The sequence below is a fragment of the Elgaria multicarinata genome, chromosome 17 (assembly GCF_023053635.1).
Source record: "Elgaria multicarinata webbii isolate HBS135686 ecotype San Diego chromosome 17, rElgMul1.1.pri, whole genome shotgun sequence".
Classification (NCBI taxonomy): Eukaryota; Metazoa; Chordata; class Lepidosauria; order Squamata; family Anguidae; genus Elgaria; species Elgaria multicarinata.
In genome coordinates this window covers 18,522,988-18,665,191 of record NC_086187.1, presented here as the reverse complement: position 1 = coordinate 18,665,191, position 142,204 = coordinate 18,522,988, and the positions used below count along the sequence as shown (strand labels likewise).

Here is a 142,204-nt window from a genome sequence, read left to right as displayed (position 1 = left end):
CAGGACCAGGATGCTGACTGTGTCTAACACAGCTCTAAGCCTGCCAGCCCTTTAACGGGGTGGCAACGTGGGTTTAAGTCCCTGGCATCCCAGGACCAGGATGCTGACTGTGTCTAACACAGCTCTAAGCCTGCCAGCCCTTTAACGGGGTGGCAACGTGGGTTTAAGTCCCTGGCATCCCAGGACCAGGATGCTGACTGTGTCTAACACAGCTCTAAGCCTGCCAGCACTTTAACGGGGTGGCAATGTGGGTTTAAGTCCCTGGCATCCCAGGACCAGGATGCTGACTGTGTCTAACACAGCTCTAAGCCTGCCAGCCCTTTAACGGGGTGGCAACGTGGGTTTAAGTCCCGGGCATCCCAGGACCAGGATGCTGACTGTGTCTAACACAGCTCTAAGCCTGCCAGCCCTTTAACGGGGTGGCAACGTGGGTTTAAGTCCCGGGCATCCCAGGACCAGGATGCTGACTGTGTCTAACACAGCTCTAAGCCTGCCAGCCCTTTAACGGGGTGGCAACGTGGGTTTAAGTCCCGGGCATCCCAGGACCAGGATGCTGACTGTGTCTAACACAGCTCTAAGCCTGCCAGCCCTTTAACGGGGTGGCAACGTGGGTTTAAGTCCCGGGCATCCCAGGACCAGGATGCTGACTGTGTCTAACACAGCTCTAAGCCTGCCAGCCCTTTAACGGGGTGGCAACGTGGGTTTAAGTCCCTGGCATCCCAGGACCAGGATGCTGACTGTGTCTAACACAGCTCTAAGCCTGCCAGCCCTTTAACGGGGTGGCAACGTGGGTTTAAGTCCCTAGCATCCCAGGACCAGGATGCTGACTGTGTCTAACACAGCTCTAAGCCTGCCAGCCCTTTAACGGGGTGGCAACGTGGGTTTAAGTCCCTGGCATCCCAGGACCAGGATGCTGACTGTGTCTAACACAGCTCTAAGCCTGCCAGCCCTTTAACGGGGTGGCAATGTGGGTTTAAGTCCCTGGCATCCCCAGGAACAGGATGCTGACTGTGTCTAACACAGCTCTAAGCCTGCCAGCTCTTTAACGGGGTGGCAACGTGGGTTTAAGTCCCGGGCATCCCAGGACCAGGATGCTGACTGTGTCTAACACAGCTCTAAGCCTGCCAGCCCTTTAACGGGGTGGCAACGTGGGTTTAAGTCCCTGGCATCCCCAGGAACAGGATGCTGACTGTGTCTAACACAGTTCTAAGCCTGCCAGCCCTTTAACGGGGTGGCAACGTGGGTTTAAGTCCCTGGCATCCCAGGACCAGGATGCTGACTGTGTCTAACACAGCTCTAAGCCTGCCAGCCCTTTAACGGGGTGGCAACGTGGGTTTAAGTCCCGGGCATCCCAGGACCAGGATGCTGACTGTGTCTAACACAGCTCTAAGCCTGCCAGCCCTTTAACGGGGTGGCAACGTGGGTTTAAGTCCCGGGCATCCCAGGACCAGGATGCTGACTGTGTCTAACACAGCTCTAAGCCTGCCAGCCCTTTAACGGGGTGGCAACGTGGGTTTAAGTCCCGGGCATCCCAGGACCAGGATGCTGACTGTGTCTAACACAGCTCTAAGCCTGCCAGCCCTTTAACGGGGTGGCAACGTGGGTTTAAGTCCCTGGCATCCCAGGACCAGGATGCTGACTGTGTCTAACACAGCTCTAAGCCTGCCAGCCCTTTAACGGGGTGGCAACGTGGGTTTAAGTCCCTAGCATCCCAGGACCAGGATGCTGACTGTGTCTAACACAGCTCTAAGCCTGCCAGCCCTTTAACGGGGTGGCAACGTGGGTTTAAGTCCCTGGCATCCCAGGACCAGGATGCTGACTGTGTCTAACACAGCTCTAAGCCTGCCAGCCCTTTAACGGGGTGGCAACGTGGGTTTAAGTCCCTGGCATCCCCAGGAACAGGATGCTGACTGTGTCTAACACAGCTCTAAGCCTGCCAGCCCTTTAACGGGGTGGCAACGTGGGTTTAAGTCCCTGCCATCCCAGGACCAGGATGCTGACTGTGTCTAACACAGCTCTAAGCCTGCCAGCCCTTTAACGGGGTGGCAACGTGGGTTTAAGTCCCTGGCATCCCAGGACCAGGATGCTGACTGTGTCTAACACAGCTCTAAGCCTGCCAGCCCTTTAACGGGGTGGCAACGTGGGTTTAAGTCCCTGGCATCCCAGGACCAGGATGCTGACTGTGTCTAACACAGCTCTAAGCCTGCCAGCCCTTTAACGGGGTGGCAACGTGGGTTTAAGTCCCTGGCATCTCAGGACCAGGATGCTGACTGTGTCTAACACAGCTCTAAGCCTGCCAGCCCTTTAACGGGGTGGCAACGTGGGTTTAAGTCCCTGGCATCCCAGGACCAGGATGCTGACTGTGTCTAACACAGCTCTAAGCCTGCCAGCCCTTTAACGGGGTGGCAACGTGGCTTTAAGTCCCTGGCATCCCAGGACCAGGATGCTGACTGTGTCTAACACAGCTCTAAGCCTGCCAGCCCTTTAACGGGGTGGCAACGTGGCTTTAAGTCCCTGGCATCCCAGGACCAGGATGCTGACTGTGTCTAACACAGCTCTAAGCCTGCCAGCCCTTTAACGGGGTGGCAACGTGGCTTTAATCCCTGGCATCCCAGGACCAGGATGCTGACTGTGTCTAACACAGCTCTAAGCCTGCCAGCCCTTTAACGGGGTGGCAACGTGGGTTTAAGTCCCGGGCATCCCAGGACCAGGATGCTGACTGTGTCTAACACAGCTCTAAGCCTGCCAGCCCTTTAACGGGGTGGCAACGTGGGTTTAAGTCCCTGGCATCCCAGGACCAGGATGCTGACTGTGTCTAACACAGCTCTAAGCCTGCCAGCCCTTTAACGGGGTGGCAACGTGGCTTTAAGTCCCTGGCATCCCAGGACCAGGATGCTGACTGTGTCTAATACAGCTCTAAGCCTGCCAGCCCTTTAACGGGGTGGCAACGTGGCTTTAAGTCCCTGGCATCCCAGGACCAGGATGCTGACTGTGTCTAACACAGCTCTAAGCCTGCCAGCCCTTTAACGGGGTGGCAACGTGGGTTTAAGTCCCTGGCATCCCAGGACCAGGATGCTGACTGTGTCTAACACAGCTCTAAGCCTGCCAGCCCTTTAACGGGGTGGCAACGTGGGTTTAAGTCCCTGGCATCCCAGGACCAGGATGCTGACTGTGTCTAACACAGCTCTAAGCCTGCCAGCCCTTTAACGGGGTGGCAACGTGGGTTTAAGTCCCTGGCATCCCAGGACCAGGATGCTGACTGTGTCTAACACAGCTCTAAGCCTGCCAGCCCTTTAACGGGGTGGCAACGTGGGTTTAAGTCCCTGGCATCCCAGGACCAGGATGCTGACTGTGTCTAACACAGCTCTAAGCCTGCCAGCCCTTTAACGGGGTGGCAACGTGGGTTTAAGTCCCGGGCATCCCAGGACCAGGATGCTGACTGTGTCTAACACAGCTCTAAGCCTGCCAGCCCTTTAACGGGGTGGCAACGTGGGTTTAAGTCCCGGGCATCCCAGGACCAGGATGCTGACTGTGTCTAACACAGCTCTAAGCCTGCCAGCCCTTTAACGGGGTGGCAACGTGGGTTTAAGTCCCGGGCATCCCAGGACCAGGATGCTGACTGTGTCTAACACAGCTCTAAGCCTGCCAGCCCTTTAACGGGGTGGCAACGTGGGTTTAAGTCCCGGGCATCCCAGGACCAGGATGCTGACTGTGTCTAACACAGCTCTAAGCCTGCCAGCCCTTTAACGGGGTGGCAACGTGGGTTTAAGTCCCTGGCATCCCAGGACCAGGATGCTGACTGTGTCTAACACAGCTCTAAGCCTGCCAGCCCTTTAACGGGGTGGCAACGTGGGTTTAAGTCCCGGGCATCCCAGGACCAGGATGCTGACTGTGTCTAACACAGCTCTAAGCCTGCCAGCCCTTTAACGGGGTGGCAACGTGGGTTTAAGTCCCGGGCATCCCAGGACCAGGATGCTGACTGTGTCTAACACAGCTCTAAGCCTGCCAGCCCTTTAACGGGGTGGCAACGTGGGTTTAAGTCCCGGGCATCCCAGGACCAGGATGCTGACTGTGTCTAACACAGCTCTAAGCCTGCCAGCCCTTTAACGGGGTGGCAACGTGGGTTTAAGTCCCTGGCATCCCAGGACCAGGATGCTGACTGTGTCTAACACAGCTCTAAGCCTGCCAGCCCTTTAACGGGGTGGCAACGTGGGTTTAAGTCCCTGGCATCCCAGGACCAGGATGCTGACTGTGTCTAACACAGCTCTAAGCCTGCCAGCCCTTTAACGGGGTGGCAACGTGGGTTTAAGTCCCTGGCATCCCAGGACCAGGATGCTGACTGTGTCTAACACAGTTCAAAGCCTGCCAGCCCTTTAACGGGGTGGCAACGTGGGTTTAAGTCCCTGGCATCCCAGGACCAGGATGCTGACTGTGTCTAACACAGCTCTAAGCCTGCCAGCCCTTTAACGGGGTGGCAACGTGGCTTTAAGTCCCTGGCATCCCAGGACCAGGATGCTGACTGTGTCTAACACAGCTCTAAGCCTGCCAGCCCTTTAACGGGGTGGCAACGTGGCTTTAAGTCCCTGGCATCCCAGGACCAGGATGCTGACTGTGTCTAACACAGCTCTAAGCCTGCCAGCCCTTTAACGGGGTGGCAACGTGGCTTTAAGTCCCTGGCATCCCAGGACCAGGATGCTGACTGTGTCTAACACAGCTCTAAGCCTGCCAGCCCTTTAACGGGGTGGCAACGTGGCTTTAAGTCCCTGGCATCCCAGGACCAGGATGCTGACTGTGTCTAACACAGCTCTAAGCCTGCCAGCCCTTTAACGGGGTGGCAACGTGGCTTTAAGTCCCTGGCATCCCAGGACCAGGATGCTGACTGTGTCTAACACAGCTCTAAGCCTGCCAGCCCTTTAACGGGGTGGCAACGTGGCTTTAAGTCCCTGGCATCCCAGGACCAGGATGCTGACTGTGTCTAACACAGCTCTAAGCCTGCCAGCCCTTTAACGGGGTGGCAACGTGGGTTTAAGTCCCTGGCATCCCAGGACCAGGATGCTGACTGTGTCTAACACAGCTCTAAGCCTGCCAGCCCTTTAACGGGGTGGCAACGTGGTTTAAGTCCCTGGCATCCCAGGACCAGGATGCTGACTGTGTCTAACACAGCTCTAAGCCTGCCAGCCCTTTAACGGGGTGGCAACGTGGCTTTAAGTCCCTGGCATCCCAGGACCAGGATGCTGACTGTGTCTAACACAGCTCTAAGCCTGCCAGCCCTTTAACGGGGTGGCAACGTGGCTTTAAGTCCCTGGCATCCCAGGACCAGGATGCTGACTGTGTCTAACACAGCTCTAAGCCTGCCAGCCCTTTAACGGGGTGGCAACGTGGGTTTAAGTCCCTGGCATCCCAGGACCAGGATGCTGACTGTGTCTAACACAGCTCTAAGCCTGCCAGCCCTTTAACGGGGTGGCAACGTGGGTTTAAGTCCCTGGCATCCCAGGACCAGGATGCTGACTGTGTCTAACACAGCTCTAAGCCTGCCAGCCCTTTAACGGGGGTGGCAACGTGGGTTTAAGTCCCTGGCATCCCAGGACCAGGATGCTGACTGTGTCTAACACAGCTCTAAGCCTGCCAGCCCTTTAACGGGGTGGCAACGTGGGTTTAAGTCCCTGGCATCCCAGGACCAGGATGCTGACTGTGTCTAACACAGCTCTAAGCCTGCCAGCCCTTTAACGGGGTGGCAACGTGGGTTTAAGTCCCTGGCATCCCAGGACCAGGATGCTGACTGTGTCTAACACAGCTCTAAGCCTGCCAGCCCTTTAACGGGGGTGGCAACGTGGGTTTAAGTCCCTGGCATCTCAGGACCAGGATGCTGACTGTGTCTAACACAGCTCTAAGCCTGCCAGCCCTTTAACGGGGTGGCAACGTGGGTTTAAGTCCCTGGCATCCCAGGACCAGGATGCTGACTGTGTCTAACACAGCTCTAAGCCTGCCAGCCCTTTAACGGGGTGGCAACGTGGGTTTAATCCCTGGCATCCCAGGACCAGGATGCTGACTGTGTCTAACACAGCTCTAAGCCTGCCAGCCCTTTAACGGGGTGGCAACGTGGCTTTAAGTCCCGGGCATCCCAGGACCAGGATGCTGACTGTGTCTAACACAGCTCTAAGCCTGCCAGCCCTTTAACGGGGTGGCAACGTGGCTTTAAGTCCCTGGCATCCCAGGACCAGGATGCTGACTGTGTCTAACACAGCTCTAAGCCTGCCAGCCCTTTAACGGGGTGGCAACGTGGCTTTAAGTCCCTGGCATCCCAGGACCAGGATGCTGACTGTGTCTAACACAGCTCTAAGCCTGCCAGCCCTTTAACGGGGTGGCAACGTGGCTTTAAGTCCCTGGCATCCCAGGACCAGGATGCTGACTGTGTCTAACACAGCTCTAAGCCTGCCAGCCCTTTAACGGGGTGGCAACGTGGGTTTAAGTCCCGGGCATCCCAGGACCAGGATGCTGACTGTGTCTAACACAGCTCTAAGCCTGCCAGCCCTTTAACGGGGTGGCAACGTGGGTTTAAGTCCCGGGCATCCCAGGACCAGGATGCTGACTGTGTCTAACACAGCTCTAAGCCTGCCAGCCCTTTAACGGGGTGGCAACGTGGGTTTAAGTCCCGGGCATCCCAGGACCAGGATGCTGACTGTGTCTAACACAGCTCTGAGCCTGCCAGCCCTTTAACGGGGTGGCAACGTGGGTTTAAGTCCCTGGCATCCCAGGACCAGGATGCTGACTGTGTCTAACACAGCTCTGAGCCTGCCAGCCCTTTAACGGGGTGGCAACGTGGGTTTAAGTCCCGGGCATCCCAGGACCAGGATGCTGACTGTGTCTAACACAGCTCTAAGCCTGCCAGCCCTTTAACGGGGTGGCAACGTGGGTTTAAGTCCCGGGCATCCCAGGACCAGGATGCTGACTGTGTCTAACACAGCTCTAAGCCTGCCAGCCCTTTAACGGGGTGGCAACGTGGGTTTAAGTCCCGGGCATCCCAGGACCAGGATGCTGACTGTGTCTAACACAGCTCTAAGCCTGCCAGCCCTTTAACGGGGTGGCAACGTGGGTTTAAGTCCCGGGCATCCCAGGACCAGGATGCTGACTGTGTCTAACACAGCTCTAAGCCTGCCAGCCCTTTAACGGGATGGCAACGTGGGTTTAAGTCCCTGGCATCCCAGGACCAGGATGCTGACTGTGTCTAACACAGTTCAAAGCCTGCCAGCCCTTTAACGGGGTGGCAACGTGGCTTTAAGTCCCTGGCATCCCAGGACCAGGATGCTGACTGTGTCTAACACAGCTCTAAGCCTGCCAGCCCTTTAACGGGGTGGCAACGTGGCTTTAAGTCCCTGGCATCCCAGGTCCAGGATGCTGACTGTGTCTAACACAGCTCTAAGCCTGCCAGCCCTTTAACGGGGTGGCAACGTGGCTTTAAGTCCCTGGCATCCCAGGTCCAGGATGCTGACTGTGTCTAACACAGCTCTAAGCCTGCCAGCCCTTTAACGGGGTGGCAACGTGGCTTTAAGTCCCTGGCATCCCAGGACCAGGATGCTGACTGTGTCTAACACAGCTCTAAGCCTGCCAGCCCTTTAACGGGGTGGCAACGTGGCTTTAAGTCCCTGGCATCCCAGGACCAGGATGCTGACTGTGTCTAACACAGCTCTAAGCCTGCCAGCCCTTTAACGGGGGTGGCAACGTGGCTTTAAGTCCCTGGCATCCCAGGACCAGGATGCTGACTGTGTCTAACACAGCTCTAAGCCTGCCAGCCCTTTAACGGGGTGGCAACGTGGCTTTAAGTCCCTGGCATCCCAGGACCAGGATGCTGACTGTGTCTAACACAGCTCTAAGCCTGCCAGCCCTTTAACGGGGTGGCAACGTGGCTTTAAGTCCCTGGCATCCCAGGACCAGGATGCTGACTGTGTCTAACACAGCTCTAAGCCTGCCAGCCCTTTAACGGGGTGGCAACGTGGCTTTAAGTCCCTGGCATCCCAGGACCAGGATGCTGACTGTGTCTAACACAGCTCTAAGCCTGCCAGCCCTTTAACGGGGTGGCAACGTGGGTTTAAGTCCCTGGCATCCCAGGACCAGGATGCTGACTGTGTCTAACACAGCTCTAAGCCTGCCAGCCCTTTAACGGGGGTGGCAACGTGGCTTTAAGTCCCTGGCATCCCAGGACCAGGATGCTGACTGTGTCTAACACAGCTCTAAGCCTGCCAGCCCTTTAACGGGGGTGGCAACGTGGCTTTAAGTCCCTGGCATCCCAGGACCAGGATGCTGACTGTGTCTAACACAGCTCTAAGCCTGCCAGCCCTTTAACGGGGTGGCAACGTGGCTTTAAGTCCCTGGCATCCCAGGACCAGGATGCTGACTGTGTCTAACACAGCTCTAAGCCTGCCAGCCCTTTAACGGGGGTGGCAACGTGGCTTTAAGTCCCTGGCATCCCAGGACCAGGATGCTGACTGTGTCTAACACAGCTCTAAGCCTGCCAGCCCTTTAACGGGGTGGCAACGTGGCTTTAAGTCCCTGGCATCCCAGGACCAGGATGCTGACTGTGTCTAACACAGCTCTAAGCCTGCCAGCCCTTTAACGGGGTGGCAACGTGGCTTTAAGTCCCTGGCATCCCAGGACCAGGATGCTGACTGTGTCTAACACAGCTCTAAGCCTGCCAGCCCTTTAACGGGGTGGCAACGTGGCTTTAAGTCCCTGCCATCCCAGGACCAGGATGCTGACTGTGTCTAACACAGCTCTAAGCCTGCCAGCCCTTTAACGGGGTGGCAACGTGGGTTTAAGTCCCTGCCATCCCAGGACCAGGATGCTGACTGTGTCTAACACAGCTCTAAGCCTGCCAGCCCTTTAACGGGGTGGCAACGTGGCTTTAAGTCCCTGGCATCCCAGGACCAGGATGCTGACTGTGTCTAACACAGCTCTAAGCCTGCCAGCCCTTTAACGGGGTGGCAACGTGGCTTTAAGTCCCTGGCATCCCAGGACCAGGATGCTGACTGTGTCTAACACAGCTCTAAGCCTGCCAGCCCTTTAACGGGGTGGCAACGTGGCTTTAAGTCCCTGGCATCCCAGGACCAGGATGCTGACTGTGTCTAACACAGCTCTAAGCCTGCCAGCCCTTTAACAGGGTGGCAACGTGGCTTTAAGTCCCTGGCATCCCAGGACCAGGATGCTGACTGTGTCTAACACAGTTCTAAGCCTGCCAGCCCTTTAACGGGGTGGCAACGTGGGTTTAAGTCCCTGGCATCCCAGGACCAGGATGCTGACTGTGTCTAACACAGTTCTAAGCCTGCCAGCCCTTAAACGGGGTGGCAACGTGGGTTTAAGTCCCTGGCATCCCAGGACCAGGATGCTGAATGTGTCTAACACAGCTCTAAGCCTCCCAGCCCTTTAACGGGGTGGCAACGTGGGTTTAAGTCCCTGGCATCCCAGGACCAGGATGCTGACTGTGTCTAACACAGCTCTAAGCCTGCCAGCCCTTTAACGGGGTGGCAACGTGGGTTTAAGTCCCTGGCATCCCAGGACCAGGATGCTGACTGTGTCTAACACAGTTCTAAGCCTGCCAGCCCTTTAACAGGGTGGCAACGTGGGTTTAAGTCCCTGGCATCCCAGGACCAGGATGCTGACTGTGTCTAACACAGCTCTAAGCCTGCCAGCCCTTTAACGGGGTGGCAACGTGGGTTTAAGTCCCTGCCATCCCAGGACCAGGATGCTGACTGTGTCTAACACAGCTCTAAGCCTGCCAGCCCTTTAACGGGGTGGCAACGTGGGTTTAAGTCCCTGCCATCCCAGGACCAGGATGCTGACTGTGTCTAATACAGTCCTAATTCTACCTCATAAAGAGGCAGCAGTGTGAGTTTAATTTCCTGTTGTATAATGGGCTCGTAGAGGTCTGCAAATTATATACTTACCATGTTGGAAGGACACAAAAGGTTTAAACCTACGGGGGAAATAGCATTCCAAAAGAAACTTACTCAACATTTTACAGTATTAATAGGAGTAAAGAGAAGTGACTCTTTTGCAACAGTATGCCGGTGTTTTATTCGACGCACGAACGAAATGAAAGCACCAACACGGTTTCCAAATGTCTTTAATAGCTTATGGTTACAATAGTTTCTCAGGAGAGAAACGTTACAATACATAATAATAAACTAACAGCCTTTCTTTTGATTTTGGGCCTATCCTTCCATTAATAATTGTATTTTAAATCTGCCCAATAACTAATGTTAAATGTGTACCGTGTATTTAAAGTGTTGGACTGTACAGAACTTAATTTTTTTTCTGGTATAATTTATTACTTATTCCTTGCAAGCATTGTTTCAGTATTACGTGGATAGAGTTTTGTTTTTGCAAATGAAGTAAAATAAAATGCAATACACAACCATTCACACCACAAAATGCAGTATCCAATAAAACGCAAAATCACAATTAGGAAGCAATCCTGGTAAGCCTCGTTTAATCCTATTACTGCCAGCCATTCTTCCTCTTAACCACCCTTCCCCAACCTGGTGCCCTCCCATTTCACAGCTAAAGGTGAGTTTTCTTCTAATTAAACACACAAGGATTGTGTGATAAACCCTATAAATGACACAAATCAACTGTCACAAAGCTCTCTGAGCGTTCACAACAATTCAAATCACAAAATGCATAGAAGTAAAATGCACCACACAATTCATACCACAAAATGCAGAGAAGTAAAATGCACCACACAATTCAAACCACAAAATGCATAAAAGTAAAATGCAATACACAATTCATACCACAAAACGCATCATCAAATAAAATGCAACATGCAACAATTCAATGCATTGTAAAAAAATGAAAATACTCAATTAGGAAGCAATCTTGGTAAGGTGTGTTTAGCCCTATCACTGCCAACTATTCTTCCTTAATTAAACCACCCTTCTCCAACATGGTGCCCTCCCATTTTGCTGTTAAACACTTGAGATTTACTTCTGAGTGAATACACATAGGACACTGCGACAAGCCCTAACAAAGCAATTTACAACAAAGCACTTTGGGCAATTCACAACAACTAAAACCACAAATGACATTGCAAAATAAAATGCAATTCACTACAATTAAACCAAAAAATACTTTATAAATTAATATACAATATAAAATGTAAAAGCGCAATTAGGAAGCAAGGAAGGATTCTTGGTAAGGGATGTTTAACTCTATCACTGCCAGCCATTTTTCCAGCCTTCAGCATCCTGGTGTCCTCCCATTTCACACAATGGCCCCGTTCAGACAACGAGGGCATCTACACAGCATCCTGAAGGCGCTTGCGTGCGCCTCCAGTGCGCCCCGAAACTCCATGTGTAGATCCTTGCCTACCTGGTCAGAAGAGGCAGAGGAGGAGGAGGAGGCAGCCCCGCATCGCCCCTCGCGAGGAGGAATGGCTCTGAGTGACTGACATCGTTGGGGCCTAGAGCGTCCTTGCCGCCGCCGCCCACCTCCCTGCTGGCCTCCTGCTGCCGGCGAAAGAGCCACCCGGGGCAGAGAGCTCAGCGGAAGAAGCCGCCGCCCTGCCTTCTTCCGCCCCGGGTGGCTCTTTCGCCAGCAGCAGGAGGCCAGCAGGGAGGTGGGCGGCGGCGGCAAGGACGCTCTAGGCCCCAACGATGTCAGTCACTCGGAGCCATTCCTCCTCACGAGGGGCGATGCAGGGCCTCCTCCTCCTCCTCCTCCTCTTCTGACCAGGTACGCAAGGATCTACACATGGAGTTTCGGGGCGCACTGGAGGCGCACGCAAGCGCCTTCAGGACGCCGTGAAGATCCTCCCGTTGTTAAACCATGCTGCTTAACCACAAAACCATAGTTAAGCAGCTTGGTTTAGCGTTTTGTCTGAACCAGGCCATTGGAATTTACTGAGTAAACACACAAAGGGTTGTGTGATAAACCCTAAAGGAGGACACAAACCAACTCTCACAACGAAGCTTTCTGGGCAATTCACAACAATAAAAAAACATAAAATGCATGATTAAATAAAACCACAAAATAGATCATAAAAGAAAATGCAATCAACAATCAGAACCACAAAGCATTATAAAACGCATTGCAATATACAATTTAAACCCTCAAAATTCATTACAAAATAAAACACAGCCAAATAGTTGAAGGATGCAAAAGTTTTAAACGTAAGAACAGGGTACAATACAGTATGACAAACAGCACTCGGAAATTTACTCAACATTTGAGAATATTAGGAGGACATTAGAAAAAAACACTTCTGCAACAGAATGCCAGTTTTTATTAAATACACACAAACAAAATAACTGCACAAACACAGGTTTCAAATGCCTTTAATCGGTTATGGTTACAATAGTTTTTCAGGAGAGAAAAAACAATACACATATTAAAAATAGCCTTCTTTTTTATTTAGGATCTATCCTCTATTAATTACGTTTTAAATCTACCTAATAAGCAGTGTTAAATTTGTACTGTCTTATTGTGTTAGACTGTGTAGCACTTTTTCTTTTAAGAAGTATGTGTAATTTATTACTTACTTCTTGCATGTAAGGTTTCTGTAGCATGTTGGTATTCAAGTTTTAAATTTGGAAATACATTTTTTTAAAAGTAAAACGAAATGCAACACACAATTATAAACACAAAATATATCATAAATAGATGCTGACTGTGTCTAACACAGTTCTAAGCCTGCCAGTCCTTTAACAGGATGGCAACGTGGGTTTAAGTCCCTGGCATCCCAGGAACAGGATGCTGACTGTGTCTAACACAGTTCTAAGCCTGCCAGCCCTTTAACGGGGTGGCAACGTGGGTTTAAGTCCCTGGCATCCCAGGACCAGGATGCTGACTGTGTCTAACACAGTTCTAAGCCTGCCAGCCCTTTAACGGGGTGGCAACGTGGGTTTAAGTCCCTGGCATCCCAGGAACAGGATGCTGACTGTGTCTAACACAGTTCTAAGCCTGCCAGCCCTTTAACGGGGTGGCAACGTGGGTTTAAGTCCCTGGCATCCCAGGAACAGGATGCTGACTGTGTCTAACACAGTTCTAAGCCTGCCAGCCCTTTAACGGGGTGGCAACGTGGGTTTAAGTCCCTGGCATCCCCAGGACCAGGATGCTGACTGTGTCTAACACAGTTCTAAGCCTGCCAGCCCTTTAACGGGGTGGCAACGTGGGTTTAAGTCCCTGGCATCCCAGGACCAGGATGCTGACTGTGTCTAACACAGTTCTAAGCCTGCCAGCCCTTTAACGGGGTGGCAACGTGGGTTTAAGTCCCTGGCATCCCAGGACCAGGATGCTGACTGTGTCTAACACAGTTCTAAGCCTGCCAGCCCTTTAACGGGGTGGCAACGTGGGTTTAAGTCCCTGGCATCCCAGGACCAGGATGCTGACTGTGTCTAACACAGTTCTAAGCCTGCCAGCCCTTTAACGGGGTGGCAACGTGGGTTTAAGTCCCTGGCATCCCCAGGACCAGGATGCTGACTGTGTCTAACACAGTTCTAAGCCTGCCAGCCCTTTAACGGGGTGGCAACGTGGGTTTAAGTCCCTGGCATCCCAGGACCAGGATGCTGACTGTGTCTAACACAGTTCTAAGCCTGCCAGCCCTTTAACGGGGTGGCAACGTGGGTTTAAGTCCCTGCCATCCCAGGACCAGGATGCTGACTGTGTCTAACACAGCTCTAAGCCTGCCAGCCCTTTAACGGGGTGGCAACGTGGGTTTAAGTCCCTGGCATCCCCAGGAACAGGATGCTGACTGTGTCTAACACAGCTCTAAGCCTGCCAGCCCTTTAACGGGGTGGCAACGTGGCTTTAAGTCCCTGGCATCCCCAGGAACAGGATGCTGACTGTGTCTAACACAGCTCTAAGCCTGCCAGCCCTTTAACGGGGTGGCAATGTGGGTTTAAGTCCCTGGCATCCCCAGGACCAGGATGCTGACTGTGTCTAACACAGTTCAAAGCCTGCCAGCCCTTTAACAGGGAAATACATTTGGAAATACATTTTTAAAAGCAAAACGAAATGCAACACACAATTATAAACACAAGATATATCATAACTTAAAAAGCAATATGCAACAATTAAAAGCCTCAATAAACATGGAGGAGCCAGCAATGCTTGCAACTGACCAGTGCTACACAGAACTAAGCTGAGTTATGATTCTTCTCTCAGGTGTGTATGCATTATGCACTTACCTTGTGAGAAGTGATGGGAGCAGGCCTGGTCCTCAAAGTCTTCCACCGATGTCAATGATCCTGATGGCGTTCATCATTCTTATGCACACTTACCTTGCAGAAAACCTAATTGGCAACTGAACATCATGTGATAAATCATAAAAGGTGGCACACACAAACCCTTACAACCAATCTCTTTGGGCAATTCACAACTATTTAAACCACAAAACTCATTAAAAATAAAATGCGCTTTTACATTTTATATTGAAATTAGGAAGCAAGGAAGGAATCCTTGTTTTACATTTTATATTGCAATTAGGAAGCAAGGAAGGAATCTTGGTATCACTGCCAACCATTCTCTGTCTAAAACCATCTAAGATTGGGTAATAAACCCTAAAAAGGCACAAACCAACTCTTACAATGAAGCTCTTTGGGCAATTCACACCACAGAATTCGTTATAAAATAAAATCCCAGACACTTACCTTTCTTTGAAGCGAGTAGATCAAGCAGACAGACAAGCTGGGAAGGGAAGCGAAAATGTACAGTCACGTTCAAGAAAAATCAAACACTAAGACTAATGCAAAGTAGAGCTTACTAACTGCGATATCCAAAGAGACACCTTAGTTTTCAGACATCCCTCAAGCAGAAGCTGCAGTTCAATCGGGCTTGTTTGCTCACTTGCTGTTGAGAACAGCCAGGAGCAAAAAAAGGGCCCTTTTTGACCACCTTGGCCATAACTGCAGCAGACTAGCCAGGGGATTTATTATATTTTATTCATTAAATTTATTACATGTTTATACTGCCCAACAGCCAAGGCTTCTCTTGCCTATTTACAGTTAAAATCACAATAGGGGGGGGGATCTACACTACTGCTTTTAAAGCGCTTTAAAGCACTTTGAAAACGTTTTGAAACCTGTATAAAGGGATACTGTTGTTTTTATACTGTTTTTACGTTTTTAAATTTTTGTATGCTTTTAATGTTTACTATTTTTAATTGTTGTAAACCACCCAGAGAGCTTCAGCTGTGGGGCGGTATATAAATGTAAATAAATAAATATATGCAGTGTGTCCTGGGCCCCAACAGTTGTCAAAACTAAGCACTTTAAAGCAGTAGTGTAGATCCCCCCCTAGTTCCTATAAATCCAAAATGGCTTGTAGCCGTCTAGCTCCCCAATGATTTTGATAACATTTCTCCTCCATCATGCCAGACCTTCTCTTACCCATAACAGCTGCCAAGGCAGCCCTGCTCTACCTCCATATTACCCTCCCTTCCACCCTGGCACATCCTGGTTTGTAACAACTCCTGGTTAAGCAGCAATGACAAAATTTAGACCTACAAATAATACCCAAGTGATGTCACATTCAACCTTTTAACCACTATTTCTATCTTTTCTCAAACCAAACCCAACACAGCTTCCCCAACCTAGTCTCTCACTCTAGGTCAGGATCACATGCCTGTCTCTCAAACACAGAAGTCTGGCAGCCTTACGATATCCAAATCAATGGGGTGTGTGTGTGTGTGTGCCCCCAAGTGGTGGTTGTGCCCCCAAGTGGTAGGGCAAGCCATGCAAGCCACCACTTGGGTGCAAGACAAGCAAACACCCACCCACCCACATCAGTTTGGATGTTAGAAGGCGGCTGGCCCCCAAGGCAGGGCTAGTTATTCTTTTTTAAAATTTAATTAAATATTTATTTTTTATGAGCCACTTCCAGGTGAGGCTCTGACCCAATGCAGACTTGTGTACACAAGGAAAAAGCACCTCTGGGCTCCGTTGCTCCTGAAACAGTTAAAATTCTTTAATAATCCTTGTTTGTATATAAAATGCTCATTTTATGTACAAACAAGAATTATTAAAGAATTTTAACTGTTTCAGGAGCACCGGAGCCCATTTCTCGCTACTTACTCTGTCCCAATATAGCCACCACGTAGTTCCCAGTGGCAAATGCTTACCAGCAAAGCTGCAGATCAAAACAGTCCAGGTAAGCGGGCGGGCCGGCCACCAAGCAGAGCTGGGAGAAGCAAGAAGGCACTCTTGCTAGCAGGTAGGACGCAGCTGAGGCAGAGGGCGAGGAGTTCTGTGTGTGGCCCAGTCAGCTCCATGCTGCCAATTGGTCCTCTCTGTTGCTCCCAGGAAGGAAGGCCACAGTAGGGCTGGTTCTTTTATGAGCCTCTTCCAGGTGAGCCTCTGGCCCAATCCAGCCACCGCAGAGTCCTCAGAAACAAACCTTTACTAGCAGGCTGCAGTTTGAAACAGTCCAGGTAAGCAGGTAGGCCAAGCGAGAAGGCACTCTTGCTAGCAGGTAGAATGCAATTGAGGCACAGGGCTAGATGTTTTGTGTGTGGCCCAGTTAGCCCCAGGTTGCCAGCTGGTCCTCTCTGCAACTCCCAAGAAGGCAGGCCACAGCAGGCCTGGTTCTTTCTTGAGTCTCTCTCCCCTATGCAAACTCTCCACCTAACTAAGGTGCTGGGAAGACTGAAAGCTGATGTGCACAGTGGCTATGTAACTGCAGCTGAATTTAGTTTGGCTTGTTGGTGTGCCCGGCTATGCCCCCGTGGCAGCTGTGGCAGCTATGCCCCCAAGTGGCGGCTATGCCCCCAAGTGGCAGGAGAAGATGGGCAACTCCTTCCCCATTGGTTTGGACCTTGGAAGGCAGCTTGCCCTCAAGGCAGGGCTTTTGTGTGTGTGTTTTTAAGAGCCTCTTCCACATGAGGCTCTGGCCCAACACAGCTATCGCAGTCCCTTTACCAGCAAAGCTACAAATTAAAGCAGTCCAGGGAAACAGGCAAAATGCATTCATGCTAGCAGGTAAAACACAACTGAGGCAGGGGGCTAAGTATTTTTCGTGTGGCCCAGTTAAGTTCCATGCTGCCAGTTGGCCCTTTCTGCAGCACCTAGGAAGGCAGCCCACAGCAGGACTGGGGTTTTTTTAACGAGCCTTTTCCAGGTAAGGCTCTGGCCCAATGCAGCTACCATACAGTTCCCAGCAGCAAACCAGTACTAGCAAACTACAGATTAAAACTCTCCAGGTAAGCAGGAAGAGCTTGGAGAAGCGAGAAGACAGTCTTGCTAGCAGGTAGAACACAGTTGAGGCAGGGGGCCAGGTATTTTTTGTGTGGCCCAGTCAGCCCCACGCTGCCAGTTGGCCCCTTGTGCTGCCCCCAGGAAGGCCACAGCAGGGCTGGTTCTTTGATGAACCTTTTCCAGGTGAGGGTCCTGCCCAAGCCAGCCACCACACAGTCCCCAAGGGCAAACCCTTACCAGCAAAGCTGCAGATTAAAACAGTCCAGGTGAGCAGGCCGGCCAAGCCAGAAGACATTCTTGCCAGCAGGTAAAACGCAATTGAAGCAGAGAGTGAGGTGCGTTGTGGGGCCCAGTGCCAGTTGGGTCTTTGTGCTGCTCTCAGAAAGGAAGACCCTAACAGGACTGGTTCTTTTTTGAGTCTCTCCCCTATACAAACTCTTCACCTAACTAACTAAAGTCCTGGGAAGACTGAGCGCTGATATGCACAGTGGCTTTGTAGCTGCAGCAGAATTGGGTGTGGTTCGTTAGCATTCACACCTGCTGCTTCCTTCTCTCGAGTAGACCGCTCCAGTCTGCCCCACTTTTGATGCTTTGCAGCCCTGAAAGCAGCTATTAAAAAAAAAAAAGAAGGGGAAAAACCAGAAACTTTAAAAGTTCCTGCAGGACTGATTCTTTCACCTCATCATCAGGCTTTTGCTCCTGAGGAGAAATTTTCAGCTTTGATTTCAGTGTTCTGTAATGCTAAAAGGTGGCATATATATAAATTGTGGGGAACTGGTTCTTCCAAAGCTGATTTTCTCATGCAAAGTAGGTGCTTCACTACTGAGCAAATTTATTTTTATTTTATTTATTATTGCATTTATATCTTGCCTTTTTCCCTCCAAGGAACCCAATCCTTCTCCTCCTCTCCATTTTTATCCTGGCAACAACAACCCTGTGAGGTGGGTTGGGCTGAGAGTCTGTGACTGGCCCAAAGTCACCCAGTGGGTTTCCATGGCCGAGTGGGGACTAGAACTCGGATCTCACGACTCCCAGGCCAACACTTTAGCTACTACACCACAATGGCCTCACTCCTTAAACCCCTTTAGCTCTGTGTATGGGAAAGGGGGTGGAATTCTGTCGCTGAAGGCTCTAGACTGGTGAAAACCATGACTTATGCATCTTTTCTGTTAATTTTACTGTGCGTGAGTGGTGCCTTTGCTAGGTAATTTGTGGCAGAGGTTTTTCTTGAAAGGGGCCACGGAAGTTTGGGGGCACCTGAGGAGAGAGATGGAGGACTGAAGAGTGGATTAGGGGAGACAGTAAGAATTCCAGACATGAGGGAATACTGACATTTACTTTGGGGGTTTGGTGACCATTCTGAAGGACTCAAGAAATACAGCTGCTGCTATAAGCCTCTTCATAGCTACTTTTTATTTTTATTTTTTACCTCAGCCCAAATTCCCCAACTCTTCACCCTCAGCAGATACCCCCACAACCAGGTACAGCCTTCCTCTCACCCCTAAAGTTTGTTACACTGCAGTCAGCTGTTATGAATTGCATTCTGATTTCTTTGTCTCGAAACTGCTCTTTTAGGAGTTCTAGGCATTGCTCCTTTTGGGGTTTTTCTTCCCCCCAGCACTGCTCCCACTTGTGGGGGTCTCTTATTTATAGCAAACGCCTCTATTTCGAGGCCTAAGGAATCCTCCTTTTACAAAGTAGCTCTCATGTGAGTGAGAAGTACTGACTCCATTTTGAAGCAGCCCAAAAGCTAAAGGTATCTTCATCCCCAATTGGGAGAAAGGAGTAGGGCTGAGAGCACTCAGGGAAGGCTAGTTTCAGTTTCTAGCCCGTGTGGTGTAGTGGCTAAGATGTTGGACTGAGAGTCAGGAGATCTGGGTTCTAGCCCCCACTTGGCCATGGAAACCCACTGGGTGACTTTGGGCCAGTCGCAGACTTTCAGCCCAGCCTACCTCACAGGGTTGTTGTTGTGAGGATACCATGGAGAGGAGGAGGATTATGTACGCCGCCTTGGGTTCTTTGGAGGAAAAAAGGCAGGATATAAATGTAATAAATAAATAACAAATAACTAGTCTCTTAAAATACATTCCCCAAAGGCAAAAGAGGGGGTAAAATTGAGCATAACATGGATGCTGGATAGCAAGAGTGATAATTAGTAATACACCTGGGGGGAATCTACACTACTGCTTTAAAGCGCTTTATAACAGTTTTGACAACTGTTGGGGCCCAGGACACACTGCATATACAGGTTTCAAAACGTTCTCAAAGTGTTTTAAAGCGCTTTAAAAGCAATAGTGTAGCTCTCCCCCCCCCCCCCCCCCCCGGTCAGCCTGGACACCTGTCTGTAAGTCAGTCATTAGCATCTAAGGGCAGCTTTTGTTAAAAGAATATTTCTGGCGAGTACAGCTATTATTTCCTTTTGTTACGTGGTATGAAAGGCCAGCTCAGCCTTTCTCCTGTAGCAAGCAGCGTTCCGCCCCCACCCCGTGCTTATGAGCAGTGATATCACTGTTTTTCTCTAAACTGTGTAAGTACCCTCAGTTTGGGAGAGTCCAAGAATCCCTACTGGGTGCCTTATCTCTCCACCCCCACGCCCCCACGCTAGGTAAGGTGCCACGCTGCTGCTGAAATCTCTGAGTCTCTCCTCCCAGAGGAAGGTCTCCTGCTGAGACCACAAGGCTTCTTGCTTGCCAGAGCAAGGTGCCATCAGTGGGTGCTTTGCCTCTCTTACTGAAGGACCCCTGTTTTCCTTCCTCTTCACTGAGACACACACCCTAGTTGCTAACTAGAGGAAAGGGCATCAACCCAGGGAAAGGTACTTTGCTTTTAGAGATTCCCCCCCTTTCCCCCCCTTTCCCCCCCTGTGTGTGTGTATGCTCTAAGTCTCAAGAAGACTCCTTCTCACAGTCTTGAAACTACTTGCCTCCATGTGCTCAGCTAATTCCTCCCAAAACTTGCTTGTGCATTTGAATCTGCTTAAACCTCAATAAATGTGCCATTGTGGCGTAATCCTCTTCAATGGTAGTAATGGCCACCACCAATCTGGATGGCTTTAAAAGGGGGTTGGATAAATTCCTGGAGGCTAAGGCTATCAATGGCTACTAGCCCTGATGGTTGTGTGCTGTCTCCAGTATTCGAGGCAGTCAGCCTGTGTGCACCAGTTGCTGGGGAACATGGGTGGGAGGGTGCTGTTGCACCATGTCCTGCTTGTTCATCCCAGGCCGATGGCTGGTTGGCCACTGTGTGAACAGAGTGCTGGACTAGATGGACCCTTGGTCTGATCCAGCATCATGGCTCTTCTTATGTTCTTAAGGGTGTCTGATTCTAGATTGCTTTTGAGTGAGAATCACCTTACTTAGCCCTAGAAGCTCTGTTGCCAATGTCTAAAGATTCCTTATAAGCGGGTGCATAAGTCTCGTTAGAACATGTGCAAGTTTGTACATGGGTCTAAATAGAGCACATCATGTAACAGTTCTGGTGGTGAGGCGGCAGACACACGTCTGTTTATATACACATAAGTATAGAGTAGTCTTGGCAAGAAGGGATTCTACTGAAAGGTTCACTGTATGAATGTTTTTCTGTTTCCATTGCTGGGATACACAAATGTGTTTGTTTGATCTTAAGTATTGTTGCATGCCAAATGTTTTGCTTAGCCTAAATGTTTGCTGAAATTGTGATGCTAGAAACTGCTTTTGAGAAACTGCTTAATAGTGCTATAAAATTGCTGGAATTGTTTTGCTAGGTTAGCAACATCCTTTTGCAAATCAGAAGGGTACTGAACTTTTCTTTTTTGATGCAGCAAGGTGCTAAACCAAAGTGCACTCTTGACTTGGGTTTACAAATACTAATGTTGGGTTTGCAAATACTAATGTTTTTGTAGGGTGACCATATGAAAAGGAGGACAGGGCTCCTGTATCTTTAATAGTTGTATAGAAAAGGGAATTTCAGCAGGTGTCATTTGTATGCATGCAGCACCTGGTGAAATTCCCTCTTCATCGCAACAGTTAAAGCTGCAGGAGCCCTGCTCTTTTGTCACGCTAGGCACAGGATTAATTTGCAAACTTAATTTGTGTTTCAGGTGGACATTTCCTGCAGTTGGAGGCTCTACCTTTGAAGTCTTTCCTACATCAAAAGGCTGTTTATCAGGTAGCAAAAGCTGGTTAACAAACACAAGGAGTTCTCTAAGAGACTTTGCTGCTATTTCAAGAGAGAAAGTAAATGCTGCTTCACTCTCTTGAGAATTTTCCTTCTGTGCTACACAGCATTCCTCGACAGGCTTTATACTTGTAGTTTCTACTTCTAAACATGCCACAGGATTTTGTTTACAACTTGGCATGGCAGAAACATTAGACTGGGTTTGCTCACTCCCTTGAACTTGAGACTGAACTGGGGGAGCTTTAAAAACTGGTTCTTTCATGGGCTCACTTGGCTTAAGAAGTGAAGTTTCAACTTCCTTGGGACGCTGAAAACACTCTGCTCTTCTCAGAGTCAGCTTCGAGCTGTTCTCATGCCTTCTGCATATGATATAGAGAGCATGAAGAAAAGGCCATGGATAGGGGGTCCTGTCTGCATCCAATGCGAGTAAGAACAGAAGAAAGAGCCCTGATGCTGGATCAGACCAAGGGCCCATCAAGTCCAGCATTCTGTTCACACAGTGGCCAAGCAGCTGTCAACCAAGAAGCCCCAACCTCACCCCAGCCCATGTTCCCCAGCAGCTGTTAGTCAAGCTTTGCTGCATCTGACATTGGAGTTAGCACAGAGTCATTAGGAGTAGTAGCTGTTGACAGCCTTCTCCTCCTCCAGGAATTTATCCAACCCCATTTTGAAGCCATCCAAATTGGTGGCCATCACCATGCCTTGTGGCAGAGGACTGCTCCCATTCCCATGAGTGTGAGTTACCCAGGTGCGATGAAAGCACACTGACCCCCTGCCCTTCACTAGTGGCAATTAAATGCTTAGCCATCGTAGAAGCACAGCTGTAATCCCTTACAAAGCACTAGTGGGTTAGGCTGGTTAGATCTGCAGGGCAAAACCTGGCATTGTTTCTTCTGGGAACTGCTGTTTGTTTGCTGTATAATCACTCAATTAGTCTCTTTGCTGAAAGGTAATGGGCAGCTTAGCAATCTGACCAGTTTGCGGTGTCTCTCCTCCCTCCCACCCCGCACAGTGATCTTAGCAGGTGTGGTTCATGGTCACAAAATAGATCCTTTGGAAGATGTGTCTGGGAAAGCCATTTAGGGCTGGGAAGGAAGAATGCGTTCTTTGTATTTCACTGGATTGCTAAAATGTAATCCTATGCATGTTTAGACAGAGAAAAGTCTTACAACTCCCAGCATTCCTGGCTGGTTGGGGAATGTTGGGAGTTGGATTACACCCTAAGCCTTCAAAAGGGCCTGCATCCTAGGGTTGCACACATCCTTTTGCTTATTAAAATAAAATGGTCACGAGCTTTGCAATGGACATACATAGCTGTTTACTTGTTTTTGTCACTGCATAGTTGCAACTATACTTGTATAGTTGCCACTACAACCTGGAACAGGTCAAGATGTGGAGCTTTGGGTTCTACTTTCTCTTATCTGTAATAATCAAAGAGGAGGTCTGATGTCTATCTGTATCTCTGGGATTGTGAAACCTAGACCCCTGAAAATGCCACGGTGCATTCCTCTGGGTGATCTGGTTTTTGAAATGCATAATGTAATTTTCATTAATTTAAACATTTCCATGCAGCAGACGCCTACAGTTCTGACTTAAGTCATGAGCTGGCAGACTTCCCCTAACCCACAAGTAGCTTTACAGATGATATGCTATGAAGCCTCCAATGGTCACAGTTATATGGCAGTGCCACCCCCACCCCCTGGGCAATGAAGTGGGGAGTGTCCTGCTCTAGACTGATGCCTAATCTACACCAAGCAGGATGTTTCACTATGAAAGTGATATGAAAGCGGTATATAAAAGGCAGGAGAGTTTATACTGCAGGTATTGACGTGCACTGACAACTGTTGGGGCCCATTGACACAGACCATATACCGCTTTCTTATGTCAATATCCTGCTTGGTGTGGCTCCTGCTTTTTATATACTTTCATAGTATATGAAAGTATATATATCATTTTATTTGCACTTTCATAGTGCAATATCTTTCCTGGTGTAGAATAGGCCTGAGTTATGGCTCCTTGCAAACACAAACAGGGAACTAGGCAATAGAATAGTCAAGTTTGGCAAGCAGATGGTTAAAGAGACAGGGTTCAGTCCAATGAAGGTTAAGCTAAGGCAAGAGTGGTCAAGAGTCCAGGCAGCAGTCAGAACACAGTCAGTCAGTCAATGAGGATCAGGCAACAGCAGACGTGGTCAGAGAAACAAACAGAAGGTCAAGCACAGTAAATCCATCAGGTACATTCCTTGGTAGAGAAGCCAGGTCAAGAAACAGCCCAAGAGTCAGTAGCACAGAACATCCAAGGCAAGACATGGGAAGCTAGGTAGCCGATACTGGACCTGGCACAGACATGGGTTCCAGCAGCTCTCAAGTCACCATTGAGAGCTGATAGACCTAAAGCTAGTAGACTCCCACCCAGTCCTCAGGCCTGTCAGATGTCCTTCTCATGAGGAAGGCACAACTCAGGAGTATTCCTTCTCAGTAGGCAAGCACTCCTTTGCTTGGCAACCATCCTCTCATGGACTTTAAGGCACCAGCGTTCTCGGGGGCTAGGTGGTGGCCCGGCGTCTTCCTCTGCCTCTGAAGCTGAACTCTTGGCTTCTCTAAGAAGCAGAATTAAAGGCCTCACCCCTGAGGCTCCAGGATCACCTTGGCTAGTGCCAGGGCCTTCTGGTTCTAATGATTCTGGCTCCTCCTCTGAAGAAGACTCCAGTGGTGGCATAACATCTGGGACCATGAGTCGACACATCTCCCTCAGAGGGCCAGAAGAGGGCCAGTGAGCATGGTTTCACTCAGACAGGATGCTTATTTCTACCCACCCAATGCAGTCAGCATCCCGGGTCTGCTGAGTATATCCAGTTCTTCTAGGGTGACCATATCTGGTCATGCTAGGCTAGGCAGGGCTCCTGCAGCTTTATCTGTTGGGATGAAGAAGGAATTTTGCCAGGTGCTGCATGCATACAAATGACACCTGCTGAAATTCCCTTTTCAATACAACTGTTAAAGGTACAGGAGCCCTGACCTCCTTTTTGTTTAGTCACCATACCCCCGGATTAAACGTTTTTTCGTATGCCTGCAATTCTTGGTGTTCACCAGAGCTTGCTGATGGTTCTGTTTTAACTACCCAAGAAGCAGCATTTGGCAGTGTGAGATTACTATTAGTACATAAGATGATGCGGAGAGCTATGGAATCTTGTTCAATTTATGAGGGCCAGTTATAATCAAGCGGACTCATGTTCTGTAACTACAACGAGACAATGGAACTTGGTGGGACCATGAAATCCAATAACCACAGAGGCCAACACTTCATCGCCATCAGTGGGATGGTCGTGTCAAGTATCTTGTCTGCTTTTGGTTAACTTCAGGATGTCTTTAGTCCTTCTGCCACTCCTTCTTTCTCAGCATCTTTCTTTGGACTTTCCCAGAAATCGTCTTGGGTAGATGTTGAACAAACTCAATCTAATCGGAAAGATAAAATGAAAGAAGAAGGAAAAAGAGAAGGGAAAAAAAGGGGGAAAGTCTGAGCACATAAACTTTCGTTGGATGTTGCATTCATTGATTGGGGAAAAGTCTTAATTTGGGGAAGGACAGGGGTCTTTTGAGCGATGGTTAGAAATGGCCATTCATTTCTGTCCCCTCCCCTCAGCAAAGCTCCTATGCCTTGAATTTGCTTTGGTGCAATCCCCCCCCCCCCCGGTCTCCATTCTAAAAGATTGAAATGTCTCTCCAGTAAGAGCTTTAAATTGTTGCAGAAAGCTCTCCCCAGAAAGGCTCACCTAGCACCTACCTGGTGCTCTTTTCTGAACCAGGTGAAGACCTTTTTTTTATTATTATTTTCCCAGGCATTTGAGTTTTTTCAATTTCTGTTTTAAATCTGGTACTGTGTTTTCAATCTTTGCACTGCAGCTAGGTTCTATTTGGTTATTATTAATAGTATTTTTATTCTGTAGTTTTAAATGTCTTAATTTTTATATTGTATTTTTAACATCTTGTATTTTATGGTTTTAATTGTTGTGAACTGCCCTAAGAGCTTCTACTATCGGGGTGTGTGTGTGTGTGTGTCTAGAAATACAGCAACCAACTAACTAATGTAAGGTAAAACATGATACTTTTTTGTCTTTTTGGCTGCTCCCCTATCTGCCTTTGGCTCCGCACACCACTGGAATATGGCCCCTGGGAGCATCTCCGAAATTAAATTTGACCCTCCTCTGAAAGAGCTTCAATGTCCCTGCAGTAAAACATCTCTCCTTTCTGGGCGATTGCACATCATTCCACAGAGCTTCTGAACTCTGGAGGTCTCACTTAGAGGTCCTTCCCTTCCAAGTGTAAACCAAAAGTTGGCTCTGGAACTGCCCCCTGGTCTAACCCTCAACTGTCTAGGGCACATTATGTCTTGATCCGGAGTTCCCATTGGTGCTTAGCAACCTCACATCAATCTCATCTAGCTATTCCCCCCTTTTTGGGGTGGGTTGGTTCAGGGCATCTGTGCTTTCACAACTGAGTGACAAGGAGCATTGCCTGCCGAATTTCAGCTCATCACATCGCTCATGAAGGCATAGGCGTCCTTGTCCCCCAAACAACTGGCAGCCTAGCAACTGGATCTTGACCCAGTTAAACGCTCTTTCACTGCACCCCTTTCCCGTTCCTTGTTTGCTGCCTGCTCCTGTTGAGGTTTTTAGACCATCCTTTTCCCCTCCCTCTTTTGCCGCCTTACTGTTCCCAATGCAGAAAAAGCCCCCACCCCAAAGGGGACAAAAACCTTCTTTGATTGGCTGCAGCAGCAAATATGGCAAGCCCAAACAACACCCTGTCCTAGGCAACCACCTAGGTTTTTTTAAAGTCAATCCTGAAGTTGGCGCTCAGACATTTCAAGCCCCGTAATCACCTTTCTGGGGTACTTGTATGGAGCGGTCACTTTTTTGACATGTTCTTGCAGCTCACGAATTAATTTCTCTTTGTCGTGGGACTGATAGGCAGGAGAGAGGATGATGAAAGCTTTCACGACCTACAATGAAATCAAAGGAAGGCAGGATTGAGAGATAATTTATTTTTATTTATTAATCATTGCATTTATATCTTGCCTTTTTTCCTGCAAGGAACCCAAGGCAGCGTACATAATCCTCCTCCTCCTCCTCCTCCTCTCCACTTTATCCTCACAACAACAACCCTGTGAGGTGGGTTGGGCTGAGAGTCTGTGACTGTCCCAAAGTCAGTGGGGACTAGAACCCGGATCTCCTGACTCCCAGTCTGACACCCTAGCCACTACACCACACTGGGCCTGTTCAGATGACACGCTAAGCCGTGTTTAGGCTGGTAACCCTTTTGCAGCAAGTGATTAGTGAGTGTGTTTAAATCACGGTTATGTAGCCACCATGGTTAGAAATAGTTCGCACAACACACTAAGTCATGGTTCACATGGCATGCTAAGCCATAATGTTTAGCTCAAAATGCTTAACTATCATGGTTTAGTGTGTTGTCTGAACAGGGCCACTGGCTTTTTGTCGTGCACAATCCTATGGATGTTTTGACAGAAAAAAGGTACTACAATTCCCAGAATTCCCCTCTCCTTGCTCTCATCTCTGTTCATAAGATAGGAGATGTCAGATGACTAGTAAGTGAGAACGAGGAGGAAGATCAAGGTTGGGGGGCGCTAACGTGTTTAGCAGTGGGCTTCCTGCTGGGAGGATTGCCACTCAATGATTGGTGGTCGATGGATGGCAATTCTATCTGCTTGGGTGTAGGCCTTAGTGGGTGACCGACGATGCTGATCCCCAAGGTTGGTCTTGGAGCAGATGCTGCAAGAGGAAAGCTGCTAATTAAAGACACAGTAGCCTTGAAAGGTCCTCTACAGCATCTCGCCAGTCCACAATGGATAGGATCGCATTGGAAAGAAAGAATGAAGACCACACATCCAAACTCAAAGAAAACGGGAGGAAAACAGACAAAACTTGGAACACCACAGGCTGACAATGCTATGGTACAGATCCTCCATAAACAGTGAATGAATAAAGGATCAATATTTCAGAGTAAACTGTTTAGTGTGGAAGCAACCTAGGCTGGGAAGTGCCCACCCCCACCCACTCCGGTTGCAAAAAAGAAAAGAAAAAAGTTATGCTCCTCAAACCAGTTATTCCAGCGTAGTTCCACTGAACAGAGCAAAATTGCTTTGGCATCAGGTTCCAAACCTCAGAGAATATTTGGCATTCTGCTGCAATTGATGATCTCATTCAGTTGACTTCCTATTTATATCTTGTTGAGACAGCAATTCATTTCTAAGGTGGGCTATTCTAGCATCCCAAATGCTGCCCATCTTCTTACCTCTCCTCTGATGGGATCTGGGCTGCTGACAACCGCTGATTCTGCTACTGCCGGGTGCCCGTCCAAGGCGTGTTCGACTTCAAAAGGACCGATGCGATACCTAATGGGAAGTGACCATCACTCAGCAGTAGAGCAAGTGCGTAGTGTGCAGAAAGTCCTGGGTTCAAATCCCTGGCAGCTGAGTTAAAAGGCGGCAGGGGATGAGATAGATCTCTGCCAGAGACCAAGGTCACCCATCAGAATAAACAATATTGGACTCAAAGGTACAAAGTAGTATAGCGTCCTATTGTTTAAAGCAGGGGTGTTAAACCTCTTTCAGCCCAAGGGCTGCATTTCAGTGGTGGGTGGAGCAAAAGCAAAAATATCAGCATATTGTAGCTGAAAGCTCTTACTGCCGGAAACTAAGCCTTAGGCATTTCAACTGTTAGAACAGAGAACAACAACAATGCAAAAGCTGGAAAAACACCCAATGATTGGTGGTCGAGGGAAAGGGGGTGGGACCAGGGGGAGGGGCATGACCATTTGGGGAACCCGAGAGGGCCAGAATGAGACCACAGGTGGGCCAGATTTGGCTCCAGGCTCCAGGTTCTGCATCCCTGATTTAAAGGGAGAGAATAATAATAATAATAATAATAATAATAATAATAATAATAATAATAATAATAATAATTTCTTACCCGCCTCTCCATTCTGATCGAGGCGGGGAACAACAATAAATGATAAAATATATAAAACTGAATTAAAACATAATATACATTGTTAAAGACATCCTAATAAGCATCCATTGCAACAGATTCAAATGAGGTTGGATTTCTGCGAATCCAACCTGCGGGTTCCACCGCAGGCCAGTTGTGCAGGCGTGCGGACTGGTTTTTGACTTTTGGGGGAGGGGAATTGCGTATTAGCGCAGCCGCGCTTTTGCAAACAAACGGAATTCTCATTAGAAGAAATCGGATTCCGTCAACGAGCAGACGATGGAATGGAAGACGCTTGATGTTCCATGAAACACAGATGGAACGGGCCTAATGAGATCCATAGATCCTTAGCTTGTTCTTGGCAAGCTTTCAACTTAAACCAGAACTTGTTCTGTGCTGCCACACGCCTATACAGTTTGGGGCCATATGTCAGTGGAGCAGCGGCAAGGGTGTTCTTTAGCATGCACAGAACTGTCACCTTACAGAAGTCAAGTGGAAGTCTATGGAGGTGGTTGATCTCTGTTTACACCTTCGAGGCATCAGGCTGGTAAAAGACTGCGGAATTCAGGTGCATGGCTACAATTCTATATTGCAAGCCTGACCACAATCTTCTGCATTTTGGTTTAGGGGTGCTGATGGAAACCTCTTGTGTTTTCTGTACAGTGAGTAGGGATGTTGGATCTGGGGCGGAACGACGGTGGGTGGAACTCACCAAACTTTTATTAGCTCGGCCCTCTGGATTTTGGCTTCCCCCGCCCCCCCACAAGCTGGCTTGATTCAATCTGTGTCAAGTTGGGCCAGTTCATGTATTTACCATTTTTTAAAATTTGCATAAATGGAAATGTTTGCAAATTGTGGCTGCAATTTGCATAATACACACAGATTGTGGTCGTAATTTGCACACATTTTTATTTACCTAAATAAAAAAAAGTTCCTGGGTTTTGGGGAAAAGCCTTGCAGCTCAGCCTGCAAATTCAAGCTGTGTCAGGTGCTCAGTGGGGGTCTGAATCCAAAAAGGGCAGATTTCACAGTGACGGACACCCCTAATGGTGATCTGAGTTTATGACCAAGGTCTGAATGTCGTAATTGTGTTTGAGGGTTGCAAATGCTGGTGATACCGTATTTCTTCGATTGTAAGACACCATCGATTGTAAGACGCACACTAATTTCAGTACCACCAACAGAAAAAAAGCTTTGATTCTAAGAAACAATAAACGTACCCATGATTCTGAGATGCACCCCGGTTTTAGAGATGATTATATGGGGGGGAAAGTGTGTCTTAGAATCGAAGAAATATGGTAATTTAATGAGTTCAGCATGCAAGTCTTGAGAGCAGAAACGTACCCAGAGGATAAGATGATATCATCGGCTCTTGAGATAAACTGGATGTATCCATCTTTATCCATGAACCCTCTATCCCCAGTAAGGTAGAAATCACCACGTTCTGTTGAGGCCGTTTTCTCGGGGTCATCCTAAGACCAATGAAGCAGCATCCTTCAGGCCAAATTCACACATGCATGTTCACCACTTGATTCATAGAATCATAGAATAGTAGAGTTGGAAGGCCCTGTCAAGTCCAACCCCCTGCTCAATGCAGGGATCCACCTTAAAGCATTCCTGACAGATGGCTGTCCAGCTGCCTCTTGAAAGCCTCTGGTGCGGGAGAGTCATCACTTGACATTCCTACAATGTCAAGTGGTGATTTGCATGTGCAAATGGTGCACCATTGGTCTAACAGAACAGATAAGACAGCGCAGATAAGACATTTTTACATCATCTCAAATTTAATCCCCTCCACCCCCGCAGTACTGTATGGATTGTCATGTTCAGCTGCTATTGCCATCAAATGATGTGTCCCATTCTGGGTACCACTCTCTAAGATGCATGTTTGGTACGTGTTCAGAAGAGGACAGCAAAGATGGCAACAGATATAGAGAATGTCCAATGACTCCTCTTGAAAATGTCTCCTCATGTCGATTGAGGAAAGGTATAAGATATGTTTAGCTTGGAGAATAAGTACCATGGTAGCTATCATCAAATATCTGAAGGTCTGTCATAGAGATGGAGCACATGAGTACTCCATTGCTAAAGAGGGCAGGATTTGAATCAAGGCATTCAAAGGGAAAGGGGATTTTTTTTACCAGGGACATCAGAGACATGAGTTTAGATTACTATGAAAAGAACTTGCAGGTTTCACAACAGACCGGCTTTTTCTGCATTATATGGACCGTTTTTTAACATTGGGGGGGGGGGGGGGCGGGAATTTCTGTAAATTTGTGTTTGTGCTAATGTGCATTAATGCTCATTGGGACTTCTACTGCCCTGGCAAGAGGTGGACTAGATGACCTTTCTGCAACCTTTCAACTCTAGAAATCACTGAATCTATGGTGTTGATGTGTTCAGTGGAGGCTGGTGGCTCTGATTTTGGTGGGGAGAGAATTCCATTCTGGGTTTCAGACAGAACACTAAAGGAGCTATCCAAAGTTCTAAACCCTATCCCCAAATGGGTCCAGCACCTTTGATAGATCCTTTAGTGTTCTGGCTATTTCTTACTAAAACCCAGAGTGGATTCACTGCCCCACTGAAATTGGAGCCTTCACTGAATAACAAAAAGAGAGATGACACCTCAATGAATTCATCAGTACCCCTCCTTTACTGCCCAGTAATTTTGAAGGATTCCTCCGTACCACATAGCCAGAGAAGAGACCCAAAGGCCTTTTAGGTTTGATTCTAATAGCAATATCTCCTTCTTCTCCAGGAGGGAGCTGATTGCAATTTTCATCTATTATCTAGAAAGAAAGAAAACCAAAGATTGGTTATTTGAGCATTTCTTTTCATCTCTTTCGCACAGCCTCACCTTCCAGCTAAAACCGTGGTATACAATCTTGTGGTTTTAAATCTCACTCCATGGAGATTTACATAGGTTATTATTATGGCACACTATATGGGCTATTTTGGCCGACTCCGCACCTGGACTTGAAAGGATGTGGATGGCTTGCCCATAAATCCAGGTTTGAATTTCATCTTCTTCGAAGTGAAACATACCAAGGTCTGTGAAAAGAAAGGATAGGTGTGCAGTCAGGTTTTGTTGTTCTCTTCAAGAAACACATACACACAGAGTCAAATTCCAAAAACCATATGGTGTAATAGCTTTATTAGGCTAACTCAGAGATCACAAAAAATGTGCAAGCTTTCGAGATCATAGAATCATAGAATAGTAGAGTTGGAAGTGGCCTATAAGGCCATTGAGTCCAACTCCCTGCTCAATGCAGGAATCCACCTTAAAGCATACCTGACAGATGGTTGTCCAGCTGCCTCTTGAAGGCCTCTAGTGTGGGAGAGCCCACCACCTCCCTAGGTCATGGGTTCCATTGTTGTACTGCTCTAGCAGTCAGGAAGTTTTTCCTGATGTCCAGCTGGAGTCTGGCTTCCTGTAACTTGAGCCCATTATTCTGTGTCCTGCATTCTAGGATTTTTCCAGATTTCTTCATCAGGAAAGATGTTACCAAAAGCTGGTTGTTTGACTTCTACTAGTAGTCATTGGGGATAGGGAGAGGGGGGGAAAGGCTGACCATATTTTTTTTAACCTAAATTTATCTCCAACTTTGTCAATATACAGACTGTCTAGCTGATCTCTACACCTGTTTTCCAATAACAAAGCAACTTTTCTGGCTTGCCCTGGATGGAGATAGCTTTGAAATAAAAGGTGGATTTTATATTTTTGAAAAATGGAGAATCAATCATTGTCTGCTGCTTCCTAGGGATATCGAAACCATCCCATCACCTGGCAGAGTCCAGTTTGAATGTCTCCAAACCAGCCTCCTCCATCTCATCTTAATATTCTGACCTCTCCGTCAACAACAACACTCCTAGAGTTGTTGCGGAAGTCTGAGGGGGTGGGTGGGTCTGGCAGACTATCCCCTACTCAACCTCTTGGACTATTGTCCGCTGACCCCTGCACTGCTCAACTCAGTGCATGCTGAGTTGGGCAAGTGTGGCAGCGTTTGCTGGTCCGCCAAACCTCCATTTCACATAAAAATAAAGGCATCTAAACCTTTTCATGAATCCTCATTTACACAAACTGCAGCTGTAACGTGGCCATTTGCACAAGATTACAGGAGCAAATAGTCCATTTACACCTGCCATCTTGTGAAAATGACAGCTTTATGGCTTCCATTTGCATAAATAGGGATTTGAATGAATGAATAGTTTATTTGTTTGTGGCACAAAGACCATTACAAAATACAAAGTTGATTCATAGGGATTTAAATAGGGATTTATGAAAAAGGCTGAGCCACCATTTTTAAATAAAATGGTGGCTCTGCGTGGGATCGGGTGGTCATATGCTGCTCACTGGACACCAGTGGACTGCCCAGTGGCTTGCCACACATGGCAAGCAGGGGTCTGGTGTGTGGGGCGCACCTCAAGACCCAGTGAGTTCGGCCATGCCTACTTCCTTGCTTTTTTCACCCTTTGCTTTTCGTAACATTTTGCCTGATAAAGAGATCTGGAGATTTCAAAAACTTGCACATTTTGGGTGGTATTTCGTATTACACTATATGGTTTTAGAATCTGTGTAACAGGCCAACATGACTGCCTTTGTTGTTTGCCTGACTTTCAAGTCATTAAAGACTTTCAGGACGAATCAAAGGAACACATAGTCAAACTTTGGAATTTGCTACTACAAGATATAGTGATGGCCACAAAGCGTGAATAGATAAATTTGTCACTTTCCCCTCTTCTCAGTTTCTCAAGTTTTCAGTCTTTAGTTTGATTCATACTGAACTTGAGATTTATTTCATTTTAAGTGCCTGAAAATGTATCCTAATGTATGCATTTTTGTACATGATTTTTTCCAACACACTTTTTTTTGCAAGCTATTTTCCTAATATGATGCGTATTAGGAAAATATGATGCTCGCCTGGTGCCAATGCTGCTATGTTTCCGGCACCAGGTTTATTTATTTTATTTATTTATTACATTTTTATACCGCCCAATAGCCGAAGCTCTCTGGGCGGTTCACAAAAATTAAGGTTAAGACTTTCCTCTTTGCCCAGGCATATGGCGGCACATCTTAATCACTCGCATGTTTAGTTTTTTAACGGTTTTTAATGCTTTATGTGTGCATGTTCTGTGTTTTAGAATTTTAAAGTTTGTATATTTGTTTTTATCTTAATTTTAGAATTTCTGTAAACCGCCCAGAGAGCCCTGGCTATGGGAGCGGTATATAAATGTAATAAATAAATAAATATTGGTTCAAAAGTGTGAGAGTGGGGATGTTTGCATTGAACTCCCCACTTCCTCATCCCTAGTGCTACATATTTTGCCATCTTGTATACAAGATTGTTATGGTTCACACTTTTCACTGTAAATGAGAAGCAGCCATTTAGATACGATCAAGATGGACTGATGTGCGGACTCCCACTTGGGGAGCTTAGGAGAAACTCTTCTATGCATTTGATGGTGTTTTGACATTTGGGTCTTGTTCTTTATATGACTGAACACAAACATACAGTCTCGGTCTGCCCATAGCCTTCATAGATATCCAGTCCTGTTTGTGCTTTCCACTGCTCTTGAACATCAGGGTTGGTTGGTTCCCCACCACTCAGACAGGTCGTCAGACTCTTGAACTTGTATCTGAACAAGTATATGAAAATGTATTAGACTTCTTAAAAGAGATGGCTGCCTCCACAGTGAAGAACTTGTACACAAATAAGCCCAAACCATATACATTTTGTGTACATTTCCAATTCCCGTTGTTTCCAAAATCATACATGCCAGCCTTCCCCAACCTGGTGCCCTCCAAAATTTTTGGACTACAACTCCCAGGATTCCTGACCATTGGCCATGATGGGTAGGACTGATGGGAGTTGAAGTCCACAACATCTGCAGGACATCACATTGGGGAAAGCAGATCTATACGAAGGTCTGTACCGATGACAAACTCGTTCTTGGAGTGCCTGTTCTTACGTCACTCCACCCATGAACAAGAAGGGAAGTACCAGCAGGCTTAGGAGAACTTCAGGGTTTGCAGAAGTACAAAGAAATATTCAGGGGACCCACCAGCTGCCTAGGGGCCACCCACAAGCAGGACATGAGTGCAACAGCACCCTCCCACCCATGTCCCCCAACAACTGGTGTACATTAGGCATACTGCCTCTGATACTGGAAGTAGCACATAGCTATCAGGAGTAGTAGCCAATGAAGGAGTCAACTGAGGTGGAGAGACTCTGAAGTGGGTATGGAAAGAAAGAAAGAAAGAAAGAAAGAAAGAAAGAAAGAAAGAAAGAAAGAAAGAAAGAAAGTCAGTCTAGTTTAGAGTTTGAGAAGGCTACTACTAAGCTAAGTAGTAGTCCTACCTGCTAACATTATGCTGCAGGAGCATGCGGAAGATAGTCGGGGTACCACAGAAGGTTGCCACTGGATATTTGGCAAGACACTAGGGGGAGGAAGCACATACTAATATGATTAAAAGCTCTCACAGATTTTGTACGTTCCTCTTCAATTTGGGCCAAGACTCATGAAAGAGCGCTAGTGCAGCCCCTTTGAGGATAAAGTGCAACTGGGTGCACATATATGGGGAGCACTGTGCACATGTATTGTTGTGTGTCTATATTTCTTTATCGTATATATATATTTACATAACTCAGAGGCTGGTGGCTCCGACCTCGGTGGGGCTGCGAATCAATTCTGTGTTTCTGTCAGAACCAGACAGAATGCTAATGGAGCTATCCAAAGGGCCAAATCTATTTGGGGGCGAGGGTTCAGCACTTTGGATAGCTTGTTTAGCATTTGGGCCGGTTCTGACTGCAACTCAGAATGGATTCATAGCCCGATTATGTATCTGTGGTCAACAACAAGTGGAAGACATAGCACACTATATGTTAACTTGCCCTATGTATAGGGACCCAAGAGAGAGACTCTTGAAACCGCTGCTGACATATGGAGGCATGAATGCCCAAGCAGAAACAGTTCTCTTCCTCCTTAGCGATACCAAGAGTTATGTCACTCCTAAAGTGGCCCTGTTTGCACTGGCAGCAAAAAAGATTAGGAAGAGAGAACTAGATAAAATTGCTATAAACTACCACGGAGACTCAGAGTGCTGAGCGAAATGAGAGCTTTAGTCACAGTAAATTTAAGGTTGTCTGTATGGCTCTCTTGGTTATTTTAAACTGTTGTGTACTTTTATAGTTGTATGCTTTTCTATGGATGTATTTGTCATGGCCTTCGGCTAGCACAATAAACTGATGATGATGATTCATAGCCCCACCAAAACCGGAGCCACCAGCCTCCACTGCTGTAACTGCTGTGCGCCTTTCGGAGGAGGCAACCACGTCCTTACATTGAGAACAGCTGTTGGGTCAAACTGACGCATGCCGTGCACAAAGACGGAGGCTCCTAAATTCCACGGGGCGTATAAACTGCCGAAAGCAAATTTTACCCAGCCTGTATCCGACAGACCCCACATCATGTCCGAAGGAGTCAGGTTCATCCACTGCCTGTGAATAAGGAAGCAACATACGTGCGCCATGCATTAGGTCTTAACGCAAACAAAAGTTGGGGGCCAAACTCAAACACCACATCGAACGGTTGGTTTTAAGCAGTGGAGGCTGGTGGCTCCCATGTCAGTGGGGTGGTGAATCCATTTCGGGTTTCATTCAGAGCCAGTTAGAATTCTAAAGGAGCTATCAAAGAAATGCCCCCCCCCCTTTCCTCCTTTTCTAGCCTCAGAGAAGCACCCAGACTGGTTCTTTCCACACTGACTCTGAGGCGGAGGGGGTCTGGGGTCAGATCTCTGATTTTCCCTTCCTAGGTCAGAGGTTTGTCTTCGGGCTTTGAAAGGGATTCCCTAAGCCATCCTGGGGATCATATGTAGTGCTCTCCAGCTTTCTTGGACCTGTGAGCAGACTCCATCAGATGATCAACCAAATATTTATTTATTTATTACCCCACATTTCCCCTCTCCAAGGAACCCAAGGCAGTGTACATAATCCCCTCCTCTCCACTTTATCCTCACAACAACCCCCCTGTGAGGTAGCTTGGACTGAGAGTCTGTGGCCATAGCCAGACCTAAGCTTTATCCCTGGATCGTCCAGGGGTCAAACCTGTTCATCTAGGTGACACACAGGGGATCCAGTGCTCAGGCAGGGGCGAACCCTGGATGATCCCAGGATAAACCTTAGGTCTAGCTGTGGCCTGCGACTGGCCCAAAGTCACCCAGGGAGTTTCCATGGAGACTAGAACCCAGATCTCCCGACTCCCAGTCCAACACTGTAGCCACTACACCACATTAGCTCTTTGCTGCTGTCTTCTGTGGCAGTGGGAGTGTAATTAGGCAATTTTAGATTCTGGACTGAATGCTCTTATGCGGGTACCCTTTAGAGGAGGCTGTATCTGACGTCACTTATTTCAAAATGACGTACGTCATCCCTGCTGCATTTGGGGGGCCCTTCCTGCTCATTTTTCTGCGTGGGGCCTGGAACACCTGCCCCAAAGGCCTACCCCAATGGTGTCAATTCTTTAAGCTGCTGCAGGGTTCTGTTATGTTTGCTGCCCCTGAAGGTTTACAAACAGAGATACACCTTCCAGCCTCTGTCAATCCAATTCCCAGATTGCCGCAGGAATGTTCCACCATTTTGGGATATCCCGTGGTCCCGCTGGTGAAGTAGATGGTCATGGGATCTTGGGTTTTTGTTTTCACAGCCTGATGCTCAGCGACGGCAGCCCTTTAAGGGAGAGGAACAGGCGAATAGGAGTGACATTTAAAAAGCTAGAGATGCAACAAAGTCCTACTCTAACAGCACCACTATCTACTATGTAATTGTGAATTGCTGGTCAAGATACTGAGTCTCCTCCTCCTCCTCCTCCTCCAACTTTGGCTCACTTGCCTTTTGAGTCAACAGAAGCAATACTCACTCTAACAAGTCATGGAAGTTCAGCCATCCTTCTCTGCTGCCGCCACCTTGGGACACCAGCATCCGACTTTCCAGTAAGTGGCAATCTGATGCAACAGCATCTACAAATGGAGCTAAGTCCTCGTTCGTAATGATGCATTTGGCCTTAGAGATTTGGAGCCTGTACAGTATGTCTTCAGCAGTCAATAGGATGGTCGCTGGGATAAAGACAATGCCTAGAAGCGAAACAAGGTATGGTTTAAAGAAACAAAGAAACGAACAACTAGGACGGAAAAGAACAGGCTCGTCTTGTCCCTGCTTAGCGCTATCACCATGTTTCAGAGGGCCATTGGGCAAGATGCTTTCCATGGGTTCCTTCCCTCAGTGAGTCTACCTTCTCATCATCATTGTCACCAACTCATTGATGGCACCTCTTCCTCCTCCTCCTCATTGCTTGCTTGAGAGGCAGAGGGCCAGTGAGCAAGAAGGCCATAGCATCTCGTGCACCTCCTTCTCACAGCCATCGCTGTGTGGGCCAAAGCAGAAGGCAGGTGAACCACCAAGGTTACGGTGATGAAGGTGTGGAGCAACTCCAGGGGGCTCTTGTTAGTGGTCCCTGCTGGGGTATAGCCCCTTAGCAAGTGCCCAACCATCTATCCTTCTTTATTATTAGATTTACTTATTACATTTATATCCTGGCTTTTTTTTTTTTGTCCTCCACAGAAGCCAAGGCAGTATCATGATTCCAAGCCCTCCCACCGAGATGTGAGACATGAAAGAGGTCTGAGTGCAATCCACAAAGCTTTGTTCAGTAAATAGGCATGTCTTCACACCTGAAGGGAGTGTGAAGGTTAGGCGCTATCTTCTAAGCGTAATTAGCCTAACAAAGCAAGACAATTGCCTATCAACTGCTAAATGGACCGTTTCCTGCAGTGTCCAACAGGTTTTAACTGAGCCCCTCCTTCAAAGAGGGTCTTCAAGTTGTCAACCACTGGTGAGTGGCTAACCTAGCAGACTACCTCTCACCTCCTTTCAACTCAGCCTGCTTGACCCTGCAGTGGACTCTGGGATCTGTCAGTTCCAATGTCTACCTCCTCCCTGACAAAGACTGAGTTCCCAGGGGGTGAGGAGGATGACCTCTGAGCCTGGGTCTCCTAATTTATAAGCTATTGAGAAAATTCCTCCTTGAATCCTAAAGCGCCTTAAGAGAATTTCCTCCCCTTTTCCCTGTCAGGCAGCCAGCTCTGGTTGACTCAGCCTTCCATCCTCCCGAGGTCGGTAAAATGAGTACCCAGTTAGCTGGGGGAAAGGTAATAACGGCCGGGGAAGGCAACGGCAAACCACCCCGCTATAAGGCCTGCCAAGAAAGCATCAGCGAAAGCTGGCGTCCCTCCAAGAGTCAGTAATGACTCAGTGCTTGCACGAGAGGTTCCTTTCCCTTCTTTTTTCCTTTCCCTGTCTTAGCTCATTGACTTCTTCTCCTTCTCCTCCTCATCTAATTCAAAACGCTCACCAAAGAGATTGAGCCTAATCCTGACAGGTGGCTTACAAGTTGTTGTTGTTTACATTTATATACTGCTCTTTTTGGCAGTGCCTCCTCCCCTTCTATTTTATCCTCACAACCACCCTTGTGAGGTAGGTGAGTCTGAAAGTCAGGGACTGGCCCAAAGTCACCCAGTGAGCTTCATGGCCAATTGGGGACTAGAACCTGGATCTCCCGCATCCCAGTCCAGCACTCTAACCGCTATGCCACACAGTCTCTCTTTGATGCTGGCTCTGCCCCAGTTTGCAGGATGGGGTTAATCTTACTAACCTGCTCTGATACAGCCCACGCTGATCAGCCACCACTCGGGAATTCTTGGGAGTATCACAATAAGTCTGTCCCCTTTACGTAGATTACAAGCTTGAGACAGCACATTGGCAGTTTTTCTTGATAGGAACCCCAGCTCCTCAAAACTCCACTGCACCTCCTCGCCTTTGTCACCTACCCACCAGAGAGCGGGATTGGAAGGTCTCTTTCCATCCTATCAGACACAACATATTTAATATATATATTTTAAAAATTAAAGTTTGTATTAAAACAATTATGTACACTGCACCTTTATCCCAAAGGGGATTTCAGGTCCCATGGCTCCAAAAGTGTACAGAAAGATTAAACATATGGTGCAATAAAACAAGTCAACATCTATAACAGGAGGGCAGATGTATCTTCCATCAGGAGATAGAATGTCATACCTTTTCCTTTTGGCTCCATTTATCCAGCACATCCTTTGCAAAATTAAAATGCTCTGGTATATCTTTGTGCAGGATTTCAGAGTTGGAGGAATCCCCAGGTGAAAATCCACTGAAGCCCTGGGTCTGTATTCCACAAGTTAACTTGGAGGCGTTAACCAACTTTAAAGTGGGGCATCTGGTAAGAAGTTTAATCGCACCTGCCATGAGTTATTTTTTACCTTCAAGGGGAAACGAAAAGGAATAAAATGAGTGTTCCAAATCCTGTTGGAGAACGAACACTGATGTTGTTGTCTGTAGACAAGAAACAAATGAATGGAACAGATTATGATGACAAACCTGCACCTGGAAGTCCAATGGAAATAGGACTTCAGTCCATATCTGTGATGTTTCTGAAAGGTACAAGCTCAGATCTAAAGTAATAGCATGCTGAAAATGGAAAACTAACTGTCCATAAGAATATAAGAAGAACCCTACTGGATCAGACCAAGGGACCATCCAGTCCAACACTCTGTTTACATAGTAGCCAACCATCTGCCAACCAGAGAACCACAAGCAGGACATGGTGCTGCAGCACCACCCTCCCACCCATGTTCCCCAGCAACTAGTGTATATAGGCTTACTGCCTCTGATACTGGAGGTTGCACTTAGCCATCAGGACTAGTAGTCATGGATAGCCTTCTCCTCCAGGAATTTATCCAACCCCCTTTTAAAGCCATCCAAATCTGTGGCCATCACCACATCTTGTGGTAGTGAATTCCATAGTTTAACTATGTGCTGTGTGAAGAAGTCCTTCCTTTGATCTGTCCTGAATGTCCTACCCATCAGCTTCATGGGATGACCCCATTGGGTTCTAGTATTATGGGAGAGGGAGAAAAATGTCTCCCTATCCACCTTCTCCGCACCATGCATAATTTTGTACACCTCTATCACATCTCCCCGTAGCCTCCTTTTTTTCCAGGTAAAGCAATCCCAGCTGTTGTAACCTTCCCTAACAGGGGAGATATTCCAGCCCCTTGATCATTTTAGTTGCCCTTTTCTGCACTACATAATATACAAGTTGCAGTGATCCCCATTCACCATTGGTGCAGGTTTAAGACTATTATTGCAGGGTTTGATCCAGATTTGAGGCACAATCCTAAGGATGCTTAGACGAAAAAAAGTCCTACAACTTCCAGCGTTCCCTGCTTTGCACTTTGGATACCTCTTTTAGAGTTCTGATTGGTTTCGCCTGAAACCTGGAATGGATTTCACCACCCCACTGACATCAACATCACCAGCATCCACTGACATATAGGTCAGTGCACAACTTTTCTACCCACCCAAAAACTAGAATATCAGTCTAGTGCTATCTGAGTTTGCCAAAAGAAACTTTTTGACTGGAAGGAAAAAATGAAGTACATAATATGTAACTATAGTACATACATACCTGCAGATGACTTAGAAGATCCCACGCTTCAGATAGTAGAGAGCTTACCCAAAGGAAATCCACCAGAATTAAAGAGAACTGGATGTTCAGTATTCCAAATATAAACTAAACATTAATGTTTAACCCAAAACCTGTACAATTTAATTTTGCTTCAGTTTTCTAGAATTGCTTTGCTATTATATGTTAATCTTCTACTGGAATTTCCATGATGTACAACAGGCCCTCTTTCCTCCTATCCTTTAATGTTAAAATACATGATAAAATGTGTTTCCTTCATTTGATTGTAAACCACTAAGGAATGTTGACTAGATAAAGGGGATCCCAGAAGAACAAAATCAGAAGATGTCAAAACCTGTTTATTTTTTCTTGATTCTGACATGGTGGGAGGTGGCAGCAAAGGTGTTCGAGGAAAAAGCTGTGTGTTGGTTAGTTGACATCTCCCAAATACCATGGAGGAGTCTTCTCATAAGGAGGGAGCTATTATGGAGAACATCTGTGAACACCAGGATGATCAGGGGTCTAGAAACAAAGCCCTATGAAGAGAGACTGAAAGAACTGGGCATGTTTAGCCTGGAGAAGAGAAGATTGGGGGGAGACATGATAGCACTCTTCAAATACTTAAAAGGTTGTCACACAGAGGAGGGCCAGGATCTCTTCTCGATCCTCCCAGAGTGCAGGACACGGAATAACGGACTCAAGTTAAAGGAAGCCAAATTCCGGCTGGACATCAGGAAAAACTTCCTGACTGTTAGAGCAGTGCGACTGTGGAATCAGTTACCTAGGGAGGTTGTGGGCTCTCCCACACTAGAGGCCTTCAAGAGGCAGCTGGACAAGCATCTGTCAGGGATGCTTTAGGGTGGATTCCTGCATTGAGCAGGCGGTTGGACTCGATGGCCTTGTAGGCCCCTTCCAACTCTGCTATTCTATGATTCTATGTTTTTGCGTTGCTGCAAGATGGCAGCCTGCAGGTTGTGGTAAACCATCAAAGCCACCTCTGATTATCTTAATGGTCATACAGGTCTGCATTGCAGAAAGTGATCGTCCAGGTAACCTGGGGCCCATCTACACCAAGCAGGATATTCCACTGTGAAAGCGGTATATAAAAGGCAGGAGCCACACTACTGTTTTATAGCGCTATTGAAGTGCACTGCAGGATCTTCACTTCTGCTTTATAGTGGTACTGAAGCGCACTGACAACTGTTGGGGCCCATTGACACATCTACACCAAGCAGGATATAACACTATGAAAGTGGTATGAAAGTGGTATATGGTACATGTCAATGGGCCCCAACAGTTGTCAGTGCACTTCAATACTGCTATAAAGCAGTAGTGTGGCTCCTGCCTTTTATATACCACTTTCATAGTGGAATATCCTGCTTGGTGTAGATGAGCCCCTGTACTCAACTATCCAGGGGTTTATGTATTAACAGCAAGAGCTTGCACTTGGTTGGGTAGCTAACAGGTAGCCAGACTGAGCACAGGTGGAGGCTTATAGATACGTACAGGACCGGCCCTACCATTAGGCAGAATGAAGCAGTGGCCTCAGGCAGCAGATGCTGAGAGGTGGCAGCAAGGTGTGAGAGGAAAGAACAGTGTGCCAAGCAACCTGTCCTATGCACCCTAAGTTAGCCAGGTGCTTTGTAGGTGCAGTGGAGGACTCTGTCCCATTGCCAGTGTTGAAGAACGTTTCAGTTGCCATCCAGTCAGCTTTTGTACATGGAATGGGAAGGGGCACCATTTTGTTCCTTGCTTCTGGCAGAAAAAATGTCTTGGTCCAAAGCCAGATAGCATGCACAGAAGTTAAAGTATCTGGGCCAGACATTCAGTTGTCCAGTGCAAGAAGTGGTATGAGTTTGCCCATCGTGACTTGCGTTGGAGCTGTTAATCTTTCTTGGTTATCAATTAGTAATATGTAATCTGATAGGTTGTAGAACGGAGACTTGTACCCAAGTTAATCAGTCCTTCTTTGGACTCAGCCTCCACCTTGTCTTATATGAACTGGCCAGTATCATGCCCACCTCAATGGTCAGACCAATCTCATATCTAAAGTCCAAATCCAACTGTTATTCATTTGTAGTTAAAATATCTTTTCCTTACCTGAACTCAAATATAGTTGGCATCCTTTTCAGACATACAAAGGGTTGTATCCAGAAGACCTAGTCATACTTAGAATGGTAGACCCATTGAAATCAATGGAATGTTTGTTAGAATCATGGAATAGTAGAGTTGGAAGGGGCTTATAAGGCCATCGAGTCCAACCCCCTGCTCAGTGCAGGAATCCACCCAGTTTGTAATTCATTAGCCACGATAGTAACTGAAGTCCCATTGATTTCAATGGGTCTTCTTTAACTATGATTGAATTTGGAATCCAGCTGGAAAAACTATCAAAGAAATGTAAGGGAAAGTTTCACCTTTCAAAAATGGAAGGCCTCAAGACCGGATGCTATGTTCGAAGTTCCAAAAGTACATGAAAGAGGATATCACAAGTGGGGCTGTGTGAGAAATTATTTCTGATCAGGATTTTCCTAGTTTGCACCACCTGGACTAGGGATGTTAAAGAATCACATGAGCAATGGAATCAAATGAACTTGCATTTCGATGCATTTGACTCACGAATTCCACGCCGGACTGGCTTTTATTGAGTCACATGGATTATGCAGACTTGCAGACTAGTTCTCCCTCACCCTACTCCAAGTTTCTAGTCTTACGATTTCTCTTCTCCAACCCCTTTTCTTGCTATTTCTCTCCCTCATCCCTAGCCTTCGAGTTTAATGGCTAAGCAAAATGTTTTGGCAGCTCCCACATGTGGAAGTAATCGTGTCCCTTTGTGACTGATGGCTCAGGTTGCTTAGGAATGCAGTTCTCCTCTCTTTCTTGTTATACTGGTCAGTATTACAAGGGGTCATCCCATGAAGCGGAAAGGTGGTAGGTTCAGGACAGACAAAAGGACATCCTTCTTCTGTCGTGTTTTTCAGAAAGCTCCTGCTTTTGATGGGAGACAAATGACAGGGCCTGCTAGGTAATCCACAAAGCTTTTATTAAGCAGCAAACATCTCTCCTACCTGAAGAGAGTCTAATCTCTTGGAAACTTCCCCCTAGGCAAAACTATGCAAACTAAGCAAGACAGTTGTCCGACCAAGGAGTACAGGAAGCCCCTTCCCGAACGCCCGTAAATTTAGAGAGCCTGGTGTGGAGGCAGGTTCTGGCACAATCCTAATCAGACCGACTTTCTCACGCCTTCCTTCTGCTCTGTGTGTTTTAGCTTCCGGCAGACCCTATCATCAGCTAGTTTGTCAGGGTGCTCTTTGGAAGAAAGCTCACTTCCCACTGAGTGTGTAGGATTTGGCCTTGAGGAGATAAGCTCTGGAGAGGGCTGACTCCCAGCTGGGGAATCACCCGTGAGAGCTTCCTCCCCCACTGGTACAGGCTGGCTGGTGTCTGGCGCCTTCTCCTCTACGTCCAAATCTGATTCTGATTGATTACTTGAAACACCTTCTCCCAAAACAGGGGCAGTAAGGTTAGACATGACACCTTCACACAATGCACAGATGAACTCTTTCATTGATACTGTTTAATTTTAATTGTACAATCGCAGGCATGTATAATCCCCAAAGAAGCAACCAAATCAATTTTAAAGGCAGACGGAAAGAAAATAGGATGAAGTAAAATAAATTGTCACAAAACAAAACAAGGATAGCCATGCTGATCCATGAGGAGGAGAAAAAAAAATCCAAAATCCATTGTTGAGTAATAGCTGAATTAGGACCACTGAAAATTTCACAAAAGTGTGCAAGCTTCTGAGTTCTACAGAACTCTTCATCAGATTGGGTGGTTCAAAAAGCAGGTGACGGGGGAAGAAATAGTAAAATCCCAAAATCTGGCCACATGGTGCATCTATGAGCGCTGTAGTTATAGATCAAGTCTCAAAATGTAGATGCATGTTCAGGCAGGAAAAAGTCCTACAATCCTTAGCATTCGCCAGCCATGCTGGCTGGGGAACGTTGGAAGTTGTAGTACTTTTTCCTGATTGCATACTTAGTCGTTGGTAGGTGGAACATGTATCTGATCATTACGGCTAGCAATGCATTTTGGGGAGAGAGTCTGATGGAATGGCTTTTGATGGATGACACTTGATGGAAGGAGGAGTGTAATGGTGGCCCTATCCCTTGCTGCATCCTGATGGAATAGCTTAGTCATCAATCTATTTCCAAGACAGGAACCGGGTCCAGAGCTCTGCCAGTGGATGGGTGTGGCAGAACAGGAGACGATTTCAATTTCAATTTGGAAAGAGAAAGAGAGAGGGCGGAGTGAGAGGGTGAGTGTGGTTGTTTGTTTGTTTTAGCTGGAGAGCTTTTCTACACGAGGCTGTTAAGGAAAGGAAAGGAACCTCTCATGCAAAGCACTTGAGTCATTACTGACTCCTAGAGGGACGCCTGCTTTCGCTGACGTTTTCTTGGCATACTTTGTAGCGGGGTGGTTCGCCATTGCCTTCCCCAGTCGCGGTTACCTTTCCCCCAGCTAGCTGGGTACTCATTTTACCGACCTCGGGAGGCTGAGTCGACTGCTTGAGTGAGAACCAGCTTGAGTGAGAGAGAACGAACTCTCCGTGGGGAGAGTTTCGGCTGCAGTAACTGCCACTTACCACTCTGCGCCACACGAGGCTCAATGAGGCTGTTAATTAGCTATTAATCCACTGTATCTACTTTTGGTTTCATCACAGAATTGAGATCTTAGCACTAGTGTTTCCTTTCCTGCTTTCCCACTAGGTGGCACTGTGGTAGAGTGCAATAGTGCCAATGGTCTTTAAAAAATTGCTGAAAGTGCTCTTTAGGTACGGAAACAGAAGTGGAGGGTCATGACATTGTCTAAAACCCCATAAATAACCAAGAGTAGGGAATGTTAAGCCACGATGAATGACTCGTCTTTTTGCTCCCACTAGGTTCAGCTCATGTATTTGTAAATTAACAAATGTTTGTTATTTATAATTTATTTATATGTCAGATCGATAGCCTGCCTTTCCTCCAAGGAGCCTACAGAATCTTACATGATCCTTCTCCTGTGAGGGAGGTCGGGCTGAGAGTCAGTGATTGGCCCAAAGTCACCCAGTGAGCTTCCATGGCCAAGTTGGGACTAGAACCCTGGTCTCCTGAGCCCCAATCCAACACTCTAGCCATTGCACCACACTGGCTCTTATATTGTAAAGATGCTGTTCAACTCATGCGCTCACTCTCTCATTGAAATGAAATGAAACCTTGTAGTGTTGTCCTGGACTTGTGCTTGGCACCTAACAAGGGATACATCAAGTTCACGTCCTGATTCCTATTCAGTATATATCAAACTCATGGCCCTCTGTCCTTCCTTTTAATGTATAATCTCCACCAGCTTTAATCTGAATGTTTAAAGTCCAACCAAGAAATATGTCATCCTGATCTCAGCAGCCCTTGAAGGATGTCCATGGAGTTGAAGAAGCTGGCGGTCATGCAGATTCCCTTATCGTGTTAGATCCATCCCCATTCTCTGTCCCTCAAGACATTCCTTTTGATTTTCCCTATGGCTGTCTTTGGTAGCTCTTGGACAAACTCCATCTAGAAAACAAACAGAAAAGGGGTGTGATCTCTCCGACTCCATTCATGATGACCCATGCAGCAATGGCTATTTACTACAGTGTGAAAACACATGGTTAAGGGCCTGGCTCAGAACACTTAAAGTCTGCATGGCCTTGCCCACACAGTGGCGCAGGTAGGTAATTTTAGACCCTGGACTTTATGGTCTTATAGGAGATGACATGCCCCAGCTGGAGGAATCCAACTTCAAGGAGGAGCTAGAGCTCCCATAGATGAATGGCACTAAGGAACCACTCATGTCAGAAGACCTGGGAGCTGGGGAGATAACCGCCAATCCACCCCTGTAGGAGGAGAGAAGTTCTACCTCTGAAGTGGAGGCTGGGTGACTACCAAGCCCCCCAATAGCATTGTTGCCTCAAGCGGCAGGGCAGTAAGCCTCCTTTGAGAAGAAGTGCTCAATTACCAAGGAGGACTCCCCAAGAGGAAAGGTCTCCTTGGGAGCAAGACCCTCTTCCTGAGTAGGAACATTACAGCTGAGCCCTGGGTGAGGCTCAGGAAGCTCTGGCTATATAAGCCTTCAGTTTGATGCTTGGTGTTGCTGGAACAACATTGTTCTGCCAGCTCCAGTACCTTGTATCCTATTCCCTTCCGATTTATCCTCTGTGCGACAGACCTTTGGACTTCTGACTGACTCTGCCTTTTGAACTGTGTTTCTGCTTGACTACTCTCCTGTGTTTTGACCTTTTGTTCACCTCAGACCTCTCCTCTGGAAACCACCTCCTTGCCTGGTAATACTGTGCTTTGACCATTGCCTTTATCTCGACCACTGCTGCCTTAGCCTAATCCCATACTGGACTGACACCTTTATGCTTGCCTGCTTAATTGACTCACCCACTGGCTTTGCTCCTGTGCTTGTCTAACATAGAATCTGAACCAGCGAGAGCAGCATTGGGATGGAGTGCTTTCGATGGACATGCACATTACTTCAGTTCCATTTCTCTTCTCCCCCACCCACCTGCCATTCCCAATCCAGCCCTTCAGTGTTTCTAATTTGCCCCTCTGGGGTTCATCAGATGTCCACACCCCCTTCTCCTGGCTCCACCCCATTTTCCCCAACCAACACCAACTCTAAAATCACTCCACTGGCTGCCAATTAGTTTCTGGGCAAAGTATAAAGTGTTGGTTATAACCATTAAAGCCCTACACGGTTTGGGTCCAGGTTACCTGCGGGATCACCTTCTCCCATTCAATCCGCCCCACACACTCAGGTCCTCTGGGGAGAATTTACTCCAGTCATTCAAAACTAGGCTGACAACTGTTACCCAGAGGACCTTCTCTTCTTTGGCATTTTATGTCAATGTGTGGCTTCCTATGGTTAATGAAAGGATGTTTGAGCCACATCATCTGTCCTTTCCACCCCATCTATGAACATCTGTCAGGGATGCTTTAGAGTGGATTCCTGCATTGAGCAGGGGGTTGGACTCGATGGCCTTGTAGGCCCTTTCCAACTCTGCTATTCTATGATTTTACGATTCTATGATCTCTTCATTCCCTGGCAATACTTGCCTTCCTTGGGTATTTGTATGGAGCAGTCACTTTCTTGACATATTCCTGCAGCTCAAGGGTTAATTTTTCTTTGTTTTGTAATGCATAGTCTGGAGACAAGACCACAAATGCCTTCACCACCTAAAAGCCAGAGTTAGCACAAATCAGCAAGCACACATGTACACACTATTTTAACACCAGCATCTCATTTTGGTTCAAGCTCCACAAAGTCAGGAAATTGGAAGTCAAGGCTAATGCCTTAACAAATGTGCCCTGCAATCAGTAATGAGATGGCTGAAATTGAACTCCTCCCAGCTACCCACATCTTTCCTTGATCTTTCAGACCCAAATCCACATGAAGAGGATGGAGTGCCTGGGACCAACAACCCCCCCCCCCAATTGTCCTGGTCCTGTATTGCCTTATGAAGCATCTAACCCTTACTGTATTGCTAGAGGAATCCTCCAGTGTCGTGTACTAGCTCCAGCTTTCTCTGGAAGATGAATGAGGCAAAGGGCTAGGCAATTTACAAAGCTTTATTGCAAGCAATAAACACTTCATAAACATAAACTAGGCACCTTCTGTGAAACTCTCCCTTAGGCAAAAACTATGCAAACTAAGCAAGACAATTGTCTGTTCAAAGAAAAGAAAAGGCTTTTCAAATATTTATAACTTCAGGTGGTTGATGCGTGGGCAATTTCTCATGCAATCTGTCCACCTGTCTCTTTGCTGCTAAATTCGCTGAATGTTTTAGTTTCCGGCGATTCTTAGCATCTAGTAAGGTTTCTGAATGCTCACCCCTGGAAGTTGAGACTGTGTCTGAATCTATTTCTGATTGATTACCTGCATCACCTGCTCCCAATACAAGAGCAGTAGGGCTATACGTGACATCTAATGTTTTGACCCAGGCCTGTTGGTTGCTTCTAAGCAAGTGCAATTTGTGACATTGCACACCAACATTACTTATCACTGTTAAGCCATCAGCTGTAACATTGACTTTCTAGCTTTTCAACTACTCCTGAAATTCCCTAAATTGCAACGGAATGTCTTTGCATAAGGTACATAATAAATAAATAAATATTATGACCCTCCCCTTGCTGCGTAAGAATGCTGCAATGGGAGGGTCATAATATTTATTTATTTTGTTGCTTATATTCCATCTTTCCTCCAAGGACCTCAGTGCAAAGCACACAATCCCCACAGCCACCATTTTATCCTCACCACAGCAGGAGTAAGTCCGACTGAGTTCAGTTGAGCTTGCTCCTTAGTGAGTATACTTAGGGCTGCAACTTCCGTCTGAGAGATAATGATTGGTCCAAGATAGGTCACCTAGTGAGCTTGTCAGCTGAATGGTGATATGAACTTGGCTCTCCTGGACTCTCCAGATGACCACACCCCCTTTCCCGCAATCATTGGGTGTTTTCCTGGCTTTCAAACAGTTCCCTCCCCCCATTCTAAATATTGAAATGCCTCTCCTGAGGCTTATAGCTTCATCACACCAGGGTTATACTGTGCAATCACTGTGAATTGTGTGCAAAGGACTCTGAAGTTTTCCTGTTTATAATCTGCTTTGACTGTGGAGTACTCCCAGGCATCCTGCTTTAATTGTGCTTTAAAGCCAAAAGAATCAACCTATTTTGCTACCTGTTTAGGAGCGAATCATTTGTTGTTCTCTGAGTGGCCACTGGGGGCGCAGGAGGAGGATTTGATAGGTTGAAAGTACAAATTAAACAAATGTTTACATCTGCATAAGTTTGAAAGATAAAGACATCAAAATTGGCACAGTAATAGATATTAAGGAGAGCTTTAAGCACACCAAATTTGAATCGGATTGGGTCATCCGTTGATTTTTTACATTTCCCCCCTTAAACTATTTTCCTGGTATGCAAAGGATCTTAGGAGTGCTGTTGCCCGGGGTGTGATTTAGCTAGCAACAATGATAATGAGAGCTTTACGCTGTAGGGGATAATTCGAGGGAAACAGGTACATGGGATGAAGACTTTAGTAAGCTCTTTAAGCTAAAATCTGCTCATAGTTTTGGCCATGCTCCTTTGGCTCCGCCTCCTTGGCTTTAGCCCCACCCACCACCATAATGTGGCTCCTGAGAGCTTCCCTGAATTTGGATTCAGCCCTCAGACTGAAAGAGATTGAACACCCCTGCTTCAGGAAACGCTGGTTCCTGTTGCACACATGCTGAGTCCTGCAAGAGCAATTGAACCCACAGAGGTGCAGCACTAGTGTTGGATGCTGCCCGTATTATTGTTTCTGCCTTCAAATCATCGGGAGTTGGAAACCCTTCCCAAGCCACTGGAAACCACCCAGAAATCTACCGGTAGATTCTGAGCTAGCTTCTGCCCACTGTTGGTGGACAGGAGCTTGTGTTGAAATTCTTCTCATTACCTCTTTTCTGAGTGGGTCTGGACTGCTGACCACAGCGGCTTCTGCAACTGCTGGATGTTCTAAAAGTACACTTTCTACATCAAAAGGTCCGATGCGATACCTAAAAGAAAAGCAAATCGAAATCAGCCAACCTTGGGGAACTCCAAAACATTTTGAGGTCTACTTTCTGCTCTCCTTTGGTATAAAATACCAGTGGCTTATTATGCCAGTGCAGAATTAGTTGCGTTGGGCTCTGTGGCATTACCCACATTTCAATTCCCTTAGGTATGTCTGATGAGTATGTCTAGAGAGTGTGGAATGTTGGACTGAGTGGGTGTGGCTAGTGATGCTGTGGAAAGGGGGAGGAGTCTATATATATGGGGGAGCTGAGTGGTCTGAGGGGTTCGGTTGGTGATTGGGTTTGGAGGGTAGAGGTGCTTAGCGGAGTGATTTCTTGTCAGGAGTTGTGTGAGGAGTGAGTGGAAATAAGATCATAGGGACTAAGAATTGTTATTATTAGATCGGTTACTACCAGTATTATTAAGAATAGGCGGGATTGGAATATAATTCAAAGGAACTAAGAACTGTAAACAACAATAAACATTTTCTTTATTTTGCAACCATAAAACCACGTGTCAGTTTGGCTGTGTCTCCTGCTCTATTGGTTCATAAATAAACACATTACATTAAACCTTCAGCCTGCTATATTCACAGAGAAGCCTTTTCCAAATCCCCTTACCTTTCCCCTCTGCTATAAGGGAAAGGTTATACTTTTCTTTTTACCCCTTCCTCAGGTATTTAAGTGGTGGTGCTTAGCCTGAGGGAGAGGTGTGTGTGTGTGTGTGTGTGTCAAAGCTTTGTGTGTGAGGTGGCAGGCTCCATTCAAGGTACTGGACAGGACTGGTCCTCATGTTAGAATGAGGCAGGAGGGAAGGATATTGCACTGAAGTAAGATTCAACTGCCAGTCTAGTCAGCTTTCCTTGGAATGGGGGTGAGGTGCCATCTTGTCCTTTTCCTTAGGGAGCAAAACGTCTTGGGCTGGCCTTGGTACTGGCAATTGTTGGCAAGTCTAGGGCCACAAGTCACTTAATCTGAAGTCAAAAGGTTAACATGTAGCAGAGTGAGATTTATTTGATTTATTTATTTATTAAATTTATATACCGCCCCAAAGCCAAAGCTCTCTGGGTGGTTTATAAAAGTTAAAAACAGTGGACATTAAAAAAGCATACAAAATTTAAAACCATCAAAAACATAAAAACAACAGTATAAAACAGTATCCATTTAAACAACAACAGTTCTGGGGTCCGTTAAAAAAACAAACTAAGCATATGTTGTTAAATGCTGTTAAATGCCTGGGAGAAGAGAAAGGTCTTGACCTGGTGCTGAAAAGATAACAATGTTGGCGCCAGGCGAGCCTCATTGGGGAGATCATTCCATAATTGGGGGGCCACCACTGAAAAGGCCCTCTCCTTTGTTACCATCCTCCAAGCTTCCCTCAGAGTAGGCACTCGGAGGAGGACCTTAGATGTTGACTGCAATGTACGGGTAGGTTCATGTCGGCAGAGGCGTTCCGCCAGGTATTGTGGTTCCAAGCCGTGTAAGGCTTTATAGGTTAAAACCAGCACCTTGAATTGGGCTCAGAAATGTATAGGCAGCCAATGCAAGCGGGCCAGAATCGGTGTTATATATTCGAACCTTCTGGTTCCAGTTATCAATCTGGCCGCTGCATTTAGCACAAGCTGCAGCTTCCGAACAGTCTTCAAAGGCTGCCCCACGTAGATGGCATTGCAGTAATTTAATCTGGAGGTTACCAGAGCATGGATGACTGAAGCTAGGTTATCCCTGTCCAGATGGGGATGTAGCTGAGCCACCAAACAGAGTTGGTAGAAGGCACTCCGTGCCACCGAGACTAGCTGAGCCTCAAGTGACAGAGATGGTTCTAGGAGAACCCCAAAGCTACGAACCTGCTCCATCAGGGGGAGTGCAACCCCATCCAGAACAGATGGGAGGGGAATGCTGGGATGTTTGTTCTGGCCTTTTCCTGTCTCTTCTCATCTACTTCCTCCTGTAAGCAAGGCTGACTAAGAAGCTGTTTTGAAGCCATCTTGTCTTGAAGTGTAATACTCCTAGTAAAGTTTGTTTCGAATCCACTACTCAAGTGTTTTGTCTACTCCTGTGGCTACCCACTGGGAGCTGATTTGTACTACAGGGATCACCTCCACCCATACGGACCCACCTGAATGATCAGGTCACTGGGACAGATCCTGTTGCAAATCCATTTTCCACGAGAAATGTGGCGATGCATTAGGAACCAGGGATGTTGGAGAGGGTTACAATTCAAATAATCATATGAATGACAACCACCACAACGAAGTGATGCAAGAAAGACAGACAGACAGAAAGCCAGCCAGCCAGCCACCAACCCACCCTGAAGAATTGATGATATCATCTTCTCTTCCAATAAACCAAATGTATCCTTCTTTATCCATCACTCCTTGGTCCCCAGTCACGTAAAAATCCCCTCGTTCTGTTGCAGCTGTTTTCCCTGGGTTATCCTAATGGAAGCATTGCAGGAAGGTGGAATTAGCCAGGGTATAACTCAACCACAGCCCATAGAACAGGCATGTTGAACCTTGTTCAGTGGTGGGATTGGCCAGAGGCAAAAGGGGCAGGGACAAAATACATTAATAATAATAATCCTTGGATTTATTGCTATGGGGGCTGTTATGATGACAAACGGCACTTCAAAATTTACCACTACACCACTGCTTCCAAGCACTCAGTTTGTCTCAGGAACATTTCTGGGTTTTCCCAGAGGTTTACTTTTTATTTTATTTTTGGAGGGGGCAGGCGGGGGAGGAGGGCTCAGAAAAACCTGAATTACAGATGTCCATCACTAGGAAATCCATTCCATTTATGGCTTGATGGAGTTCTGTGGCATGGCAGACTCAGCTTGCATTTGCAGGCAGAGCGGCGTGTTTTCCCCGAACTCCGGCGCGTTTTTTGCATATTGTTTTTTGGAACGAGCCACAATTCACGCAAATAGAGATTTGTGCAAAATTCACCCGCAATTTGCACAAATTAAAAACCACAGAAAATCTGCAAACTGGCCTGACTTATTGCAGGCTGCGTTGGGCTCTGCAGCTGAAAATGGACCAAAGTCTGGGTGGGCTGAACCCATAAAATCTTGTCAAGCTCCACCCCTTAAATGGATACCTCCCACATCCCTAACCTCTGCACAACCAAGGGGAACCTCAACTGATTCACCCATCCCTTTTGAGCATGGTGTCTTCAAAAACCCTATGAATTTGTTAGGGTTTCTTCAAGGGCAGAAGAAGGTTTCTTACTATGTAGCGAGAGAACAGGCCAAGTGGTCTTTTGGGCTTCACTCTGATTGCTATTTCTCCTTCTTGTCCAGGAGGCAGAACGTTTGTTTCTTCATCTATGATCTAGAAGAAGAGATATACACCCCTGCATTGTGGCTTGTCACAAGAGGGAAGAATTTTAAGACCAATACAAGCTAGAAAGATGGCATTCACCAACCTGAACGTCGTACGGTGGAGACGCCTTCCCCATTGAACCGGGAATCACCTTCATCCCTTTGAGAACCGAACAAATGATACCCTGTTTCAAAGAAGAGTATGATTTTGAAAGGAAAAGGGTTGGGCAGCTTCCATTTCTCACCCACGGATTTGGGGACATATGTAGCTGGATCTTATGCATGTTTCCACTAATTCAATAGGAATTTCTCCCAATTAAGCATGCATAGAACCAGAAATATATTGAGCCATCCATCCTTAATGTAGACCTACTGTTTCTGTCTGTCCATACACTTCGTAGATGTCCAGCCCTGTCTTGTTTTTCCACTGTTCCATCACTTCAGGTTTCACTGGTTCCCCTCCACTTATGCAGTGTTTCAGGCTCATGAACTTATAACTGAATGTGGATGTACAAAATAAGAGACCTTTAAGGAAATGGAGACTGGCCTTCCGGGGCCCGTTATACACACAACATCAAAAAAGCTCCACCTGTATTATTAACAAGACTAGAGAGGTTTTTGAAGTTAGTGGGAAAAGGATCATCGAATGGATGAAGCCACCATTGCAACATGGCTGGGTAACTCCATCCTGGTACATGAGCATAGATGTACATGCTGAACAGTGCCAGCTCCAGGTTTTTGATGGCCCTGGGGCAAGACATGCTCAACAGGCCTCTTCCCTCAGTGAGTCTACCTTCTCATCACCACTGCTACCCACTCATGGATGGTTCCTCATCCTCTAGCTCATCACTTGCTACCACTTGCTTGCTTGACAGGCAGAATGCCAGTGAGTAGGTAGGCTGTAGCATCTCCTCCTTCTCACCACCACCACCATGGTCTGGGCCAGAGCAGGTGAACAAGCAGGCTGCAATGGTGAAGAGGTGGGACAATGCCTAGGGGCCCTTGTCTGTGGGCACTTGCTTCGGTGTGAACCCCTAGCAGTTGCCCAACCATGCCTACCTCTGATCCCGGTCCTCCATTTTTCTGGGTTGCATTTGGATGGATTGTACTCTTGATACTATCAACTGGAGTAAAATAGGGTCCAAGCACCTCCCCAATCCCCATGATCCTTCCACCCCACATCAAGGACTTGCCCAGCTCCTGCTGCCCCTTTCCCACTTCTGTGACCTAGCAATGGTAGCTGCACCAGTGGTGGTAGTGGTGTGGATGTGTGTGGATTTCCCCCACCCTCCCTGTCCTTGACATCTTGTACCCTACTACAGCCTGGGAATAGGTGTTAGGGAGCCTGGGACATGTTGCTTCCAGGGTGCCTGAAGTCTAGCCAGAAGATGCCAGGCACCTTGGGCGAAAATGACTTTCCCCAGGTACCCTGGACACTCCTGTAACAGCACTGGTATAGTGGAATCAGGGCTCACAGGGAGGCAACATTAACACTTGTTTGCTTAGCAGGGATGCTGATTTCCTCTGCCACCCGCTCTCAGAATTCCCGATGCCTTCTGAGCTTAGCTCCACTGTAGCTGGGTGGGAAATGGATTTTCCCAGCAACGGTATAAGGTTGTGAGCTATCCTTATTGCAATGCTAAGTTTTGGGGGTTGGCTTGGTTGTGAATGAACAGCTAAGACTAGGGACGTCAGGTAGATTCCTGCAATGAGCAGGGGGCTGGACACGATGGCCTTGTAGGCCCCTTCCAACTCTACTATCCTATGATTCTATGAATACATCCAAGGGGTGGAGCTAACTAAGCTTTCATCAACTCAACCCTCCAGCCTTCACCTTGTTTCCTGTGAGCTGGCCTGGCTCGATTTGCATTGACTCAGTCCAGTTCACAGGTTTCCATATATATATGTTTTAAATGCATAAATAGAAATGTGCACCCATAATTGGCACAACTTGAGGTTGTAATTTGTGTCATTTCTATTGATGCGCTCCCCTCCCCCCGCATTGAAAAAGTGCAGGGATTTTGGGAAAAACCTGCATCTGAGCTCATCCCTAATTAAGACCCATGAACTACTCCTGGCGGAGATGAAAATGGCTGGAACTGGTTTGTTGATATGGATTGACGCAGCTGCTGGCATTGTTGGGCTCTCCTTGGGGGCATGGCTATGAAGACTATTATGATGAATGCTTCGCCTCAAAATTTACCACTGCGCCACAGCCGTAGCAGTGGTAAACAGACCCCAGAGAGGGGAGAGCAAGACAGGCCACCCTTCCTGCCACCACCGTGGCAGGTGCCAATGGGAAGGAGCTCTCCCCCAGCTCAGAATGCAACCGGAGAGGGAGAAGACTTCATGGGTCATAACGTTCGACATGAATTGGAGACAAGCATTACAAGTCGCCAAGGTTTGTATTTTGAACTAGGGAAATTCCAGTGTCAGCAATGTTGCAGACAGTGGGATCTGTTAACAGGCAAATGCTTATTGGGGGGGGGGATCCTTGTTCGAAAGGAACTTCCAAGATACCTGGCAAGGTCGTTCTTCACCAATATGCGGAACACGGTCGGAATAGCCAGGAAGGTGGTGATGGGAAATCGGGAAAGAGTCTAGTATGTAAAGAAGAAGAAGAAGGCAAGCAAAGTTTGTGCATGAACTACACCATTTGATCACAGATAATTCTGGTCCACTTGAAATGGCTGCCTATATGTTTCCAAACTCAATTCAAGGTGCTGATCTACAAAGCCCGGTATGGCCCAAGATTGCAATACCTGACAGAGCACTTCTCCTGGTATGAACCTACCCATATGTGGCGTTACACCCCACAAGTCAGTTCCCAAATGTATGTCTGCAGTTTGTAAGTCTGTGGGTTTTAGAATGTTGGCCTGAGTGGGCGGAGTTAGAATGTCTTGGGAAGGGGAGGAGTGATATATAAGGGAAGGACTGAGGGGATTGAGGGGACTTTTTAGGTCCTCTTAGAGTCTTTAGTGCTCTCTGTGTTTAGGGTACTTAAGTTCTGGGAAATTTTGGGGTCAGTGTAGAGAGTGGTGCCTTTGGAGTGTGGTGTGCACATAGTTGATGTATATTAATCAATACTGATAATAAAGAAAGTTCAAGATTGATTGTGTGAGAAAAAGGAAAGTGGGCATGTGAAGGAGTGAAAGGATTGGATGAAAGGTTTCAAAAAGGGTTTTAAATGTTTTATTTGAAACAAAACTTGTGACCTTCTAAAAATAAATTTTAATTATTTGGTTTTTAACTACTACAAAAATCCCACGGGTCTGTTTGGCATTTATCATTTGAAGTTTACACATTTAGCACCCACTCTGACAATCATTCACCTCAGCACATATAACTCACAGTGTTTTATTTTATATATTGGTATCCTTCTCCATTTAAACCCATTTCTCCACATAGTTTGGAGGAAGGTGGTTTTTATCCCTTGCCTCAGGCGTATCAAGCGGTGGTGCTTGGCTTGAGCAGGGAGTAGCCGCGGCCGGGCCTGGTGTTCAGAGCCTGTGTCGTGGCACCTACCCATACACTGAGATCAATATCTGAGGTCCTCTTCAGAGTGCTTCCTTTGAGGGAGGCTTGGAGGACAGCAGCAAGGGAGAGGACCTTTTCAGTAGTGGCCCCTTGACTGTGGGATGCTCTCGCCACTAAAGTTCACTTGGCGTCCACATTGTCAACTTTTCAGCACCAGGTCAAGATCTCCCTCTACTCCTAGGCATCTGAAGGCATGTGAAAGATGGTCTTTTTATGTATCAGTTGGTTTTAGATAAGGTCTGACTCCATACTGAAGTTTTAGTTGTTTTATGATTTGGGGATCTGTTTTAGTATTTTAATGGGAATTTGTTTTTAGCTAGTTTTTGTAAACCGCCCAGAGAGTGGAAGGAAGGAGATACTGCTGCTGAAGTTGTGCAACTGCTCCTCACCAGCCTTTCTTCCTTTGCTGCTGGCCTGCATGCCTCCACAAATCACAGCTCCCTGTTAAGCGGGGAACTCGGCCTGTTGGAGTCTCACATGAAGAAGCTGATGCATAGACATAATAGTGGGGAAAGGAATCTCCATTTGATTGCATTTCTATAAGCTTCTGCTCCATTTGCTCTCATATACTTCTGTTATATCAGCGGTCCTTCCCTACAGCATACATAGCAGAACTATTAATCCAGAAAGCTCAGTTTTATCAAGTTTTGAGCTCAATGTAACTGGAAAGGAGATTCTCATTATGCAGGAACCCAATGGGCCAAAAACTTGCTTCCTAAATATTTCCAGGTCATTGAGCATGAATGTTAAGAGTGTTGTGGGCATTCTCACAGAAATCTGCCAATTCATAAAAGGTGTACCATAGCCAGTCATTTCCCAGAAGCTAAAGTGGTGAAATTAAAAGAAAAGTAAGTTGCCCAAGAACCTAAGCATGGTTCTTCTTACATTTGGGATGGTTGTTGGTTCTGCTTGTGGCAGGTTATGTACAAAGACGCATGACCCAGAAACCCACGGACCAAAAACAGATCCCAGGGAAGCCACCACCCAGCCTGTGTCCACAGTGCACCACATAACATCTGACGGGGTTAGATCCAACCAGTATCTAATAAAAAGAGGAAAGAAAATTTTTGATAGGCAATTGAACTATGCAACGAAAACTCATGGAGAAAATAGTTGCCAAATTATATGCTTTACTATATGATTGTATTTTATGGTTTTAAGTTTGTTTTGTGAACTGCCCAGAGAGCTTCAGCTATTGTGTGGTAGAGAAAATGTAATAAAATAAATAAATATGATATGATATAATATAATATAAAATAAAATATTCCATGGTATTAAGATCGATTTGTCATACTCAATGGTTGACAAATTATACTCAATGGTCAACTAGTTATACTCAAGAGTTGATAAGTTAAACTCCCTATAAAAAAAGGGTCAACAATTCACACTCAATGATCGGTGTGTTATACTCAGAGGTTGATGAGTTAATACTCAATACTATTAAGGTCACGAACCATACTCAATGGTTGACAAAATTATACCCCATGGCTGGCAAGTTATACTCAATGGCGTTAAGGTTACAAGTCATATTCAATAGCCAAGAAGTTATACTTCGTGGTATTAAAGTCAACAAAATCGACTTGATGATCGGCAGGTTTTCTCAACGGCGTGATGTTTTTCTTTAAAAATAAAATAAAAATAAAAGTATTGCATTTTTTACCCTGCCTTTCCTTCAAAGAACTTAGGGTTACCATACTTGCTGCCCCATCCTTATCCTCAGAACAACCCTGTGAGGTAGTTTGGTGAGTTAATGATCTGAAGATCACCTACTAGGTTTTGTAACTATAAGCAGAGATTTGAACTCAAATCTCCCCAATCTGTCTTTAGCATTTTAACAACTGGCTCTCAAACAAACATGCTATAAATCATGTAACATTGGCTCTCCGCCCTCCCTACCCCCAGCAGCTGCTAAGCAGAGGTATGCTGCCCTTGGATATAGGGCTTCCATTATTCTCCCCAGAATTATCTAATTTGTCTCCCCAAGAATTCACTCATAGCAATGAACTTCGACATGCAGACTTTGCTGAATCAGCTGCATACATCATTCAGTTTTCATAGAACCTCCATTCGTACCTTTTGTTGATGATCGGCCTGAAGCCAAAGCTGCCTTGGGAATGCTCCGCCATTTTCGGAGCACCTGAGGTTCCACTGGTGAAGTAAATAATCATTGGATCTTGCAGCTTTGTTTTCACACAAGTGTGGTCAGCAGGTGCCTCTCTGTGGAGCAAGAAACATCACAGGAGGAGAAGGCTATCAATAGCTACTAATGATGGCTACTTCCAGTATCACAGGCAGTATGCCTATGTCTATGAATTGCTGGGGAACATGGGCAGGAGGGTGCTGAGACACTTGTGTCCTGCTTGTGGGCTCTCAGCTGGTTGGCCACTATGTGAACAGAATGCTGGACTAGGTGGACCCTTGGTCTGATCCAGCAGGGCTCTTTTTTATTTTCTTGATATGTAGCATCTGGGCGGAGTCCTCCAATTTTGCTTGTCTTCCCCTCCATGTTTATTTGGCACTTTGTATGAAAATCGCACACTGTAGAGGGATCTCCAGGCAAGAAATGTGTAAAATTGGCTAGGGGTGGGGGCTTAAACCCACCCCACCCTCCCTGAGGAAAGGTAAGTGTACCAGGGGGCAGGCTGTTTCCCCACGAATTCTTCCCGGTCCTCACTTGGGTCCTACCATTTTGCCACTAGGCACACAATGAGGGATGCTCACTTGAACAGTCCATTGAAGCTCAGCCACCCGTCCCTCTTGCCTTCCTCCGACGATACCATCATTTTAGTTTGCAGGGAGCGACACTGGTCTGCAATGGCATCCACCGCAGGCGCTAAAGCATCTGTGGTGATGACGCATTTGGCCTTGGAAGCCTGAAGTCGGTACTGAATGTCTTTAGCTGTCAGCTGGGATATTCCGGGGATAAGGATGATTCCTACAAGAGTAATAATGATATATTTTAAGACAGGGATGGCCCTGTGCAAAGCAGCGCTAGCCAGTTCCTGTTTCAACATCTCTTCCTGAGCTGAGAAACCTTTGGAGGGACCTGGCCGTTGAGCAAGTGGGAAGAGGGCTCAGAAACTGGCCATTGTATGGTTTCAACTGTGCAAGAGACACTTAGATGCTTCCTAAAATAAGGTTATATTTTAGGTTATTCCTCATTCCTTTAGTCTGTTTTGGACCCAGGAACATTATAGTTCTGGTCACTTTAGATGGAAACTCGCTTTGATGCAGGAAGCACCATAAATGATCTGAAGGGGCTTGATTCAGCTCAGGCTTTGGGCTTTAGGGATGTGCATTTCCCTCCTATTGCACATCCCTGCTATCCATTGCACATCCTGTCCATTCTATCCTTCCCAATCTGATTAAAATTGTTTTAAGTCAAGGATAAAGAAAGGTCAGATGAATCTGCCTTAGAAGAGCGTTCCATAATTTGGGTGTCAAATCAAGAGCTCTCCTGACCACCCCTACTTCCTAGTCCAGTTTTCCATTGTATTCTGTAAACTTTAAAGAGATTTTTTTATTGACCTGTCCTTATGCAAGCCACGGTCAACAACCACCATTCCGGGATCCGGGGAAGAACAACCAGAATCCTGTCTCCCCTACGGAGGCCACAACGGTCTGAGAGTATATTGGCCACTTTCTTGGACAGGATACTCAGCTCCTCAAAGTTCCATCTCACTTCTCCGCCTCTTCCATTGATCCACCACAGGGCTGGATTGGAAGCTCTCTTTCCATCCTACAAAGTGAATGCAAAGAAATGTTTAGAGTCCGTTAGCTGTCAAATTAGCTGTTCCTTTAGTGCCATTTTTTTCTGTTTAAAACTCAAGTGCTTTTTGCTGGCTGCTAGATGTTCTCAACCAATTAGGGATCACATACCCAGCATGAAGATGTCATGATGCCACCATGCAGTCAATCAGATGTGATTACAAGATGACATCACAAAGCCCATTCAGAGCAAAGGCAATGGTGCCTGCCCTCACTCTGAAAAGGTGAGCACTTCCGCTCTAGATGGCTTTTCTTCTTTTAAAGATTACCGAAAGGGAGGAGATGGTTTTGTGCAGCCCATGAAATCTTTGGCGGAAAGCACCTCCCTTCTTTGACTCTGCCCAATTATTTTGTGAACTGCCCAGAGAGCTTCGGCTATTGGGCGGTATAAAAATGTAATAAATAAATAAATAAATAAATAAATGACTACTCCCAACACCTCTGACCATTGGTTATGATGGCAGGGGCTGATGTTGAAGAGCCCACAATCATGTGTGCATTAGTGCATTAGATCACTATGGTGTAGACACCATGGAACATTTTAAGCACGGCAGAAGTGGCTTGGTTGAATTTCTATTGCTTTATGAACTATCATCTTGTTGCATAAGTTCGTAGGCTTGGAGTCTGCATTTGTCTAGCTTGTAACATTCTGATGTATTGCGCAAACGTTCTTGAATGTTAGCACATAACCCTTGACAAAACTGAATTGCATGACCCAATCACCATTTTGCTGGTGAGCAACATCCCTGTTTGTGTCTCTCCAGGGTTTCAGACAGCCGTCTTTTCCAGCCACGATCTGGAACCTCTAGCGAGTCAACTGGAGAGTTCCCACATGAAAAGCATGAGCTGTGCCACAGAGCTAAGGCCCTCCCTAAGGTACGTATGTCATATCAAAGCAAACTATTGCTCCATCCAGCTCAATAAGTTCTATACCGGCTCAGTGGCTACTCTCCAGGGGTCCCCCCCCCCAGCTGTACCTGGAGATGCCATGGATTCCATCAAGCCATGTCCCTTCTCCGATAACATAGAGCATTTCCTTATACTGGTTCAGAATCATTGTCTATCCCAGCTTTTCCCAACATGGTACTAACATTCAAAGCCCTTAAACGGCTTGGGGCCAGGTAATTTGAAGGAATGCCTCCTCCCATATGTACCTGCTCGGACCTTAAGATCATCCACAGAGGTCCTTCTCTGTGAGCCCCTGCCAAAGGAAGTGAGGCAGGTGGCTACTAGGAGCAGGGCTTTCTCTGCTGTGGCACCCCGGCTGTGGAACGAGCTCCCCAGAGAGGTTCGCCGGGCACCTACACTGTACTCCTTTCATTGCCAGCTGAAGACCTTTTTATTTTCTCAGTATTTTAACACCTAATTTAACTTAAATTTAAACTTTGCTGTTTTAATTCCATATTTTAACCTATTTCAATTTCTGCTGTGTGGTTTTATCCTTGTTGTGCTTTTTATATTGTATTTTGTATTTGTGTTTTTAGATTGTTGGTTGTTTTATTATGCTCTTATGGTTTTAATTTTTGTGAACTGCCCAGAGAGCTTCGGCTATTGGGCGGCATGAAAATGTAATAAATAAATAAATGACAACTCCCAACACCTCTGACCATTGGTTATGATGGCAGGGGCTGATGTTGAAGAGCCCACAATCATGTGTGCATTAGTGTGTGTGTGCACACAACCCCCATTACTGTTTCGAAGTCAATTTAAATTAAATCTTTGTTTATACTTTAAACACCCACATTTATTTACTGCCTTTTAAAAGAAATCTGAAATGAGATATTGATTTAGAAACAATCATCTGATCTGTATGAGGAAAGCAAGTGTACCTTTTCCATTTGTGACCATTTATCCAGTACATCGCTTGCAAAGTTAAAATACTCAGGTAGCTGTTGCTCTCCACGGCTTACGGCTTCATATTGTGCAAATATGGGAGAGCTGAGGACCCGGTGATGTCTGTGAAATGACCGCTGAGGCTGACCGGGTATCCAGAAAGATTTCAGAATCTGCAGTTTTAGTAAAGTTTTCATGTTGGAAAAATTCGATCTTGCCTTTAGTCAAATAAGCCTCTGAGGTCTCAGTCTACAAGGAGAGCAAGAGAGAAGACAACTGTTAGAAAAATTGTGGATCACAACCCAATTAAATCAAATAAAAAGGCATCCCGATGCAGTCCACCTCAGGTACCAAAAATCTTTTTGTACAAAGGTCCCTCTCCCTTGTCAATGTAAGAGAAAAGGCCCGGAACAGAAGTTTACATTTCATTTTATACAGGGGGGAAACATTGTATGCAAATAATTGGTTGCTTGCTCAGATCGTCACAGCTGATCCTCCTCCCTGTTTTCTTGAGATGCCCAAGTGGGTGAGAGACCCTATTGACTTTGCAAACTCCATTATCACATGATTCCCTTAGTAATGAATTCTGGGACCTTCCTGTCACGTATTCCATTGTCCTTAACTAATCCCTGTCCACCACTCCCTCCCTGGTTCGCCCCCTTGCAATGTCCCCTGGGACATTCCTGTCCCACCTTGCCTATGTGGCAGAAACCTTCCTGCTTCACCCAACCTTGGTGCCTGACATTCCTTTCGATGGGCGAGCTTCCCACCTCTTATTTCTCTCCCTGGTTTCCCACTGAGCTGTGGGGAAAGGAAATAAGAGGTGTGTGGGTGTGTCAAGCGCCCGGTGATTTAACCAGCAGCTAGAGTTCGTCCTTACCCCTGAGTAAGCGACCTTACCCAAATAGGTAAACGGGACTTTTCTCTCCTACCTGGGAGTAGGGGGTCTATTCTACTCATCTAAATCACTTAGAAATCACCCAAGGGTGGCATTTTGGGAAAGGGAAATGAGGGATCTTGGAAGAAGGACGAGAGAGAGGAGATGGGCGAAGGGAGTAGTGGGAAATCAGTTATTTTTCCATAACACAACAATTATAATTTTATTTATTTATTTATTTATTTATTTATTTATTTATTTATTTATTACATTTTTATACTGCCCAATAGCCGAAGCTCTCTGGGCAGTTCACAAAAATTAAAACCATGAAGAGCATAAAAACAACCAACAACCTAAAAACACAAATACAAAATACAATATAAAAAGCACAACCAGGATAAAACCACACAGCAAAAATTGATACAGGTTAAAATACGGAATTAAAACAAGGTTTAAATTTAAGTTAAATTAGGTGTTAAAATACTGAGAAAATAAAAAGGTCTTTAGCTGGCGACAGAAAGAGTACAGTGTAGGCACCAGGTGGACCTCTCTGGGGAGCTCATTCCAGAATCGGGGTGCCACAGCAGAGAAAGCCCTGCTCCTAGTAGCCCCCTGCCTCACTTCCTTTGGCAGGGGCTCACGGAGAAGGACCCCTGTGGATGATCTAAAGGTCCGGGCAGGCACATATGGGAGGAGGTGTTCCTTCACATAACCTGGCCCCAAGCCGTTTAGGGTTTTGAATGTTAGTACCAGCACTTTGAATCGGTCCCGGACCTGGACTGGCAGCCAATGAAGTTGTAGAAGGACTTTTTCAATGCATCATCTGTTTTGTTGTTCTAACTGAGTTGGAGATTGATGGAGAATGGTGCATGGTACTAACCTGCAACAGGTGGACGTTAAGGAACTGGACCAATAACTTCTCCAGAAGACCCCTGGAGAAAGAGCTTCTTTGCTGCTTCTGATGCCTTTCAGCCTATTTCTGGCTTAAAAAAAAATGCATGGATCACTCGGAGATAATTGTATTTGATGAGCACACTCTGGCCCCGTTTTGTACTTTCACAGTCAAGACATAATGAGGCAGTCCAAAGTATACACTGGAGCAAATCGCTGAATGCCAGCATCATCTAATAATTGACATAATTTGTAATTAGTAAAACATTACCCTGTACTTTCCCTTCTTTCCTCACCCACCCCCCTTGTAAGGAGGCAACTATATTAAATGAGCAAAAACAACAACAACACCTGCAATTGAGGCTACCTCATGTGGGTTCAAACTCCACAAAGCCGGGGAATTGGAAGTTAAGGCTGATGCCTTAATTGACGTGCCCCGTAGTCAGTAATGATGTTGTGCAATGTTACACATTGAGCTTGCTTACCAATTTTTCCCCAGGTGCCCATATCTTTCCGTAGTCTTTCAGGCCCAAATCTAGATGAGGAGGATGGAGTGTCTGAGACCAGCAAAAATGTCCTCATGTTGTGCTGGTCCTGCATTGCCATATGAAGTGTCTGAGAGGTACCGTGTACTCTATTGCTAGAGGAATCCTCCATTCATTGATTGATTGTTTACATTGTTGCTTACATCAATTGCAGGCAGTGTGGGTCAATCTAGTCTTCCACAAACTGATGATCTCAAGGTGTCTTGGAGTGGGAGTTTTAATACAAAACATCTGGATGACATCTGGTTAGGGAAAACTATGGGCTCATCTACACCAAGCAGATATTCCACTATGAAAGTGGTATATAAAATGCAGGAGTCACACTACTGCTTTCTAGTGGTATTGAAGTGCACTGACAACTGTTGGGGCCCATGGCCTTAGCCAGACCTAAGGTTTATCCTGGGATTGCCCCGGGGTTGTCCTTGCCTGCTCCCGGGATCCCTTGTGTGTCATTTACATGAAAAGGGATGATCCCGTTCTAGCTAAGGCCCATGACATATACCATATACTGCTTTCATACCACTTTCATAGTGTTATATCCTGCTTGGTGTAGTTGTGCCATTTGCCCCACCAGTTGTCAGTGCACTTCATTACCACTATAAAGCAGTAGTGTGGCTCCTGTCTTTTATATACTGCTTTCATACCACTTTCATAGTGGAATATCCTGCTTGGTGTAGATGAGCCCATAGTTAAACAGGGAGGGGGAGCCTTTTTCTAGTCCCCTTTGCCAGACTTATGATGGCTTAACACAGAGGAGGGTTGTGTGTGGCATGACAGTAAGGCTGAATGCCATGAGAGTTCAAGTTTCTTATTCTGAATGTGGCACTGCAACATGACGAAGGAGAGAAACATGTGTGTTTCTAGCACATTGAGATTTATACCAGCTGTCTTGTTCCCAGACATTGTGCTTTGAAAGTTGAAATGATTGATGGGGATGAAATGGTCTGGGTAGTATGGTGTTGCAGTTGAAAAGAAGGAATAACTGAATGGGTTAAGCACAGTTTTCAAGCACATGGGCTTCAAATTCCATCCTCCCAGCACCACTGCACAACAGAAAGGATATGTAGGCTTAGGACTCCTCTAAATGAGTGATTTATTGCATGCTTGTGATTGGCTACTCATGGAAGTTTTCAGATTGATTTCATGACATTGTCAAAAACCAGGATGTCTCCCACAAATCCTCTTGAAATCCCGGGATAAAAAGAATCCTGGAGGAGAAGGCTATCAATGGCTACTGGTCCTGATGGCTACGTACGTGCTACCTCCAATATCAGAGACAGTAAGGCTATATTCACCAGTTGCTGGGGAACATAGGTGGGAGGGTGCTGTTGCACTGTGTCCTGCTTGTGGGTCCCTGGTTGACAACAGGTTGGCCACTGTGTGAACACAGTGCTGGACTAGATGGACCCTTGGTCTGATCCAGCATGGCCTTCTTATGTCTGTGGGACCATTGGAAACATGAAGCACTAAATAGTAAAAAAAAAAAACTTAGTTAAAAGGATATTATTTGTAGAGTTATATGTATTTATAGGAGAGGCTTTATAGGGTGGTGACCAGAATGGAATTCTCAATTCTAAATTATATATGGTAGGAAGTCAGTCTAATATTATGCACATTTTGCCACAAACTTTTATAACAAATTAAAGGTTAGATCAATGATTGACATATGGAGACACCAAAATGAAAATGATTATGCTTTATTTTTCCCATACTTATTCTACATATGCAAGAATAGTTTTTTTCTATATCAAATATAGTAAAACATGTATTATACGTTTCAATATTTATTGATGCATATTGGGTCAATTTATTGTCGGGGATACAGGTGGTAGAAGCTTATATTTCAAATTGCAATTATGGTACATTTATTTATACTGTAGTCTTTAGTATTTTATTGTTAAGTATAAAAATATTGAACAATGGTGGATTCCAGATGCATCACTTCCCCTTTGCGAACAAGGTCATTCAACCACCACCAAAATTGGGGGGAAATCCAGATGAGAGGAATTATGGAAGCATCCGCAGGAGGGAACCACAGTTTTGCTTGCTTGATTCCACAGATCTCTTAGATTCGGATATTAGAATTAAACAATAGATTCAGAAAGGGAGCAAAAGGGGGGAAATTATCCATCACAGAAGATGACTGGGAGATGATTCCTTTGCAAATGTTCAGCTGAATCTAGGCCCTACCCCATTCCCGATTCCTTAATATGCTCCTCTGAATTTTTCCAGCAGCCGTCTTTGGCAGGTCTTGGACAAACTCGATCTGCATTGGGAAAGCAAAAAGAGACTCTCATACCTCTTGCAGCCTTGTGTCAATTCAGTCGCATGAATTTAGCTCACAAGAGTTTAGTTTTAGTTTAGTTTAACAGGTTAATGCTATATGCAGCCAACAAAAATAAGTAAATAAATAAAAAGGAGGTGCTTTTTCTGTAAATATCTCTGACACGTCAGAAGTAGAGCTGCAGATTCATAGAATCATAGAATCATAGAATAGCAGAGTTGGAAGGGGCCTACAAGGCCATGGAGTCCAACCCCCTGCTCAATGCAGGAATCCACCCTAAAGCATCCCCGACAGATGCTTGTCCAGCTGCCTCTTGAATGCCTCTAGTGTGGGAGAGCCCACCACCTCCCTAGGTAACTGATTCCATTGTCACACTGCCCTAACAGTCAGGAAGTTTTTTCTGATGTCCAGCTGGAATCTGGCTTCCTTTAACTTGAGCCCATTATTCCGTGCCCTGCACTCTGGGAGGATCGAGAAGAGATCCTGGCCCTCCTCTGTGTGACAACCTTTTAAGTATTTGAAGAGTGCTCTCATGTCTCCCCTCAATCTTCTCTTCTCCAGGCTAAACATGCCCAGTTCTTTCAGTCTCTCTTCATAGGGCTTTAGACCAGGGTTGGGGAATATATTCTGGATTGGGTGTGTGTGTGAATGACCCCTCACCACACACTCCATGGCTGGATGACATCAGGGGGGCACAGACAGGCTGCTGATGTCAGGGGGTGCAGCCACACTCTGACATCATCCATTTCAGGGCACACGGGTTTTTCACAGCCACTTTGCCAGCACTGCATCTTCTAAATGGAGAAGGTGTAGCACAGGTGAAGCTGCCTGAGTCAGGGACGCTTCACCACTTTGTGCACAGTACTCCCTGATTTGCCTTGGAGGCCAATTCGGAGCTTCTGAATTGGCCCTGATTTGACTTGGGGTGCCTCAAAACTGCCCCAGCCCACTTTGGATTCGGTTCTGAATCCGAAGTTGGTCGGCTGGTGCGAGGCCAACTGGGAGTCCATAAAACTGCTTTCCCACACACAGACACCAAACCCAGAAAGCTTTTCTGGTTGCTGTAGTTTGCAACAGTAGATCTACGACCATCTTCCTTAAAGATGGCGGTTCTTCTGGAGGATGGGCAGCTTGCCAGCATGAGCATTGGCTTCAGCTATGTCTCACAAGTGGGTGGGCCATCGGGCTGAATCGGCAGCCCATTCCAGTCCCAACACAGGTTTGGGTCAAGGCAGGCCGAATCGGCCCACTTCAACTTGGATTCAGGATTCAGGACCAAGCCAGTGCACATCCCTACCCCTTTGCCTATGCCACATCTCCCCCCACCGATCAGGGACACCAGAGATGCTTTGCCACTTTGTTCTGGAGGTTCCCATTCCTGCTTTACACCAAACACAAATTGAAGGCAAAATGGTCCATCTTGGTGACCATTGGTGCAAAGTGATTTGACTCCAAAGTGGTCCTAGTTGAGGAAAATAGAAAATTGTCTAGAATATCCACGAGCATCAAGGACCATTGGTAGGAAGAATCTTCCCATACCAGCATCATCAGCTGCCCTAACCTTGGGACACATATTCCATCAGTCCAATAGGACATGAGCCACAACTTTGACCCTTCATAGGTATATCCTGCAGTTTCCCAGTAAATACGAAGATACTTGCCTTTCTAGGATACTTGTAGGGAGCGGTAACTTTTTTCACGTGATCCTGCAGCTCCTTGGTTAATTTTTCTGGATCATGTGATAAAAACGCAGGAGACAAGATGACAAACGCCTTCACCACCTAAAGGATGCCAATTATATGCAATGAATGACACAGAGAAAAAGGTAGGCTTCCACGTAACTGGGTTCTTAGGGTAGAATCCAACTTAAGTCCCATTCATTTCAATGGGTCTACTTTAAGTAGGATTTGAGTTGGATTCCACCCTTGGTGTACTGGCATGCTTTTTATTATTAACCAAGGTCAGTAGGGCCGGCAACAGAACGTTAGAGTGGGGAGAACTCCTTTTAAGAGTTCCAGCCAGCCACATCCCTTTCTAGGACAATCCATTCCATTACCCCCTGCATCCCCATGGTTTTCAGGTTCTTCTCCCCACAACCTTCAATCTTCATTAGGCTGTTTTTGTAGTGTGCCACATCCTGCTTGGATTGAATGGAGTTCCTAAAGACGTTTGTACTTTTGCAAAACGTGAGGTTCCCCCAATCCTGGTGATACCACTGCAATACTTTTAGAGTTTCCCAGGTCAAGCAGGTCTTTGCAATATAATGGACAGTATTTATTTATTCATTATTACATTTATATCTCCAAGGAACTCAAGGCAGTGTACATAATCCTCCTCCCCTCCATTTTTATCCTCACAACAACAACCCTGTGAGGTGGGTTGGGCTGAGAATCTGTGACAGGCCCAAAGACACAAAGTGGGTTTCCATGGCTGAGTGGGGACTAGAACCCAGATCTCCCGACTCTCAGTCCAATACTCTAGCCACTACGCCACACTGACTCTCCAACCGTGTCATTCTGTGATCTCAAATAGTGCTAGCAGACCTCCACCAAATTTTCCGGTTGTGCAACGGATTGCACAGTTCACTGGTGGAGCACATTGTGCTTGCACAACGGTTTGAGGAATGGCTTGCACGACCGGTGGAACAACGGCTTGCAAATCAGCTTCCACAATGCCTTGCACAAGCTGTTGCACAATAACCTATGCAAAGCTAGCTTCAGTTGGATTCTTCCCGTGCACATAGTTCAGAACTGAGTGTCCGCTAGCAGAAGATCATTTGCACTAGCAGAAGGACACCACTGGATATTGCCCATATGTGATATTTCAAGGAGTATTTCTCTTTTCCAGCTGAGTACAATGCATGTGGTGGTGTCTCTGGGCGCCTCTAAAGGAATTTGTAGAATGAATGGATCACCATTATTACCTCTCCTCTGGCGGGATCTGGGCTGCTGACAACAGCAGATTCCACAACAGCTGGGTGTTCTAACAAGGCGCTCTCCACTTCGAAGGGGCCAATGCGGTATCTAGGAGAGAGTGTGGTCATTCCCCCCTGCCTTTGGGGGCTGAAGGCAGAGCAAACAAAGGAGGAAGCAACAACCCTGACCTCAACCTACCCGGCGGAATTAATGACATCATCCGACCTTCCGACGAACCAGAAGTAGCCTTCTTCATCTTTGGTCCCTCGGTCTCCAGTGACATAAAAATCCCCACGCTCGCTGGCTGCTGTCTTCTCAGGGTTATCCTGATAAGAAATAAAAGCCCTTCTGGATCAGACCAAGGGTCCATCTAGTCCAGCACTCTGTTCACCCAGTGGCCATCTAGCTGTCGACCAGGGACCCACAAGCAGGACATGGTGCAACAGCACCCTCCCACCCATGTTCCCCAGCAACTGGTGTTTTTAGGCTTACTGCCTCTGATACGGGCGGTTGCACTTAGCCATCATGATTAGTAGCCATTGACGGCCTTCTCCTCCAGGAATTTCTCCAAGCACCTTTTAAAGCCCTCCAAACATTACTCCACAACACTAAACTGACGCTTGCAGGTCCATCCACTTTCATTATCTTCAAGATAAAACGCTTCAAGGTAAAACGCAAGGGTATTTTCTTATTTTGAAATAGTGTTTGCTTTGTGGGTTTCTTTTTTGCAGGAGGTGAGATCAAGCAAGATGGTCTCTCTTTGCCCTGCCCATCTGAGTGCAAACACCTCCTCCTCTCTATCTGATGCCCATTTGCTTGTACTCTCCCATCTTCACCCAATCTACACCATCGTCCAAGCGAAGAAGGCAAGACAAGTGGAAGATACTGCTTCACTTCATTGTTCCTGTCTCACTTGCTCAGGGAGTCTAGGGAAACAGCAAGAGCAAGGCAGTGGATGAGCAAAGCTAAAACGCTTTGGACTCCACCATGGGCCCTCTGCAGGAACGTGGACTATAGCAAGTGCCCATTGAGCAAAAGCCAGCTGATGTATTATTGCCCGTTCTAATGCAAAGTGAACCCATGCCTTCTGAAAGTGAACCATGCCTTCTGAAAGTGAACCATGCCTTCTGAAAGTGAACACATGCCTTCTGAAAGTGAACCCATGCCTTCTGAAAGTGAACCATGCCTTCTGAAAGTGAACCCATGCCTTCTGAAAGTGAACCCATGCCTTCTAAAAGTGAACCATGCCTTCTAAAAGTGAACCATGCCTTCTAAAAGTGAACCATGCCTTCTAAAAGTGAACCCATGCCTTCTGAAAGTGAACCCATGCCTTCTAAAAGTGAACCCATGCCTTCTGAAAGTGAACCAATGCCTTCTGAAAGTGAACCATGCCTTCTGAAAGTGAACCCATGCCTTCTGAAAGTGAACCATGCCTTCTAAAAGTGAACCCATGCCTTCTAAAAGTGAACCATGCCTTCTGAAAGTGAACCATGCCTTCTGAAAGTGAACCATGCCTTCTGAACATGCCTTCTAAAATGGACCCAATAATAATGCTTACTGTGTACTTTAAAAACAGACAAAATGGCCGCTTTGGCTTGATTCGGATAGCAATGTCGCCTTCTTCCCCTGGAGGCAGAATATTGCCATGATCATCTACAATCTGTAGAAACAAACACACACACATACACACACAACAAAAATGGCATATATTGTTGCAACTGGCCAGTGTTGATTTAAAATTCCCATGTGTATCATCAAAATCAATGTTGTTTTTTATTTATTTTATTTTAAACTTTGGAGGCAGGCTCAGTTCGCAGTGGTTCCAATTAGATTCTTGGAAGAAGAACAATAAAAATTAAACATAGATACACTTGATCCGAGAATTCTGTTACAGTTTGGGATCCTATCAAGATACAGAAACCAGAGAGAGAATATTTAGATGGAGAAATGGGGTGGCACAGGTGAGAGTTGGCTCAGTACTTAATACTTCCCCCATTGAATTCTTTGGATCATATCAAGAAATGGAAACCAGTGTAAGAATATATAGGTGGCACGGGTGAGGGTTAGTCCCGTATTTAATAGTTCCCCATTGAGTTGTATGGAATAGAGAAAAATGTGACCTCAGAGTTCCCTTCCATTACAGGGTCATAGCAAGAAATGGAGACCAGAGTGAGAATATTTAGTCAGAGGAAGGTTGGGAGTGGTGTCAGTTCTTAAAGGTTCCCATTGAGTTGTGTGGAAGGAAGAAAATGAATGTGGAACTGCATATATGCTCTTGAAATAGACAGGCCTTTCTTCCATACACAAGGGGTGGAAAGACTTCAAGCTTGTCGGATTTGGGTGTTGTTGTTTTTAGCAATCTACCAACCAGAACAAGGTGCAAGAAACATATATGGAGAATTAAAGGACACAGACCACCTCAGCACAGGCTGAGCCCAGTGATTTGTTTTCAGTTGCAGACATGAACGGAGCTCGCAGTCCTTTCACACAACAGTTCATGCTCAGTTAGCCGAAGGCTTTGTCATTTCAACAGCCTGAATTAGGTGGAGGAAAGTCACCATTTCATTGCTGCTATTCTTAAAATAAAACAAAGGGGGTTAGAATCCCTTGTTGATCTATTGCAAATCACCTAGTGGTTTACCAATAGATCTTGATCTATCTTCTAACGTCCCCTGCCGTAGACAACCTCCCCGTCGCAATAATGCGCGCTGCACTAGAAACAGGTAATTTTGAGGAAGTACATGAGTTCCACACTGTTTCCACTCATCTTCAGAGCGAAACCAATCAGCTAAATTTACATTTGTCCTTTTACCTGGACATCATATGGTGGAGATGGCTTCCCCATTGAGCCCGGTTTAATTTTCATTCCTTGGTTATTAGTACATATCGCTACCTGTAAGAGAGAGAAAGAATAATAGAATTCCATCAGAATAGGTTAGTGGGGGGTTGGGGGGTGGGGGTGGGGAGCAGGAAAGGGGATGTGCCCTTTTTATTGCTGCATGAGCAAAAAAACAACACAGCAAGCAGATGGACATTGGTCTGGTCTAGGAATCACTACTTGTTTATTCAACATTTAGAAATTGCCCCTTTGCTCACTGGCCGCTCGAGATGATCTACAATATCCATACAAAAGAACATCGGAAGAGCCATGTTGGATCAATCCAAATGTGCATCTAGTCCAGCACTCTGTTCACACAGTGGCCCACCAACTGTCCTGGAGGAGAAGGCTATCAATGGCTCCTAGTCCTGATGGCTATGTGCTACCTCCAGTGCCAGAGGCAGTATGGCTATATACACCAGTTGCTGGGGAACATGGGTGGGAGGGTGCTGTTGCACCTGTGTCCTGCTTGTGGGTTGCTGGTCAACAGCTGGTTGGCCATTGTGTGAATGGAGTGATAGACTAGATGGACCCTGGGTCTGATCCAGCAGGGCTCTGCTGATTTTCTTATGTTCTTAAGTTCCCTATTTATTTTTTGTTCATAAAATTCCTTAAATCTTAACCGTTTGCTTCGGTTTCAAACTCTCACCCCTGATAATGACAGAATTGGACCGTGGTGCAGATCATCCCAAAATGAGGAACATAGGAAATCTGCCTTATACTGAATCCAAATGTTAGCATAGGTGCCTCCATTTTCTAAAGGAAGCTATGAAGTAGCCATTATACAGCAGGCGAAATGTCACGTATGCGAGAATGTCTCCTTGTATCTGTCTTATCTAATGAAAACAGAGAGCCTCGGCTCCAGTGCTTCGGTGTCCAAGTTAGCTTACAGTAGAGCAGAGGTTAGGTTACAGTGGTTGTTTAGTGAAGATTAGGAAGACCGTTATGCCCCAGTGTTAGGTTCTGATTGGCTCATGCTGCTACTGGGCCCTGCCCCTTTCAAGCTTCAAATGCTGCGCTGAATTCCCTATTCTCTGTCTGACTGCTTGCCTTTGAAGAGACTCCGATCTTGATTACTAATCAATAAAGCGCTTTTGAACCCTCTGTCGCTGAAGTGTGGAGTCGTGCTTAGGGGCAGATTGGATCTCGTCCCTGGGTGAAGAACATTGATCTAACACAAACACTGGTCCATTTAGCCCAGGACTGTCAACACTGACTGGCAGTGGCTCTCCAGGATTTCAAGGGAGGATTCTTTCCCAGCCCTAACTGGGGCTGGGGCTCTAACCACTGAGCTATGGACCTTCCCCATGTCTATTGGAGGAAATATTCCCTTGACATCTACCAAGCTATTCTGTTCATATGCACCGTGAGTGTGTGTGTGTGTGTGTGTGTAAGGGAATGCTGCTTGACACGATCATGCAAAAATATAAAGGAACATACTGTTTCGGTTTGACCATATCCTTCATGGATATCCAGCCCTGTTTGAGTCTTCCATTGTTCATACACTTCCGGGTTGAGCGGCTCCCCTCCGGTCACACAGTGCTCCAGACTCATGAATTTGTAGCTAAATACGAAATGACATCAATTAGCAACCCCAAATGTGGCAGCTGCAACAAAATGTTGCAGCGCAGAGTCGTTGTTCCAATAGTTCAGCTGTGCCCTCCTCCATAATACTCCATTTCATTCCTTTGTCCATTCACCTTCCCAGCCAGCAGTCACTATGCCAGCAGTCTTTCCCCTGCAGATATGCACACCTAACGCATGGCCATTGGGGGCAGGGCTTTGGGGGAGTGTGTGGCCCTGGGGTACGGCCAGAGACTCGGACCCATTGCCCTGTTCTATGGGTGATGCCCCTTCATACATGTAAGACACACTGAATTTATTTCCCCAGGCATTTGGACGTGAGTTATGGGCTGTTTCTGTGGTGTTCATTCAAGCAGGGGCAGTGGAATGGTAAGGGAAATTGTGGTTGAGTACTTTTGGTACTGAATTGTTTTTAGATTATGCTTTTATGGAGTTTATTTTTATTGGTATTATTGTGATAATTATAGCTTATATAGATCTTAGGGGTTCCCCCCGCCCGCTGTATTAATTATAGATTTTGCTGTTCGTGTGTGTAACTCACCTTTGGAAGAGACAAATGGTGATCATCAGCATCATCAGATAAAATGTTCGCTGCCTATTAATTCCATCCTGCCTCAACTTTTCTTTTATTCACAGTTTTAGTTACACAATGGAAAGTACCTGGCGAGATCATGTTGAATCAACATCCGGTATCCAGTGGGAGCTGTACAGAAAACGTTGATTGGGTAACTTGCAAGGGTCTAGATGGAAGAAATGAAGGTACACTCGTCTTAGCAAGTTAGCAGTCTCACCATGTGGCTTTGAAATGTGGCATTTACCTCCCTGCCTGCTGACCTAATGCGGTTCAAATTAAGACCATAGACATTTATTGCAACTCGGTGGAATACATTGCACAGAACTTTTCATTTATTAACCATCCGCCAAGGAAAAGTGTAAAATTATAGGGATTGAGGTACACGCCAGTAGACAACAGTTCTCTTTAGGATTTAGAACACCATGAACACACTGATGGGTGAAGGCTAACAATTTATTAAGCGGAAGCAAATGAACAAAGCAGGAGATGAAGGCAGAATCCTGCAATGCAATGATTGCAGCCAGCAACTATAGAGCGAAGAAGAAGAAGAAGAAGAAGAAGAAGAAGAAGAAGAAGAAGAGGAGGAGGAGGAGGAGGAGGAGGAGGAGGAGGAGGAGGAGGAGGAGGAGGAGGAGGAGGAGGAGGAGGAGGAGGAGGAGGAGGAGGAGGAGAAGGAAGGTCTACATCCCTAATGCCATGGAGAATATCTTCATAATAAGTGGTGGACATGTCCAATAACAGACATAAACACTCAGCACTTTCCGGATCAGCCTGCATTGAGGTTCTAAACTGGGAGAATTCCAGGGACACATATGTACTATTAAATTCGCATTCACCCCTCCCCTATCCTGAAGCTCTGCTCCAACAACTTCAGGAATGTTTGGCAGTAACTCACCTTAGATAACTCCATCCCAGCTATTCTGGCTAAACTTGATATCTTGCCAGTGGCTTATCTCTTACCCTCTTGCTCTGTACCATCTCAGACAGATAACTAATTCTTGGTAAATAATGAGAGGGAGCATAGCTAGCCACTAAAAGCAACAGGGCCAATCAGAAGTCTAGACATGAGAAGGGGGAACTTAGGCACCACTCATTCCCCCAAGTAACAATGGTCTTTCAAGTTTTTATGACAATGGGGGACCAACGTTTAGTCATATAGGGTGAAGAGGGAGACTAAAATTTCCATGATCAGAAGCATCCCATGTCCAGGGTATGATATAATCAGGGCCTTTTCAGTAGTGGCACCAAAACCTTGGAATGCCCTCCCAGCAGGGATCCACCAGCCTCCTTCCTTGTTTGCTTCCATACATGTGTTGAAGACTTCCTTTTATTGCAGCCAGTTCTTAATATTTAGTGACCTTCTGCCTTTAGAGCCTGTTCCAACTTCAACTGATACTCATTTTACTTATTATTTATTACTTTTATATACCACCCTTGTTCTTCTTGCAAGGAACCTAAGGTGGCTTACCTGGTCAACCTCCTCCTCTCCATTTTATCTTTATAACAATCCTGTGAGATAGGTTAGTGACTGGCCCAAAGTCACCCAGTGAGCTTCATGGTCGAAAGGGGACTAGAACCCAGGTCTCTGGAGTTCCAGTCCAACACTCTAACCACTACACCGCACTGGCTCTCAGTAGCAATTTTATTAATTTTAGTGCTCTTCTGCCCTTGTGTTTTTGGATTGTATTATTGTATATTATTTGGTGTTTTTAATAATAACACAGGGAAATGCCACTGCTGCTGCCACCACTACTAAAACAAAATTGCTGTCTTCAATTGACTTTTTGGAAGCTTTTAAATGTTTTGGAAGCTTGAAAATAAAATATGCTGGTATTTTTGCCCACCCACTTTGCCTTTGGTTCCACCCTGTTTTGTTTTCAGCAGGTCTGGCCCTACCATTAGGCAAAGTGAAGCAGCTGTCTCAGGCGGCAGGTACTGGGGGTGGCAGCCACCTCCTTTCCATTGTTCCTCCCATAAGCTACCCTGCCACTGTCAGATCCCAGGGATGATGCTGTCTCATTGCCATTATTGAAGCAAGATCCAACTGCCAGTCTGCTTAGATTCTGTATGTAGAATAGGGATGGAGAGGGCACCTTCTCCTTTGCCTCAGGAAGCACAATATCTTGAGCCTGCCATGAACTTTGGCCCCCCACCTACCACTGGAAGGCGGCCCCCGAGAGCATCTTTGAAGTTGAATTCAGCCCGTGGGCTGAAAGAGGTTTTGCATCCCTGTTCTACACTCCCGGCAGTAGTTCTGCAAGGTCTAGAGAGTTCTTTCCTAGCCCTACCTGCAGACCTCAGAGATCAAACCTGGGGCCTTATACACTCAAAGCAAGTACTCTCCCACTGAGCTATGGCCATGGCCAGCTCAAGACATCTTGCTGCCTGAGGCAAAGGACAAGGAGGGGACCTCTCCCATTCTATGTACAGAAGCCAACTGGAACATTTCTTCCATACTGGCAATGAAAAAGCATCCTCCATTGCACCTGAAGGGAGCTACTTGGCATACAGCTTCTCTGCTGCCTCCCACCATCTGCCGCCTGAGGCAACTGCTTTACTCTATCTAATGGCTGGGCCAGCCCTGGCTTCACCCCTTCCCTTAAAATGGAAGCTTCACCTTACATATGAACCGCTGTTCTTACATTGAGTACGACCGTAGGCTCAAATTGGGGCAGGTGATGTACAAAGACGCAGGATCCGTGCATCCAGGGCGCAAACACACAACTCCAAGAGGTCTTGATCCATCCTGTGTCTGATGTATTCCAGAATATGGCTGAAGGGTTCAGATCCATGCAGCGTCTGGTTCATTGGGAAAGAACGTAGAAGTTGTCAATTGCTGAGTCACAGCTACGGGACCCTGGGAAGTTTGTTAAAGGATAACTCAGCAAAGGTGTTGCAAGTCCAATTCAGAGGGCACAATGGGAGTGGGCCAATAAGTATAAAGTCCATAGGGGTGAATTGGATCATAGAGTTAAAACTCTTGGCTTCAGATTCGGGGTTAGTGCTGAGGAAACCTAGGCATTTTCATGGCTACTTCACACCTGATTGCCTGCAAGAAATTCATAGCTTCTGGTTTTAAAATCTCTTCACTGGCTGCCAATTAGTTTCCGGGCAAAGTATAAAGTGTTGGTTATCACCTTTAAAGCCCTACATGGTTTGGGTCCAGGCTACCTGCGGGATCGCCTTCTCCCGTACAATCCGCCCTGTACACTCAGGTCCTCTGGGAAGAACTTCCTTCAGCCAGCCAAAACTAGGCTGACAGGTATTACCCAGAGAACCTTTTCTTCTGCCGCTCCCAGATTATGGAATGCCCTGCCGGGAGAGATTCGTCAACTTAACAGTCTTCCGGAATTTAAGAAAGCTGTAAAGACTGATCTCTTCTGGCAGGCCTACCCAGTTGAATTTTAAGACACCTTTTAATAATGTGCTGCTTTTAATAACGTATTACTTTTAAATTTTTAATTATATGTATTTTATGGTGTTTGCATTCATGTTGTATACCGGAGGGTTACATACACAACATGCATTCATGTTGTGATCCGAAGGGAGAGGCGGGTAACAAATAAATAGATGATGATGTTGACGATGTCACTCTGTAGTTGAATGCAAAGATGTCTCGTTCAATAGCTGGCGACTGCTTCACACAAACAGCCCTCCATGAGCTGGGAACTACTGCATACCTGCCGAAAGCCCTGTTCAGGCCTTTGGCGGAGTATGAATGGAGGGAGGGTCGGGATTGATCCTTCCCATCCCAATCTCTGCATGTTTAATGGAAGATCTGACATATATAATACAAATAATCAGTTCACTGTTTAGATATTGACTCTGATTGCTAAACTCTAGCTCAGGGATGTGCCCTTCCATTTGTTTTGGCCTGCAACTCCCATCTGTCCGAGCAAGCATAACTATTGCTGAAGGCAGATGGGAACTGTAGACTGATAGCATTCAAGAAAGCTATCAAGATTGATCTCTTCCGGCAGGCCTATCCAGTGGAATTTTAGGATGCTTTTAATATGCTTTTAGGATATTTTTAGGATGATTTTAACAGTGTATACTATGTTTTTAATCAGTATTTTATGTATTTTACAGGGCCGGTGCCAGACTATTTTGCACCCTAGGCAAGGCAAGCTACTTGCACACACACACACACACACACACCCAAAATTGCCAACTTCAATTTTTAAGGACAGATGTTTTGTAGAAAAAATTAAAACTTGAAACTGCTAAATTTATTTCAAATTGCAAGAATAAGTAATAATCAATTTTTGGATTATCTTTCGCAAATTCAAAAGAGCATATTATGGCAGAGAAATCATTTTGAACTAAAGGGCACTCAGTATAATGCATACCTACGCCATTGGCAACACAACATTAAAACAACTAATTTGTATAAAACTGTGACCCTTAAAGGGCAGTACTGCGCCCCTCTGAGGTCTGTGCCCTAGGCGGCTGCCTCGTTGGCCTAATGGTAGCGCCGGCCCTGTATGCTTGCTGTTGTTCCCCGCCTCGATCCAATCGGAGAGGCGGGTAAGAAATAAATTACCGTATTTCTTCAATTCTAAGACACACTTTTCCCCCCATATAAACATCTCTAAAAACGGGGTGCGTCTTAGAATCGTGGGTGTGTCTTAGGGTTTTTTTTTTCTGTTGGTGGTACTGAAATTAGTGTGCGTCTTACAATCGATGGCGTCTTACAATTGAAGAAATACGGTATTATTATTATTATTATTAATTATTATTATTATTATTACATCAAGAGCCTCGTGTGGCACAGGGTGGTAAAGCAGCAGTTTCTGCAGCTGAAATTCTCCCTACGGCCTGAGTTCGATCCCAGCGGAAGCTGGTTTCAGGCAGCCGGCTCAGGTCGACTCAGCTTTCCATCCTTCCGAGGTCGGTAAAATGAATACCCAGTTAGCTGGGGTAAAGGTAATAATGGCCGGGGAAGGCAACAGCAAACCACCCCACTATATAAGGCCTGCCAAGAAAATGTCAGCGAAAGCTGGCGTCCCTCCAAGAGTCAGTAATGACTCAGTGCTTGCACGAGAGGTTCCTTTCCTTTTTTCCTATTACATCTGGTGGGATATAAATTGTCCATCCTTGTTCTAGCTTATCAGTATGGACCCAGCTTTGTACAGCTTGAGCTTTTCATTCTCCTGGTCAACCTGCCTTCAGGTCACCCTGAGCCTCTCTGATCCCATATACCCTAATACAGGAAGCTCTACTCATAGATTACCACTGTTTGCTGTGGTAGAGTTTGAAAACAGTCAGTAGACGTTACCTGCCGGTGGCTGTCAGCCCAATGGCATAACTGCAGTGGGATTGTTCCACCATTTTGGGAGTTCCGGTGGTTCCGCTAGTAAAGTAGATGGCCATGGGCTCTTGGCTCTTGGTCTTCACACAGACGTGGTCCGCAGGCGCTGCTCTGAAACACAAGCACATGGTAGGGTGTTGACGTGCAACACTTTTTCCGTTTCACAGTGATCGTACATTACAGAAATGGAACCTTCACTAGCTGCCAGCCCAGATCTGGGGCTGATTCAAAGTGCTAGTTTTAACATTCAAAGCCCTAAACAGCTTGGGGACAGGTTATCTGAAGGAACGCCTCCTCCCATATGTACCTGCCCAGACCCTAAGATCATCCTCAGGGGCCCTTTTCCATGAGCCCCTGCCAAAGGAAGTGAGGCAGGTGGCTACCAGGAGGAGGGCCTTCTCTGCTGTGGCACCCCGGCTGTGGAATGAGCTGTCTAGAGAGGTTTATCTGGCACCTACATTATACTCTTTTCAACACCATGTGAAAAACTTCTTATTCTCCCGGTATTTTAACAGTTTGTCATCGTGGTCTTTGAACCTTGCTGTTTTAAATCTGTATTTCAAATCAGTGTTTCAAATCTGTATAAATCTTACAATCACTGCTTGGCTTTACCCTGGTGGTGCTTTTATATATTATTTTTATTGTGTTTCTATACTGTTGTTTGTTTTATACTTGATTTGTATCTGATGGTTTTAACTTTTGTGAACCGCCCAGAGAGCTTCGGTTATTGGGCGGTATAAAAATGCAATAAATAAATAAGTACACCTTGGCCAGTTTTCCAGTCACTGGAATCCTTCATAATAAGGGGCCCTTGGCAGAAATCCAGTGGATTGCTGTCAATCACTGAGGTTCCTTCCGTGAGGCATGCATTGCATATTGCTACAGCTAGGGCTTAGGCTGGGGACCCTGAGGCCCGGGGCCGGCCCCAATCCAGCCTTCTGGGGTTTCTGGGCTGGAAGATATCCCCACTCCTGGTTTAGGCGTATGAAAGCAGCCACCCCAATATTTGCAGGGATGTTTCATGTCTAACCCTACTGCCCCTGTTTTAGGAGAAGGTGTTTCAGGTAATCAATCAGAATCAGATTCAGAAGTAGAAGGCGCAACGCCAGACACCAGCCAGCCTGACTGTGGGGGGAGGAAGTTCTCACAGGCGATTCCCCAGCTGGGAGTCAGCCCTCTTCAGTGCTTATCTCCAGGCCAAATCCTACACACTCAAGGGGAAGTGAGCTTTCTTCCGGAGGCGAGCGTCCCAACCAGCTAGCTGATGCTAGGGTCTGCCAGAAGCTCAAACACACAGGGCGGAAGGAAGGCATGAGAAAGTCAGTTCGATTATGCCAGAACCTGCCTCCGCACCAGGCACTCTGAAGTTATGGGTGTTTGGGAAGTGGCTTCCTCTTCTTCTTGAATGGACAATTGTCTTGCTTAGTTTGCATAGTTTTGCCTAGGGGGATGTTTCCAAGAAGTTAGACTCTATTAGGGTAGAAGAGACATTTGTTGCTTAATAAAAGCTTTGTGGATTACTTAGCAAGCCTCGTCATTTGCCTCCCATCAAAAGTAAGAGCGTCCTGAGAAACACGACAGGCTGCAGGTTTCAGCTAAACATTAGGAGAAGCTTCCTGGGAATAAAAACTGTTGAACAATGAACAATGGAACAAACAGCCCTGGGAGGTTATAGGTTCTCTTTCGATGGAGGTACAAAAATTTGGACAGGCGTTGGTCAGGGATGTTGTAGATACATCCCAAATTGCAGATCCTGTGTTGAGCAGGGGGATGGATTCGTTTACCTTCAAAGCCACCACAATCCAGATGTGAAGGGGGCAGTTTTGTGTCTAGCTCTAGGGAAGTAGGTGGAGCTAGTCCTGAGCCAAAATTTCCCCAAAGTTATCTTACCCCATGAAAGAGGCTTCCATTTTTCTGCCTCATCCTCAGGCTGTTTTATAATTCATCTCTGTGGTGTTTCTGAGCTCACCTAATTATTGCGAGGCGGCCGTGGTTGCTGTGCGTACATTTTCTTTCTATCACACATCTCTCCCTTGCTCTGTGGCCTCCTGGGCTGCCTGAACTTCCTGATCTGAAAATCCCTTTGGGATGATGATGTCTTCTCCTGGGCTTCCCACACCGAAGTGTGGGAAGCCAAGGAGGCTGCAGGTTGCCGGAGAGATAATTGTAGATGAAACACAGGACACTTAGGCCCACTGCTTGTCTACCTCCAATGTAAGGGAAACACAAGCCCTCAAAACCACGCCCTGAGAATTTCTTCACCCTTGAATTTCTTTCCGAAAGCAATTTCTTTTTATATTAAATTGGATGAGAATGGTGGGGGAAATGGTGGGAGCATTTTTGGCACAGCACTTATTGGATGACATACTGGAGTAGCTCCTTGAAGTTCAGCCAGCCGTCTCTGCTGCTCTCGGACACAATTATCTTGTTCTGCAGAAACTCGCATTCCGACACAATGGACTCCACTGCGGGAGCTGAAGCTTCACTGACAACAATGCATTTGGCTTTGGAAGCCCGGAGTCTATAGGAAATGTCTTTCGCTGTTAGCTGGGATATACCAGGGATAAAAACAATGCCTGGAAAAGAAGGAGGAAATGAAGTGAGTGGAGAATCTCATCTGGTGTCACCATTCTAGGAAGGCTGCATGAATTGTTTCCTCCCTCTAAGATGGTGTAGAAGTTAGAATGTTGGATTAGGGAAACCCGGGCTTGAATCCTCATTGGGTGACCTGCAGTCAAGCATTCTTTCCCAGACTATCCTACCTTACAGGGTTGTTGTGAGGATAAAATGGATGGGTGGGGGAACCACGACAGCTCATGCGGAGTAGCGGTTATAGTGTTGGACTCGAGCTGAGGAGAACCGGGTTCTAGTCCCCACTGGGCTGTGATGTTCACTGGGTGGCTTTGGACCAGTCACTGTCAGCTTAAACTACCTCACAGGGTTGTTATGAGGATAAATGAGGAGGAGGATCATGCACACACCATCTTGCGCTCCTTGGAGGAAAGGCAGGGCATAAATGTAACAAATAAAAATGGGGCGGCTGCGAGTTAAATGCAATAAAATATTGATCTGAAGATGTAGAGCTATGGATCCAGTCTAGAAGGAGAACGAAAGAGAAGAACACCTACTTTTCATAGCAGGCACAGCTCTTTCTCCCTTATCTTTTTAAAAGAGTAATTCCTTTTAAAATGATATTGTATTATTTATTTATTACATTTATATCCCGCCTTTACTCCTCCAAGGAACCCAAGGCAGCATCCTCCTCTCCATTTTATCCTCACAACAATCCTGTGAGGTCGGTTGGGCTGAGAGTCTGCGACTGGCCCAAAATCACCCGGTGAGCTTCCATGGCTGAGAGGGGACTAGAACCCAGATCTCCTGACTCCCAGTCCGACACTCTAGCCATACACCACACTGGCTTTCATGTTCCTTTAACTGCCACACAACTGTGTTGTTCCTGGAGAATTTTTGTTTGCTGCCAAATCTTTTCATTGGAGGAGACGGACCTTCCCCTACTCCTTTTAACCACTTGGGAGTGATGTTTGCACGCTCTTCCTTGGAGAACTTAGCGCTTTGCTTGCACCACACCACAGTGACAGCAGGCGATAACATCCTGTGTGCAGGAAGTCAAAATAAATAAATAAATGGAGGGGATCATCAATCAATTTACATCAGCACAATTCTTTTTAGGGGCAGCTTATCTTAACTGAACGTGGATTCAGTGACAACCTACACGTTATGCTCAGATACAGGTGAGAAAACCCTGGCCAGTTTTTCCTTTAAATGAAAAGCTCCAGGGCTCTGCACCCGCAGAAACGGACCCTGTAATTGAAGCAAAACAATAAATCAGGGAACAATCCTATTCCTCACGTATGGATTGCCGGCGCGCCTTTCAAGCATGCAGAGAGAGGACAGCGAGGGACGGGAGGGGAATCTCTTTTGTCACCCCAGGTGAGAAACGTGGCAGGACAAGAATGTCGAAAGAAAAAGACCTTGTTGAAGGATGTTATTAAATCTGTGATAGTTCTTGCGGCCACTGAGAAAACAGGCAAGGTTTAGAGTGGTTTAATGCACCTCTAGAGCATGCATTTTTGAGCAGCAGAAGAGCAAAAGGGGTGATCCTTATCTCGTTCCCCACAGTAAACCCATTTCTGGTTGTTGTTGTTGTTATTATTATTCTTTTGCAAACCGCCCAGTAAGCTTCAGCTATGGGGCGATATATAAATGTAATAAAATAAATAAATAAATAAAATTATTATTTATTACATTTATATACCACCCCAAAGCCAAAGCTCTCTGGGTGGTTTACAAAAGTTTAAAATGCAGTTGGGAAAGCAATTCTGAGCAGAAAACCACCCAGTTAAGTAACCTCTCGCAAGATTGATTGTCATTTAAGATGAAACTGTTGAGTCTTCATGGTATTGTTTTTGCCTGTCACACCTCTTTAAGTATATGTGACCAGATTTAATATACCTGTTCAGGGCTTTCAGGCAAAGTATTACACTTCCCACCACCACCAAAAAACAACAACCCTTCTTTTAAAAATGTTTAACTTGAGAATTGGGTGGTCATGCTGTTTCCCCCCACCCCATAATATTTACCAACCTGTTCGTATACAAGCCATGATCAGAATCCACCACTCCGGAATCCGGGGCAGGACTGTAATGATCCTGTCGCCTCTTTGCAAGCCGCACGGACCTGTGAGCACGTTGGCAGCTTTTCGGGACAAGACGCCCAGTTCTTCAAAGCTCCACTTGACCTCTTCCTTCTGGTTATTCACCCACCAGAAGGCTGGGTTCTGAGGTCGCTGTCCACCCTACAAATAACTCAAGTAGTTAAAAGAAGGTGGAAGGTAGGCAAAAAAAACCACATAATCCTCCCAGCCATCTTCGCATGGGATTTTGTGACAAATGGTAAAATAACCAGTGGGAAAGCAAGGGGGCAGGAGGACTGAGAAGCAGATGTCCTTCAGGAGTGGCTCTCTTCTCTTTCGACCTTCTTCCATTGCCTTCAGACCCCATCCCATTTTGACTTTGGCCCTGCCCAATCCTGAAAACCCCCTAGCAAGAGCTTCCCCCAAATGGCATCTGGCCCTCACTCTCAAAAAGGTTCACCACCCTTCCCCTAAAAGTGCACATAATATGATCAACCTCCTCATTTTCTACCAGCTATGGACAGGACCGGCCCTGCCATTAGACAGAGTGAACTGGTCAACTCAGGTGGCAGATCCTGGGAAGTGGCAGCAAGGTGTGTTGGGAGGAGAAACCTGTATGCCGTGAGGTCTGCTCTGCACTCCCCGAGTTAGTTAGCTTGATGTCCTCTGGAGTAGTGGAGAATGTGGTCCCAACGTCAGTGTTGGACAGGTTCATCTGCCACTCTGTTTTGTACATCGAATGGGAGGGGGCGCCATCTTGTTCTTTGCCTCAGGCTGCAAAATATCTTTGGCCAGCCCTGGCTACGGACTTCAACCCAAAGCAGTAGAAACCCTACCTTTTCCAGCTGTATCCACTTGTCCACAACATCACTTGCAAAATTGAAATGCTCAGGCACTTCCTGTTCGCCTCGGATTATCGCTTCGTAGCGTGAGGTGATGGGAGAGGCGAGGTGGCTCTTGGCTCGACGAAAGAGCAGGCGAGGCGACTGCAAACTCCAGAAGCATTTAAACAAGGCCATCATGACACCAACTCAGAAGGCTGCTTGAAAGGGGACAATTTGCTTCGTTGCCCTGCAACAACATTTCTAAAATGGGTCACCCTGAAGACTTTGTAAACCTCAGAAGTTAAGGAATGCCTGATACAACAGAGGACCTTGAGCAAATAGACCCCAGACTTATTAATTCATTGGTCCTCCCCAAATGTCCCCCATGTAAAATGAATGAATGTTATTTGTGTTGTAATGTCTATTCGTTTCATAGGCTGTCATATAGAAAGGGGCGAAGCCAGGTTCAGATGCTTGGGGGCAAATTGGGTATCAGTGGGTTCCCTTCAGCAAAGCTGATTTGGCCTTAACGTTCCTCCTTTAACCACGCCCCTTTTTCTTTGGCTCCTCCTCATTTAAAGTAAAATGGATCTTGTCCAACATGACAAATCTGCGTTCGGAAACGAAAGCAAAAAACAAGCAGAAGTGGCAGATTCCGGACAGATAAAAGGAAGTACTTCTGTACACAAGCATTGTTAAATTATGAAATTCGCTACCACAAGATGTAGTATGGCTTTGGATGGCGTTAAAAGGGGTTGGCTTTAATTTGGATGGCTTTAAACGGGGGTTGGATAAATTCCTGGAGGAGGAGGTCATCAATGGCTACTAGTCCTGAGGGCTATATGCTACCTCCAGCATCAGAGGCAGTAAGCCTATATACACCAGTTGCTGGGGAACATGGGTGGGAGGGTGCTGCTGCACCATGTTCTGCTAGTAGGTCCCTGGCTGACAGCTGGTTGGCCACTATGTGAACTGAGAGCTGGATTAGATGGACCCTTGGTCTGACCCAGGGCTCTTCTTATGTTCTCATCTCCGGGCACATGCAACTAAAATCCTTTGCACCTAGTTTTGTTCTTCTGCAGCAGTCTGATAACTGTAATAGATATGGATGTATGCATGGAAAAGGTGGACTACGAACATAAAAGGTGGACTATGAACGTAACAAACACGCTGAACTCGTTTGCCTGGACAAGACTAATGTTACAATTGCCTTGGCTCCGCCTTCCCCTACCTGATCTGTTTGGACTGCAACTCCCATCACTCCCAGGTTGGGCTGCGGCTGGTTTAGGTGCTGAGACGTATACAGAAGTCGGTGCAGCTGGAAAGGTTGGGAGAGCAACTAAAACTGCAGCCCTGTTTGTACTTACGGTGTCCTAGAGCGTCATCACACGGGAAAATCGCATGCCGCTTCGCTGCCCGCGCGTCTGTCCCTATTACTTCCAACGTGGCCCGTTCAGTGGGCTGCGCTGCTTCTCCTGCACACAGCAGGAGAGAGCGGCAACTTCTGTCTTTAAAACTAAGTCAGGCTTACTGGGGTGTGTGTTTTGTCATGCAAAGAAGGGGCAGGAGGCAGACGAAGTTGTGAGAGGGACTGTGAGTGCTCAGTAACAAGTGTACAATAAAACACTTGTCTGATGGAGCTCCTAGGCCATTTCTACACCTGCCTTTTCCCCTGGGATCATCCTGGGATCATCCCTGTGCATCCAAATGACACACAGGGGATCCCGGGAGCAGGCAAGGAAGATCCCTCCATTTACCAGGGAGAATCCTTAGGTGTAGAAAGGGCCCTAGTCTGCCCCACCAAAATAGCGGGACATCCTTACACGTAAACGTCCACACCTCTGCTTACTTGCTTGCCTTTGAGTTAAGGGAAGCAAGTTTAAACGGGATACAGAAATGACTGACCTCTCCTTTAGCTTCGGGCGTAATCCGAACCAGAACACTTCTGACCCAGCAAGTCCAGCAAACACAGCCCAGCCACGACTTCCTCCAGGCTCGCCTTCCTTTCGCTTCCTCTCGGGGCTGCGCGCATTGGCTGCTCACTTTTGGCAGAGCTACAAAAGCGAATGCCTTTGGGTGCACGCCCATGCACTTTCGCTTCCCCCGTTTCACCGCCTACAGATCTGTAAGTTGCATGGGGGCAAATCAGGCCATGGGGCAGCTGCGTGTGCACTGAAGGTGAACCCCTGTCCCTGAACCGAGCACCCCGTATATCAGCCTTGCTTCTGTGCTGAGCACCTGATGATCAAACTCAAGTGACCGAGAAATGTGCTGCTATTTGGCCTTCCTCCTCCTCCTCCTCCTCCTGTTCCTTCTCAGTAAAAGCCCGCTCAACAGCAGAGGCTGGTGGCTCCCATTTCGGTGGGGCTGTGATTCCATTCTGGGTCTCAGTAAGAACCAGTCAGAACTCTAAAAGAGCCACCCAAGAATCCATTTTGGGGACCGGGTTCAGAACTTTCGATAGCTTCTTTAGAGTTCTGGCTGGTTTGGACTCAATCGCAGAATAGAATCGCAGCCCCAGTGAAATTGGAGCCACCCGGCTCCCCTGCTGCTCAAGAGGGCCACTTTTGTTTTGAAGGGGAGAAACAGCTGTCCGGCAGCTGCTGGAACACGGCAGCCAGGAGGGGGCGGTTCTCTTGCACCGCAGCAGAAGCTGGAGCAGAGCAGAGCCTGGCCGGGAAGCCCCTTGGAAAACCCTGGCTCAGCGCCTGCTCCTCCTCTGAGCTTTGCTGCTCCTTGGTATGGGGAGAAGGCCGTGGCTGCACCTACCGCCTCTCCGGTGTCACAAAGTGGGGCTGTGATTCCACTCTGGGTTTCAGCCAGGTCTAGTCAGTTCTCTTCTCCAGGTGGACGCCAATCGTGTCATATTGCTATTGGTCATTTATGGTTTACTGTTTGATTGTCTTTCCTCACCAGCAAGAGCTGCCGCTATTCCTTCAAAATAAAAGCAACCACAGAAAAGCAGGCTTTTTTTTTTTTTTTTTTTTAAAGCATGCTTAGCAGATGTTGAAGTGGGAGGTGGCAGGGGGAAAGACCCTTGCCTCCGGTCCGCACACAGTCCTGAGCTCTCCGGCGAAAGGATAGGATATGTAATTTATTATCATTATTTTTATTTATTTATTTATTACATTTAAATCCCACCTTTTTTCCTCCACGGAACCCAAGGCGGTGTACATAATCCTCCTCCTCCTCCTCTCCATTTTATCCTCACAACAACAACCCTGTGAGGTAGGTTGGGCTGAGAGTCTGTGACTGGCCCAAAGTCACCCAGTGGGTTTCCATGGCCGAGTGGGGACTAGAACCCGGATCTCTCAACTCCCAGTCCAACACCTTAGCAACTATACCACACTGGCTCTATAGTTATATGCATAAATATAAATAAATATCCACCGCAATTTAAACATCACACCAAAGTTTAGTTAGCATGAGCTGTGATTTGCAAACACACTTCAAAGGTGGGTTTCTGATTATGCTTTGCTGGTCAGTTACAATTCATTGGTTGTCAGTTCCCGACATCACCTTCAGCTGTAGTTCATCTTCCTTGCAGTACAATCTTACATGTGTCTACTCAGATGTTAAAAAACCCTATGTTCAATGTGTCTTTCTCCCAGGTAAATGAATATAGCATTGCAGCCTTTATGTGTGATGTCTGAATCGAGTCAATGGGCCTGTTCAGACAACACACTAAGCCATGGTTAGGCTGCTAACCCTTCTGCAACACACTGGAGCCAGTCAGATGACATGCTAACCACAGTGGTTAAACAGTTTGAGCTAAACATTATCACTAAAGAGTGTCATGTGATCCATGACTTAGATGTCGTGTGAACCATTCCTAAGCATGGTGGCTACATAACCACAGTTTAAGCACACTCGCTAAACATTTGCTGCAAAAGGGTTGGCAGTCTAACCATGGCTTAGTGTATTGTCTGAACAGGCCCTCTAAGTCACGGTTTAGTGTGTCGTCTGACCAGGGCCAATGTAAGTCAAGCACATTGAGCGCTTAGGGGAAGGGAAACAGCATGGCCAACCTGAAGACCTGTGTACAGGCATTGTACGACGTTAGGATTTTTTTTAAAAATGGGAGCATTCCAGATCGTTGGTCCCACTTTGCAAACAAGGTCAGGTAATTCAGAAGTCCCAAAACTGGGAAGAAAGCCAGACAAAGAGAATTTGGGGAGCATCTTTAGGAGAGGAGCACAGTTCAACTTCTTTGATCGTGCAGATTTCTTGGCTTGGGATATTAGAACTAAACAATAGTTTAGGTAAAGGAGCAAGAAGGGGAATTTCTCCATCACAGCAGATGAATGGGCGATACGTCCACTGCAATTATTCAGCTGAATCTAGGCTTTCTTCCATTCTTGTTTCCTTAATACATTTCTTTGAATTTTTCCAGCAGCCGACTTTGGCAGATCTTGGACAAACTCAACCTGGGTTGGGAAAGCAAAGGATTTATCTCACACGTTTCACGCTCATGTCAATTCAGTTAAACGACTATAAATCAGAAGAGTTTCGTTCTATTTACGTTAATGGAATTGTCAGGTTAATAGTATCTTATAGCCAATCCAAATAAATAAATAAATAAATAATAAGTGTGTGTGTGTGTGTGTGAGTGTGTGTGTGTGTGAGTGAATACGTACTACAAACCAGTAGGACCACATCTACATTAAGCAGGGTATGACAGTTTGGAAATGGTTTGAAAACTGTATATGGAGTGTGCCCCGGGGCCCCAGCATTTTAAAGCAGTAGTGTAGATCCTGCCTGGGACTGTACGTTTGACCCAAGTCAAAGTGAACCACCTTGGACATATTCAAAGTGCTTAATATCCAAACTGACTTGGGTCCAAAATGGTTGAAGAAGGCTGGCTGGATTTAAAATATTCTAGAATATCCTTTAGCGTTGAGGGCCATTAGTGGGGAAACACTCCCATATTAGCATTATTAACTGGTCTAGCTAGCCATTGGAACACATACCTCATTGATCCAATAGGTATTGGGAGCTGATTTCAAAGGATCTACTCTAAATCAACTGAGATGCAATCCTATGCATGTTTTATAACGGCTAGCATCCCCCAGTCAGCATGGGACAAATTGGGAGCACTTTTTTTTTCCATTTAGGCATGCATAAGATTGTTTGCTTAATGCCTACGTTTGAACAAATACTTGAGATTTCCCAAATTTGATCCTTCATACTTATGTGCTGCAATTTTCCAGTCCCTACTCCAAAGATACTCACCTTCCTAGGATACTTGTAAGGAGCAGTAACCTTCTTCACGTGATTCTGCAGTTCCCTGGTTAATTCTTCTGGATCATGCGATAAAAAGGCAGGGGACAAGATGACGAAAGCTTTCACTACCTAAAGGATGACAATTCTATGCATTAATGACTCGGGGGAAATGTTGGTTTCAGCATAAATGTGTTCTTGCTGTATTGGTTTACTTATTATGATTAGCCAAGAAAAGTAGGAACTGCAATAAAACGTGTGGGGAGGTCCTGTTCAGGATTCCAGCCAGCCAGCCAACCAGGCCCCTTTCTGAGATATTCCATTCCATTGCTCCTGCATTTTTCAGTCCCCGCCTGCTCCCCTGCAACGGTCAGTCACCGTGGTACATGTTCAGTCCTCATTAGATTGATTTTGGTGTTCCCTGTTTAGGGTTTGCCCAGAAGTTATCTTGGATGTCTGCAGAACTTGGGATTTCCCCAAGCCTGAAGATACTACTAATATACAATATTTCACAAAGTATTTCACATGTATTTATTTATTTATTTGGCTGTCAATTCACTACTGGGCCAGGTTTTACACAAGTTCTAGTACTTGTGTACAAAGCTCTAAACAACTTGGGACCAGGATACCTGAGAGAGCGCCTTCTCCCCTACTAACCTGCCAGGTCACTGAGGACATCCGAGGGCAGGCTCCTGGTGGTTCCACATAGACCCATATTTCTCTTTTCCAAGTGAGTACACTGTATGTGTCCCTGTGTGCCTCTAACTGGATTTGCAGAATGACTGGATCACCATTATTACCTCTCCTCTGATGGGATCTGGGCTGCTGACAACAGCAGATTCCAAAACAGCCGGGTGTTCTATCAAGGCGCTCTCCACTTCGAAGGGGCCAATGCGGTATCTAGGAGAGAATTTGGTCATTCCCCCCTGCCTTTGGGGGCTGAAGGCAGAGCAAACAAACAAGGAAGCAACAACCCTGACCTCAACCTACCCGGCGGAATTAATGACATCATCCGACCTTCCGACGAACCAGATGTAGCCTTCTTCATCTTTGGTCGCTCGGTCTCCAGTGATATAAAAATCCCCACGCTCGCTGGCTGCTGTCTTCTCAGGGTTATCCTGGCAATGACAGACACAATTGCAAAATACTGAACCTATGTCTGCTGATCTATAAGAACATAAGAAGAGCCATACTGGATCAAGACCAAGGGACCATCTAGTCCAGCACTCTGTTTGCACAGTGGCCAACCAGCTGTCGGCTAGGGGCCCACAAGCAAGACATGGTGCAACAGCACTCTCCTACCCATGCTCCCCAGCAACTAATGTATACAGGCTTACTACCTCAGATACTGGAGATAGCATATAGCCACTAGGACTAGTAGCCATTGATAGCCTTCTCCTCCAGGAATTTACCCAACCGCCTTTTAAAGACATCCAAATTGGTGGCCATCACTACATCTCGTGTTACTGAATTCCATAGAGCTGGGTGAAGAAGTCCTTTTTTATCTGTCCTGGATCTCCCACCAATTAGCTTCATGTGATGACCCCATTCGGCTCTAGTATTATGAGAGAGGGGGGAAATGTGGGACTGTGAATCTCCCCTGGTTTCAGTCAGAACTCTGAAAAAGCCATCCAAGGTACTGAACTCAGTCTGGGAATAGGATTCGTCCCCTTGGAGAGCTCCTCTAGCTGACTGGTTCTGATTGAAACCCAGTGGATTCACAGCCCCACTGACATTGGATCCACCAGCCTCCATTGGATGCCTGAGGTCATTATTCAGTCTGCTAGGAAACAGCGCTCCTTTCATAGAAGGAATCTAAAACCTGAACAGAGTAACTGTGCTTGTGAAAGCACACACAGAACGCCTCCCCCCAATACTTACTATATACTGTAAGAAGAGACAAAATGGTCGTTTTGGCTTGATTCTGATAGCAACATCCCCTTCTACCCCAGGAGGCTGAATATTGCCTTGATCGTCAACAATCTGTTGAAACAGAAACAAAAAGAAGAGAAAGAAATGCACATATTGTTCCAGCTGATCAGCGTTGATTGAAAATTCCCATGTGGAAACAAAGGCCTATGAGGAGAGACTGAAAGAACTGGGCCTGAGGGGAGACATGAGAGCACTCTTCAAGGACTTGAAAGGTTCTCACACAGAGGAGGGCCAGGATCTCTTCTCGATCTTGATCATCCCAGAGTGCAGGGCACGGAATAACGGGCTCAAGTTAACGGAAGCCAGATTCCGGCTGGACATCAGGAAAAACTTCCTGACTGTTAGAGCAGTACGACAATGGAGCAATGACCTAGGGAGGTTGTGGGCTCTCCCACACTGGAGGCCTTCAAGAGGCAGCTGGACAAGCATCTGTCAGGTATGCTTTACGGTGGATTCCTGCATTGAGCAGGCGGTTGGACTCGATGGCCTTATAGGCCCCTTCCAACTCTGGTATTCTATGATTCTATGTGTATCATCAAAATTTCCATGTGTATCATCAAAAACAAAGTTACCCTACGGAGACAGACCCCATCCCCCAGAAAAACAGAAAAGTTTGTTCCGAAATCTTCGTTCCAGTGTGGAATCAAGAAATGGAAACCGGAGTCAAAAGAAGGAGAACGCATCAGACCCACTGCTCATTAAGTTCTATGACGTCCCACTGAGTTCTAAGGTAGGCTTACCTAACCTGGCACCCTCCAGGTGTTTTGGCTTTTCATTACCATCAGCCCCAAGCAGCACGGCCAATGGTTAGGAATCCTGGGAGGTGTAGCTCAAAACACCTGAAGGGTGCTAGGCTGGAGAAGTCTATTCTATGGAATAAAGAAAACAGTGATATCAAAAGCTGCCTTATATTGAGTCAGACCTTTGATCCTCTAGCCCAGCATTACTGAAGGCTTCATCACACCAGGGTTATTCTGTAAAATCACTGCGAATTGCGTGCAAAGGACTCCGAAGTTTTCCAGTTTATAATCTGCTTTGACTGTGAAGTACTCCCAGGCATCCTGCTTTAATTGCACAATAAAGCCAAAAGACCCGTCCTATTTTGATACCCGTTTAGGAGCGAATCATTTGTTGTTTTCCGAGCGGCCACTGGGGGCGCAGCAGGAGGATTTGATAGGTTTAAATGACCAATTAAACAAATGCGTACATCTGCGTAAGTTTTAAAGATAAAGGCATTAAAATGGGCACAGTAATAGATATTAAGGAGAGGTTTAAGCACACCCAATTTGAATCGGATTGGGTCATCTGTTGATTTTTAATGATTTTTTTTTTACATTTCTTCCCCTTAACCCCTTTCCTGGTATGTAAAGGATCTTAGGAGCGCTGCCGCCCGGGGTGTGATTTAGCTAGCAACAACAACAATGACAACAGCTTTACGCTGTAGGGGATAATTTGAGGGAAACAGGTACATGTTACACTGACTGGTAGCAATGGCTGTCCAGGGCTTCAGGCAGGTTTCCCCACCCCCAGTCCTACGTGGGGATGCCAGGGATTGAACCTGAGACCTTCCGAATGCAAAGCAGGTGCTCTACCAGTGAGCTGCAGCCTTTCTCTGTCTGCTAAACGTGGACACAGCTGAGAAGAGGCAAAAGGTCCTTTGTACACACACAGGCCTTTCCTTCTGGACAACCTGGACAACCATCTGTCAGGGATGCTTTAGGGTGGATTCCTGCATTGAGCAGGGGGTTGGACTCGATGGCCTTGTAGGCCCCTTCCAACTCTGCGATTCTATGTTTCTATGATTCTCTGCAGCAACTCCGCACCTCTGGAATAAGTTGCCATTGGTGGTTGGCCACGCTACATCACTCCAGGCTTTTAAGAAGGCCTAGAAAATGTATCATTTTACTCTGGCCTTTTCCTGATTTGCTTCCTGACATTGCTGTTTCAGTGGTCTTTTATTGTTGGTTTTTATCGTTTTATTGCTGTTTTTTATTGTGTAATTGTATTTTTTATTGTACTTCTGTTGTGTTGGTTTTATGTGTTTTTATTTTTTGCATGCCACCTTGGGAAGGCTTCTGCCCTGAAAGGCAGCCAAGAAATATTTTTAGTACATAAAAATAAATACCCATCCTGCTTATTATTATTATTATAATATTGCACTAAGTAACAGATAATTTCTAGAACCATCAGCAGAGGCTAGTGGCTCTGATTTCAGTTGGGCTGTGACTCCACTCTGGGTTTTAGTCAGCACCAAATAGAACTCTAAAGGAGCGATTCAAAGTAATAGGGATAAATGCCAAGTTCTACATTTAGGAAATAGAAAGCAAAGGCACAGTTACAAGATGGGGGATACTTGGCTCAGCAATACTACAAACGAGAAGGATCTTGCAATTGTTGTAGATCGCAAGCTGAATATGAGCCAACAGTGCGATAGGGCTGCAAGAAAGGCAAATGTTATTTTGGGCTGCATTAATAGAAGTATAGCTTCCAAATCACGTGAGGTACTTGTTCCTCTCTATTCAGCCCTGGTTAGGCCTCATCTAGAGTATTGTGTTCAGTTCTGGGCTCCACAATTCAAGAAGGATGCAGACAAGCTGGAGCGTGTTCAGAGGAGGGCAACCAGGATGATCAGGGGTCTGGAAACAAAGTCCTATGAAGAGAGACTGAAAGAACTGTGCATGTTTAGCCTGGAGAAGAGAAGATTGAGGGGAGACATGAGAGCACTCTTCAAATACTGAAAAGGTTGTCACACAGAGGAGGGCCAGGATCTCTTCTCGATCCTCCCAGAGTGCAGGACATGGAATAATGGGCTCAAGTTAAAGGAAGCCAGATTCCAGCTGGACATCAGGAAAAACTTCCTGACTGTTAGAGCAGTATGACAATGGAATCAGTTGCCTGGTGAGGTTGTGGCCTCTCCCACACTAGAGAGGATCTCTTCTCAATCATCCCAGAGTGCTGGACACGGAATAATGGGCTCAAGTTACAGGAAGCCAGAGTCCGGTTGGATATCAGGAAAAACTTCCTGACTGTTAGAGCAGTATGACAATGGAACCAATGACATGGAAACAAAGCCCTATGAGGAGAGACTGAAAGAACTGGGAGCACTCTTCAAATGCTTGAAAGGTTGTCACACAGAGGAGGGCCAGGATCTTTTCTCGATCCTCCCAGAGTGCAGGACACGGAATAAGGGGCTCAAGTTACAGGAAGCCAGATTCTGGCTGGACATCAGGAAAAACTTCCTGACTGTTAGAGCAGTATGACAATGGAATCAGTTGCCTGGTGAGGTTGTGGCCTCTCCCACACTAGAGGCCTTCAAGAGGCAGCTGGACAACCATCTGTCAGGGATGCTTTAGGGTGGATTCTTGCATTGAGAAGGGGGTTGGACTCGATGGCCTTGTAGGCCCCTTCCAACTCTGGTATTCTATGATTCTATGAATTGCATCTATGGGGAGGTGAAATAGGATTCAGCACCTTGGGCAGCTTCTTTAGAGTTCTGTTTGGTTCTGACTACAACCCAGAAAGGATTCACAGGCCCAGAGAAATTGGAGTAACCAGCCTCCACTGCTAAAAGTACTGTATAATATTTCCAAGATGATAATGAATTTGATTTATATCCCAGCTATATACAAAAAACCTTAGGTGGCAAAATGTTTCTGCCTATCTTCAGATGAACACCAATCTGCTATATTTAAACTGGTCTTTGTACCTGGACATCATATGGTGGTGAAGCTTTCCCCAATGAGCCCTGCTTAATTTTCATTCCTTTCACGTTAGCACATATTGTTACCTGTAAGAGAGAAACAGAAACAGAGCTAAATACGATTTGGGTGTTTGGCGGGGGTGGCGGTGGTGGTGACCTTTTCAATGCTCTATAAGCAGGCAACATGGCAAACCAGATGGGCTGAGGTCTGGTGTAGGAGTATATATATCATGATGTACACCAGAATGGATCGTTCCCCCTACATTGTACCAGTCCTGGAAGCCAAGCTTTGTCAAGCCAGCAACTCAGTTGCCAACACTATCCTATGAAAATTCGCAAATGGAGTACTAAATCAGGATCAAGGGGTGCTCGATAATGGCTGGCAGTGTGGATCTGGTTGGCGCCATGGGTCGGCATTGTCAGGCATTAGTTGAGGCTCATGCGCTGTTGATCCCTGGAGTCCCATGGCACTGCTGTTCCTCCTTGCTCTTGCTGGCTGTCAATCACTGAGAAACAAGCAATGAGTGCAGCAAGGAGAAAGAACAGTGATCTCCCTAGGCTTTCTCTTTTTATTCCTGGGAAATGGTGCTGAATGGGTTCGGAAGGTGAGAACGAGGAGGGAGGGGAGCATGGATGGAGTGGCCCACTGAGAGCATTCTACCCAAGAGCCATCCAAAACATTCAACCAGGGCTAGATCTACACTACCACTGGCACAGCACCAGGCTAAATTCCCCGAGCTTGCACATGGTTTTAATTTTTTTAATTGTTTCTACTGCTTTTAAATTCTACACCGGTTTTAGCTTGATTAATGGTTTAATTTGTTTTTGGCTGTGTATACTGTTTTCTACTGTTCGTATGATTTTATCTGTATGCCACCCTGAGATCCTAGTGATATAGGGTTGGATACAAATGTTTTAATAAATCAATAAATCAATAAACACAATAAGTTACACATTCCATATACCACTTTCATAGTGTGATTGCCTGCTTTTTATTCCCCATTATCCAAAACACTGCAACAAATGTCGCTGAGCTCCATCAGATGAGCGTTTTATTACACACTCGTTACTGGGCACTCATGGATTTTCGCAGGTCCCTCTCACAACGTTGTCTGCCTCCCGTGTGTCTCCCGCCCCTTCTAGCCTTCTTTGCGCAACAAAAAACCCCACCCCAGTAAGTCAGACTGATTTTTAAAGATGGAAGTTGCCTCTATCTCCTGCTGTGTGCAGGAGAAGCAGCAGGATCAGAACAGCCCATTGAATGGGCCACAGACATGTTGTGTACTTCTTCTTTCAAAAGAGGAAGTAATGAGGGACGAACACATGGGCGGAGAAGCGACAGTAAGCAACCATGACTTTCGCCTGTGTGATGATGCTCTCCATGTGCACAACAATGTATAAATGCACAAGAGGATATTGTATTACCATGATGGAATCGTAATGATTTGACACATGGTGTAGATCTGGCCCAGCTCAAGACACGTGGACTACACCTCCCTTTCGGCCTAGGTTTCACTAGCAGATCATACAAGAAATTGTTGGCGTCTATTCCTTCTAAATCAGGTTTGCAGAAATTCAGGCCCAGGGCCAAATCTAGCCGTCCAGGGGGGTCACCATTCGCCCCTCTGGTGTACCCCAAATCGACCCATTTCCCTGCCTCCAACCACCAATCTTTGGGTGATTTCCTGGCTGTTGTGCAATTTTTCTCCTCCATTCTAAATGGTTGAAATGCCTCTCCAAAGGCTGAATTATCAGCTGTAAGAGCTTCCAACTACAATTCTCTGGTATTGTTGGCCCCACCCCCTTTAACTTTTGGCCCCACCCACCACCGGAATGCGGCCTCCAAGAGGTTCACCAAAATGGAATTTGGCCCTTGGGCGGAAGAGGTTCTGCACCTCCACTCTCAGCCTACCATGGTATCCGATTCATGGGCAGCTGTCTTTAACCTTGATCTAAACAGGGCTTGCATTCAGGGGATGCTGCTGGACCTGATCATTGAAGAAGGAAGACAGACGCACCGTTTCAGTTTGCCCGTATCCTTCATAGATATCCAGCCCTGTTTGAGCCTTCCATCGCTCCATCACTTCAGGGTTGAGCGGTTCCCCTCCGGTCACACAGTGTTTCAGACTCATGAATTTGTAGCTTGATAAGAAAAGAAAGGCAATTAGCGATCTCACAGATTTCCTCAGAGAAACCCAGCAAGGGCAGTGATGGAGTTGAACATTGCCAAACAGCTCCATTGGCTTCCAGTCTGTTTCCGGGCACAATTCAAAGTGCTGGTTATGACCTATAAAGCCCTATATGGCTCGGGTCCAGGTTATCTGAAAGAACGTATTCTCCCTTGAGAGCCTGCCCGTGCTTTGAGACCTTCTGGAGAAGCCCTTCTTTCAGTCCCACCAACTTCACAGGCGTGCTTGGTGGGAACATGGGAGAGGGCCTTCTCAGTGGTTGCTCCAGTGTTTTGGAACTCTCTTCCCAGGGAAGCTAGACTGGCTCCCTCCTTGATGTGCTTTCGGAATCAGGCAAAACCTTCTTTGTTCCAGAAGGCCTTTGGAGAAAAATCTGGTTCTCCATCTATGTTAAAGTCTTGTAAAATTGGTGTGTGTTTTAAATGTTTTATGTTTTAATATTGTAATTTTTTTGGTACATTTCTTTTCCTAGGTTTAAAATGTATATGTTTTAAATTTTGTAAGGCTGCCTTGAGGCCCAGTATTGGGCAAGAGGTGGTATACAAATAAATATCATCATCGTCGTCATCATCATCATCATCATCATCTTACACAGTTGCACTAACAACAAGGCTTCCCTCGAAGGAGAAAAGGGGGCAAATTATGGGGAGTGTTTTAACAGGGTCAAAAAAAGGACTTCCCCTGATAAAGTGGGACACCTGGAGGAGATGACTTTAGGAAAAGATCACCATGCATCAAAGCTTGCCTCAGTTCTTATCTTGTATTCACATTTCCAGTGACATGATGAAAATGTACCTGGTGAGATTGTGCTGCACCAACATACGGAACGCAGTCACAGCTGTGCAGAAAGTGGTGACCGGGTAACGTGCGAGAGTCTAGAGGGAGAAAAGGAAAGTACAAACATCCTCACAGCCCCATCCTGTGGATTTGGAAAGCATCAATTGCCAACACGGAAAGCGTGAGATAAATAGGGTGAGGGGGATTCCACACGTAGTACTGAGGGCGCTTCTATGCACTCCCAGTGCGCCCCCAAAGCGATCGTGTAACTTGCCTGGAGAAGAGACGAGGAAGAGGCGTCCTTGCCACCGCCGCCGTCACCCACCTACCTCCGACCCGGCCAGCGAAGAGGTAGGTGGGTGGCAGCGGTGGCGGCAAGGACACCTCTTCCTCGTCTCTTCTCCAGGCAAGTTACACGATCGCTTTGGGGCCGCACTGGGGGCGCATGGAAGCGCCCTCAGTACTACGTGTAGAATCCCCCTGACTTTCATTGAATGAGTGATGTATTGAAATGGCTACGGTTTTAACCACAAAGCACTTAATGTTCAACCCTGTGTGTGTCTACTCAGAGATCACTGAGTTCAATGGGACTTACTCCCAGGTAAGTATGCATCCTATACCTCCTCAATGATACTTCTCACTGGCATTTAGGGATGGGTGAACTCACCTGTGGCCACCTCGCCCTCCATTCGCCAGACACTTGCCAGCCAGCCGCTCCAATGTGAGCCACCCAACGGTTTGTGGGGACCCATCAAGCAGCCACCTGCTTCCCCAATGAGCTGCCATTTTGCACACAATGGGGTGCATGGAGTTGAACACGGTAAGATAGCCTCCAGCGATGTGAATGAAAGCATTAATAAAGTAATTTGAATGTCTTCTAGATGGGCTGTAGCCTGGATTGATTCTCTCTGATAAATCTGAGACTTTCTTTGTATCAGGCAACTGTCAGGGTTCCTTCCTACGACCTGGACCCCCTGAGCAACTCCATAAAGATCTCTGCCTCCTTAAGAGTCCCACATTCCTTCTTTTACCTTCCCCTTCCCAGTAACGTGGGGTTTAGGTTATAGACTTGTGGCTTAACACTACAGTTTTCTACTATGTTAAAACAACCAAATTACAATAAAGATATTTATCCAATAGAGCTAAATGAAAATAAAAGTCGCAAAAATGCAAGTTCTTTTACCCTAAGCTGCACCTTGACTTCTTCAAGCTGCTTCTTTCTGCTCCTTCTTTGGGGTCTGGTCTTTCCTAGCTCTGCCCTTTCTCTAACTGGCTCTTTCACTCTTTTATACCCTCTTACACCAAAACAGAAAGTACAGTTCTCGCTTTGAAGAAATGAAACTCAACCAGGGAATTACTCTTAACTGGAAAAATGAAACTACTCCTTTCGGGGATACCCCCTCCCAAAGAAAAACCTCAGGCCTCTAAGGCCTGGCTTTAATACCTCGCCTCAGTAGGCCTTCACAGTAACTCTGCTGTAAGTCACACCAGATGATCCAACATGTATCACCTGGGACCTTTTGCATGTGAAGCAGGAGCTTTGCCTTGGAGCCACGGCCCTTCTCGTAAACGGAAACCTGAATCCTGCACGTAAATTGTTATTCTTACATTGAGTATGACTCCAGGCTCAAATTGCGGCAGGTGATGTACAAAAACACAGGATCCATTAATCCACGGAGCAAACACACTGCTCCAGGCTGACTTAACCCATCCTATGTCCGACGTATTCCAGAATATATCTGAAGGCGTCAGATTCATCCAGTGCCTGTTCAGTGGGAAAGAATACATCCATAGTCAATTGCTGATTCAGAGCTACAAGATCCTGGAAAGTGTGTTACAGCATGACTCAGCAAATGTGTTGTAAATCCAATTTAGAGGACACAATGAGAGTCGGTTGAGAAGTATTACGTCCATATGGGTGAAAAGGGTTACAGAGTAAAAAACTTTTGGACTACTCCAGTGCTTTCCTCCTGCCTTTCAGCTCCAAGTTTAGCAGGCATTTCATTGCTACATTACAACCGATTGCCAGTGGAAGCTGGTAGATCTGGTGTCATGGGGCAGTGAATATGCTCTGAGTTTCAGTCAGTACCAGTAAGAACTCTAAAGGAGGTATCCATGCACCATGTCCTGCTTCTTGGTCCCATCTAGTCTAGCACTCTGTTAACACAGGGCCAACCAGCTGTCAATCAGGGACACAGACGCAACAGCACCCTCCCACCCATGCACTGTATCAACTGGTGCACACTGGTCCTCTGCCTCGAATACTGGAGGCAGCACACAACCATCAGGGCTGGTAGCCATTGATCGCCTTCTCCTCCAGGAATTGATCCAACCCCCTTTTAAAGCCATCCAAATGGATGACCATCACTACATCTTGTGGTAGTGAATACCATAATTTAGCTATAAGAACATAAGAAGTGCTATTATTGGAAGGCAATCAATGGACGTTGTTGTTGTTATTTACATTTATATACCGCCCTATAGCTGAAGCTCTCTGGGCGGTTTACAGAAGTTAAAAACAGTTAAAAAACATTACCTGCCACTGGATGTAAATCCAATGCCATAACTGCAATGGGACTGTTCCACCATTTTGGGAGACCCACTACTTCCGCTAGTAAAGTAGATGACCATTGGCTCTTGGCTCTTTGTCTTGACACAGTCGTGATCAGCAGGTGCTGCTCTTAAAAACAATCACATTGCATGATATCAACACACAGTTCCTTTCCCTCTCTGACAGTTGGACATATATTTCATGAATGGTACCCCAAAGGCTGGAATTAGGGATATCTGTCACTGAGAAATCACCCCCTTTTGAGGCTCCCTGGATTTCCACGGTGCCCTTCCCTCAGCTTGCAATTGTAAGCCGAGTTGTGGGGTCTCCCCCGCAAAAAAAAATCTAGGAACTTTTTCCATTTCGCTTTTTTAATTATTATTTGTGTAAAATAAAAATGTGTGCCAGTTCCGCAAATTACAGCTGCAGTTTGCACAAATTATGCAAATCGCGGCTGCAATTTGCACAAATTTTCATTTACACAAATGTAAAAAATGGGAAAATCTGCAATCTGGCTCGATTCAATGCAGATTGAGCCAGTTCATGGGTAATGAGCCAAAATCTGGGATGTTGAGCTGATGAAAACTCTGAGAGTTTTGACATGCCTAGCTGGAATCCACTTTTAGCAATCCTTGGCGGAAATATCTGTCAGACACCCAGATTTTGTGAATAAGGCATGACTTGCACACAATTACAGCTGGGTTTAAGGCATATTAGTCCACATCCAGTTAAGGGACCACCCCCAGTTCTCGTATTGGCCGACGACAACATCAGTTCTCATCCAATGGCAATCTAACCAATCTATGTTGGACTTGTTTCATGTTCTTTCAAAAGCAGTGCCTAGTGGAATACCCACTCAAATAAGTCCTTGAAGTTCAGCCAGCCATCTCTGCTGCTATCAGACACCATCAGCTTGGTTTGCAGAAACTTGCATTCTGACATGACAGAGTCCACTGCGGGAGCTGACGCTTCACTGACAACAATGCATTTGGCCTTGGAAGCCTGGAGCCTGTAGGAAATGTCTTTCGCTGTTAGCAAGGATGTTCCTGGAATAAAAACAACGCCTAGGAAACAAGCAGGGAAAGAAGTGAGTGGAGATCCCAATATTGGATGATATATAGAAATGTAATAAAATAAATGATAAATAAAGCTGTCGAGAGTGTTTTCTTCATCTTGTAACACTTAGATGGTTAGTCTAGGTTTGTTCGCTGCCAAGACTTCTCATTGGAGAAGGCAGCAGTTTTTGTTCAATTGGCCACCTGAGAGATGTATAAATTGTTTGCACCCTCTTTAGTAGAGAAGATAGTACTTTGCACCACACTGAAAGGAGGGATGCTATTAGAGGAGGTGACATCTTGTCTGCAGTGGGTGTTGATAAATGAGCGTACATGAATCTACATTGTCAGTAGACATCACCTCAATTAAAGGAAGGGATCGCTACGCTCTATTCCCAGTTTATATCAATATAATTCTGATTTGGGCTTTGGTATATTAATTGGACCCAGATCTGTTATACTCAGATCAATGTGATAAAGCCCTGACCAATTTCTTTTTTTAAATGAAAAGCATCTTGGGAGCTTGTGATTCTCAGCAGAACAGCAAGGGGAGGGGAATTCGTATCTCTTTCCCCCACCAGCTACATATATACCAGCCCTCTGTCTATTCTCTCCCCCCCCCCCCGTAACCCCTCCAAGGTGCCAAATGTAAAATTACTCTTGCAAATGTGCATCTGCAAAGCAGCTGAGGAAGCAATTTTGCACAACAGCGGCTCCTGCCAGTACAGCAACCCCTTCACTCAAAAGGTGCAACCCCCCAAAACTGCTTTTCATGTAAGTGAACCTGCAGAGGCTTCATTTTATGCGTTTGCCTGATATTGTGATTGCCCCTTGGATTCATCTGATGTAGAGTTTCTCCTCTGTAATATTTACCAACCTGTTCGTATACAAGCCAAGACCAGTAACCACCACTCCGGTACCCGGGGTAAAACCGTCATGATCCTGTCGCCTCTTTGCAAGCCGCAAGGACCAGTGAGCATGTTGGCGGTTTTTCGGGACAAGATCCCCAGTTCTTCAAAGCTCCACTTCACCTCTTTCATCTGATCACTCACCCACCAGAAGGCTGGATTCTGAGGCCTCTTCCCATCCTACCAGAAAACTCAAGAAGTTAAAATGAGAGATGTATGCAAACTTCGCTTTTGCTCACAAAACATGCTTGTGGGCCCTGATCGAAGCTCCGAATTCAAGCGTGAGTGCGACCACGTGTCTGTTGAAAATATACATAAATTAATGAAGAGCTCGTGTTCATCTCATTCCTGATTACCAGATTCAGGAGAAAAATGGTGGCGGGGAGGAAGAAAGATTTGGTTCTCCCCTCCAGGTGCATGGTGGTAGGGTGACCATATGAAAAGGAGGACAGGGCTACTGCATCTTTAACAGTTGTAATGAAAAGGGAATTTCAGCAGGTGTCATTTGTATGCTTGCAGGAGCTGGTGAAATTTCCTCTTCATCATACCAGTTAAAGCTGCAGGTGCCCTACCCTCTTTTAAATCTGGCCACAGTATAGCTCCTGCAGCTTTAACTGGTATGATGAAGAGGAAATTTCACCAGGTCCTGCAAGCATACAAATGACATCTGCTGAAATTCCCTTTTTTATTCAACTGTTAAAGATACAGGAGCCCTGTCCTCCTTTTCATATAGTCAGCCTAATGGGGGTCCGAATAAAAATTGGGGGCCCATGGACTTACTCTAGAGTAAAAAAAAAGAGATCATCCTCTGCTATGTGCTACACAATAAATGAAACATGTAGTTTGTCCCCCAGTCTTTTTGTTTGAAGGACCCATCAGTGTGTGAAGCCACAGGTTTCTCTGAGCCTCAGGGAGACCTCAAAACACACCTATGGATGTCCTGTTTTCCTCCCAGTCACAGACCTGTCCCCAAAACAATCAAAGCCCTACCTTTTCCACTTGGGTCCACTTATCCATAACGTCACTTGCAAAATTAAAGTATTCGGGCACTTCCTGTTCACCCCGGTTTATGCTTTCATAGTGTGAGGCGATGGGAGAGGCCAGGAATCTCTTGGCTTGACGAAATAATGTGTGGGTTGACTGCAGATCCCGGAAGCATTTGGACAAGTTCTTCATGGCACCAGCTCATAAGGTGACTTGAAAGTGTCAGTCTGCTTTGTTCCCTGCATTGGCATTGGGAGGAAAAAGTAGAACCCTGAATAGGCATGAAAGAACCTGTCAGTTTCACCGCCATGCATAAGTTCCTTCCAGCCTGTTTGCAAAGAGATTTGTGGGTTTTGTTAGTTTCTACTCAATAAAAAACAGTCTGAACAAAATCCTCACCAATCCACATTGGCCCAATTCAATAAATAAAGCTGTTCTCAGCACGGAGAGGATCATATCGTGCCTACCCAAGCTGCAGCTGCTAAACATGAGTAGGGTGACCATATGGAAAGGAGGACAGGGTTCCTGTATCTTTAACAGTTGTATAGAAACAGGGAATTTCAGCAGGTGTCATTTGTGTGCATGCAGCACCTAGTGAAATTCCCTCTTTATCACAACAGTTAAAGCTGCAAGAGCCTTACCCTCTTTTGTATCTGATCACTCTAGTATAGCTCCTGCAGCTTTAACTGTTGTGATAAAGAGGGAATTTCACCTGGTGCTGCATGCACACAAATGACACCTGCTGAAATGCCATTTTCTATTCAACTGTTAAAAATACAGGAGCTTTGTCCTCCTTTCCACATGGTCACCCTAAACATGAGGAGCCTGCCAGGAAAAAAGAGGTGGGAATCCAAATTAAGCAGCAAGGGGTAGAATCCTATGCATGCTTAGACAGAAAAAAAATCCTACAACTCCCAGCATTCCCTAGCCAGTACAGCTGGCTGGAGAATGATGAGATTGCTAAAATTTCTTTCTGTCCCAAACACACATAGGATTGTGCCCTAAGTTGGTGGAATACAAAGGATTCCAAACTGAGATTTTGAAGAGATAAGCACTCAAAGCCCTGGGTGAATGAATTGATCAGTTCTGTTCCCCCCCCCACACACACACATTCACATTCTGTGGCAGTGAATTCCATAGTTTGACATCTGTGTGAAGAAGTCCTTCCTTTTATCTAGGGTGACCCTATGAAAATGAGGACAGGGCTCCTGTATCTTTAACAGCTGCATAGAAAAGGGAATTTCAGCAGGTGTCATCTGTATATATGGAGAATCTGGTGAAATTCCCTCTTCATTACCACAGTTAAAGCTGCAGGAGCTATACTAGAGTGGCCAGATTTAAAAGAGGGCAGGGCACCTGGAGCTTTAACTGTTGTGATGAAGAGGGAATTTCCCCAGGTTCCCCATATATATAAATGATACCTGCTGAAATTCCCTTTTCAGTACAACTGTTAAAGATACATGAGCCCTGGTCCTCCTTTTCATAGGGTCACCCTATTTTATCTGCCCTGAATCTCCCACCAATCAGCTTCATGGGATGACCCCACTGGGTTCTAGTATCATGGGAGAGGGAGAAAAATGTGATCTGTCTTTCGAATATAGGGTGGTCTTCTTGCCACCCTTCAAATAGGGGCCTGCCCTCTGCAAAAGAGGACACATGGCCACCTAGGCCTGGAATTAAAAGTGACCATTCAATGCCAATGCTGTTTTCCAAATGCACACTAGATGGCGATTGGTCACATCGAATCACTCTAGATTTTAGAACCTGAAATATGTAAGGAAAACTACTTAAATAAACTTTTCTGGTTTTGCTTCTGTGTAGAATAAGATCGCTGATCAAATCATGAGTTGATTCAGAAGAACAGGGGTGCGTGAGCAATTTGTGTGAGTGTAACAATACAGGATTGGAAAATGGAAAGGTGGGTGAGGAAGGACGGGCACAATAACAGGGAGCAATCTCCTTCTAGGTATTTCATTGCACTCTTGCAAGCCAGGAGGCATGTCCACTGTGTGTGTGTTGGAATGTAGATCTCCCCCTTCATGTTAACATCCCTCTTATGAAATTAAACAAGGAACTAGATGGCCCTGAATCTATCCCCGCTGCTAGGCCTGGAATGTCTTTATGAAAAGAAAACAACAATGCTGATATTAGAGCTTACACTATGACCGATTATGTACACAGCTTGGGGCGAGGTTATCTGAAGGATCGCCTCCTCCCATATGTACCTGCCCAGACCCTAAGATCATCTTCAGGGGTTCTTCTCCGTGAACCCCTGCCAAAGGAAGTGAGGCAGGTGGCTACCAGGAGGAGGCCCTTCTCTGCTGTGGCACCCCGGCTGTGGAATGAGCTCCCTAGACGGATTTACCCAGCACCTACATTATACTCCTTTCAACGCCAGGTAAACCCCTTTTTATTTTCTCAGTCTTTTAACAGTTCACCTCCTTACTCTTTTAACTTTGCTGTTTTAAATCGATGTAAATCTCTGCATCGCTGATCGGTTTTTATCCTGGTTCTACTTTTATATTGTGGCTTGTTTTGTCCCGTGAATAGTATTTCAGGGTTTTAATTTTTGTGAACTGTCGAGAGAGCTTTGGCTATTGGGCAGTATAGAAATGCAATAAAACAATCTATAAATCAACACACACACACACACACACACACACACGAAGCCCCCTTTTTTTACTTTAATTGTTCCCTAGCTCACCATGTGTGTTTTTGCATGCATGGCTCTTTCCAGGTACTTTCTGAAGGTGACTGTTATCTGCCAGATCCTTTGTCTTTCGGTGTTGGCTTCCTTCCTTCCTTCCTATTGTCATCTCCATGGTTTCAAATGAAACTGGACCAAGACAAGCTTCCAACTTTCCTCTCCTTCTCTTTCTCTCTCATTAATCAAGCCAACTATTAGCAGCCCTAACATTTCAGATGGCGAGCAAAGTCACTTCTGTTTGCAGAAAACCGCTGTTCTTTCTATATCTAATTGTGTGGGAATTCAGCCACGTGGGTCTAGTGATAAGGGAACGGGCAGTTTTTAACCACAGCGAGTTGACTCCGTTTCCCTTTCTTCCTCTTGTTCAGCGCCTGCAATGTGTTGGAAGGACACCATGACAAGTCCGTGGCTCTTTCTCCTCCTTGGGCTAGCATCTCTCTCTTTCTCTCCAGCGGAAGGGACCATCAGCCCAACGGAGAAGAAACCCAAGAAAGACAAATCCTCCCAAATCAGAGAAGAGGATCACGTTTTGGTCCTGCAAAAGAGCAACTTTGAGAAGGCCCTGAATGAATCAAAGTACCTGCTGGTGGAGTTCTGTGAGTATCGCCTTGTTCTAAAAGAGATCCCCTAATATTTACAACTGTCAAGCAACACAGGATGATTATTATTTAAATGATTAGATATCTGGCTTGAAATCAGTTTCAATGTAACCATATGTGCATCTTACAGTGATGTGAAGGCTTGGGGGGAAATGGGGAAAAATGGTGTGTGTGTTTAAATAATCTCCCCCATTTTTGTCTAGCCTCTCCCCACCAGAATTTCATATTTATAATGTTACCAGAACCTCAACACAGCATCTTTCATACTCGTACTTTACCCATGGATGATTTCCCCTCTATGGGTAGCACAGCCAGGTAGTAGTGAGTATGCAAAGCTAGAGCTGTATTTATTTATTTATTTATTTATTTATTACATTTCTATACCGCCCAATAGCTGGAGCTCTCCGGGCAGTTCACAAAAATTAAAAACATTCAAAGTATAAAACAACAGTATAAAACCATAATATAAAATGCAATATTCATATTGTATTGTATAACATACAATATTCAATACAATACAATATTCATACAACCACTCTGGGGTTGTTTTGCAGGGGTGGGCTTCAAGCACGTTCTCAGGAGTGGGATTCATCATTAACTGTGGTTCCCCCCCCTTTTTTTGGGGTGGGGAGTGTTGCCAAAGCAGCAACTGTATTAACAACCTGGGCCAGAACTACATCAAGCAAGGTATAACACCATGAATGCGGTTTAAAGATTATGGAACTCACTACCACAAGATGTAGCAATGGCCACCAATCTGGATGGCTTCAAAAGGGGGTTGGATAAATTCCTGGAGGCTAAGGCTATCAATGGCTACTAGCCCTGATGGTTGTGTGCTATGTCCAGTATTTGAGGCAATAAGCCTGTGTGCACCAGTTGCTGGGGAACATGGGCGGGAGGGTGCTGTTGCACCATGTCCTGCTTGTTCATCCCTGGCTGATGGCTAGTTGGCCACTGTGTGAACAGAGTGCTAGACTAGATGGACCCTTGGTCTGATCCAGCAGGGCTCTTCTTGTATTCTTAAAGATGGTATATGACATGTGTCATGGGCCCCAAGAGTTGTCAGTGCACTTCAATGCCGTTATAAAGCAGTAATATCAATCCTGCTGTACTCACCATCTTATATCTTCAACAAGGTCCCAGACCTAGCATTGTTCTAGGACCATATGGTGTGTATGTACAGAAATGGTGGACACCTCACAAAAATATGGCTCAGAGTATGCAGAGAACATCTTGCAGAGTGACCTTCTTTTTCTAGGGGTGACAGATGAGAAAGGGGGGGGGGGAACCCAGACATGTTTTTAGAAAAAAATGTCTTCTGGGAAGTTTTGACTCAGCTCCAGTGGAACTCATATGTGAATTGTCAGCAGAACAGCAGTGAATATAACTATTTCGCTAAAAAAACATATTCACCATAGAAAGCCACAAATAATTATTATGGTTAAGGTTTTAGGGAATTAATCATAGAATCATAGAATAGCAGAGTTGGAAGGGGTCTACAAGGCCATCGAGTCCAACCCACTGCTCAATGCAGGAATCCACCCTAAAGCCCACGATCAAATTGATTAAAGCATGCCAACTTGCTACTATCTAATTCAGGGTGCAGAACTATAATCGATTCGGGGAGAAATTGCCCCCTCCCACCTAGTCCTTTATGGACCAGATGATTTCATGTTCCTCATTGGTGTCTTTCCATTTTATCTATTTATATGATAAAACAGGAGGGAAGGTTGGAGCTAACACGAATCATAGTAGTTGATTAATTTCTCAGCATACCAAACCACAAAAGCAAATAATTAAATGCAAATTATTCACGCGGTGAAATGAAACCATAATGATTTTACTGAACCAAATCCCAGTATCAAAAGTATCACTGTCAAAAGAAAAGCTTCCAAGTTGAAGTTCAGTTAGTTTCTAAAGACTGACATATGTTGATGATCTTCCTCTTTATCTGATATATCCCATACTCATATCAGAAAGGATCTGTTGTACACCATTTGTTGGCAGGCTTGTGGAATCTCCATTAATTTTTACTAGATACCTGTAATCCATTAACCAGAGACTGGTGCAAAAGACACCGGGTTGGATCCAGGATCTACCCATGAGAAGAGGAGGGGCTCTGGTTGCAGAAGGACCCACCGCCCAATTTTTAACCCCTGGTTTCTCCATTTGTTCTTAGGTCAGAATAATTTAGAGGAAGGGAGTTGTTCTTTCCCTTGATGCTCACCAGCATCTGCTCCATCTGCATTTCTTCCTCTTGCTTTTTAGATCTAATTGCTGTTCCAGGCAGGCTAGCCCCACCTTCTTTCCCCTTTCCAGTTGTTTGTGAGTCCTTGGTATTATTATTATTTCTAGCGTTTCCACTTTTCATCCCCGAGTCAATCCTGCCAAGTCTGGCTACTATACGATCCGAGGGTTTATCTTGGGGTCTGCCTCTTATCCAAGCAGGGAGAGTTTCCCCCCCCCCTGGCATTTCCCCTGGCATTTCCCCTGGCATTTCCCCAACAACTCCCGAAGCTCGGAAAGTGAAAGTAATTGTTTATCAGCAGTCAGTTTTTTCTCAACTTTCAGCTGCTGTAGGCTTTCCGATACAAGAATCCCTCTTTGTACTCACTTTATCTTGCTTGGGGTGAGATTAATAGCTTTCCAAAGTTTATTTGAGACCAGAGCTTACAGATTCCGCTGCTACCCGTTCACCCGGAAGCACATCCCCCCCAGAAGGGAGTTGTTCTACCACTGCTCTAGCTAAATCATTTGCAGTCAGAAACCTTTGCTGATCTACAGCTACCTAGAAAGCTAGCAATAGTTCCAGATCTACTTTCTACCCACCCCTGTTCTTCATGGTATTGTTCAGGAAGGCTGATGTTTCTATATATTTCTATATGTTGGTATGCATAGAAGTAAGCATTCCGTGAATCTAGTCTTTTTGCTGGGAAGTCCCAGGAAATTCTGCTAGATGCTTTGAAAATGTAATGTTTGGCAGTGTGTGTTTGCGTGTGTGTGCGATGTGCTGAAAAAAGGAACAGAGATACGTTGAGTAAACAGAATAATGTTTTTGCTAAGTGGCCGAGAGAGAGAGAGAAAAAACATTTACACTTTGAAGGTAAAGTTTGGGGAGGTGTGCGTGCCAGCTACAAAAACCCTTTGAAGTGACTGATTCATGCAGCTTGCCATCTTGGTATGTAAGAGTAAATAAGTGTAGCTCCCTTGCAGGGTCCTGTAATGAGTTTTGGGGCTGGTCTGGATGGATGCCTTGGGATGCCTTGGGGTGGGACTCCCCAGGCCTGCACAGAGAGCAGCCAATGGGGTGACCATGGGGCATGGTTTGCCCACCTGGGGTCTTGACAAAGGCAGTAGCCTGGGTTTATGGCATCCGAGAAACCCAGGCAAGATCAGGCTGGAGGTGAGAGAGCTTAGCTGGAGCTCTGGAAGATCTTTAAGGTGCAAAAGCCCTGCTAGGAACCTGAAGTGTGACTGCTGAAGTGTGACTGCTGGAATCCATATCTATGGTCAACCTGCTGTATACATAGAATCATAGAATAGTGGAGTTGGAAGGGGCCTATAAGGCCATCGAGTCCAACCCCCAGCTCAATGCAGGAATCCACCCTCAGGGCTGGCGCCAGACTATTTTGCACCCTAGGCAAGGCAAGCTACTTGCACCACCCCACCACCCTGAAAAATTGCCAACTTCAATTTTTAAGGACAGATATTTTGTAGAAAAAATAAAAAGCACAAAACTTGAAACTGCTAAATTTATTTCAAATTGCAAGAATAAATAATAATCAATCTTTGGATTATCTTTCGCAAATACAAAAGAAAATATTTGGCACAGAAATCATTTTGAGCTAAAGGACACTTGGTATAATGCATACCTCCGCCATTGGAAGCACAAAGTTAAAAGAGCTAATTTGAATAAAATTGTGACCCTTAAAGGTCAGTACTGCGCCCCTCTGAGGTCTGCGCCCTAGGCAGCTGCCTAATTGGCCTAATGGTAGTGCCGGCCCTGTCCATCCTAAAGCATACCTGGCAGACGGCTATCTGTGTACATACAGACCATACATCACCAAAAAATGACTGTAAGCCTCCAGTACCTCATTCCAAGGAAACCGTGGATAATGCATGCATAGGGTGACTATATGAAAAGGAGGACAGGGCTCCTGTATCTTTAACATTTGCATAGAAAAGAGAATTTCAGCAGGTGTCATTTGTATATAAAGAGAACCTGGTGAAATTCTCTCTTCATCCCAACAGTTAAAGCTGCAGGAGCTATGCTAGAGTGACCAGATTTAAAAGGGGGCAGGGCACCTGCAGCTTTAACTGGTGTGATGAAGAGGAAATTTCACCAGGTTCCCCATATATGCAAATGACACCTGCTGAAATTTCCTTTTCAATACAACTGTTAAAGATACAGGAGCCCTGTCCTCCTTTTCATAGGGTCACCCTATGCATGCACCTCTGGAAGGCTCAGTGTTTGGAGAATTAGGGTACAAGGGATTTGTACCCTAATTTACATGTTTAGGGATGTTGGAGGAGTCCGGTAAGAGGGTGGAGTCTGGCAGATAACCTCCTGCTCAGTGCCCCCCACCCCAGATGCCATGCCATGGACCCTAAGCTTGCCCTGTCTGCGAGTTTTCATAATTTTGTAGCAAAGGAAGGTTTACACAACATCTGGATATGTTTGCAGAGTGTCCAAACTGCAAAGGTTTTGTTGCACTTACCCGTCCTCAGGTCTCGGGAAGTCAAAAGTGGAAGGCTTGGTTGACTCTGTCTTTTGCGGCAACCGTTGAAGGCTCCCCGTCGTTTTCTGCTGATCTTTCTCCGTACTTGGCATCTGTGTTTGTTTTTCCTTCAAGTGATAAGTGAAAGGTTACTCATGGTGTAGCCTGAAGGGACGGCTCCTATGGTCATGCCAACTGCACAACCACAATGGGCCAAAGTTCGGCTTCGACAATGCATTGACCGAGATACACGTGGCTTTCCCATCCTCCCTGAAAAGTCTCTGCTGTTTGTAGTGAGTCCCAGTAACTGAAAGAGGAAAAATAAGGCAAACAGCAGTGTGGTGTAGTGGCTAAAGTGTTGGACTGGGAGTCGGGAGATCCGGGTTCTAGTCTCCACTCAGCCATGGAAACCCACTGGGTGACTTTGGGCCAGTCACAGACTCCCAGCCCAACCTGCCTCACAGGGTTGTTGTTGTGAGGATAAAAACGGAGAGGAGGAGGATTATGCATGCCGCCTTGGGTAGGGTGACCATATGAAAAGGAGGACAGGGCTCCTGTATCTTTAACAGTTGCATAGAAAAGGGAATTTCAGCAGGTGTCATTTGTATATATGGAGAACCTGGTGAAATTCCCTCTTCATCACAACAGTTAAAGGTGCAGGAGCTATGCTAGAGTGACCAGATTTAAAAGAGAGCAAGGCACCTGCAGCTTTAACTGTTGTGATGAAGAGAGAATTTCACCAGGGTCTCCATATACACAAATGACACCTGCTGAAATTCCCTTTTCTGTGCAACTGTTAAAGATACAGGAGCCCTGTCCTCCTTTTCATATGGTCACCCTAGCCTTGGGTTCCTTGGAGGAAAAAAAGGCAGGATATAAATAAAATAATAAACACCTGGCATGTGCAAATCTCCCTCATGGTTCCTTCCTTCCCTTATACAGACATTAGTGAACACTAGTGATGATACAGAACCCAGTGAACAGACCCAGTGAACCTACATGGTGGTCAGATTTAGACCCGTTGGGCCTGTTCAGACAACACACTAAGCCATGATTAAGCCACTAACCCTTTTGATGGCCTTGTAGGTCCCTTCCAACTCTGCTATTCTATGATTCTATGCAGCAGATGGTTCATGAGCGTGATTAAACTGCGGTTATGTAGTCACTATGGTTAGGAATGGTTCACAGGACACGCTAAGCCATAATGCTTAGCTCAAAATGCTTAACCACTGTGGCTTAGCGTGTCATCTGAACATGGTCATTGTGTTTGCTTGTCTGAGCGAAGGCAAGCCAAGATATGGCTCCAGCCATGGTGCACCAAGGAATCTGTCCATTCCATTCTCCTGAGAGAGGGCTTCTCCACTGCATGGGAGAAGGGCAAGTTGATGTTTTAATTAGTTGTATGATGTTTGCATTTCTGTTGTGCCCCGCCTCGATCCAGAGGGAGAGGCGGGTAACAAATATTTTTTAAAAAATTATTATTGTTGTTGTTGTTGTTGTCGTCCCTAGGGCAACTAATCTCCCCTGGCTTCAAACTGTACGGAATGCAAATTTACGTGCTAGTTAGGAACAACTGCCCCTTAGTGGCTGCAGATGTTACTGCACCTGCAGGCTTCGACCACATGAATCCTTTTAAATTAATTAATGCATTTAAAAAAACATCTAACCCTCAGGTGCACACTCCTAGTGCCACCTTAGTGTGCATAGCAAGTTTCAGGTGTCACAGTCATGGTGCAAAATACACACACTTAGGATGAAAGAATTCTGAGCTGAGAAATTTGATTTTGAGTAGCAGAATTAGGGGTGGACGGAGTCACGTCTGTCCGGGTGGTGTGGGTACATTGTGTGGCACATTCCACATTGTCCTCATTGCCCACCCATGCAAACCGAGCCACACGGGCTGCGAGACGGCCTGGAAAGGCCACCCATCCCCTAACTGAGCTACCAATAGGTACACATTGGAGGCTCGGTTACTTCTGCGTTTCCCACGTTGCATAAACTGAGCCTTAAAAAGCAACGTATGCAATATTAAAGGAGCCAAGGGGTCCGTGTACCTTGCCGCTTTAAGGCAGCCGTTTGCACAATTTGGGAATTGCAAAAGTGACTGAGTGTTGTGTTTCTTAGAAAGCTCCTGCTTTCGATGGGAGACAAATGATGAGGTCTTTTAGGTAATCCACAAAGCTTTTATTAAGCAGCAAACATCTCTCCTACCTGAAGAGAGTCTAATCTCTTGGAAACTTCCCCCTAGGCAAAACTATGCAAACTAAGCGAGACAATTGTCCGACCAAGGAGAACAGGAAGCCCCTTCCCAAACGCCCGTAACTTCAGAGAGCCTGGTGTGGAGGCAGGTTCTGGCACAATCCTAATCAGACCGACTTTCTCACGCCTCCCTTCTGCTCCATGTGTTTGAGCTTCCGGCGGACCCTAGCATCAGCTAGCTTGTCAGGGCGCTCTCCTCTGGAAGAAAGCTCACTTCCCACTGAGTGTGTAGGATTTGGCCTTGAGGAGAGAAGCTCTGGAGAGGGCTGACTCCCAGCTGGTGAGTCGCCCGTGAGAGCTTCCTCCCCCACTGGTACAGGCTGGCTGGTGCCTGGTGCTGCCTCCTCTAGGTCCGAATCTGATTCTGATTGATTACCTGAAACATCTTCTCCCAACACAGGGGCTGTAGGGTTAGACATGACACTGAGACCCCAATATGTGCTTACTGGTAGCTCAGTTAAGGGATGGGACAGCCATTGGGGGAAGCCTTCCCACCTCCACCACCTCCTCCTCCTCCTCCCCTGGTGCCCCTAGTGCCATAGTAGTCAGGATGGGAAGAGGAGAAGGCACTGCCCCTTCTCTACCCATCCTGGCTATCGCAGCAGTAGCAACACCGATGAGATGGAAGGATGACCAGAGGGAAGCCCTGGATAGACTCAAGCCGCCATTTTTATGTAACATGGTGACTCAGAGAAGGAACAGGCAGCTGTCAGACACTCAATGACTGCACTGCCACCATCCTACTGGGTCTGGTAAGTGGTGGCGGCTCAGCAAGGGTGGCCCAGCAGGTTGGACCCAGTCGGGTGCTGGTGCCACCCCCAACCAGTTCTTCCGCAGACACGCTCCTGGTTACCCCAAGCTTAATTTCAGCAGTATAATCCAAGGCGGCAGCAGCGGCAATGTGGGGGGAATCATTTGGGAGTCAGAAATCCTCGCTGATCTGCTGCAAATCACCCAGAGATCTACCAGTCGGTTCAGATCTACTTTCTGCCCACTCCTGCCATAGAAGACATTAGGGGGGAATCCGCACGTCATACTGAGATCGCTTCTAAGCGACCCCAGTGCGGCGAGAAAGTGATCATGTAACTTGCCATTGGAAGAGCCGATGAAGAGACGTCTTTCCTGCCGCCGCCGCCACCCAACTCCCTCCTCGCCGGCTGGGACAGAGAGCTCGGGGGAAGAAGGCGGGGTGGAGAGCAACCCCACCTTCTTCACCCGAGCTCTCCTCGCCGGTCGGCGAGGAGGTCTGTGGGCGGCGGCGGCAAAGACGTCTCTTCGTCGGCTCTTCCAATGGCAAGTTACACGATCGCTTTCACGCCACACTGGGGTTGCTTAGAAGCGATCTCGGTACTTCGTGCGGATTCCCCCTAGGTGAGGTAACGCATGCAAAAATGTGGTCGCTGGGTATAATTTTCTAGCAGCTGATACCAGGGGCTGGTTAGAGGATGATTAATGGAGGGCTCATAATTATGATGAAAACAAATGTTCCTGGGATTTGAAGCTGATCAGCAAGTTAAGCCAAAGAGATTAAAATCTTCCATCCATTTATCAAAAGTCTAATGGAAGCGATTGTCCATCCTGGTCTTGGATGGTACAGTTACATAACATGTCTGGAGAAAGAGCTTCCGAAAGTTTTGCATTTCTACATTCATCTAACTCAGAGGGAGGCGACCCAATGGCCTGCAGAGGTTTCGGACCACAACTCCCATATTCCCAAACCATTGCCTATGTTGGCCAGGGCTGGTGGGCTTTGTAGTTCAAAATAACTGGAAGACATAACTGGGTAAAATCTAACATAAGACCTACTTAGAGTAGAGCCACTGGAATGAATGGGACCTAAGCTAGTCATGATTCACTTAAGTCTCATGCATTTCAATGGGTCTACTCTAAGCAGGACTTACATTGGATGTTTCTCCTGGTTGCCTACTCTAGATAGTTGCTTGCAATTTGCATTAGCACTAGTCTTTGTATGTTCAACTGGTCCATCTTCACAAACAATCCCTGTATTCACACTTAATAGTGAGAGGACTGATGCTAAGACCACTTGAAATTACTACTGGCAAAACCTGGTGATGATGATGGGTGCCAGGTTGGCAAGGTAGGAGAGACGGAAGACCCAATCTAGCTCCTCACCATAGATGGGACGTAGGGTTGCCATATGTCCCGGAAAACCGGAAATGTCCCGGTTTCCAGGAGATTCTGAAATGTCCCGACTGGCTGGGCAAGAATCCCGGATTCTGGTCCAGCTGGCCGGAGAAATTCTGATCTTCAAAATGGTGCCTTGAGCCTGTTCAGTGAAGTGGCAGCAGCAGAGAAAAAGACGCATCAATCCAGCGCTTTTTCCAGAGCATCACCACTCCTCCACAGGCTCATCTGAGTCACTCACTGTAAGTTGCAGTGAATTGAAGATGTCTGGTTTTACAGTTGTTGATGTTTTAATTGAAAAATTGGGCTTTGCAAAAAATTGGGCTTTCCCTAGATCTTTATATTTTGCTCAGTTTTTTAAAAACAAATCCTACCCCCCCCCAAAAAAAATTGTCCCAGTTTTGTGGATTCGGAGTATGGCAACCCTAATGGAACGTAAATCCATGGAGCTGTATGGTTCAACAGGGCTTCTAAGAACATAAGGGAAGTCCTCCTGGATCAGACCAAAGACCTATCTAGTCTCCCATTTCTTTTCCTTAGGGTGACCATATGGAAAGGAGGCCCAGGCTCTTGTATCTTTAACACTGATATAGAAAAGGGAATTTCAGCAGGTGTCATTTTTGTATGCATGCAGGACCTGGTGAAATTCCTTCTTCATCACAACAGTTAAAGCTGCAGGAGCCCTGCCCTCTTTTGTCTCTGATCATGCTAGGCATTGTGAACAGGCTGGTCTGAATGTTTCGTGACCAGAAATGAAATTCTCATACATCCCTAGGGTATTGGCTATGTTAGCTGGGGCTGATGGGAGCTGGAGTCCAAAGCAACTGCAAGACACCGGGTTGGGGGAAGGTTGATGAAGGAGCTATAAATGGAAAAGAAACATCTCAAGACGTTGAAACAGAGGTGGTTTTTTTTTAAAAAAAAAACAAATAAAACAGGACTTTTAAACAAATAAAATCTATTTCAGCATCTTTTACAAATCTGTTTCAAAACCTTGAGAGGGCTTTTTTTAAACAAATAAAATCTGTTTCATCATCTTGAGATGTTTCTCTTCCATTTATGGGTCTATTTTGGATGCTCCCCACTTTTGCACTTCTTGATGGAAAATCTTGCGAACCTTTTGGAATCACACCAACGACTCAATAAGCCATCACTTTTCTCTATACTGGGTTCTTTCCAGACATTGCTTTGTCGGGGCCTTCTCAGAGTTTGGTTACGGAATTTGCTAAAGCGGCGGAACAGCTTAAGAACGAAGCCGTGGAGATCCGATTTGGCAAAGTGGACGTGGCAGAGCAGAAGGACTTGAAAAAGGAATTCGACATCCAGGAATATCCCACCCTGAAGTTTTTTGTAGATGGCGACAGGAAGAATCCCATTGACTGCAAAGGTAAAGCAACACCGAGTTTCAGGTGTGCTGATGTTGCAGGTGGCAGTTTACTCACAAGGGGGAGCTGACGCCTAGCTCTCAAGCAGGTCGTGAGATCATATCAGAACTTCAGCTTAAAGCACAAGCAAGAAAGACGAATAAGGTAGGGTGACCATATGGAAAGGAGGACAGGGCTCCTGTATCTTTAACAGTTGCACAGAAAAGGGAATTTCAGCAGGTGTCATTTGTACATATAGAGAACCTGTTGAAATTCCCTCTTCATCACAACAGTTATAGCTGCAGGAGCTAAACTAGAGTGACCAGATTTAAAAGAGGGCAGGGCACCTGCAGCTTTAATTGTTGTGATGAAGAGGAAATGTCACCAGGTTCTTCATATATACAAAAGACACCTGCTGAAATTCCCTTTTCAATACAGCTGTTAAAGATACAGGAGCCCTGTCCTCCTTCTCATATGGTCACCCTAACTATCTAGTCCAGCATTCTATTCCCACAATGGCCAAGCAGTTAGCTATAAGAGGCCCTAAGTAGGACACGAGAGTGATAGTAGCCTGTCACTTGTGTTCCCCAGCAACTAATACACAGAGTTATATTGCCTCCAATACTGGAGGTAATATATAGTCAGCATGTCTAGTAGCCATTGATGGGCTTCTCCATTTCAAAGCCATCCGAGTGGCCATCAGTACATCTTGCAGGAAACATTCCATAGTTTAATTATACACTATGTGAGGCAGTTCTTCCTTTTCCCTGTCCTGAATCTCCCCTACTTCAAGGCCCTTTCTTACCTGGCTTCTCCACTTCTGTCCTCCTTCAAGGGAGGCCTTAAACAGTGCTGTTAAGGTGTGGGAAAGTCTGCCCGATCACTTCTCAGGCCAACTAACAACACCCGCTTCCTGGACTGGATCTCTCCTCTTCCCGTTGCTCAAGCTAGGCTGAAACGGAAAAGGAAGACCTTTGATGCTCCTTCTTGTTCCGCAGGATCCAATGGTCAGCCTGAGTGGGCAGAATCTGTCCAAGTCCTGAAGATACTTCTCTGAGAAGGCTGCCACCTGCAGTTCAGTGGCTCACCACATGGGGCAGCCGTACATGAATTCAGCAGTTCCTAAAAGTCCATTCTACCCCATTCAGGACTCTATTACCTCATTCTACTTCCATGGGTAGACCAGGCTTAAATCTCTGCTAAGGGTTAGACTGGTAGAAAGCAGGACTCAAATTCAATGAAGTTCTCCAAATTCCATCTCAAAGTTCGTTCCCACTCAGCTTGCAAGCTTTCTTTTTTTCTCTCTTTCTGTGTGAGAAGCTGTGCACATTTTTATGCACGGCTTTCCAAACGTGCCCACCAGTTTTGCACATCTTCGAAACACACACATTCTTCTCCCATCGATTAACCATATTTGCGCACATTTTTAAAGTGCGCATTTTTTCATGCACATTTTTCAAATGTGTGCATGCTGTCAAACACACTTTTGTGGGGGGGGGGTCTGTGAAGCACATTGCAAACTCAGAAATGCACAGACTTTGATGGCAGACTTGACTGCAAGTCTGTGTTCTGCCCGGAAGGTGTGAAACGAATACATCCAGATCAAAACCAAATTGAAATGAATTTCTCATACATCCCTGCTTGGGATGAATCTCCTGTGCATTGAAAGAGATGTCATACATAATATATAAAAGCCAACTCCATTTACCTCAGTAATTGACACCAAAGACAAACTCAATCCGTGAAGAATATGCCAAGTCAAAACAGCAACAGTATATTTGTATTTCATAGAATTATAGAATAGTAAAGTTGGAAGGGGCCTATAAGGCCATTGAGTCCAACCCCTTGCTCAATGCAGGAATCCACCTTAAAGCATACCTTAAATATGCTTTAAGTTGGACTCCTGCATTGAGCAGGGGGTTGGACTCAATGGCCTTGTAGGCCCCTTCCAACTCTGCTATTCTATGATTCTAACACTGTGGTGTAGTGGTTAGAGTGTTGGAATGGGAGTCTGGAAATCTGGGTTCTAGGCGGGATCTACACTACTGCTTTAAACTGGTTTATAATAACAGTGACAACTGTTGGGGCCCAGAACACACTCCATACACTGTTTTCAAACTGTTTTCAAAGTGTCATGTCCTGCTTGGTGTAGATCTGGCCCTAGTCCCCACTTGGCCGTGGAAGCTGAACAGGCGACTTTGGGCCAGTCACAGACTCTCAGCCCAACCTACCTCACAGGGTTGTTGTTGTGAGGCTAAAATGAGGAAGAGGAGGATTATGTATGCCACCTTGGGTTCCTTGCAGAAAGAAAATAAAGTGGGATGTAAGTGTAATAATAAATAATTTAAGTTGTGAGGATAAAATGGAGAGGAGGAGGAGGAGGAGGATTATGTACACCGCCTTGGGTTCCTAGGAGGGTAGAAGGCGGGATATAAATGTAATGAATAAATAAATAATCCATAAATACACAGGGCCAATTTTGTTTTCTTTTTAGTAGCTCAGGCTTCGATTCTTTCCCATGTCCAAATGAAAGAGCTGAGTGGTGTTTCTGTACTGCATCTCAGCACCTTCCTATTGCTCCTTTTGTTCAGCAGAAGCGCACACACACACACACACACACACACACACACACACACACACACACACGAGAGAGAGAGAGTGTTACAGAGTTTCTGACATCTAATTTAATTAACCAAGCTGCTTATTAACCTGTGGAATGGCCCCCAAATCATACTGGATTAAATTGCTGGTCGATATTTTGCATTGGAGGGGCTGGACGGTCTTTCCCAGATTTGCCCTGTTAATCATGGCAGTACGTGCTCTTTCAAGGTTTATTAAGGGAGAGTGGCATGACCTGAAAAGAACTTCTGTGAAAGCCAGTGATTAGGCAGCTAATTGGGAACCCAGCCAATTACCCAGGGAATTTTCAAAGGCGCATGAAAAATCAGGTACTTGACTGCCATTTGGCAACTCTTGGATGCCAGCCACAGGAGTGTCAAGGGGCTGTCAGTGCCACCTCTGTCTTTGACAGGGCTCTAGGAAACCCCCTTACTGATAGACCTCTGCAGCAGGAGCAAAGCAATTGTCACGTGGCTTGGAGACGCCATCACTAGGGTGACCATATGAAAAGGAGGATTGGGCACCTGCATCTTTAACACTTGCGTAGAAAAGGGAGTTTCAACAGGTGCCATTTGTATGCATGCAGCACCTGGTGAAATTCCGTCTTCATCACAACAGTTAAAGTGGCAGGAGCCTGCCCTCTTTTCTATCTGGTCACTATAGTATAGCTCCTGCCGCTTTAACTGTTGGGATGAAGACGGAATTTCACCAGGTGCTGCATGCATACAAATGGCACCTGCTGAGATTTCCTTTTCTACATAAGAATTATAGATAATGAGCCCAGTCCTCCTTTTCATATGGTCACCCTAAATATTATTATTATCATCATCATCATCATCATCATCATCACTTTTTCGCTTGTGGTGGTTTTTCTAAATGGGCATGATGGGCTTTGCCAGGTCATGTTGTCTTTTATTGATTCAGGAATTTCCTGACAATTAAGCATGTTTTAAGTATGACTGCTTTCTGGATGTTGGTGTGAATGTATTTAGTAGGCCCAGTTTATGAAAATTTTCTGTATGGTTTTTTGATGTGACGCCAGTGACTGATGTCATTAACGAAATAATTGTGACCTTTTCCTGTTGCCATAGTTCTTTAACTTCCATGGCCAGTGGTGTATTATTATTATTATTATTATTATTATTATTATTATTATTATTATTATTATTATTATTATTAGGAGTTCGGGAAGCCTCTGCTTTTGTCACATGGGTTAGAAGAAGAATAGGACCCAGCGCCATACTTATGAATAGTACAGACCAGGTCAGAACCTTCATAGGCCTTGGAGACTTGGTAGTGATTGGCTTTTTTAAGGTAAGCCATGGTGTGGGTTGAAATTACTTGGTTACTGCACCTCAATGAGTGATGGGAGAATTCCCCCATCTGTGACTGATCTTGATTTGGAGCTGGGGTTGTCAAATGAAGCTTTTTTTAAAAAAATGTAATAAAACTCTGAAGATAAGTGAGTCCCATAAGGCTCCAGTCCCCATATACCTCCAGCTGCCCTTGCCTGGTCATAGAATCATATAATAGCAGAGTTGGAAGGGGCCTACAAGGCCATTGAGTCCAACCCCCTGCTCAATGCATGAATCCACCCTAAAGCATTCCTGACAGATGGTTGTCCAGCTGCCTCTTGAATGCCTCTAGTGTGGGAGAGCCCACAACCTCCCTAGGTAACTGATTCCATTGTCGTACTGCTCTAACTGTCAGGAAGTTTTTCCTGATGTCCAGCTGGAAAAGCTTCCTGACTGTTAGAGCAGTACGACAATGGAATCAGTTACCTAGGGAGGTTGTGGGCTCTCCCACACTAGAGGTCAATGATGCTCTCATTTCATTCATTTCACTTCAATTCATTTCTGTACTGGCCAATAGCCAAAACTCCCTGGGCAGTTTACAAAGATTAAAACCTTAAAAATACATGATAAAAACCATTGATATACAAACATATGAACAGACACCAAAGAGACAGACGCACATATGTCTCAAACAATTTTAAACAAATCAACATTTAGGGCTGGATCCGGGATTCCGTCAGATTCCCCTGTGTTCCCCCTGGGACCCAGACAGGCGCCTGGAGCGCATTCTCAGGCCCGTGGGTTGTGTGCCCACACAGCCCAATAAGCGCCCGGCAGCTGTCCGCCCTCGTCCAGAGCCTCCATTGTGCATGACAATGAAGGCTCCAGGAATTATGTAATTTCCAGAGCGTCCATTGTTGCTCGTAATGGACCATGTAGGCATTCGACCTGTGAGTCCATAAATTCACTGGAGGTGGTTGGATGTGGGGGAGCCCCATAGGACTCCCAGACCCAGCTGGGCACCTGCAACATCCCTAATCAGAACAAATATGTTATGTATGAAGTTTCATTATTTGCAATAGCTGCTTTTAAAATGAGATGGAATTATGTATAATTGTAAATGAAAAAGTGTTGGAAAGTGTTTGATTCGTTATTGTGGAAATGTTTGGGGGGGGTCTCCTTTTTTTCTCTCCTGTTTGGTGATGACTTTTGGTTTTAAGCAAATCAAGATTGAACTGAACAGAACACTAGAACTCCAGTGTCCACCAATGAGAGTCAGGTACAATATATTCAGGAATAGGGATATCCATCACTAGGAAATCCAGTTCTTTTTTGGCTCAACAGAGTTCCACTGCATGTAGGTCATTTTTGTGTGTGCATTTCCTTTGGAAGGTCCTGCAATTTGTATGCGTTTCAGAGCATTTTTGTGCAAATCACAACCAAATGTGTGCAGCCTTGGCTGTAATTTGCACAAATTGCTCAGAAATTTGCACAAAATTGTAGAACCTTCCAAATTCAAAGAAACGTGTGCAAAATTCCCCCAAAAGTTCATGAAATGGCATGACTCACTGCAGATGAAATTGGACGCCACAACAGGAATCAAAATTAAGTCGGGGGGGGGGGGGAAGCCTCAGAAAACCTGTTGAACTCTACCCCCCAAATGGATTTTTCAACTTCCCTATTCAGGAAGGTGGATACACATTGACGGAACTAGGTGCCTCTTTGCCCATGCTAAGCCCTGGAAGTTGTTTTCAAACCAACAAATCCTTTCACACATTCCCATTCTCCAACCTCCATGCTTTCTTGATTTCAGCAGTCTAATTTAGGGCAGGGGAAAGCTTTTTGTTAACCGCCCAGAGAGCTTTGGCTATTGGGCGGTATAAAAATGTAATAAATAAATAAATTGTGGTTTTAATTAAAGTATTAATTAAACCCTTGTTGATCTACTGTAATCACCCAGAGATTTGTTGAGCCCAAGCTACCTTTATTCTATTTTATTTTATTTTATTTATTACATTTCTATACCCCGTAGCCATAGCTCTCTGGCAGGACAGAAACGGTTGGTATAGAACTTTCTGCCAGTCCCTATCCTACAAACAAGTAATGTATGAATAGGACTATTGTCTTTATTGTATCTTCTGCAGTCTCCCTTTTAGTCCAGTCATATGACAACCCAGCCTTCCTTAACCTGGGGCCCTCCAGATGTTTGGGACTCCCATCAGGACCAACTAGCAGGGATCTTGGACTCTAGTCCAAAACATCTGGATGGCACTAGGTTGGGGGGGGATGATTGGGACCGGTATTGCTCATTTCAGCCTGGTATGGTATTGATGTACAACTCCTTAATTAACAGAGACTTCAAGGTGGACCAGTGGAGGTTTTCTATGATTCTTCAAGAGATGTCCCAGAACTCCCTTTTGCGGTAACAGCCAGTGAAGAGGTTTTCACTAACTTTGGCATCAGAGAAGACATGGTTGTTATATTCCAAAAGGTATGGACAAGCGTATCATTATACATATATTAAGAGTGAACTCAATGCATTACTGATCCTTAGATAACCAAACAACATTAGCCCCTGTCACGTCCCTGCTGGAGGAATTTTCCTTTGACAGATCATACCAAGGTGTCGCCCACATGAGGAGGTGTGGGGGAGGTTGGGCCTTCACAGGAGATCACTGCTAGTCCGTCCACGCAGGAGGAAGGGAGTTGCACCTCTGAGGTAGAGGCCAGGCAACTACCTAGCCCCCAAGAGCACCACAGCCTCAAGAGGAAGGTCAATAGGGCTCCTCTGAGAAGGAGTACTCGAGTATAAAAGAGGACTCCTTGGGAAAAAGGGCCTCTCCTGAATAAGACTTTTGCCAGAGCAGCTGTAATGCACTGCAGCTGATCCCTCAGTGGGGCTCAGGAAGCTCTGGCTATATATGCCTAGCCAGTGCTGAAGCAACACCATCCATCAGCTTCTGTGCCTTGCACCTTGCTTTCTGGACTTTTCCATGTGATTGACCTTCTTTGCTACTGACCATCAGTTGACTCTGCTTCTGAAGTTTTATGTTATCTTAACTGCTTAACTGTACTATGACATTTGCTTGTATCTGGACCACTCCTTTTGTGCGTGACTGTTTTCCTGCTTTGTTGCCTTGCCTTTTGGATTGCCCCATAACTTGATCTTCTGCTGAGTCTGATTCAGCCATAGCAAGGCAAACCCTATATTTGCAGCAGTCCAAAATATAATAATAATATGAGAACCTGTGCAAAGGCAGATGCCTGGCCAACTAAATCATGGCTATGAATGTTTTTTTTAAAAAAAAATAAGATGGAAGGATGATGTAATGAGCAGAGACTGCCCTGGTTGGCTCCAGTATTCCCATCCTGACCTAACTGGTGCTGATACCAGGCCAGTATGCCATTGTTCCATCACCTGCTGTTCTCTGAGTGGTAATTTGGGGTGGGGTGGGGAGGCCTTTGGGGCACTGGCCTTTGCTCCCAAGGACTAGCCCTAGCTGAACCACTGTTCCCACAATACCCTAGAGCAATGCTAGGTCAAGGGCATTTTAGGAGATTGTTATGTCTAGATCTGCCCTAGCTCAGTGCTCAGCCCAGAAAAAAAACTATTAAGTATTTCTAGTCCAGATGTTAGCAGTGCACAGCTGCCAGGATGCTGGGTCCCTGGTGGATTCTGGGGGCCAGCGCTAGCCACACATGTCCCCATTTAAAGGATCAATCTCACAAAGCCATAAGACTATTAGGGCCTTTTGAACTCTCATAAATCATAGCCATAAGACTGTAAGGGTGCAATCATAGGTTGGGTCATACCGAGTATTATAGGGCTTTTTCTGCCTAAACCTGCGTATGTTTCCACCGTGACTGAGTCAAATGGTACCTTTTCCTCCGCACATGAGAGAGAATGGTAACAGTGACTGGTTTTGGTTAAATCAAACATCTCTTGTGCCTCAAGGGAAAGCCTGTTCACAGTGAAGCATCCGAAGATGGCAAACTGAATGAAGTGGAGCTCACCCGATTAATCAAAACATTCACCATGGATTTAGTCACGGAGTATAACCTCGAGGTATGTTTGGAGCTCCACAGTGCAGGGGCTCAAACTTGCTGGAAGACAGGATGGGAGGTTACATCCTCTGGCAGAAACTCAGATGTACATCAGTGGCTGTAATTCTTCAGTGGTGAGGGAAATACACTCTGCACATGTATGGTGTCCCACTTCTCTCTGCTATCCTTGGCATTGGCAGTAAGCTCTTCGGCTGACCCAATGTAATCATCCCAGGCAATTTTTGCATCACAGAATTGTACTTAATGGCAACAATGACACCCGTGTCTTCCTCAAAGAAAGAAATTTCCATTCACATGTTCCCCTATCTTCAATTATTATAATTTTTCCTGTCTCTATAATTTTTCCTGTCTCTATAAAGAATCACCAAAATGATCCTACAAATTTAGCATCTTCAAATGGGGACATAAATAGTGGTAGGGGGTCTTGGCTCGGGTCTTGCCATCTATATCCCTTGCAACCATCATAGAATCATCGAATAGTAGAGTTGGAAGGGGCCTCTAAGGCCATCTAGTACAACCCCCTGCTCAGTGCAGGAATCCACCTCAAAACATCCCTGGCATATGGTTATCCAGCTGCCTCTTGAATGCCTCTAGTGTGATAATGGCCTTTGTTTGCTAAATGCCTGTGGGCGGTCTCTTTTGCTTTCCAGACATCTGTGAAGATTTTCGACATACCGGTTGAAAACCATATCGTTCTGTTCATGCCCAAGAGCTCGGGGGCGTTTGGCGAGGCTTACAAAAATTTTACATCTGCTGCTGTGGAATTCAGAGGGAAGGTTAGTGGAGTGTCACTGGTGGTCAAGCTAGGAACTCCTGCTTTGCAAATGTTGGACATCAAAAGCACCACTGTTACGAGTAGAGCAACACGATCGTTTTCATATAGTGCCACTAGATTTATCTTACACTGTCACAAATATACAAGAAAACGGAGAGCGGAGACAGCAGGCAAGCAATTATGGACAGATGAAACCAAGGGATAGTTTCGTTTGCAAATAGGGGTTGCACTTCTACACTGTACATTTTAGGACCTAAAATTCTCTTGTGTTTATATCTCTACTAATGGAGCTGCAATCAAGGGGGGCTTCATCAGACTCCTTGCATGGTTTCTCCCCTCCCCCCCCCGACTACTAGAGTTGGATGGATCTGTCACTTTCACTTTCTATACTGTATTTTACCATGTTGATTTTTATGATTTTAATTGCTGTGAACCACCCAGAGAGCTGTGGCAATTGGGTGGGGTAGACATGTAATAAACGAGTAAAAGAAATATAGCATTGAGTTCTTTTCAAACACAAATTCATGCCGTCCCATTTCCGCATCAGTTTGCATTTTTTTAAAGCTCCCCCTGAAATGTGTATGCATTTTGTACACAAAAGGCAAAGGAGGACACCGATTTGCGCAATTTTTATTTATTTATTTATTTATTTATTGCATTTTATACTGCCCGATAGCAGAAGCTTTCTGGGCGGTTTACAAAAATTAAAACCATGAAAACCATTCAGAGTATAAGACAAACAGTATAAAAGCATAATATTAAATACAATATAAAAACATAACCGAAAACACAACTTATAGGCAAATGGCCCAAAACAGGACATGTATCAAATGTATGCATATGCTAATTTGTATGCATAGATGCACATTTAAAAAAATAATTGATATAATTTAAATAGAAGTACATTTTTGTCAAACTACCGGGGAGAAGGATGCAATTAGGTGACTTGCCCGGTCTGCTGTCCAGGTGCTAACTGTCCAGGTTGTGGGCTCTCCCACATTAGAAGAGGCAGCTGGACAACCATCTGTCAGGGATGCTTTAGGGTGGATTCCTGCATTGAGCAGGGGGTTGGACTCAATGGCCTTATAGGCCCCTTCCAACTCTACTATTCTATGATTCTATGTGGATGAGAACTTTTCTCTCCCTTCTTAAAGTTCTTGTTCTTCAAACTGGACGTGGACTGGACAGCCCACTTAAATAGAGGATTGTCCTCTGTAAATTAGGACACATCTGCACCCTATGTGTCCTGAATCATCTTCTAGGACAGCCTTCCTCAACCTGATGCCCTCCAAGTGTTTTGGATGACAACACCCATCAGCTTCCGCCAACATAGCCAATTGTCAGGATGGATGGGAATTCTAGTCTAAAACATCTGGAGGGCCTGAGCTTGGGGAAGTCTGTTCTAGGATGTCAGGTGGTAGAATGTCTCCTGCTTCTTCCATCCCTCAGATCATGTTCATCTTTGTGGATACTGACGAAGCCAGAAACGGCCGTGTGATTGAGTACTTCCGTGTCGCTGAGGTGGAAGTCCCTGCCGTACAAATCCTAAACCTGACGAGTGACGCCAGGTACAAGATGCCGGCGGATGACGTGACCACGGGGAATCTACGAGGCTTCTGCCAGAGCTACTTAGAAGGAAAAGCAAAGGTGTGTGGGGGGAAAGACCAGATTTCCATCTGAAATGAAGCTGACTCTATGGCAATTTGGAACTATGACATTTTGGGAATTTAATAAAAATTGTCCAATATCCTGACCCAGTTGAAAAAGCTGTGAATGTTTAGCCCAGTGAAGAGATGATTAAGGATGAGTGAACGAGTGATGTTGGAGATCACCAGGGTCCTCCGAATATTATCTTGCCCTTCGTCTTGTGCCATTCGGGTTTGGGTTCGCTGCTCGCTCTCTGCAAATGGGGAACGTGCGCAAATCTAGCGGTGATCAAATGAGACATTTGAGCAAATTTCCCCAAGTTTGTGCCACTTTCCTCCACAGACTAATTCAGTCTACTGAGAAAACTGGCGCAAATTCGGAAAGATGAGCAAATCGAACTGGGAATCGGGAATGAGGCAAACATAAGCATGTGTTCAGCAATCTGCAAATATTTTCAGCGGACACGTGTTTGTACGTGTGGCAGGACTCAGGGCTTTGAACAAGGCATGCTCACATATTTTGCAAGCAAAACACAATTCTCATCTGTCCCTAGGGATGATATCTGAAGGGCTGCCATGAAACAGAATTGATATCTGCTGCTCCAGCGAGCAGGACTAAAACCAAGGGGTGGAAATGGCAGAGAAGCACCTTTTGCCTGAATCTTAGGAGCTGACACTGAAGGAGGTTGCTTTGGGAAGTGGTAGATTCTCTTTTGCTGGAGATATTGAACCATGGGCTGGTGCTGAGGAAATGAATAGGTGGAGGAACCCTAAAAAGGCAGGTTCCCTCTAATTGGGATTCGTTGAGTGGTGGCCCAAAAACTCTAAGACACGGTTTCTCTCATCTTAGAAAAAGTTTATTACAGGCAGTGCTGCAGCGCTGCAAGGTGGCAACCCCAAAAGGATCTGAAGGACTGCCCACTAGTTTCAGGCAAAGCTAACATACTTATAGGGTAACATCCTCAGAAACAACACCAGAACTTCCTCATATAGTAAACCAATCACAATACAGTAATAGGTAAGCTTTTCTACCAATGATAGGCAAGGATTGATATGCTTGTGCAGAGTTCTAAGGATAGGAAAAGCAAGGTGTTGATGGGTATTGCAATCCTGACCACCTGTTCCTTGTGGTCACACCCTTCTTGTCCTCACCAGAAAGCTCACACTCAGACTAATATGTCAACACTTCTTGTTAGTTGAGCAATATATTTTCAGTTACCGCTTTGATGAAATTGCTACAGAAGACTTAAGTTATAATAGAAGGGGCTTACAGCAAAACAGGGTGGGCACAGATAAAAGAGCCCACCTACTCATTTCCTCAACGCTGGACAGCTGTATGTCGGTGATGCTGTAGCTCTGACACTGAGCAGGGGGTTGGACCAGATGATTTTGAAGCTCCCTCCCAACATTAAATTTCTCTGCTTCAACGATGCTATATTCCAGTTCCAGAATTAATTTGCTAAGTTCTCCTAATTAAGCCAGAATTCAAGGAACAGAGAACAGCTTGACCCAGGGGATGACAAAGGGAAAGAATGGGGAGGGGGAACCCACTTGTCCCTATTTGTACATGATTGGAGCAGATGCTGATATAAACAAACAGCTGTGCTTCCGTGATGACCAGTTTGGCTCTCCTTCCATAGTAGAAAGCAAACAGTTGGCAATTAAAGACGAAGGAGACATGTGGCTGGATAAACCTTCTCAAGCACATGGAGGGAAGATGGCCACTTAACCACTGCAGTACAGCATTATAGATGATCCCCTCTTGGCACACCCTGGATTTCACGTCTCATCTCTCTTCTTCTTGTTAGCAACATCAGGCCAGCGAGGAAATCCAAGAAGGCTGGGATAAGAAGCCCGTCAAAGTACTCGTTGGGAAGAATTTTGACAGGGTTGCCTTTAATAAGAAGAACCATGTATTTGTAATGTTTTGTGAGTATCGGGTTCTTATAGCGCAACAAATCTTGTTTTATGGAGAAGAGCAATGGGTAGCATGATATATCACACTGATAGGAACGGGTGTGGGTGAGAATGGTCAAGCAAGTTCATCTCATTCATTTCTATCTGCAACAGAAACAGAGAATCTAAGTTGCAAGTGGACTTGCGACGAAATGTTGCACCCACCCCCAACAGTCAATGTTCCATTCTCTGGGTATTGGAGGGAGGAGCCAGTAGCATCTGATGGAGTCAGATTAAAGCAAGTCAAGTCTAGTTAAGGTAGGTAAAGTCAAGTCATGGCAGGCGAAGTCAGATCAAGTCAAAGCAAAGTCAAAGGCAAGTCCTCTTATGTGAAGGGCCAGGGAAAATAGGACCTCAGACAGCTCCAAGTGAGCTCTGTTGGCTGAAGCCCTCTGTTACTAGAAAAAAACTATAGGAAGATGTTGTCTCAGCAGGGAACTGAAGCCTATGTAGGCTGACAAGGCCTGTAGTGTGGTTAATTCTATCTAAGAACACAGCTGTCTAAGAATGTTAAATTGTCCTTCCAACACTATTGGCTTGTAAAGAAATTATACTGTATATAAACTGTAATGAGTAATATCTGTTGTAATACCGAAGGAAGACTTCCCATGCAAAATGGAGTTGTACTGGGGTTCCATTGTGTTGTTTTAAAATGGCATCTAAAAACTGTATCAATTTTAAAAAATTATCAAAATACCTGTGGTTGTTTAAACACAACTGGAGAGTGTTCAGCATAACCTTTCTATAAAATGTATAGTGAGATTGTTTAGTAACATCCTTTCTCATATTGTTGGTTGAAAATCTAATTATCGATTAATACCAATTCTATATCATATACAAAAGAATTTAGTTGAGTGTGTTGTGATTGGTTCCTTGCACTTGTAGTGTGCATTTAACCAGGCTATATACTACTTCCAGTATCAGAGGTAGTATGCCTATGTGTGCCAGTTGCTGGGGAACATGGGTGGGAGAGTGCTGTTGCACTCATTTCCTGCCTGTGGGTTTCTCGTCAACAGCAGATTGCTGGACTAGATTGACCCTTAGGGCTCATCTACACCAAGCAGGATATTCCACTATGAAAGCGGTATATAAAAGGCAGGAGCCACATTACTGCTTTATAGTGGTACTGAAGTGCACTGGCAACTGTTGGGGCCAATGACACATCTACACCAAGGCGGATATAACACTATGAAAGTGGTATATGGTCTGTGTCAATGAGCCCCAGCAGTTCTCAGTGCACTTCAATACTGCTATAAAGCAGTAGTGTGGCTCCTGCCTTTTATATACCGCTTTCCTATCACTTTCGTAGTGGAATATCCTGTTGGTGTAGATGAGCCCTTAGTCTAATCCACCATGGCTTTTCTAATGTTCTTATGTGGTTATGCATGCCCACTCCCATCAGCTTGAAGCAACATGGCTAACAGTCAGGGCTAATGGGAGTTGTACTCCAAGAACAACTGGAGGACCACAACTGTCCCCACCCGTGAATTATAAGCAAAAGAGGTCACAAAAAGATAGGTGGGGGGAGGCATCATTAGCTGAACCTGTAATATAATCCTTTGCTTGTCCTGTGCGGCTTCTTTTCTTCCAAGGCTCAGGAACAGCGCCAGCCTTTCTCACCACTCTCCTGAGCCTTAAAGATCCCATCTGGAGCTATTTGCTTACCTCTGTGTGAGACCTAATTGGTGTCAAGGGCTTGTCCTAAGAATAGTCTGAAGGTAAACTGTCCTCCAGCCGACAGACATGCTGTCCTGTGTGATACTATAAGCTGTCAGAGGCTCAAGCATTGCATTTATCACACCTTTCTGTTTTTCTTTTCCAACTGGCATTCAACATTCATAGAATCATGGAATAGTAGAGTTGGAAGGGGCCTACAAGGCCATCGAGTCCAACCCCCTGCTCAATGCAGGAATCCACCTTAAAGCATCCCTGACAGATGGTTGTCCAACTGCCTCTTGAATGCCTCTTGAATGCCTTCCAGATCAGGGGTCTGGAAACAAAGCCTTAAGAAGAGAGACTGAAAGAACTGGGCATGTTTAGCCTGGAGAAGAGAAGATTGAGGGGAGACATGATAGCACTCTTCAAATACTTCAAAGGTTATCACACAGAGAAGGACCAGGATCTCTTCTCGATCCTCCCAGAGTGCAGGACATGGAATAACGGGCTCAAGTTAAAGGAAGCCAGATTCCAGCTGGACATCAGGAAAAACTTCCTGACTGTTAGAGCAGTACGACAATGGAATCAGTTGCCTGGTGAGGTTGTGGGCTCTCCCACACTAGAGGCCTTCAAGAGGCACCTGGACAACCATCTGTCAGGGATGCTTTAACTCTGCTATTCTATGATTCTATGATTCTAGTGTGGGAGAGCCCACAACCTCCCTAGGTCATTGGTTCTGTTGTCATGCTGCTCTAACAGTCAGGAAGATTTTCCTGATGTCCAGCCAGAATCTGGATTCCTGTAACTTGAGCCCATTATTCCATGTCCTGCACTCTGGGATGATTGAAACTCCTTTGGCAGTTTTTTGGGAGGGGGTTGCCCTCCTCTTATTTTTAAAAAGTTTTTTTTTTAAAAAAAAAAATCCACCTGAATGTGGTGATACTTCTTTCTTGTTCCTCGGAGGCTTGTTTTGGCTAAAATGCTATTGGCACTCGCCTCCTGTGCTCACTGTTAGAGGGAGTGATGTGTTTTGGCACCATTGCTACTTTTGAAAACACCCCCTCCTTTTTTCTCTGTCTTTCTTTCCCTCAATCACAGATGCACCTTGGTCTCATGACTGCCAGAAACTCTTACCGGTTTGGGATGAGCTTGGCAAGATGTTTGAAAGCCGCAAAAAAGTAGTCATTGCCAAAATAGACTTCACGGCAAACGACGTCCTGTTAGCCGGCTTGGAACGCTACCCATTCTTCAGGCTGTTTCCTGCGGGATCTGAAACTGAGGTGAGATACTTTCAGCCAGAAATGGGTGCGTTGTGCTGAAATGAGAAAATGCAGTTCCAAATAGCTAGTATGGCTGCTTGAAGGTCTCAAAATCTGAAGGCATCTTTGCCAGGGAGTTTTCTACATGTCCAGATTGGTGCTTGGTATAGCACGTCAACAAAAGCAATGAAAAATGCTCCAGGTTTCATAGGGTTCTGCATATCTTTCTCCATGTTGTCTGAGCTACAGGGCTGGCCTCAGACCTACTGGCTGAAGCTCTCTTCTATTATTTATTTATTTATTGCATTTTTATACCACCCAATAGACAAAGCTATTCGGAGAGCTATAGGAGGATGTGGTCTCACCAGGGAGTTGAAGCCTACGTAAGCTGACAAAGCCTGTTGTGTGGTTAATTCCACTTCCCTGGAGGAATTGACTGGACTGTTAAAAGGTCCTTGCTTGAGTGTGCAGTCTTAGACATCTGCGAAGTGGGGGAAGTTGGCCATTGTGTGAACAGAATAAGGAACTAGATGGACCCTTGGTCTGATTGAGCAGGGCTCTTCTTGCGTTCTTAATGCTTCTTAGCCTCATGAGATGTTGCATAGTGAAAAGGCAATGGTTCTTTTTAGGATTCAGAATACAATGGCTGCACTTCATAAGTGGCTGGGGCCAATGGCGAAAGGGGCGGTGGCCATAGACAAAAAAGGCAGGGCCAAAATACCAGCTCTTACTGCTAGTAACAAAGCCCTTGGGAGAGGCATTTCAAACTTTTACAATGGAGAAAACATTGTTGGTGGTTGGAGGAAAGGAGATGGGCCCAGGGACAGGGGGTGTTGCCATCTGGTTAACCTCAGGCTCCGGAGGGCTGCACTGCAACTCCAAACAGGCTTTATCCGGCCCGCAGACCTAATGTTCAGCACCCCCATTCTAAGCGGAAATGCCAGGCGTTGAATCTGGGCACAGCAAGTCAGTGCTTTGCTGAGCTATGGGTAGCTCATGAAACAATGGGCCTGTTCAGACAACACGCTAAGCTATGGTTAGGGTGCTCACCCTTTTGCAGCGAATGGTTAGTGAGGGTGTTTTAACCATGGTTCCGTAGCCACTATGGCTAAGAATGGTTCACTTGACATGCTAGGCCACACGCTCAAAATGCTTAACCATCATGGTTTAGTGCAGCCTTCCTCAAACTGGGGCGCTCCAGATGTGTTGGACTACAACTCCCAGAATGCCCCAGCCAGGCTGGGGCATTCTGGGAGGTGCAGTCCAACACATCTGGAGCGCCCCAGGTTGAGGAAGGCTGGTTTAGCGGGTCATCTGAACAGGGTAATTGTGAAAAGTCTTGGTCTGGAACAGATCTCCCAAATCCCTTTTGGCAAAGGAGATACCTAGTTGCTTTGCTTGACTATACTAAGCAAGCAATACTTCTTGTACTTATTATTCCAAAGTTTTTAGGAATAAAGGGCCAGTCCCCATTGCCTTTCATCTCTGCTGGTCTCTCACACTTTCCCAAAAGATGGGAATAGTCTTACAACAAGGGAGATTGCCAATTTTTTAAAAAACACACACACAAATGGCCATACTCCACCATTTGGATGGGTAATCTAATTGAAGGGAGAACATCACCTCTGGAGCCAAGTAATTCAATTCAATGGTACTCTTTTATAATTAAGACATTACTCAGGTTTTCATTTCTCCCACTCTTCCCTGCATATAAATGGCATTCAATGACATTTGTCCTCATTTAATCTCTTAAGCAGGCCCCCTGTCACTGGGTGTGCATGCTCAGATTCTAATGAAGCAAACTGTGCATATAGGTAGCACAACATGTGTCATCTACACAATCCTGGGCAATTCTATTATTTGGGGATATAAATGTTTGGTGGAGGTTCTCCCCCCCTCCCCTTTCACTTCTGTTGACACGTTTTTGATGTCTAGAAATACTAATTGCGATCGTGGCCTTAATGTGCGGCCCTTAGCTCTCCCAACCATACAATTTATTTATTTATTTTTACATTTACACCCCACGTTTCCCCCTTTTTGCAAAGAACCTTTAGAAAAGCACATACATCTGGTAGAGCACTCCAGAGACTGTACCATTTCTAGGATGGCCATTAATTAGTTAATTAAATTAATTAATACCCCTTCATTTTCCTCCGAGGAATGCAAGGAATCCTACACGATCCTCCTCCGCTCCATTTTATTCTCACAACAGCCCCGTGAAATTGGTGACTGGCCCCAAGTCACCCAGTGAGCTTCATGGCTGAGTGTGGGCTAGAACCTGAATTTCCTGAGTTCCGGTCCAACGCTCTAACCACTACACCACACTGGCTCTGTTAGGGTAGAAGGGGGCCTTGTAGGTCATCTGATCCTACCTCCTGCTCAGTGCAGTAACTCCAGTCCTAGAGCATCCTAAACAGAGGGCTGTGGATAAGCACATAAGAAGAATCATAGAATCATAGAAAAGCAGAGTTGGAAGGGGCCTACAAGGCCATCGAGTCCAACCCCCTTCTCAATGCAGGAATCCACCCTAAAGCATCCCCGACAGATGCTTGTCCATGCTGGATGGAACCAAGAGTCCATCTTGTCCAGCATTCTGTTCACACAGTGATGAACCAGCTGCCCGAGGGAAACCAACAAGCAGGACATGAGTACAACAGCACCCTCCCACCCATGATCCCCAGCAACTGGTGTACATAGGCATACTGCCTGTGATACTGGAGGTTGCATACAGACTTGAGGCCTAGTAGCCCTTGATAGCTTTCTCCTTCATGAGCGTTGTGGCTGAACAGAGATCAGAATTCAGGTTTCACTGAATGTCCTTGGGCCAGTCACATTCTTTGAGTCTAGCCTACCTCCCAAGGTTGTTGTGAGGATGAAGAAGAAGGGCTTTAAATACCACACTGAGCACTTTAGACCCAGGCTGGATAAGAATCTAACAGATAGGTGTCTAACAGAATTGAACAGATAATAGTGATGGCAGTCATTTATTTTAAGTAATGATCAAGGGGATACAGATCTTGAAGCAAGGGAGGGGGGAATCAACTTTGTGATATAAATTCGGCAAATCAATTCCATTTGCATCACCTGTGGTTCTGCTGGTGATATGGAGGGGGTAAAGAAGGGTGTGGGGGTGATTTAATTGAGAAAAAAGACAAGTAAGGGGGAATGCGATAGAGATGTACAAAATAATGCGTGGTGTGGAAAAGGTGGAGCCCAGGGTCATCTCATGAAGCTAAATGCTTCAACACAGTGCATAGTTTAGGCATGGAATTTGCTGCCACAAGATGTAGTGATGATGGTCACCAACATAGGAAAAGGAAAGGAAGAAAAGGAACCTCTCGTGCAAGCACTGAGTCATTACTGACTCTTGGAGGGACGCCAGCTTTCGCTGACGTTTTCTTGGCAGGCCTTATAGCGGGGTGGTTTGCCGTTGCCTTCCCCGGCCGTGATTACCTTTCCCCCAGCTAGCTGGGTACTCATTTTACCGACCTCGGGAGGATGGAAGGCTGAGTTGACCAGAGCCGGCTGCCTGAAACCAGCTCCGGCTGGGATCGAACTCAGGCCGTGGGGAGTTTCAGCTGCAGAAACTGCTGCTTTACCACTCTGCACCACACGAGGCTCTTGGTCACCAACATGGACCGACTTAAAGAGAATTTGACAAATTCATGGAAGATAAGGCTACCAATGACTCCTCACATGATGGCTAGATATTGGCTCCAGTATCAGCGGCAGTATGCTTCTCAATGCCAGCTGCTGGGTAGCATGGAGGGTGCCATTGCACCTCGTTCAGACTAGAAGGACCTTTGGTCTGATCCAACAGGCCTCTTATATTTTTACATTTCATACGAAGTTGCCCCAAATGATGAAGCCAAAACATTTCAGAGACTTTTGCATTGCACTAAATTCTCCTCCTCCTTTTCCTTCTTTAAGGTTGTCCCATACAAAGGGGAACACTCACTCAACGCTTTTGTGACATTCTTAGAAGAACAAATTCGGGCAAGAAAAAAGGTAAGGGCTATTTTTGATTTTCGAGGTGGTCCTTTCACAGTGCAGCTACGCAACGATGTCTGAGAAATTCACTCTTTGTGAATTCCGGTGTGAGCTGATCTCATCCATACCTTCCACATAAATGGGCAGATTGGAGCTGAAAGGTCCATCAACTTTTCCTCTTCCCAAACCTTCCAACGCAGTCCTCGATGCAGGATGTATATCAGAATCTGTGTAACACTGAGAGATGGACACGAAAGCTCACCCTGCCTTGTTTCTCACATTTGGTTGCAATATTTCCCCACCATTACATTCAGATGGGGGGAATTGAACATTACACACACAAAAAAGTCACTAAAATGTGCACTTTCCCCAATGGAGTAAAGCATGAAAATGCACATGTTTAAAGATGTGCCCTTTTTAAAACAATTTTTGTTATTGTTTCATAACCATATATGACATAAAAGCATTGCATAAAGACATTACATCTAAGGGAAATGAACACACAAGGAAAGAAGGAAAGAAAAATAAAATAAAAATAACAATAAGAAAGAAAATCAAAGAAAAAGAGAAATACATAAACCAAAGTTAAGGTATGTTTTCGGCTCTCTACACATCAGAGATGTAAATTATATTCTCTCCTTGTTAATACATTTAACACAATAATCAAATTCATTTCTTTCTTCCAAGTTAACTATTTCTCATACACTGAATCCACAGACACATACATCATTTTTCTCTGTTTCTTGCAAAAATTCTATCAGAGGTTTCCATTCGGATATAAATGAGGCTGTTGATTTATTTCTCATTATCGCTGTCAATTTTGCCATTTCTGCTAACTCTAATATCTTCAGTATGTATTCTTCCATTATTGGTGTTATTTCATTTTTCCACTTCTGTGCATACAATAATCTCGCTGCTGTTGTCATATACAAGAACAAAGTCCCCCCACTTCTCTTTCAGTTCATTGTCCATTAACCCCAGTAGAAAGGCTTCTGGTTTCATTTGTATATTAGTCTTTAATATTTTCTGCATTAGAGAAGGTATTTGCATTGAATGCCTTAGCTTTTTTGCATGTCCACCAAAGGTGATAGAAGGTTCCTTCTTCTTCTCATTTCCAACATTTGCTCGGGGCTCCCTTATATATTTTAGCCAGTTCTGTAGGCGACATATGCCATCTATACACCAAAAGATGTGCCCTTTTAAAAATGTGCATTTTTAAAAACACACATTTTCTGAATGTGAACCCAGGCATAGAGTTAAACTTTGGGTTTTGCTTTGTTTTTAAACGTCTTTCTTTTACAGGACTCATCAAAGGCCAAAAAAGAAGACCCCATGAAAGAAGAGGAAAAAATCACACCAAAGGAGGAACTTTAGGGTGGTTTTCTGTGTGTGTGTGTGTGTGTTTACCAAGGAAGACGAAAGCTAGTTTTTCAAGAATGGTTGAGCAGTGTACAAGAATTTTAATTGGATTGTGAGAATCTAGGAAGGCATTGGGGGGGAAATCAAAATAAAGAAAAAGCAAGCAAATGGAATGGTTCAATTTGATTGTGTGTGGGATGCGTACGTGTCCTCTTTTACAGAGGACAGTCCTCTGTTTGAAGAGCTGTCCAGCCTAATTTTGATTTAAAGATAAAGAAACAGGAAAAACTGCTGCCCATCACCACTCAGTACCTGAATAACAGACTGAACAGGCAGACAGGTTGCTTGGTTAATCTTACACACTATCGGGAGATGTACAGAATTGCTTTTTCTAAGTTCACCTCCAGACACATAAATTAGTATATGGCAATTTTATGCAAGTCACTGGCTCAGTTCAGAGAACATGTTTCTCAACGGTGGCTTTAGAACTCCATGGTGGAGTTTTACTCCACCATTGAGAAATGTGTTGTCTGACAGGAAAACTCCATCCTGTGGTGATATATTTTTTATTGGAAAGCACTCCATGCAGAATATCCACACTGTGCAGAGGAGAGTTTATGGAGCTCCACGGAGTTCATTGTATTGAGTTGACTCTTCCCACTGGCCACAGAGTTCCCTGGCAAGAGTGGCGAAAGGAGCAAGTGCCGCTCTAGGAGAGCTACAAGGATTGTTTTCTTGCAGCAATGGCTGATGGGACACCATCGGGAGGACCAGGGGAGGAGAGAGGGTGGAGGATGGATTTTACTGAACTCCATGATAGCCCACAGTCACACAACAATGGAGTTAGAACATGTTGTGTGGGGAGTACTCCCTAAAAACTCAACCGTTGAGTGGAGTTTTCACACTGCGTTGACTATTGTGTTGTCTGAACTGAGCCACTGTTCCTCTTTAGTCTTCATTTTTTATTATGTGTTCTCTCTCTTGGCTCTTCTTAAATGGCTGCCCTAATTGTGTGTGATTTGGCTGGGCAATGACGTTTCTCAAAGGCCCACAACAGCATCCTGGATTATCTTTAACAGACTTTCCTTGTTTTCATCTTTTTGTGGGCATAAGTCAACCTGCGGCCTGCAGGCTGGTCAGATGAACCCTTTCTCTTGCCCAGTCTCAAGTGCTGAGTTGGTACTTCATATTAACTCAAGTGTCTGCGGTTTTATTGGTTGCATAAGAGGTAGAAAACCAGCGGAGGAATCTTCTTGCACTGCAAAACTCATCACGTGTGCACTGAAGAGGCTTTCACCTCCCCTTTCGTTTCAACAAAAGCCCTCAAGGCACCTGACAAAAGCAATTTCATAGATGGCAAAATATTGAACAAAATCATCCTAAAAACAACAACATGATAAAATATATTAAAACAACGACAACACACTAGAGAAATATAATGCTTTAAAGGAGCCTTCCCCAATCTTCTGCCTCCTGATGTGTTAGACTTCAACTCCTGTTAGCCCCAGCCACAATGGCAGACAGTCAAGGATGCTGGGAATTGCAGTCCAAAACTCTGGGAGGGCATCAGGTTGGGAAAGGCTGCTTTTGAGTTGTCAAAATATTTCACCTTTTGTAAAATGTACAACAACCCTGTAAGGTAGGTCAGTCTAATGCAGGGATGGGCAGCTTGCAGCCCACCAGATGTTTTGGCCTACAACTCCCATCATCCCTAACCTTTTGCTATGTTGGCTAGGGATGATGGAAGTTGTAGGCCAAAATATTTAGAGGGCCTGATGTTGCCCGCTCCTGGGGCAATGATCCCAGTTGGGTAATTGAGACCAGTGGAGGCTGGTGGCTCTGATTTTGGTGGGGCTGTGAATCATAGAATCATAGAATAGCAGAGTTGGAAGGGGCCTACAAGGCCATCGAGTCCAACCCCCTTCTCAATGCAGGAATCCACCCTAAAGCATCCCTGACAGATCCACGCTGAGCTTCAGTCCAAATGAGCCAGAACTCTAAAGGAGCTATCCAAGGTGCTGATTATTATCCCCCCAAATAGGTCCATCACCTTGGATAGCTCCTTTAGAATTCTGGCTGGTTCGAACTGAAACCCAGAGTGGATCCACAGCCCCATTGAAATTGGAACCACCAGCCTGCACTGGTTAATAGGTGACACACCCACCCTCCAGTC

The 142,204-nt window shown here is 45.8% G+C and overlaps 5 protein-coding genes across 10 annotated transcripts; 1 reads left to right on the top strand and 4 right to left on the bottom strand.

Moving 5' to 3' along the window:
* Window positions 1–24,706: 24,706 nt before the first annotated feature.
* Window positions 24,707–39,680, bottom strand: LOC134410285 (acyl-coenzyme A synthetase ACSM3, mitochondrial-like). Its single transcript, XM_063143475.1, has 13 exons — window positions 39,477–39,680; window positions 39,055–39,265; window positions 37,264–37,477; window positions 36,930–37,073; window positions 35,690–35,846; window positions 34,707–34,786; window positions 33,861–33,984; window positions 31,318–31,398; window positions 31,035–31,136; window positions 29,692–29,819; window positions 27,653–27,752; window positions 26,220–26,339; window positions 24,707–24,793 (listed from the first exon to the last, which is right to left on the bottom strand). The coding sequence occupies exons 1-13, from the start codon at window positions 39,678–39,680 to the stop codon at window positions 24,707–24,709; spliced, it is 1,752 nt and encodes a 583-aa protein (XP_062999545.1).
* A 6,525-nt stretch (window positions 39,681–46,205) lies between these two features.
* Window positions 46,206–63,180, bottom strand: LOC134410324 (acyl-coenzyme A synthetase ACSM4, mitochondrial-like). Its single transcript, XM_063143530.1, has 13 exons — window positions 62,963–63,180; window positions 60,894–61,104; window positions 60,087–60,300; window positions 59,439–59,582; window positions 58,251–58,407; window positions 56,349–56,428; window positions 54,202–54,325; window positions 53,933–54,013; window positions 53,737–53,838; window positions 52,817–52,944; window positions 50,410–50,509; window positions 48,033–48,152; window positions 46,206–46,487 (listed from the first exon to the last, which is right to left on the bottom strand). The coding sequence occupies exons 1-13, from the start codon at window positions 63,161–63,163 to the stop codon at window positions 46,401–46,403; spliced, it is 1,749 nt and encodes a 582-aa protein (XP_062999600.1). The 5' UTR covers window positions 63,164–63,180; the 3' UTR covers window positions 46,206–46,400.
* A 3,780-nt stretch (window positions 63,181–66,960) lies between these two features.
* Window positions 66,961–88,541, bottom strand: LOC134410315 (acyl-coenzyme A synthetase ACSM5, mitochondrial-like). Its single transcript, XM_063143512.1, has 14 exons — window positions 88,209–88,541; window positions 86,316–86,550; window positions 85,431–85,641; window positions 83,194–83,401; window positions 80,793–80,936; window positions 78,157–78,313; window positions 75,601–75,680; window positions 74,797–74,920; window positions 73,291–73,371; window positions 72,037–72,138; window positions 70,677–70,804; window positions 70,487–70,586; window positions 69,225–69,344; window positions 66,961–67,545 (listed from the first exon to the last, which is right to left on the bottom strand). The coding sequence occupies exons 2-14, from the start codon at window positions 86,499–86,501 to the stop codon at window positions 67,459–67,461; spliced, it is 1,728 nt and encodes a 575-aa protein (XP_062999582.1). The 5' UTR covers window positions 86,502–86,550; window positions 88,209–88,541; the 3' UTR covers window positions 66,961–67,458.
* A 947-nt stretch (window positions 88,542–89,488) lies between these two features.
* On the bottom strand, window positions 89,489–113,759 carry ACSM5 (acyl-CoA synthetase medium chain family member 5). 6 transcript variants are annotated; one of them, XM_063143514.1, is made up of 15 exons: window positions 113,644–113,759; window positions 110,042–110,179; window positions 105,626–105,858; window positions 104,605–104,815; window positions 103,529–103,736; window positions 102,658–102,801; window positions 101,730–101,886; window positions 100,140–100,219; window positions 99,174–99,297; window positions 97,162–97,242; window positions 93,405–93,506; window positions 92,514–92,641; window positions 92,324–92,423; window positions 91,536–91,655; window positions 89,489–90,730 (listed from the first exon to the last, which is right to left on the bottom strand). In XM_063143514.1, exons 3-15 carry the CDS (start codon window positions 105,809–105,811, stop codon window positions 90,644–90,646), a joined length of 1,728 nt encoding a protein of 575 aa, XP_062999584.1. In that variant the 5' UTR covers window positions 105,812–105,858; window positions 110,042–110,179; window positions 113,644–113,759; the 3' UTR covers window positions 89,489–90,643. The 6 variants fall into 6 exon arrangements, with proteins under 6 accessions (XP_062999584.1, XP_062999585.1, XP_062999583.1 ...); XM_063143515.1 differs by lacking the exon at window positions 113,644–113,759 and adding an exon at window positions 111,540–113,097; XM_063143513.1 differs by lacking the exon at window positions 110,042–110,179.
* PDILT (protein disulfide isomerase like, testis expressed) lies at window positions 108,692–140,199 on the top strand. The gene is made up of 11 exons (XM_063143519.1): window positions 108,692–108,922; window positions 119,228–119,434; window positions 123,211–123,344; window positions 125,679–125,816; window positions 127,281–127,391; window positions 128,041–128,166; window positions 129,615–129,812; window positions 131,620–131,740; window positions 134,522–134,703; window positions 138,613–138,690; window positions 139,975–140,199. Exons 1-11 carry the CDS (start codon window positions 108,703–108,705, stop codon window positions 140,044–140,046), a joined length of 1,587 nt encoding a protein of 528 aa, XP_062999589.1. The 5' UTR covers window positions 108,692–108,702; the 3' UTR covers window positions 140,047–140,199.
* The last annotated feature ends 2,005 nt before the right edge of the window (window positions 140,200–142,204 follow it).

What these genes read in the sequence shown, in the direction of transcription:
- PDILT (XM_063143519.1), top strand. Translation starts at nt 108,703, where the DNA reads ATGTGTTGGAAGGACACCATGACAAGTCCGTGGCTCTTTCTCCTCCTT. An exon ending in GTACCTGCTGGTGGAGTTCT is followed by an intron (nt 108,923 to 119,227) that starts GTGAGTATCGCC and finishes GGTTCTTTCCAG; the next exon opens with ACATTGCTTTGTCGGGGCCT. An exon ending in TAGTGATTGGCTTTTTTAAG is followed by an intron (nt 123,345 to 125,678) that starts GTAAGCCATGGT and finishes CTTAATTAACAG; the next exon opens with AGACTTCAAGGTGGACCAGT.
- LOC134410315 (XM_063143512.1), bottom strand. Translation starts at nt 86,501, where the DNA reads ATGATGGCCTTGTTTAAATGCTTCTGGAGTTTGCAGTCGCCTCGCCTG. An exon ending in GTCTGTTTTTAAAGTACACA is followed by an intron (nt 70,805 to 72,036) that starts GTAAGCATTATT and finishes ATTTCTTATCAG; the next exon opens with GATAACCCTGAGAAGACAGC. An exon ending in GATGTCATTAATTCCGCCGG is followed by an intron (nt 70,587 to 70,676) that starts GTAGGTTGAGGT and finishes ACTCTCTCCTAG; the next exon opens with ATACCGCATTGGCCCCTTCG.
- LOC134410324 (XM_063143530.1), bottom strand. Translation starts at nt 63,163, where the DNA reads ATGAAAACTTTACTAAAACTGCAGATTCTGAAATCTTTCTGGATACCC. An exon ending in AGGCCGATCATCAACAAAAG is followed by an intron (nt 58,408 to 59,438) that starts GTACGAATGGAG and finishes TCTTTTTATTAG; the next exon opens with ATACTGGTTGGATCTAACCC. An exon ending in GATATCATCAATTCTTCAGG is followed by an intron (nt 50,510 to 52,816) that starts GTGGGTTGGTGG and finishes CTTTTCTTTTAG; the next exon opens with GTATCGCATCGGACCTTTTG.
- ACSM5 (XM_063143514.1), bottom strand. Translation starts at nt 105,811, where the DNA reads ATGAAGAACTTGTCCAAATGCTTCCGGGATCTGCAGTCAACCCACACA. An exon ending in CTTGGCTTGTATACGAACAG is followed by an intron (nt 103,737 to 104,604) that starts GTTGGTAAATAT and finishes CTTGTTTCCTAG; the next exon opens with GCGTTGTTTTTATTCCAGGA. An exon ending in GTGCAGCACAATCTCACCAG is followed by an intron (nt 99,298 to 100,139) that starts GTACATTTTCAT and finishes TTTCTTATCAAG; the next exon opens with CTACAAATTCATGAGTCTGA.
- LOC134410285 (XM_063143475.1), bottom strand. Translation starts at nt 39,680, where the DNA reads ATGGCAGGTGCGATTAAACTTCTTACCAGATGCCCCACTTTAAAGTTG. An exon ending in CGTGGGCTGTATCAGAGCAG is followed by an intron (nt 37,478 to 39,054) that starts GTTAGTAAGATT and finishes TTTCGCTTCTAG; the next exon opens with GCATTGTCTTTATCCCAGCG. An exon ending in CAGATCCCATCAGAGGAGAG is followed by an intron (nt 26,340 to 27,652) that starts GTAAGAAGATGG and finishes ATTTCATTGTAG; the next exon opens with GTCGTGAAAGCTTTCATCAT.